At 41.4% G+C, this 144,179-nt stretch overlaps 4 protein-coding genes across 8 annotated transcripts; 3 read left to right on the top strand and 1 right to left on the bottom strand.

Annotated features, from left to right (window-relative positions):
* Positions 1-91,220: 91,220 nt before the first annotated feature.
* On the top strand, positions 91,221-101,428 carry LOC308390688 (bone morphogenetic protein 2-B). Of its 3 annotated transcripts, none has more exons than XM_080872928.1 (6): positions 91,221-91,329; positions 97,031-97,341; positions 97,546-97,685; positions 97,933-98,049; positions 98,255-98,444; positions 99,816-101,428. In XM_080872928.1, exons 2-6 carry the CDS (start codon positions 97,056-97,058, stop codon positions 100,220-100,222), a joined length of 1,140 nt encoding a protein of 379 aa, XP_080729054.1. In that variant the 5' UTR covers positions 91,221-91,329; positions 97,031-97,055; the 3' UTR covers positions 100,223-101,428. The 3 variants fall into 3 exon arrangements, with proteins under 3 accessions (XP_080729054.1, XP_080729055.1, XP_080729056.1); XM_080872929.1 differs by lacking the exon at positions 91,221-91,329 and adding an exon at positions 96,513-96,627; XM_080872930.1 differs by lacking the exon at positions 91,221-91,329 and adding an exon at positions 96,748-96,860.
* Positions 101,429-102,906: 1,478 nt separating this feature from the next.
* On the bottom strand, positions 102,907-113,602 carry LOC308390704 (uncharacterized protein). Of its 3 annotated transcripts, XM_080872953.1 has the most exons (4): positions 111,786-113,602; positions 111,632-111,715; positions 111,279-111,366; positions 102,907-110,304 (listed from the first exon to the last, which is right to left on the bottom strand). In XM_080872953.1, exon 4 carries the CDS (start codon positions 110,173-110,175, stop codon positions 104,011-104,013), a length of 6,165 nt encoding a protein of 2,054 aa, XP_080729079.1. In that variant the 5' UTR covers positions 110,176-110,304; positions 111,279-111,366; positions 111,632-111,715; positions 111,786-113,602; the 3' UTR covers positions 102,907-104,010. The 3 variants fall into 3 exon arrangements, with proteins under 3 accessions (XP_080729079.1, XP_080729078.1, XP_080729077.1); XM_080872952.1 differs by having other exon boundaries at positions 111,632-113,602; XM_080872951.1 differs by lacking the exon at positions 111,279-111,366.
* Positions 113,603-115,331: 1,729 nt separating this feature from the next.
* LOC308391162 (uncharacterized protein) lies at positions 115,332-122,800 on the top strand. Its single transcript, XM_080873630.1, has 6 exons — positions 115,332-115,444; positions 116,175-116,257; positions 118,789-118,839; positions 121,408-121,515; positions 121,648-121,673; positions 122,638-122,800. Exons 1-6 carry the CDS (start codon positions 115,416-115,418, stop codon positions 122,707-122,709), a joined length of 369 nt encoding a protein of 122 aa, XP_080729756.1. The 5' UTR covers positions 115,332-115,415; the 3' UTR covers positions 122,710-122,800.
* A 2,451-nt stretch (positions 122,801-125,251) lies between these two features.
* On the top strand, positions 125,252-143,922 carry vstm4b (V-set and transmembrane domain containing 4b). Its single transcript, XM_080873800.1, has 8 exons — positions 125,252-125,494; positions 127,325-127,732; positions 138,923-138,976; positions 139,216-139,323; positions 139,436-139,469; positions 139,586-139,710; positions 142,617-142,681; positions 143,188-143,922. Exons 1-8 carry the CDS (start codon positions 125,323-125,325, stop codon positions 143,311-143,313), a joined length of 1,092 nt encoding a protein of 363 aa, XP_080729926.1. The 5' UTR covers positions 125,252-125,322; the 3' UTR covers positions 143,314-143,922.
* The last annotated feature ends 257 nt before the right edge of the window (positions 143,923-144,179 follow it).

Below are 144,179 nucleotides of genomic sequence, written 5' to 3'. Positions count from 1 at the left end.
CATAGTTCATGGTGGAGAACAGCTGCTAACATAATGTGGATCCGAAGATCCATAATTGGCCTACCTGGGGTTGAAAGTCTCGATAAATGCACAGAGTTTCGGCGGGTACACCAGCTCTGACACTTATTTTGAGTGATGAAAAAAATAATAAAATATAATTTTACTTTATATTTCAATATCACAATAATCTTCCAATTTAGAACTACAAGTTAAAAAAGAACTAAACACAAATAAAATACACTTCACTAAATATTTCTAATTTACCTTCCCAAACAACGTGGAGCCGCAGTATAAGGACAAAATAGCCGCATGCGGCTCCGGAGCCGCAGGTTGCCGACCCCTGCTTGTGGCGGAGGTGTGGTCCGGGGCGCGGCTGCAGGGGAGGAGTGGTGCAGTGAGCTCGACGGGGCGGTGCTGGTAAGAACGGCTGATGGCGATTTTGGACTGATGGTGGTTTTCCTTCCCTTTATATAGTGAGGCAGAGAGGAGTGGAGGAGCGCTAAGGGAAAAGAGACACACATCAGCTGGGATCGAGAGCTGTCAGTCTGTGCGTCATATTGTCTGCTGTGTTAATATCAATAAATGTGGTCCTTGGCAATACGGATCTGCGTGTGTGTGTGCTTGGGCCTGGTATACTCCACAAGTGGTGCCGAAACCCAGGAGCCTGCCGGTGTGGGGATGTCCGACCCGCAGGCTGCGCCGCCCGCCCAGCCTTTGCAGTATTTGGCGCAGATGCTGGCGGAGATGGCAAAGATGAGCCACGACCAGGCAGCGGCCCAGCGGGCTCACCTGGCTGCGCTGCAGGAGCAGACGGACCGGCAGACTCTGGTTCTGGAGCGACTGGTTGGCGCCGCTGCCCCGCCGAAGCCCCCACCGCTGTCGGTGGCGGTGCCCCGGATGGGGGACGGGGACGACCCCCAGGTTTTTCTGGAGACTTTTCGTGCCACGGCGGAGGCCTGCCAGTGGCCGCAGGCGGAGTGGGCTCCGCGTTTGCTTCCTCTGTTGTCAGGGGAGGCTCGGACGGCGGCCCTGGGTCTGCCGCCGGCTTCGAGGGGCAGCTTCCAGGACGTGAGCCGGGCGGTGGTGGACGGGCTGGGGCTCACCGCTGAAGATCGTCGCCGACGATTCCGGGCCTGTCGGCTGGCCGTGGCGGATCGGCCGTTTGCTTGGGCCCGGAAGCTGCATGACGCGGCCGTACGCTGGCTGCAGCCGGGATCGTCAGAAGGCGAGACGCTGCTGGTGGGCAAAGTGGTGCTGGAGCAGTTCGTGGAGGGGCTGCCTGCAGAGACGGCGAGATGGGTCAGGTGCCACCGTCCCGCGAGTCTGGAGGTGGCGGTGACGTTAGCGGAGGACCACCTTGCCGCTAGAGCGGGGGAGCCCGGGGACAGCGGCCGGAGGCCGAACAGACAAGCCCCGGTGCCGGCACCGAGGCGCTGGATGCCTGTGCCAGGGCAGGCAGAGCGGACGCTGGCGTTGAGCCCCACTAATCCTTTTGCTGCATTTGTGCCTTCCCAGGGACCGGACCTAAGCAGCGCTGCCCCTGAGCCACGGAGAGCAGCACAGACGCCGGGGCAGGAGTGCTGGAAGTGCGGACAGCCGGGACACCTGAGGAGGGACTGTCCTCTGATGGAGGTGGGGCAGGTGTTCCGCGTTGCCGGTGCTCCAGCGCCCTCTCCCGGTCCGGGAGGGACATACAGCATTCCGGTAAGGACTCGAGGGGGTATACGCCATGCTTTGGTGGACACGGGCTGCACGCAGACCCTTGTGCACCACCCATTCTGAGGTGAGGTGTGTGCATGGTGATGTTCACAGGTATCCCATAGTGCCACTGTTATTGAAGTATAAGGGTAAAACGCATAGAATAACGGCTGCGGTTAGCCCGCGCCTGTCGCATCCCCTAATTCTGGGTTCGAATTGGCCGGGGTTTCATCATCTGTTGGGACAGTATGCGGGGGTGCGGTCACGACCGCTAGTAGCATGTAGTGTCTGCGCGGCGCTCAGTGGTGACGCGGGGTCGTCCGACACTGACTCAGGGGAGGGGGAGACGGCGGGTCCTTCACAGGTAGTCCCGCCGGCTCCGGAAGTTCCCCCCACGGGTGATTTCCCACTGGAGCAGTCTCGTGACGATACCCTACGCTCAGCCTTTGACCAAGTGATTGAGATTGGTGGTCACGTGGTGCGCCCCGAAGCCGTGCGGATCTACCCACGCTTCATTTTGTCGAAAGATAGGTTATACCGAGTGAGTCGTGACGCTCGCACGGAGGTGATGCACACCCAGCTGTTGGTGCCGCAGGGCCGCCGGGAAACGATTTTCCAGGCGGCTCATTATAACCCCATGGCAGGGCATATGGGATACGAAAAAACTCTGGAGCGAATAACGGCCCGATTTTATTGGCCGGGCATCCGAGCGGATGTGCGCCGCTGGTGCGCGTCCTGCCCGGACTGCCAACTTGTTAATCTGCCGGCCATACCAAAAGCGCCTTTGCGTCCGCTTCCACTCATAGAGGTCCCGTTCGAGCGCATTGGCATGGACCTCATCGGGCCGTTTCACCGGAGTGCACGCGGCTACCGCTTTGTGTTAGTCCTGGTGGATTATGCAACGCGGTACCCGGAAGCAGTCCCGCTGCGCACCATCTCTGCAAAGAGTGTGGCGCAGGCACTGTTTCAGGTCATCTCCCGAGTCGGAATCCCGAAAGAGATACTGACTGACCAGGGCACGTCGTTTATGTCTCGTACACTGCGGGAACTGTACGAATTACTGGGCATTAAATCTATTCGGACCAGCGTCTAGCACCCTCAGACGGACGGGCTGGTGGAGCGGCTGAATAAGACCTTAAAGTCCATGATTCGTAAGTTCATTAACGAGGATGAACGCAATTGGGATCACTGGCTAGACCCTCTGTTATTCGCAGTGCGGGAGGTGCCCCAGGCCTCTACGGGATTTTCTCCCTTTGAACTGCTGTTCGGCAGGAGGCCACGTGGGGTGCTCGACCTGATCAAAGAAAGCTGGGAGGACGGTCCGAGCCCCGCCAAGAACGAGATTCAGTACGTGTTAGACCTGAGAGCAAAACTCCACACTTTGGGGAGGTTGTCACGGGAGAATTTGCTCCAGGCTCAGCAGCATCAGCAACGCCTGTATGACAGAGGGGCTAGACTTAGGCAATTTTCACCGGGAGACAAAGTGCTTGTATTACTCCCTTCTTCCAGATCGAAGTTGCTCGCCAAGTGGCAAGGACCCTTTGTGGTCACACGGCAAGTCGGGGACGTTGACTATGAGGTCGCTCGGTCGGACAGGGGAGGGGCCACGCAGATTTATCACCTCAATCTCCTTAAAGTGTGGAGAGAGGTTGAAACCGCTTCTCTGGCAAGCCTGGTTAAGGAGAGAGATGAGTTGGGGCCGGAGGTGCCAAATTCCATCATCCCCGCCTCCCTCCCTTGTGATGACCATCTCACACAGGCCCAGAGAGCGGACGTTGTCGCGTTACAACAGCGTTTTGCGGACGTGTTCTCCCCCCTGCCCGGCCGGACGTCTCTCATTGAGCATCATTTTGTAACGCAGCCTGGCGTGACAGTGCGTTCACGGCCCTACAGGCTCCCTGAGCATAAACGGCAGATCGTTCAGAGAGAGTTGGCGGAAATGCTGAAAATGGGAGTAATAGAAGAGTCGCACAGCGCCTGGTGTAGCCCCATCGTTCTCGTAGTGAAGAAGGATGAGTCGATCCGGTTCTGTGTCGACTATCGCAGGGTGAACGAAGTATCACGCTTTGATGCCTCTCCCATGCCCCGGGTCGACGAGCTCCTGGACCGGCTGGGCACGGCCCGCTTTTTCACGACGATGGATTTGACCAAGGGCTATTGGCAGATTCCCTTGTCTGCCGAGTCCAGGGAGAAAACGGCCTTCTCCACTCCGTACGGGTTGTACCAATTCGTTACGCTTGTTCGGGGCCCCTGCCACCTTCCAGCGCCTCATGGACCGGGTGCTGCGCCCGCACGCTGCGTATGCTGCTGCCTACTTGGATGACGTGATCATCCACAGCGACACCTGGGCGGAGCACGTGCAGCGGGTGGCCGCGGTCCTGGGGTCCCTGAGGCAGGCGGGGCTCACGGCCAACCCGAAGAAGTGTGAGGTTGGACGGAGGGAGGTGCAGTATCTGGGGTACCACTTGGGGGGCGGGCAGGTGCATCCACAGGTGGAAAAGACGGCAGCGATCGCATCCTGCCCGCGCCCCAAGACTAAAAAGGAGGTGAGACGGTTTCTGGGGCTGGCGGGTTACTATCGCCGGTTCGTGCCAGGGTTTGCGCAGCTGACCAGCCCCTTAACCGATCTTACCCGGAAGGGTGCTCCAGATCTGGTCCAGTGGACGGGGCCGTGCCAGATGGCGTTTGTGCAGGTGGAATAATAATTTAGATACTAATAATGATAATAAAAATAATATAAGCACATAATAGGTTATACAAAATTATTCAAATTTAAATTAAAATTCTAATGGATGTCCTTAGCTTGAAGTTGAATTTTAAAATTTAACTATTTTCTGTTGCCTACATTGTAGAGGGTGACTTTACTTCCGCACATAAACAGTACAACTAGTACAGTAAAGGGTTACAGTGGGATTCAGCAGATCAGGGAACCCTAACGCCTGTGTAGTGACTCAGCACAGGGAAAAGAATCATAACTAACATGCTGTGATCAGCTGATCTGCTGCAGATTTACACAAATAAATTCAACAACATGTAAACTGTTTCACAAGCTATCCTGGCTGATGTGCATCTCCTACACTGACACTATACTGTTCACACAGTTTTTACACCACACAGGATAAATTTGGAATTCAGTGAATTAATCTGAGCATCATCAGCTTAAACATAAATTCATCTCTGCTACACTTGATGTAACCCAACACTGACCATAAGCACCACAGACACTGTGTATCAGTCCAACACACTGCTCCACTGTGAATTCACCACATTAATGCTAGTGAACCTGTTTATCCTGCACAAAGCTACCCAGTGTTTTCATGCAACATTTATTTCACATAACTTGAATATGAAGGTTTTTAACTGATAATGCAAAACTCACATGTTTTTGATTCAGGTGGTAATTTTGGAAGAAATATACTATAAACAAATGTATGTTGTTTTAAAATCTGGCTTGCCACCATTATAGCACATTTAAAATCTCACTCCTGTACTGTATCACTGTGATGAAATAAAATACCACCAGCAGTGCATGCTTTGGTACAACAGTGTGGTTAAAGGTAAGCATTATTATGGGTTTCTACCACAAGCCAGACAGAAGCCTCGACTCTTTCAGCCTTAAAATAATATGCCGAGTACTGAACCTTGGCTTCCAAAAATAAAAATACAAAAAAAAAAAAAAAAAAGAAGCGGTCTGGCTTTTACCCAGCAAGCCCCTGGGGCTGAGCTGTGAGACACAAGTGCTGTAAATGCTCAGCACCTGACCTTTTGTGTGTTTTGGACCTCAACACGCCCTCCAATTGTTATGGCAGCAAGATGGAGTGAGCCACATGAGAGCCCACCAGGGCTGTCGCCTGTAACCCCAGAGAGGTGGACAGGGCAGATTCTTCTTCAGTATATAATGGATTTTAAAAAACAAAAAATACTGGTCAAAGATTGACATTTATTTAGACAAAATTTCTTCTCAGCTGCGGAGAGAAAAAACACAGAAAAGCTAAAAGATGTCTGAGAAGCAAATGTTACAAATCCAGTTGTTCAGAACTAGCCAGCACAACTGTGCCAACGTGTAGTAAAGGTCGGTATAGTAATAATGGGTCAAAAAAGCGATGCAATTTTTGATAATGATTCCTAAAAATCAAATGTTATGTAAAGAGGATGAATGTTGCCTCAGCCGCAGTTTATAAATCTGTCTTTGTTTAAATTTATGTCCTAATCTGATTAGGTTAAACTAACAATATCAGAATATCAAACACAATATCAGGTTCGAGAAACAGAACAAATGTGCATCCTCATTATAAGAGGTTAAAGACGCATTCTTATCTAGCCAGTGCTAGCCAACATCTTTGTCATATTTTAATTATAAAAGAATAAACCAAGTTAGATGTGACTTATTAAAATGCAATTTGCAGCTCTCAGAAGGACTGTACTGTTTTACTAAAATGTGTTTTACTTTATTTGGCTGCTATTTTGGCTATATTATTTGCTCTATGTTAGCTTGAAATAGTTGTATGCAAATTCTTTGTGAAATAATAAATATAAATAAATAACAAGTATTCATCCATCCACTTCAGGGTCGCTGGAGCCTATCCCAGCTGTTTTAGGGCAAGAGGCAGAGCACACCCTGGACAGGTTGCCAGTCTGTCACAGGGCTAACACACAGACAACCATTTGGGCTGTCATTCACACCTATGGACAATTCAGTGTTGCCAATTAACCTATCCCCACTAACTGCATGTCTTTGCTCTGTGGGAGAAAGCTGGAGTACCCAGGGAGAACCCACGCACACAGGGAGAACATGCAAACTCCACACAGAAAGACCCCACCCTGGTGGCAGAGTTGAACTCAGGACCTTTGTGCTGTGAGGCAACAGTGCTAACCACCGTGCCAACGTACTAGCAACAAAGCATCCAATACAAAGACGTAAATATCACACTTATATTTGGATGAGAGGACGGTGCTAAGGAGTTAGTACTAGCTGGCTAGCTTTGTAATCTGCTGTGTGGTATGAAAGGTTTTTTTTTATTGCTAAATAGCAAATGCATAAATAAATACAGGGAGTGCAGAATTATTAGGCAAATGAGTATTTTGTCCACATCATCCTCTTCATGCATGTTGTCTTACTCCAAGCTGTATAGGCTCGAAAGCCTACTACCAATTAAGCATATTAGGTGATGTGCATCTCTGTAATGAGAAGGGGTGTGGTCTAATGACATCAACACCCTATATCAGGTGTGCATAATTATTAGGCAACGTCCTTTCCTTTGGCAAAATGGGTCAAAAGAAGGACTTGACGGGCTCAGAAAAGTCAAAAATAGTGAGATATCTTGCAGAGGGATGCAGCAGTCTCAAAATTGCAAAGCTTCTGAAGCGTGATCATCGAACAATCAAGCGTTTCATTCAAAATAGTCAATAGGATCGCAAGAAGCGTGTGGAAAAACCAAGGCGCAAAATAACTGCCCATGAACTGAGAAAAGTCAAGCGTGCAGCTGCCAAGATGCCACTTGTCACCAGTTTGGCCATATTTCAGAGCTGCAACATCACTGGAGTGCCCAAAAGCACAAGGTGTGCAATACTCAGAGACATGGCCAAGGTAAGAAAGGCTGAAAGACGACCACCACTGAACAAGACACACAAGCTGAAACGTCAAGACTGGGCCAAGAAATATCTCAAGACTGGTTTTTCTAAGGTTTTATGGACTGATGAAATGAGAGTGAGTCTTGATGGGCCAGATGGATGGGCCTGTGGCTGGATTGGTAAAGGGCAGAGAGCTCCAGTCCGACTCAGACGCCAGCAAGGTGGAGGTGGAGTACTGGTTTGGGCTGGTATCATCAAAGATGAGCTTGTGGGGCCTTTTCGGGTTGAGGATGGAGTCAAGCTCAACTCCCAGTCCTACTGCCAGTTTCTGGAAGACACCTTCTTCAAGCAGTGGTACAGGAAGAAGTCTGCATCCTTCAAGAAAAACATGATTTTCATGCAGGACAATGCTCCATCACACGCGTCCAAGTACTCCACAGCGTGGCTGGCAAGAAAGGGTATAAAAGAAGAAAAACTAATGACATGGCCTCCTTGTTCACCTGATCTGAACCCCATTGAGAACCTGTGGTCCATCATCAAATGTGAGATTTACAAGGAGGGAAAACAGTACACCTCTCTGAACAGTGTCTGGGAGGCTGTGGTTGCTGCTGCACGCAATGTTGATGGTGAACAGATCAAAACACTGACAGAAACCATGGATGGCAGGCTTTTGAGTGTCCTTGCAAAGAAAGGTGGCTATATTGGTCGCTGATTTGTTTTTGTTTTGTTTTTGAATGTCAGAAATGTATATTTGTGAATGTGGAGATGTTATATCGCCTCTGTCAGTGCGCCCCAGGGTGGCTGTGGCTACAATGTAGCTTACCATCACCAGTGTGTGAATGGGTGGATGACTGGATATGTAAAGCGCTTTGGGGTCCTTAGGGACTAATAAAGCGCTATATAAATACATGCCATTTACCATTTACCATATATTGGTTTCACTGGTAAAAATAAATAATTGAAATGGGTATATATTTGTTTTGTTGAGTTGCCTAATAATTATGCACAGTAATAGTCACCTGCACACACAGATATCCCCCTAAAATAGCTAAAACTAAAAACAAACTAAAAACTACTTCCAAAAACATTCAGCTTTGATATTAATGAGTTTTTTGGGTTCATTGAGAACATGGTTGTTGTTCAATAATAAAATTATTCCTCAAAAATACAACTTGCCTAATAATTCTGCACTCCCTGTAGACAGACCTGAAACAATGTGTACTTAATCAAATTAGCATCCAAACATTGGATAAGATGAAATGATTCACGTCGATTTTAGCTTGAGTAAAGCGATATCGATTCATTAAATCCTGAATCGAGTTTTAAATATATATTTTTCTAGAAAGAACAGAATCTCAGGTTAAAGCTCACAAAACTATTTCAACAACCACCAAACAGCTAAAACAGTAAATGAGAGCAGAGCAGGTAAATGAATTCCGTACAAAGACGTAAACACAAAGCGTGGACTCGACACTTCATAATCAGTGAGATGTCGGCTTTCTCCCCCAACGGTACGTACGCAGACAAGCCGTCGGTGCTGATAGCCCAAATCTCACAGATTCTGATGCTGCAGGTTTTGTCACTCTCCGACCAAAGTTCACTGAAGAAGATCAAAACTGTACTTCACGTTTGATAAACCTCGTCATGAATTCCCTCTTACCTTTGCTGTTTTGCTTCCACCACAATAAAATCAAACTTCCTGCACAGCTCTTTCTCTCTCAGTGTACTTTGAGACCAATTTACCATGAAAAATCTGTTTTCTGCTTAATTCGCTAGCTTATTACGCACCAGTCTACCGTTGTTTACAGTGCTGTAAAAAATGACCTCCTCCAAGAAAATCTCATTTTTGCTGTTCAAAACCAAAGAAATGTAAACGTTTACAAATGATGCAAAACGCTCAGCTGTGTCTCTAATAAAACCTCTGTAACTTTGCTCTGCTTCACCTCAGCAGCATCAGGTAATGTTCATATGTTGATTCGTGGTTTTCTCATATGCTATAAATAGCCAGGCCAAGAAAATCTCCTTCATGTTTTTCTGTGTTTTACCCTCAGTTACTTTGACACAAAGGCATCTGCTGTGATGAAGTCTCACAAGTGTCAGCTTTGTTTTTATACATAGATATAAAATGTGGATATGTAGTGGTAAATGATCAGATATATAATATTTCTGACTGAGTCCTAATTGAATCGAATCAGAATACCCAGCCCTGCTTCACTCTATGACAAGTAGTATTTCGAATTTTAAATGTCAATATTTAAAATTTATATAGATTAAAAATAACTCAAATGTAAAAAACCTGACTAAGAAAGTCAGCTACAGATTTTAAAAATTTTTGTACAGGGTTGTAAACATTTAATCGTGGGAGTCTATGGGGAGGCAGTCTGGGCCCTTCCTTGCTGGATTCATTTTTCAGCTGTGTAGGCTGCTGCATGAGGGGTGTTGTATTTTTTTCAAAGTCAAGTGAAAGGTCCAATCAAAGAAAATATTGATAAGGCCAGGGCGGGTATTACTTATTAAAACATTAAACCATGAGATTTAACAATTTTGAGATGCCAGGAGGGACTGTAAAACAGCGAATATCAGCTCATGCTTCTGGTTTGAGTCTGGGTGTGATGATATGAGCGTGTTTGTGTGTTCCTTGGAAACAGATGAAAAGTCAACTAAGATGTAATAAGCTAACTGCGAGGGAGTCTTAAAGTCTTTGGTAGCAAGTCGGGGTCTTGTTTCAAAGTGCAGAATCTGCCGTAAGCCCCCACAGACGCAGACTAAACACAGCACTGGCCCTATTGTTGTTCTGCACTGTTACAGCCCTCCCTGGAGATTTAGCAGGAGCCATAACCCTCTGCTGCCGCGACAGGCAGCCAATAGCCACGCTGCTTGCTAATGACCCAGCCACAGAGGTCACACCACAGCCTGATCACAAGAATTTTTACAGCACTGGATTGGAAAATGATGGGATTTGGGCTTGTTTTTTTGACAGTTTTCAGGTAAGCCAGTGAAACACTGAGGAGTTCCACTTGCTCTCACAGCATAAATACAAAGTGGAGGCAGGAATATGGCACAGTTTCCCGTTATGGCAGACTGACATTTAGTGATAATCAGTTCAGCATGTTACCATTTCTAACCATTGTGTTTTAGGAGCTGGACAAAGTGTTACACGTCATTTTTTTTCTTTTTTCCATGTAATACACGACTAGTCACTCCATCTCCGTTCTTTTTTTTCTCATCCGTTTCCATCATGTGTCGTTATGTGGTTTGAAGACCGTGTACACACAAAGTAGCCATTACGGGAAGGAAAAGCAGCAAGTTTACTGGAAGAGGAGGCCCATTACTGAAAGCGTAGCGTTGGATCACAGGATAGGTTGAAGGTCAAACAAACCCTACGCGTTTGTTCCGTCCATTATGGTGGACATATGGGATGGTTATACATGCATTTGTATATATTTGACATGTCATCTCCACCTGGGTCTGGGTTTCATCGCCATCTTGCAGTGGCTGAGTCACAAATGCACCATGTTAGCATAGTGATTACCTATCATTATGCAGCGCTCCGGTTTCAGTAAGACTACTCGGTCAAGCATCCGATCTGGGTGTTTACTACTTGTTAACGCTGACTTCTATTTTCCATGTCTGGGGTGAACACAAACCCCTTCTGTCAACAGTTCAACTGCTTTCACTTGAATGAAGAAAGATAGTAAATGTGGCATAACTTAGACTTCTGAAGGAATGGTCACAATTTTAGAGGTTAAAATGACTTTAAAGTATTTTAAAAGTATTTTTATGCCAGAAAAGGTCAAATGGCTGTATTAAAGCTAAAATGGGTCACAGCAGTAAACCCCATGAAAATTTTCACTCACCATTGCAGTTTATTCTTAGGTTTATAGTGCATTTACTGGAGGTTTGTAGTTAATTGTAGTTAATTTCCTTGGTCGGACACCCGCATGTTCAGTGTTCTAGTGCTCTGTTACTCGCGCTTATCAACTTTGTTTATAGCCACAGCAGGCGTCTGTTGTGAGAGAAAAACACCAATAAACCCACTGTAACCTCCCTTAATTACAGCCTACCAAACAGCAGATCAAATTAGTGACTCGCTGGCAAACAGGCTATAAAACTTACCACCAAAGAGCTTGATATCTTTCTCAAGAGGTGACAGAGCCCAACGAATCAGAGCTAAAATGAAGAAAGTGTGACTAATGAACTTCTGTGGTCCACAAACACAGCCATACATCATACGTACAATATTTACAATACTTGTTACCTTGAAAGTGAGATTTGGATAGATTACATGGAACCAAAAGTCAAACATATTAGGATTTAAGCTTTACTATAAAATTTTCGACATTAGAGTAACACATAATATCTCTTTTATTTATTTAATAACATTTTTTGCTTTTTTGGTCAAATTGGGGTTCAAATTTTGGGTTTACTGATTTTGGCAGAGGTCTTCATGTGGTGATTGTATTGATATCCACAATTAATGTCTACAATTACTGATCTCTTTAAACTACAGATATGCTAAAATGGATAAAGGATAATGCAATTCTATGGCTTAAATCAACAAAGATTAGATATTCAATAGACCTCATGCTGTTAATAAATATGTGGATGTAGATGAAGCAGGTAAACTCGTAAATGGAACATTTTCAAATTTCAGGCTCCGCCCACCGTCTACAGCAGCAGCAATAGCAGGGTAACAGCTGCTTTCTGAGCAACTATGGAACTAGCTAGTTACTTGAATGAACGTAATCAGCACTTTGAGTAGAAGGATGTAGAAAAGGCCTATAAGACTAAACAAGGCTCAGAATCCCGACAGTATTTGTGGTTGTGTACTCAAATCTTGTGCTCAGCAGCTGACTCCTGTATTTCATTACCATCCATTATCATTTTAATAAATATTTACAGCCACAGCATGTACCTAATGCATCAAAGCATTCTTTACTCCCTATTCCTGCATCTAGTTATTCCAAAACTCTGTAGACAGCGATATAAAGTCAGACTGAGGATGTGCTTGACCCCATGCAGTTTGCTTATAGGCCACACAGACAAATAGAAGATGCTACAGTGACCTTGTTGAACCTGATAAACATCTGGAGAGAAAAGGTTCTCATGCTTAATTACTGTTTGTTGACTTGTCTTCAACTTTCACACAAGTCAGCCTTGAATTTTAATCAAAGGCATACAGGTGGAGACATGGAGAAGGATTTATATCTAGCCTGAAGTAGAGAAGTAGTAGAGATGGAGAGGAGGCAGGCAGAGACAAAAGAAATCCCGAGATGAAGGTTTGATGGCTATCAAATTCCAGGAGCAGGAAAGCGGAAATCAAAGGGGAAGTTAAATGGATGATCTGAAGAAACACTGTCACAGCCCTTTAGGGTTTAAGGGCTTTGGAACTAAGAGGGTGACGGTGGAAAGAAGTGAAGAACAGGCTGCAGGTGATCAGTGACCCACTTGTGGAACAGAAAGGGTAGAAGTGGCTGCATAGCTGATGAAGTAGCCACTGGATACAGCTGAGAGTTTGAATCACATCTGAGAGTTTTTGTCTGCTAAACATTAAATAAAGAGTATTGGAAGCCAGGAGTACAACAAGAAGAGGAAATATTCTAGAAAATTCTGATTGCTCTATGGAGGGCCAGTACCTTCCCCTGGCACACATACTTTTGCAAAAAGCTATGTCGCTAAATGCTGTATGCTAGTTCAGCACAGCTCCCCCAGAGGCCTCAGGGCATCAAAAATCCGCTTTGATATCCATCAGAGATATTCGGTCTTGCTGCTGTCACCTGAGAAGGCATTACAAAACCAATCAATTTACTGGAAGAGTTCAAAGTCCCCCAAATTTATTATTTTAATAATGATTTTAATGTCTGTGTAATGAATAATGTAACCTGTATCAGGCAGCTTTGAAAAATAAAACAGTACATAATAATGGTAAATGAAAACACATCGATGATGGACATTATTGTATTCAGGCACCACATTTTTACAATGAGATTAATAAAAGTAGGTGAACTTTATCACCATGCAGAGTTTAATTTATTAACTTCCTCATGTAACACAAGCTACCTCAGTTGAGAGATTAAAAGAATAAATCTCTTGTGTAATGGCTAAAGGGGATTCTCCCAAAACACTAGTAGGAAGGCATTAATAAGACAAAGAAGCTAGGATAAAAAAAGGAGGACATGAACAGAGAAAAAGGGGAAAAAAGTGCTGCTCTGTTTTATTTTCTCACTAAAGTCCTAGCCTATTAAGTATTATTATTTTTGGATGTTGCGTGACCTTATACCAGCAGTACCTCCGGCTTGGTCGTGTGTTCCAGCAACACTGAAATCCACAAAGAAAAGCCAGCAGATCCAAAATAGAACCCAGGACTTAGTGACTGTGAGGTGGCAGAGCTAGCCAGTAAGTCTTCCTGGCGGCAGATTCGATTCATAAAAAAAACATCAGGCAAATCATTTTGGGGACAAGATTATGGCCCTCAGACCTGTCTGCGTGTTTCTTGCTAACACTCAGACACAACCATGCGTAAATACATGAGACACTACACAGATATATAACATCTGCTTCTCATTTTGGTTATGAGTTGCGTGGGACGCTAGGGAGAAAGGGGGGCAGAGATCCTGAGAGAGTTTCCGAAATGCTGGATACGCTTTCAGATGAACACATCTGAGAGTCTAAAATAGGAACGACATCTAAGATCACATCAGGATCCAGATCAGTATTACTGCTAAACAGGTTAAGACATACAGGAGATTTGTCTTGGTATTTTGGTGCTTAATGATGCTCCATAACGTATGCAAAAATTATATAATACTGCAAGTACTGCAAACAAACAGAATATGTCAATATGTGTATAACATATATAGATATCTGTTTTACAGAGTGTAAAAATGTCCACAGTATTCAGTCTTAACATATGTGCAGAGGGTCAGAAAAATGTGCCATTATCTAACCCATAGAGATAGGTGTTATGATTGCATTCTTGCCATGCATCCATTTATCTGACGTATATTTATGTCTGAGTTGCAGAGGCAGCAGTCTAAGCAGAGATGCCCCTCTTCCCCTGTCCCTCCAGCTCTTCCGAGGCAAAACCAGCTAGGAGATACAATCTTTCCAGTGTGTCCTGAGAGGGCATCCTCCCCCCATGTAGGGTGTGCTATGGAGCACATAGGTTTTATCCTAGTCAGATGCCTGAACCGACTTAAGTGACTCATTTTAATGAAACTGTAATAAAGACAGATGGAAACTGTTCTTGTGCAGGGAAGGTATGTTTGATGTGGACCACAACCTTCTGCAGGAGGAGTCTCAAAATGTTTGTGTCCATGCTGTTTAGTTTGATCAAGCTCAAGTCTCATCAGCTTCACTATGTTCTTTGTTGTGCTAAGAGAAACACAATACTCTCACCACCATTTCCTTCCTTATAGGGCCTGATCAGGGGTATCTGTATATTATTAGTGTATTATTAGGTTTTCAAGCAGTGAAAAAAACGTGAAATATTCCAGTGATACATACACAAAACCACACAGATGTATAGAAGTTGTATAATCCACTGCATGAACACTTATACCAATCTGGTGCCGGACAACATACTGCACAGTGAGCTAAACCCAGCTCATCAACTGAAATGTACTAAAATTTGAGGTTGCTGAAGAAGAGACAGTTTTATACTTATTAAAAGCTCACAAGGGTGAGGGCTAGAACAGTAAGGTCCCCATGCTGTGTTACATTAGCACAAAGAAATGTCCATGGCTGAGAACCAGAATCTCATGCAGCAGATCAAAGACATATTGAGCTTTGAGCTGCTAAAATCAGATGTCCAGCAGCGCCATCAGCTCAGAAGTGTCAGAAACCACTGGGACCACAATACCTCATCCGCAGTCCAGAAAGGAAGTATTTTTTAGTTAAAGATCTGCTGCCTAAAAATCCATTATTCCCCTGCGATGACAAAACCAAAAGGCTCGCAACAACACAGGAACTGGGTTTGTTTAAACAATATGGACAGATTTTTAACCATTACCCTATACCATCGGGGTATATCTTCAGCGACAAAGAAAGAGGTCTGCAACAGATGGCAGGTCCCCACAGAGCCACGATGTCAACGTCAAAGAGTCTGTCTGGGATTACGTAAAGCAGCAGAAGGCGTGTGGAAAACACTGACATGCTTGGAACAACCTGCACAAATATACCTACAGGAATTGCTACGCTTAGAAGGGAAAAGGCTGTCGCTCTAAACTTTGCTTACTTTACAGTAAATCTTCGACTAGTGCCTAAAACAATAATGCACATTGTACATTCACCATCGTATGATAATGTGTCACTACCAGAATTTTAAAGTAATCATGTAACAAAGGGAAATTGTTAAAGGAGCAACACGGATTTGTGGGCTACTAGTTCCAAAGGAGATCACTCATATGCTGTACAGTAATAAGGTCATATCTATATCTTATATATGACACCAATATAGCATTATAATCAGATTTGCCATGATTTAGTAAAATCATATAATTTTAGAGTGAAAAAAAAGAGTGAAAGGTTCTCAATGAATGCTAATAAATGTAAGGGAAATTAAGCTAATGACACCTTCTGAATGAGCAATTGATACAAGACCTCAGTGGATATTCTCCTTTGTTACTGTGATTGCTGGCTTCTTGCCTTGTGCTAACGCCTCTTGTTTAGGCTCTGAGCGACTCTTGCATGTGCAGAAACAAATATTTTCCCTTTGGTTTTCCCATTTTTATTGCTATTGCTGCAATCTTGCCATCTCCTCCTTGACTTTAACCAGAGCTCCCAGCAAAATGCGCAGAACTAAACAGAAGAGAGTTAAAAACCCCAGCAAGTTTGTTGCTAATGTATGAGATTTATTTACATGAGTCTGCAGTCAAGGATCCAATTGTGTTTGCCGGGCTGCTCTCGTGCTCGCTCATGCTAGCGTTAAGGTCGTCCTGGCTCAGATCTTTCAGTACATGGACCACCGCTTTGTTATATTTAGTGTGCAGAGCTGGCTGCAGACCAGTCCCCATTTACACCCTAATGTTTGGTTACAGACACCATCAGTGCCTGTTTGTGTACATGAGTGCACTCTTTCAATATTCCTGCATATCACAAGGTTGCCAAGCAAGAAGTGTTGAAACGCCGTCACATTCCCACTCCCCAATCACCCCATTAAGTCTGCGTGCACTGTATCTACATGGCATTTTCTACATGTTAGTTGCTGTGCCGTCAGCTATACATATTAACAGTCAGCACTGTGCGTGCATGTGCACGGGTTCATAACGTGTGTGTGTGGTGCATTTTTATGGTTTATGTGGAGTGGCTCAGTTACGCAGTCAGCTGGATTTGCTATTAGACAGCATGTAAAATCTGACCCTGCTGTCTCCAACCTGTTTTCACGTCTAACAGCCTGAGAGCTCCACTTCCAATTGCGTGTCTGCGAGTATGATCTTCATCCTCACCTCCTCATTAAACAGAGGAGGTGAGGATGTGTAAGAATTTGAAGACATGATGAGGAACATGTCTCAATTTGACACAGAGTAAAAAAGAAAGAGCCTAGGCTGCGTTGGCCACCATCAGCTTCTCAGATATGCTGTATTAACTTTAACCGTGTTTTGAGAATCTCAAATATTATTGGAGCAGTTGCACAGACAGTATTTGCTGAGGGACTATCATCTAGTTATGAAATATTGCAATGGCTTAAACAGGACAAATCAGCCTGGTTCCTAGAGACTGGGATATACAAATATCAGAATGTGTGCGTTTGGGGTCAGGTGCCGGCAAACCTCGGCACATACCTGGCTTTGATCCTCACCTCTGGAGGAGACGCAGCGGTGCAGGCATGGAATCTGGCTGCATATATCATCCTTTATTTACTGCTTTATCAGACCTTTCCCAGTCGTAAAGCACAGAGCAGAAAGTTCATAAAGTCATCAAATGAGTTTATATTTGGAGGAATCCAAGAATCAGATGCTGGCAAATACAAATGACACAAGATTCACTTGCACGCTTTGTTCTAGTTGGTTTTCCCCAGCGACGAATACATTAAAAGAAAAATTTATTGCTCTGTTACCTAAATGTATGACTCATACATTCTCAGTTACTTCTGCTGCGCTACTGTTCTCCCTGTAAAAAAAAAAATCCTATTTATAGAGATGTATAGTTTGTGTTTGTGTTATATTTTATAGTAATATGAACAGGGTTAGAGTTATAGAAAAAAACTCCTTAATGTTTCTGATGTTATCCTTCTTTTGGTGCAAAAATTGTGCTCAAACACAAAAAACGCAGAGTGTTAAGCAGGAGGCCTGAGGAGCTTACTCCATGTTGGTATTTTTCACTTTTTGGAATTAATAAGACAGAAAAAACCCTCAAGACTGTAAGATAGCAGATAATGATGTGCGATATCATTGACTTCAATTCCGATACGATATCAAGTAAAATTCGGGGTGGTATCGACGATACTGATCCGATACCGATACTTTGAACAAAATGTAATCTGTATTTCAAATTATAGCTTCATAATGATTACAGGACATCAGACTACTTGTTCTTATTGCTTAAAAATGCAGAATTATCATATAGAAATAAAAAAAACTGAAGTTGTGCACTATTTCAACACACTACCACCTGCAGCACTGCGACACATTTATACAGCCGTATTTCGCACATGACTATGAAAGGCGGAAGAGGAAGCAGTTCCTTCCAAGCTAGACAATCCAAATGATATAGCTTCTTTCCACTCTGTTCCTGTTAATGATAAACTACAAATTTACCCCAGATTACTAAAATATTTTAATATGAGAATCGATTCTAGAACATAAATTACTGGTATCGAAGGAATCGATATTTCACCACTAATAACAGATTAACAACAACACATCCTGTTTGTGTGTGCGTGTGTGTGTGTGTGTGTGTGTGTGTGTGTGTGGGGGGGGGGGGGGGGGGGGGGGGGTTGTTTGTTTTTACATTTTTGGCTCTTTTGAAAATAAATGCATTTGCAATAATATATATTTTTTAACCCTAAAAGTTAGGATAAATCAGATTTCACTTTTCCTTTAATTTTCCTCTTTTCAGTTTCTTTTGTGTGAAATCAAAGGGAAAATTCTATGAGTGGCTTTAATATCCCTTCCCAAATGTTTTCTCTTGCCTTGCAGGTAAAATTATTTTAGAAATACATAATAATCGACTTTTATGACCATTCTGATAACCAGAATTCTCCCATTTAACTGTTTCACATGCCACACACACACACACACACTTGAGTAAATCTAGGGAAGGATTTGAGCGCGACCACAGAAAAACATGAGAAACGTTGATGTGACATATCGAAGCTAACTGATGTTGTCACCGGCCTCTCCTGCCTGGACAAAGTGCTGCGTGTGACTGTGATTGTATGTGTGTGTGTGTATAAGCAGTAAGGCCCATTAGTGTGCCGTAATGGGAGGGGATATTGGTGGTATATAGGTGTAATTACCTCGAGCTAACATGGAGCTCAGGCCGCGTGGCGCCTCCAACACAAATATGAACTGCAGAACATAGATACCACTTTGTCCTCTTTTACCGCTTGACCTGGGGGAGAAAGTTCAACAGTGACTGCAGCTCTGAGAGTGTGTGTGTGTGTGTGTGTGTGTGTGTGTGTGTGTGTGTGTGTGTGTGTGTGTGTGTGTGTGTGTGTGTGTGTGTGTGTGTTGGTAGGAGAGGAGAGCCTTGGGAAATAAAGATCCCAAAGAGAACGCCAGAGGAGAAGGGGCAGAGAAAAGTGTAGGTGTGTTGGACAATGTCTGCGCTGACTGTTATCTCCTGGCTCTGCTCCTGTTCTTCTCCTCGTCTGTGATAATCTGCAGAGCATTTTCAGAATGGGCTGTTCCCATCACCAATCTGCCCATCGATCCACATCTCTGGCACGCTGCGTACAACGCCCCCACCCTCTGTTCTTTTTCCTTCCTTTCCTCTATCCATCAATCTATCTCCACCTCCTCCCTGACACAGCGGTTGTACATCTCACTATTGTATTTTCTTTATGAGAACATCTGTTTAGCTTACTAGTTCAACCCTTGGTCTTGAAAAGTTTCCAATAAAGTCTGAAGTCGGCCTCCGTGTGGAGCACTACCATTGTGCTGACTGCCTGACATTTCGGGGAGGCCACAGAGTGCCCACTGCCAAACTTTGCAATAAAGCGATTGAAACTGTACCAACTAGTAAGGCTTTTCAGGTGATGTAACATAGACTGAGGAAGACTTATTGGGGTTCTCAGTTCTGTGTAGAATTTGCTTATAGTAGCATTTAACAAAACATTATAAATAGATGACTGGAATCTCATGAAAATGGGCCGAAATTCTCAAATTTGTAGATGAGAACAAAGCCCAGACTGGCCTCATTTCCATCTCTTGTGTTTCTTGGCCCAAGTAGATTTTTGTGTGGTCTCTCTCAAAATTGGTTTCTTTGTAACAGTTTACATGAAGACCTTATTCACCTAGTCTTCACCGAGCAGCTGATGTGTGAGTTTCAACTTCAATTATTAATTTTAATGATTTGATTTGAAAAGAGAGACCGTGTACAATATTAACAAAAATGTTGCCATTTGATGCGTTACACCACAGCATCTGCAGTCTCTTGGCAAGTTATTATTCATTTTGTCTGGTAAGTCTTTTCTGGTTTAAGTCTGTTCCTTTTTTTGTTTAGTCACTAGCCAAAATGTTGCATCCCATTTATTTTCACACCTCCTAAGACACGAACTCTTTCATGGCAGGCATTTTTAATTTCCCTTTGCTATTTGGCTTTATAGTGTTTGAGAGAACACTATAAAGTCACAATTGAGTAATGATGTGCAAAACTCTAAAATTGGTGCCTGAACACAGCAGCATTTTTCCTGGTTACAAAAACAAAATGAGAAACAACAATTGTGCCCCTTTGAGCAATATGGCTCATTTGAAAGCGCAAAATTTAGGTTTGTGGTCTAGACAACCCAAAATGTGATGTCCCCATATGTGGACACCAGGTCCTAAGAGGTTAAAGACAGATGTGCCTTGCTAATCCTGCTAGCTAGAGCTACTATTACCTGACAACTCTTCAGGTCTACTCTTTTTTCTAAGGAAATGAAGGGAAAAAGGAAACACTTCCATTTACCGGGAAGAAACTGCCGACAGAGTCAGGCTCAGGGAGGGGCAGCCATCTGCCTCGACTAGTTGGGGGTGAGGGGAGGGAGACAGGACAAAAGACACACTGTGGAAGAGAGCCAGAGATGAATAATAACTAAAGATGAAATATAGAGTGGAGTATAAACAAACAGTGAATGAAAAAAAGTGAGTGAAGAAGAAACACTCAGTGCATCATAGGAAGTCCCCAACAGCCTACACCTACTGCAGCGTAACTAAGACAGGATTCAGGGTGACCTGATCAGCCCAAACGAAATGGTTTATCAAAAAAGGCAGTTTTAAGCCTAATCTTAAAAGTAAAGAGGGTGTCTGTCCCTTGAATCCAAACTGGGAGGTGGGGCCTCCAATTTCTACTTTTAAATATCCTGGAAACCAGAAGTAAGCCCACAGTCTGAGAGCAAAATGCTCCATTGGGATAATATGGTATTATGGCTTCTTTAGGACAACATGTGAGGAGAAGGATTTTAACCCTGTAAGAACCAACCCATCATAAAATAGCAACTGAGATGTTTATTGACCCTTATAACAAAACTTTTTTTTTTGCTATATCATGTTGTGTATGACATATTTTTTTTATATATTTTTTGTATCACATTTAATACACTGGGTGTTTTTGGCAACTTTTTGTTGACAGCAAAGTTAATTTTAGACAAAAAAAGAGTTTGGTCCATAATATTTTGAAATTATGGCAAGTAATGATGATATTGATGAGATAGATGTATCAAAAACTCACGTATCAAATATCATACAAAGGGCATTATAGGGTTAATTTTGCTTCAGGTAGCCAGTGAAGAGCAGTCAGTATACAATAAATATGCTTGATATAAAGAAACTGTTCAATTTAACAGTTAGTAGGGTTGTATTTGTGCATGTAGTGCTTGTAGTCAGGTGGATTCTCACCAACCGATTGGGAAATACAGATTTTTCTCCTTATGGTTGCCAGGTGGTTGCAAACCTTTCTCTAAACCTTTCCTTACTCACTTACATTATCACCATGACTGTCACAAGTCTAAAGCACGAAGAATTTACCGTCTCAGTATGAGTTACCATCTTGTTAACCTGTTTTCCATTGTTTAAGGCTGCAATAGGATAGCGTGTCTTTTCCATAACCTTCTTCTGGAGGGCACCACAACTGTAATGATTCCAGTTTGGCTTGTAAAACGATCAAATGGTCCCATTAACAAAATAAGGGAGTACACCTTGTTTTGCATGCTTCATCTTTCAACATATTTAAACCTACTGTTTCTATGATACAGCATCTATAATTTCTTTGGACTTGCTATTCAGTATGCACTAAACATGGCACATTTCCCATTTAGTATCAGCTATGCTCATAAGAAACATGCCTGGCTCATGGTGTTGCTGTGGTGGACCTCAGAGCATGACAGTTACCAGTTACCTCGGTTTGGCCGTGTAGGAGTGTTAGACTGCAACGAAGCCAACTTGTTCTTGGAACAGAAAAGTTTTAAGTTCGCTCCTAGGGAAGTTGGTGAGCAATGTTTTTTCCTCAATCAACTGGAGGCGATTTAGCATTTGTGTGCAAAGAGGACATTTCTGTTCGCATTGATGCATTTAGATGGGCTGGCCTGTTACCAGGTGTGAAACTGTTTAACTGTACAGCAGGACGATGCTAAGAACCAACATGTGGGCTGATTCTTTGTACTCCTGAAAATACAGGTTAAGAACAACAACAGCAGGGGAATGGAGGAGGAGGAGGAGGAGGAAGAAGACAGGATGGGGCTAGAGTGTGGTGATGTCATGCTGGTGGGTTAGGACATTTTATCACACATGGTTTCTATATCAGTGATCCGCTGTTTGGCTGAATGAAAGAGGAGGACTGGGCGAGCTTTAAGATCCAGCAACACGTGCCGATACATGCTGACCACTGGCTTTGATTTGAACTGTGGCTGGCACTATGTTTTCAGATTTTCTTCAACATTTCTGTATTTATTATCACACTTGGACTTTCATAGCTTTCCCTGTATCAAGCATCACTTTGTAGAGGCAATAAAATTCTGGATTCCTCCACTCTATGACATGATGACAGAGCTCTAAATGTGCAACAGCAGCAAATGCATTCATGTTCTTGCAGAAGTGTTGGATCTGTATTACAGCTGTATTGTGCAATGGTACATAGTGACTCTGTTTTACAGGAATAGTTAACCAATCTGGAACATTTGCATTAATTGCTTTCATTCTTACATAACTAGAACTGCTGTTCTCTTATATAGTAAGTTCTGCTCTGCAGCTGGGATAGACTAGATTAGTTTAGCATAAAGACTGCAAGCAGGTGTAAACCACTCCCCTGTGAAAGTTCAAAAACATCACTACAATTAGGAAGACATTTCAGAAATGACAAGTGAACACTGTTTCACAGTTTCCTGATGTTTACATATCGTTGTGCTGTCTGAGTTTTAAGTGCCTAAACATGTAAAACTTGAGGTGAACGTATGTAAAGATTCCCTCTGCAAGTCAAAAGCCTATCCATTCATCCATCTCCTGGTTTGTCACTACATCATTTTAATTGTTTTCCCTAACAAAGTGATTTTGTTGTTGAGGTTTTTTGGTCACATGACTGCAACTCAATGCATTTAAGTTTGTAGATGAGGTCAAGACAACCTGTTGAAGTTCAAACTGAGCATCAGCATGAGGAGGAAAGGTAATATATGCAACTCTGAATGTGGCATGGTTGTTGGTGCCAGATGAAGCAAGCTTTATTCGTCACATACACGATCATACAGAGTGCAACATGCAGTGAAATGTTTAGTGTCCAAGCTGCGGCCGTAGCCGCGCCATTCCAGGGCTTGGGTTTTAGCATGGGGGGGTCTATTCAAGACCCTTACTGGATAATGGGTGGGAATCGAACTTGCGACTCCCACGCCAAAGGTGTGTAGGTGTGTCCAAAGGTGTGTAGTCCTACCACAACACTATCCAGCTGCTACTAGATGGGCTTGCCTGAGTATTTCAGAAACTGCTGCGCTACTGGACTTTTCCCACAGCCATCTCTAGGATTTACAGCGAAAGGCCCAGAAAAGAGAAAACTTTGAGTTGGCTGTTGTTCTCTGGGCAAAAATGCCTTGATGATGGCAGCAGTCAGAAAACAATGGCTAGGCTGCTCTAATAGAAAGTTATCTCAGATAACCACGTGTTTCGGCTAAATTATGCAGAAGAGCATAAATGTGCATCTCTGAATGCACATCAAACCTGAAAGCAGATGGGCTACAGCAGCAGAAGATCACCTCACACTTCCTGTCAGCTGAAAACAGGAAACTGAAACTACAATTCACACAAGCTCTAAAAATTGGACAATAGATGATTGGAAAAATGTTGAATCTTTTAAATGAGTCCAAGCTTCTGCTTTAAAACTTGCAGAGTAGGATTAGAAAGCACGGATCCATACTGTCTATTATCAGTAGTTTAGGCCAGCGGTCCCCAAACCCTGGTCCATGAGTCATTTGGACTGCAAAAGTTGAGGCTTGGGTGTGGAAATTCAAGGTTTTCAGAGCTTTTATCGGTTTTTAGCGTTATTTTTTAATCGATTTTATCGTTAACTCTGTTTCCCTGGGTCATATCCCATGTGTTATGAATAAATCTTCTTTTTTTTGGTACCGGTACTGGTTTTATTTTGTTATATTTGTCCGTGACACCTTAAAGGCCAGTCCGTGAAAATATTGTTGGACATAAACCGGTCCGTGGCGCAAAAAAGGTTGGGGACTGCTGAGTTAGGCCATTGGTGTTGGTGTAATGTTGTAGGGTAGAGAATGCTGGAATGTTTCCAGCATATTATTGAATCTTTACCAATAAGAATAGTAAAGGAGTTCTGAAGGCAAAAGACGGTCACACCCAATATTAGCTATGTGTACTTAAAAAAGTAGCGAGCTTCAAGTTAGGAATGGCGCAATCAGAGGAATAAGTGCTCAAAAAGACAGAAGCTAGCCAAAGCATCAGGGCAGCATAAAGGACAGCGGTTTTAGAGCTATTTTTTCCCTTTCTTTGTGAAATGCTATGCTAACTGCCTTCCGTTTTATAATTAACAAATATGACATTGTTATCATTCACCTTTTATTGCTCTTAAGACAAAGGAAAAATCCAATTCCCAAAATACTAAGGGGTTCTGACAATGACGTGTCATTTGTTTTAGCATATTTGTTGTACAAATATGTACACATAACTTCTTCTACTCTTGTATTAACTATTGTGATACTATACGCCTGGTGACTCTGGCACATCCACCTGCGCAGCTCTGAGACCAGCGAGCAGGGGGCCAACCAGGGTGCAGATACAAACCAGAGAGACGGAGGGACGGGCAAGGCTGTTTTCAATCACCCTCCTGTGCGATCTCTATTACTCCTCTGCCTGTTTTTGTCATCCCAAGATGTCATTACTCAGTTTCAACACGCTACGGACTCTGTGCACAAATTTGTGCACCTGTAACTCATATTGGTGCACGCATGGGTCCAAGAGTGGAGGATATCTCATGGCCTCTGCAATTCAAAAAAAAGTGATTAGTGATATCCAAAAACAGTGTGGTGCAGAAGAGATATATAGCTCGAGTGAGATGGTTGGATTGACTGCAGGAATGAATGTTACTAATATTTCTAAGAAGACAACTGATTTTCATTTCAGTAACATTTGAAAAATCCTGCTGTAATCTGTTTTCTTTTTAAAACTCAGTTCACATTTTATGAAAGCTGATGATGCTGCTTCACTTTCTTAATCCTCTAATTTAATTACCACTGCACATTTGCCACGCTAAAGTCAGACAAGGACAAAGGTTGTTCCGGGTGAGGTTTATTTCAAGGCCACATCTCGAACCCCACAAACACACAGGTGCTCATATGAATAACCTATTCTCTGACTCGTGCTTCATAAAAAGGAGTTGGGAGTTTCCTAGCATGTGGAAGGAAAGGTTAGACAAACCAGCTGACCTTCTGTTTCCTCAGCTACCAGTGTTTACATAACCAACATACTCCTGTGTTCATGTATGTGCAATCACAGGGGCCACCGCCTTTATCTGCAGCAGAACAAATCAATCATGTGCATTCATGTGTGCGTGTCTGCGTGCCTCTGTGTTTTCTTGAATATGCATCTGTAGCAATCATTTCCCCCCGGCTTTTGAATTATGGATTAACATATTAGTAAGGCGAACGATTATGAAGTTGGGCTGAGCGTGCTTTGTGCAATTTTAAGGTTCGGCGTGTCAGCGCAGATTTGAATTAAAGCGTTTAAAAGAAATGAAAGCAAATTAGCAAGCAGGGCTCATTAGCTTTCTCTTCTAATCAGCTATGGAAGCAGACGAGCCAAATAATAATCCCCGTCTTTCATCCTCCTCGTGTCTTTCATTTATCAAACCCGATTGTGTGTTGCTCAACGTCACCCTTCGTGGCTTTGGCAGTCAAATTTTGGGCTATTGGCCGTTCCTGGTTTCTAGTTTCTGCTAAATTAGAAACAATAAAACAGACAGTTCAGCAGTGTGGCTGTTTATTTTGTGCAGTTGCACTGCGAAACGGATGCTGAGGTGGAGTCAGTAAGTGGTGCCAGTGAAGACAACTGGAGAGACTTTGGACTAATTTCGAGGATAATTCCAGCTTATACATGTGATTTTTTTTTTTGCAGCTCTGTAGGTTCCACTACATTAGTTCTGATCATCCCCATTGTACAGGTTCTGGCAGCATCACCAGCCAACAAATTTCCAAATAAACATGATTTTAACATGAATCATTTTAAAGTTTTGTCTCTAGGTTTCACTGGAAATAAACAAAGGAAGGAAGCACGTGAAACCTGAATTATAGCGTGCTCAGTTTGACCAGTCATCTCTGTGCAGTTACATGTGGGGCAGTAGATCACCTTCTGCTCAGTCAGCATTTGTGTGCAAAGAAGAAATGATAGAGAGATTGTGGCGAATGAGGGTCTGCAAGGAAAAAACGACATTTCTCATGATGAGTATTCTGTTGAAAGCAAAGCTCCAGTTTTCTTAGCGGTTCCTAAGACAGATTTATTTTTGGTTTTGGACTTGCAATGTGGGGTAACACATTCGCTTTACATACAAAGACTGGAAGGAGAAACGATCTTAATTTCATTTATACAGCGCCAAATCACAAAAACAAGATAAAGTCTCAAGCTAAAGATGCTTTTTAAGGTGAAGACCCTAAAATAATACAGACCGCTGTGTGCAAGCACTTTGAGTCTTACTGCCTCGTTTCAGACGCATTTCCTTTTTTGGGGGGGTTGAACGGGGTAAATGTTATGTGTCAAGCAAGGCTCTTAACTTTGAATAAACCAACTTGGATTTTTTTAACTTAGCCCATATTTTACTTGATGTTAGCCATATTAGACCGACCTCATGGCACATTTGCTTGCACCACAACTAAGTCATCAGTGCCATAAGTAGCCAAATTGTGTCTGCTGTCTGGGTTTTCCTGGAACATTTGCATGTTTTGAGTTAAGAAGGGGAATAAATTTAATATTCAAGGGTCAAAAACCAGAAACAGAAAAGCAAACTAACGGTTTCCAAAATACAATTTCATCTTGATTCATAAATAACAGTCACAGAGAAGTTAGATGATCATACATAGTATATTTATGAACCATCCTTCATAACCAAATTCCACCAAAATACACAGTAGCACAGTCTCGATATTTATGTGGTTAGTAAAAATAAATTGTAAAATTCAAGCAAACATTTCTAGCTAAACGTCTAGTTCTGTAGGATTCTGACAGATGAATAGCTACTTTGTAACATGGGACTGACGCTGCTAACCCTATCAATATTACACCCGGTCTATTACTACCACGCGTTGCTTGCTAATCATTGACGGTTCAGTGGCGTGTTTTCTTTTTCCAAACGTTTCTGTGTTCCTTTTTGTTGTCATAGAGAGCAGGAGAGTGAAATGGTTCCCACATGTTTGAATATTACTCTGTTCATTAACTCTGTGTGTGTGTGTGTGTGTGTGTGTGTGTGTGTGTGTGTGTGTGTGTGTGTGTGTGTGTCAGAGTGAGCTCTGATTAATTGGTCCTATCCACTAAGCCCTGGAAACAGCGGGGTTTGGACCAGGCCACTAATTGTCATAATCCACATTTATTTATTTCTACTGCTTGACCAGACCGCACCAGCTATAAGTGCGCATGTGTGTGTATGTGTGTGGGCGTGTGTCATCTATGCTTTCGACAGACCATGACTTGGCATCAGCGTCTCTTCCTTCTCTGCTCCTCTGTCTAGACTCTAGCAAAGAAAGCAAGAGGTAAGCCGAGCTGCCGAATGAAAGAAAGGTGGAGAGAAAAAGAAGAAACTCCAGAGAAGAGAATATATGCCTTCTGCTCAGCCTTGTTATGGTCGGACCTGTTGCCAGATGGATCCCAGTGGATGCTCCATTCTCTCCAGATTGTTTAAACTGGTGTGCTACTCGCTGAGGTGCTTTAAAGCCTTTCAGCATATTACGGTTTGCTGATTTTGCATTGGAGCCTGCTGTATTCCCCAACAGTCTTATAGTCTGCTAAAGAGGGTCTGTTAAAAACACCAAACCTCTAGCTGCTTCTGTCTGTTAACAGGATGTCTATTCAAATGCATGCAACTCCACAGCAATCAGGGTCTCGTCCTGTGTGCAAAAAAATCTTTTGCATGCTCAAATTAACAATTCATTAAAACTCAACACAAAAAAGCAGGAAAAGAGGAATAAAGACAAATAGATCTGATTAGTCACAGACTGCAAGAAAATTTGTAAAGCAACCAAAATAAATATGCAATATTGAAGGTTAAAGTTACTTTCAAATGTATTTATAAAGAACCATTTCATTACAACAGTCATTTCAAGATAACTATTCTATTGTTTAATTAAATTCACTTCACTTCAATTAAATTTATTTATATACTGCCAAATCACAACAGCAGTTGCCTCTAGACGCTTTATATTTTAAGGTAAAGACCCTGAAATAATACGGAGAAAACCCCAACATTCATCTGACCCCCTATGAGCAAGTGCTTTGGTGACAGTGGGAAGATGAAACTCCCTTTTAACAGGAAGAAACTTCCAGCAGAACCAGGCTCAGGGAGGGGCGACCATCTGCTGAGAGGTTGAGCATGAGGGGTAGAAAACAGAACAAAGACACGATATTGTAAGAGAAATAGCATAAAGTATTATAGAAAGAAACCAAAAGGACCAGACAAGCAAGGACTTAGCAATGGTGGGGAGGAGGGTCTCTTCCTTTTTACAGGAAGAGACCTCCAGCAGGTCCAGGGAGAGGCAGCCATGTGTTACAACCAGGTGAGTCATCTAAAGACATCAAGAGACGAGATGAACACGGTAAATACAGATTCAGTAGTGAGTGTCTTCTTTTAGTTGATTAATTCCACTCAGCTGTTTGCCAAATGGTTGTATTCTGATTATATTCTTATATAAAAGCAATGTTCCTGAGCACATGCATGTTTTTGAGTAAAACTGCTGGTAATCGGTTAATGTTCTGTGTATATAGAGAGCAACATATTAGAATTTTTTGACTTATCGCAGTTAATTAACACATTATCACCAATAAATGTAATTGCTAGCTTGACCACTGCTTATCAGGTTCCTGTGATAGATGGGCGACTCTGTAACCTGCCAACCTGGGCTAGTCTCCAGCCCCCCTGCGACCCTGAATTGGGTAAGCAGGAGAAAATGTTTGCCTGGATGATCATCAGGATAGTGATCGGGACTTGCCTCTTCCACAGCATGTTTTTTATCCTCTGTTCCTTCTCTCAACCCAACCGGTCGCAGCAGATAGCCGCCCCTCCCTGAGCCTGGTTCTGCTGGAGGTTTCTTCCTGTTTAAAGGGTTTTTCCTTCCTACTGTCGCCAAAGTGTTTGCTCATAAGGAGTCAGATGAATGTTGGGGTTTTCTCTGTATGTGTTATTGTAGGGTCTACCTTACAATATAAAGCACCTTGAGGCGACTGTTGTTGTGATTTGATGCTATATAAATAAAACTGAATTGAACTGAATTGAAGTTGTCATTTCAGTTGCTGCTACTACTACAGCTGTGGCAGTGTAGCTAGAAAAGTAGAGCAGATCATCTCCTTATCAGAAAGTTGGTGGTTCAATGTAGTAGTGTGAATGTTAGAAGAACATTGTGTAATTGAATGGGACATGCTGTTTAAAAGTTAAGCTGTGTATAAGAGACAGTCCATCTACCATAACAACTTAGGACACTGCTTTGTTTCAGAAATGGCTAACGAACTTTCTTAATCAAGACAAAGCAAACTTTAAAAGAAAGCCCAAAGTTCATTCCAATGACCTGAACATCTCGTGAATTCATGAGGCAGACCAACGGTCTCACATGAAGAAGTGTTTCAGCTAAACTTTCAAACTGCAATCAAATATGGAATGAATTATAGTGATGCAACAGAGATTAGTGGGGCACACACACTAAGTGGTGACAGACTATCATCTTTGTATTCTTTATTAGCCACAGGATTCCTCTATTTCTTCTGTTGGCCGGCTTGCATGTGAGCCAGGCGGGAGGGGTTTACAGCGTCTCCAGCAGCCCCGCAAACAGATCACCGAGCCAGAGTATGGCCATGATAAATGCCGCCTCTCCTCCTCTGACCCTGATAAATGGGACCTCCTCTGAGAGAGGAGGAGGAACGTTCATGCTGCTCGCTGCTTCTCTGTAGAATCCTGGGCTGATCCTGCTGTCTAATTTCACCTCCGTACCAATACAGAGGAGGTACAAATATCTGTCCCCTTGATGAATACAAGCCACATTTGTATTTGCTTATATTGATGCTGTGCCACAGCTATGATGTGAGGGAAACAAATACGTCTTGATTAAAGCCGACATTCAAAAAATGTATCAAAGTCTCAGATAAGTATTTGTTCTGTGTGAATACGCAAACCACAAATACAAGAGATAGGTGGATCTAGGTTAGAGAGATATGTCAGCTAGGCCCGCCATGTATGAAAAACAGTAAATGTGCAGTGATGGCTACGTGTCTGAAAGCATCTCCTCTGCATCTGTCCTGAATTACTAGATGCAGGAAGTTTTTATCTTGTGCAACATTTGAGCAGAAGTGCACTCTAAATAAGATGTACACTGCAGTGTCCAGAGCTTTGAACTCCATTGCCAGTGTTTGAAAAAAAGAGATTTGTCTATGACAGCAGTTGACTAAGAACAATTAATGCTAAACTGCACACAAATAAACTCGGTAACAGGAATGGTTGTTCGTTGGCAACAGAGCTGTAAAAGAATTTTCAGAATCAGGCTGCAAGTTTGTGCACTTATCCCATTATTTCTGTGCAGGAAAAAAATACCTTCTTCATTTAGATTGTAATGACCATCTGCCATTTAAAGTTGTTTGTGATCCCACTGCATTTAATTCATGGACGTTGAAGTCTGACACAAGGCTGACTGTACAGCCACACATTAGCTCTTTGGGCACAAGTGAATGCACTCAGGTCTTCTTCTTTCAACCACTCCCTTTAGGGGATCATTTGCCTCAAACTCACCATCTCCCTCACCCTCCTCTGTCACACCAAACCTCTGCAGCTCCACCAACCTTTTCTGTTGTCTTCATTTTTCTATATCTACTATCCCTCCTCTGCACAAGTCCAAACATTACACCAGGTCTCATCTTTCCTTCTGTCAAAAATCACCCCTGACATGTCTTCACCCACTCCTCTCTGATTCTTCACTTCTCTTGTGCACTTTTCATTGCTTTGGATGATTGACCATAATAATCTATCTTGACTACTTCTGCTCCTTGCATCTTCAGCCTTCTGCTTGCCTTCATCTTATTCAGATTCATATATTCTGTCTTGTTTCTTCTGACGAAATTCTGCCATCTTTGATAATATAACCCTGAAGGAACCTATAGCATGATAAATATGGTCAAGTAATCTAAGAAATTTGCTTCTCTGCTTTAAAAAATAATATAAGAATAGCAATGATTAAAAGACCAGGTTGTAAAATTACCAAAAACTGATTACTTACTTCCTAGCTTATGGCAAAAGCTTAAATTCCTCTGTTTGGCCACTTGAGGTCACCTAATTACCCCAGAATCCCATGTGCATAACTTAAAAGCATGTTTTATGGTATGAAAATGGTATAGATCATGTTAAATTGTTTCCTGTGGATGATTTTATTTTTTTTTAAAGCGTGCAGCACGGTTACTAGCTGCAAGCAAAACCACATATCTCCAATACTAGCGTACATTGGCTGGTAGACAGTTTTCAAATTGATTTTAACATTTCTTTTTTTTTCATTTTTAAGCCATTGCATGTGTTAGACGGGCTGCTTTGACCGATATAGGCAGCTCTACCTGCTGAGCCCTAGGCTTTCACAGCATTTGTTCAAGATAATGAGCACGGCTCTGATTGTGTTAATGGTGGAGTGCTTTAATGCAGTAAATGACAAATAATAGTGTTCCTGTGTAAGTAATTTTCCTATGAGTCTGTGCCCCAGTGTTATTGAGTTATATTTGATTTCTTTATTGTACTCGCATAGGTTGCTAGCTTTTTCACTTGCATGCTACGTGTTTGCCCACATGCAGGACGATCGCTTAGTTTGTCTCTATAAAACCAACATGGCTGCGAATCCAGTCAAAGTGGCAGTTTCCATCTTTTATATACAGTTAGTGTTGTGACCAAAGGTCTTTCCATCCATCCATCCATCTTCATCCACTTTATCCGGGGCCGGGTCGCGGGGGCAGCAGCCTAAGCAAAGAGGCCCAGACCTCCCTCTCCCCAGCCACCTCCTCCAGCTTATCCGGGGGAATACCAAGGCGTTCCCAGGCCAGCCGAGAGATATAATCTCTCCAGCGTGTCCTGGGTCTGCCCCGGGGCCTCCTCCCGGTGGGACATGCCTGGAACACCTCACCCAGGAGGCGCCCAGGGGGCATCCTTGTCAGATGCCCGAACCACCTCAGCTGGCTCCTTTCGATGTGGAGCAGCAGCTGCTCTACTCTGAGCCCCTCCCGGATGGCCGAACTTCTCACCCTATCTCTAAGGGAGAGGCCAGCCACCCTTCGGAGGAAGCTCATTTCTGCCGCTTGTATCCGCGATCTCGTTCTTTCGGTCACTACCCACAGCTCGTGGCCATAGGTGAGGGTAGGGACGTAGATCGACCGGTAAATTGAGAGCTTCGCTTTTACACTCAGCTCCCTCTTCACCACGACGGACCGGTGCAGCGTCCGCATTACTGCAGCTGCAGCCCCAATCCGTCTGTCGATCTCCGGCTCCCTTCTCCCATCACTCGAGAACAAGACCCCGAGATACTTGAACTCCTCCACTTGGGGCAGGAACTCATCCCCGACCCGGAGTGGGCACTCCACCCTTTTCCGGCTGAGAACCATGGCCTCAGATTTGGAGGTGCTGATCCTCATTCCCGCTGCTTCACACTCAGCTGCGAACCGTTCCAGTGCGAGGTCTTTCCATGTTTCAATAAAATCTGAATGATGAGATTGATATGAGATATCCTTATAACTAACAGATACTACAGGGTAATATATGTCCCTCTGTCCCACATCATAAACAGTGTGACATATTTTGATATTTTTAGCAGGACATGCAATTTTTTTTTTCTGTATGTATATGAAGGTGAGGCTTTTTTATACTCAGAAGAAGGGGTTAGCCTGTCTAATCACATATGGTCACAAGCTGTGCCAAAATCTGCAAAGTGTAAATTTTGGTGAATATGCCAGAAATTACCATAAAGAAAATGCAAATGTAATGTGAAATGACACCGTATCTGTGCCCTATACCTTCTAAATGACAGTCCAGTATCACACACAGTTTTTTGTGCTTTATTTTTATGTTATATATGTAAATTCAAGGCTAGCTCTCCACATTGCTAGCATGGCCCACTTTGTCTAACACACACAGAGTGACTGGTCCACATTTAGCTGGTTGGGATCTGGTCACCAGCAGCACAGAAAACACGACCGGCCTGCTGGAGTTAACAAACAGTGGCAGCGAATACAATAGTCAGCATCACTTCCTCTAGGTAATTGGGTTCCACTCTGGTCAGCCTCTCTGACCTCTGACTTTGACCCCATGCCTGCCTCCCGTCCCTCTGACACATCGTAAACATTGACAACAGCCTTTAACCGCCAACTAATTGCGGCCCTATTGCAGTACAGATGGTTGATGGCGAGCATTTAATTAAAACTTTCCCATGAACACCCGACCAGAGAAGGCACCTGTTAACGATGACATGATGTAACTCTGTTACCACGGCTACCACTCCAGTTAGTAAACAGAAGTGTTTTCCTAGTCTGTTTTTTATTGGGGGCCACCAACAAGACTTTGTGGCTGCTGCTGTATTTTTCTTCAGCAGTTGTTTTTGATGGCTAACAGGAGCACAGAGCACGATCCATCTCTCTTTCTGGCTCGTTTTAGTCGCTAACGCTGCTTTCAATCACACTGACATAGAAACGTATCTTGGGAACTTGCGCAAGAGGAAGGAAAACGTCAATGCTATCATCTTTGTAAAGGAACCCCTGCTGACCTCAGTAAAGTCTGGCTTGAAGTCTGGAAGTGTCCCCATCTCATGTGGGTGTCCGTGGGTGTCATTTGATACCATTGCTAAGTGAACTTTCCTTTACAGCCTTGGAGGTTACACACAAAAAAAAAAACACACTGAAACTCTGAAACTACAAAAAGTAACTAAATGGCCAGCCGCTGTTCCAGTGCAGGCCCCTGAAGGTTCACTAGCAGTTCACTGCTCACTATACACACATCAAGTGTTAAATAAGGCATTATAATCCCACCGTGGGCCTTGAGTGAGCCTGTAAACTCCCCCTACAAACCTACTGATGACCCCTCCCCCCCAAAGCCCAGCCCCTTGAGGTGAGGCCAATAAAACGCACCTCTATTTTGAACAATAATCAGCCGTTTTAATCAGGCATATTAGCCCTCCAATAACTTTAAACGTCATCTAATCCCCTAAAAAGAGACTGTGAGTGAAAGCCGGCCCTCATGCCTAATTTTACCCCAGTGGTTTAAGTCGGGCGCCTGGTCTAATTCAAACTTTACGTGGGCCCCAACACGTCTGAGAACAATGTGAGGTGTCTTTGGGGAGCAACTGCAGTGACAAATGACCCCAAATAGGCTTGCACCTCTGTGACTGTCGCTGGACTAAAAATGGCTAATCTCTCAAAGTTTTAATGTGTTTTAGTGTTTGTGTGTGGTTCTGGACTTATCGGTCACGCACAACTCGTGAACCTGCAATTGAGTGCAAATCCCTGAGGGGCTTTCAAACCTCTCTCTCTCTCTTTTTTTTCTTTTTGCTTGACCTTTTGTGGAACTTGGTTTAAATTGTGGATACAAATTAATGGTTTTTGTATGCGAGATTACGAGTACATGGGCGTACAGCGGTAGCACAGAGATGCGTTGCTGTACGCACATTTATTTTAAAAATTCACTGATACGAATAAGTCTGACTTCCGTGTTTCACCAGAAATATGAAAGTCAAGAGGAAAAAGCTGTATTCAGGATAGATACTGCAAGAACCAGGACTACATCTCCCTACATCTGTTACAGTCTAAATGCCAGATTGCATAAACATGAGTGAGGGGTTTACAACCGATCGCACATGTGCATCTGAATACACACACATTTTCATCTTCCTAAGTTTTATTTTGTTTCCCTCCACCTGCACAGCTTTTTCTCCTTCCCTCTAAATTTCTTCCAGTTCTGTTTCATGCAAATAACATCATCTGACCTCACGCGTTCTTCCTGTCCTCACCCTCTCCAGAGCTCGATGTATTGACTGCGTGTGATGTAACCGGCACTATCGCCCGTTACCGGGGCACTGTTGAAGCCCTGGGAGTCTCAGAGGAGGAAACGCAATCTCAGTGGGCACAAATCACATTCATATGCACCCACACATATACACATGCATAAATTTGCAAGTGTAAACACACTTTAACTAGTGGGTAAACAACTTATAGTTTTGGGCAGTTACTAATAAACAAGGAAAGACATCATTTCACAAGCTGTCAGGCTTGAAAATGTATTTTCCAGGCTGGGCCTTCTCAGTTTAATTTTAGAAACGTCTCATTTGCATGAACAGTAAATCAGCTGTGTTCACAATAAACAGATCTGAATACATATTGCAAGGTTAAAAGGTTAGCATCTACTGTGTTTCAGTTACCTTCAACCACATAAAAAATGAAGTTATGAATACAGAAATATTAGGACAGTGCTTTTGAGACCGCAACTTTACTAGCAGTACTCCTCACGACCCTCAGCTTTAGCAGTACAGGGCAGCTCTTTTCAGCAAAATAAACTAACTATGAACTTTATAGCACGTGTAAGTTTTTAAATCCACAAGTCTTCTTGAAAAGGGTGGTAGATAGGCAGAGCTACAGAGAGGCAGTGACTGTGGTTCAGCATGGAGGATCTCTGATTTTAGTTTAATATAACTAGAAAGACATGTTGCAGTGTTACACTTATGAGTTATTGATTTGGGAAGCTCAAAATCGTAATCTGGAACTGGAAAATCTACCGAAGCCTGCAACAACTCACACATGCATCTGGAAATTTACAAATATGCTTCTACTCACCATTAATGATTTTGGTGTGTTTTAGAGCCTTACTTCTTACTTTGTCTCTGCAGAAGAGATGAAGGGTGAAGCATCAACAACAGCTAAGAATGTGACCAATTGGCTTGTCTGCATGCTACACACAAAGAACTTTAGGTCTCAGTCACACCCATTCGTTGACTAACTGGTGAGTTGTTGCAAGCAATCGCAAGGGCGCTGCACCAAAATCCTCTTTGCAGTTGCTTTGGTTGCTGGAAGTTCATTGAATTTGTTTGAGGCACTGTATACCTTTCATGCTAGAGACTATCAGCAAACTCCAGCAAACTGTGGTTGCCTCTAGGCCTGCAAGAATGGAACTTTAGTGATCAATTTCCCTGCAGTTGCCAGCAACCTGCAACAACAACTTACAACTAGTTGGGGGGAAAACATTTAATGTTAATCTACTTGTTCCTTACCAGGTTGCAGTGTTAAAACTGTGTAGATTATGCTGTGTTTCATGGTCAGATTGTGTAACATTAAATAAAAATTATTGATTCATGTGTTACAGCTGAGAGAGGAACAGCCACCCACTAAACTAACTTGACAACCAATTCATACGTCATTCTCATATGTTGTTACCACTCAAATGCTGACTCTGCAGTTTTCTGTTTATTGTTTAAATGTGATCCCTGACCCGATGCTGGTAGAAATAATTCTATAGCAAACACATGTCAACTGAAAAACTGCACAGACACAGTGCAAATACACTATCTTGATCCACCATTATCTCTTTTTCCAACATGGCTTCCATCTTCGCCTTGTCATTGAGCCCTCCTGCTGTGTCCTTTCTGATGTATTTCATTACTTTTACATTCAGACACGAAGAGCGCATACATCCTCACTAAATAACTATGCTTCCTCCCCCGATCCACTTTCCATCTCCGCCTCCCTTCTATTCCCAAGGAAATAATTAAAAAGCCCTGCTGCTCTGTGATATTCCCCTGCTGACCCAGTGTGTGGAGGCCAAGCAAGGAAGCTTTTGTTTTATGTGCTTGTAAGGACTTGGCATTAAGAGGAAGCAGTGGGCTTGCCAGGGATATATATCTGTCTTTCTTAAACCACCTCTACACCACACACACACAGACACGCACACAGACAAACAGACACACACACAGACACACACACACACACTGTAGTAACCATCGTAAAAGCCACAGTCTATGCATTAATTGTGAATCTTTCTGGGATTTTTGCAAACAGAAGAAACTTACGTGTACTTTAGCATAAACAGCAATCATCTCCTGAAGCAGCGTCCTAATTGCACCTCCCTGAAATCTACAGAAATAACATTTTTGTACTATGTCACTTTGTTGTTTTAAGGATTATTTATAGTACTACTTTCTCTGTCTGACTTGCAACCGAACTCCACAACCTGATCTTGACAATGAACGGTTGACAATGATTTTGCAAACATATGTTTTGAACAAACTCACAAAAACATCAAATATACACTCACAGATAGGTGCCTCTCTACATCACAATACAAGAACCTCACACAAAATTGGCAAGCTTTAACTGGATTATTCTCAGATTGTTGACTCATATTTAACCATTTCTTTGCAAAACTGTTACTATTAAACTGTACTGGGGGGCCACAAGGCAGTGTTGAGCAGCAGAGTACACGCATTGGTTTGACAGAAGAGAATGGTTGGGATAGGGTGAGATGGGCTGTGGTGACCTAATCAGGGCAAAGTATCAGGTAAAAAAAAAAATCACTTACCAAAACTGGAGCGTCAGCTTCTTTGATAGATTACAACACAGAAATCCAGAATATTAGTCACCTTTCCACACCTGATTATATGTAGCATTGGCAGTCTCATGGGGTGGCGAGAGGACAATCAGCCCCATCGTGGCTCTGCTGGTCATTGTTTCATGGGACTGTTTTTGCTTTACACGCCAATAAACTTGTTTTTGCTTCTCAGATACTCAGCTTCTGTAAAGACACGAACCCCTGTTCAGACAGTGTGTGTGCGGCAGAACGAAGACAGGGCCACACACATGCACATCAGTCCTGTCGTGGCTTCTCATTTACCCCGTTTAAGCACATTCTTTGTGCGGCCAGGCCATCTCTCTCACGGCGCTCTGATCTGCAGATCTGCTGATGAGCTCATACGCCGCCAGACCAAAGCACAAACATGTTACTATAAAAAGATAACTCTTCTCTAGAGACCTCTGAGCCAGACCTACAAAGTATATGTGGACTGTTTATACAGTCACATATGATATTTTTTCTTTCAGTTTATTTTTTTGATAAATCCTATTTTTTAAATGGAAGTTAAGCGGCAACTTTTGTGATCTTCTGTTTTGCAACTCAAAACCATCTGCTATCAAGAAATGAACTCTACAATCCTGGCATACTGTTTGCTGCTTGGGTCTGCTATTGCACTCTATACAAATCTGTAGAAATATACCTGACCAGCATGTGTCAGTGGTTCAGACTAGCATCTCAAGTGAGGTGCTAAAAACACAATAATTATACCTAAACAGGAGACCACAGTAGATATCCTGTGTAAAAATGTACTCAACTATATACTCCTCTATATAACAAAGTATTCTAGAATCAAATGTGAAGCCATCTCTTCTACATCTAAAGCTCAAACTGGGTCATGCAACAGCACAATGATCCCTAGCACAACACAAAATCTTTAACAGAATAGCTGATAAAGGAGCTAAAAATACTAAAATGAACAAACTCTACAGATACAAGTAACAGTTCTACATGGGTTTGACACAATGTAATCATTTGATCTATGGCAAAATGCAACATTATTTCCTGGTGCAGCTTTTTTAAAATCAGTTTTATTCATTCTACATGACATCAAAACACCGTGGAGATAATTGGGTAATGCTTTCTTTGACTGCTACAGAGTTGATCTGGAAATTTCTCCAATCATGTTCTGAAACTAAAGAATTTTTCCAAGAAAGCTTGACAACTTTTGCAAATACATTTAGTATTTGTTTCCATTTAGTATTTTTCTCTGAAACTTTCAAAGTTCTCAAGGCTAAAACTTTTTAATTTCACTTATTGTCACTACATTTGTTTTCTCCCTCTCCACGAGGTTCAGACTACGAACCATAACACAGGGTCTGTGTTCGTGCTCAGTAATCGGGTCTCTGCGGTGCTTTATAAAAGTGTTGGATCACAGCCAACAGAGTTCTGCTGGGACTCGCTCTACTCCAAGGGTCCCGTCATGGTTCCTCTACCACATTGGGTCTTTATTAACCAGGGCATTAGGCAGGAACACACACGCACACACCTCCCTTAAGGACGAGCAGATACCCTAGCATTACTGTTTGTCTTTCCGCTAACGACAAACATGTATGAACCCAAACTCAGATTCAGCTTTAGGGAAATGCAAATCCTGCGTGAATTTAATGCGAGCCATGTAGCCCTTGTGCTTCAGGGGTGCAAGTGCTTCTGTTTTTTTCCACTTTGAACTCTAATTTACATCACCGTATCAGACTCACGGGGGATTTACAGATTCAGCGTGTATGAATCCCTGTAGATGTTGAATTATAGAGTCAGAGGGCACATAAACAAAAAAAAACAATCCCTACATTTGTTTTGCTTCATTTTCCACTGCATCTTTTGCTCCACTTTTATGTCCAAACCAACTTCCCACAATGTGCTGAAATCAAGTTCATAACCTGCCATTTCACACTCTGCCCTCCCACTTAACTGTCAACCTTTCAAGCAAGCTTGCTACTTTTGATTATGTAGCAACCAGCATCTTCAAAGATGCAGGATACAAGAAAACTCATGTCAGAGTTGTAAAACATGCTTGGCCTGAGAGAAAATAGAGCTCAGTAAGTTAAAGACCTGATTTTTCTTTGCTTTTTTTTTCCCCCTACGGAGACAATTTTAGGTGACTGGCAGCACTTCTGAGACTTGGAAGAAGGGTTGGGCCTAGAACACCCATGGGTGACTCATTAGTAAAGAAAATTAGTAGTGAAATTTAAGGTTGAAAAGCCTATTTGCGTTTACTCAAAGGTAGCATCAAAGATTGCACATTTCCTCAAAAAGTAACCGATCTCAAAATAAACGCTAAAGCCTAGCCTACTCATTCCATAGTTAGACTACATTCACACATAGGCACCTCAAGCACCGCTCTTTCTTATCATTCACCATGAAAGGGATGACATTCCTGAACTTGACTGCGGATCACATGCTTAGAAAACAGCTGAGAAAAGTTTAAGCTCCGTTTAGTTAGCATTGCTGCAGCTAGCGCGATGTTAGGAAGGCGGTTGCTTGTGCAGCCTGTTGTTTGACAACAAAATAATTGGAGAACTTTTTTTAAAATTTTACACTGTACATAAACCCGTTGTTGTACATTATATGAACAAAGTAAGAGGCAATTAGCTTGACTCAGCAACTGCTAACTGCTAATGCAAGCTCTGTTAGTGAGGGTAACATGTTGAATTCGGAAAATACAGCCATCTTGATCAAGCAGCATCATGATTTTTAGTTTCACTTTTTTATGGAGACACTGTGATTAATGAAATCAGAGTTATTTTTCAGATCTCCATATTACAGTTACTAAGCTATACTTCTTTGTCCATTTTGGGTGCTTAAAACTGACAAAAAGCAGATTTCAGCCTTTTAAAATGCCGCTGTTTTATTATTAGTTTCACTCAAAACTGAGCTATGTTATGAAGTCATTTTATGCCTACTTTAATCATTAATCACTTTGTCACTATCAAGGCCATGGAAAATCATGAAAGGAAATACCAGTAAAACAATTATTTTTCTTGGTGAAACGTCTGTGACTGTCTACAGCACAAAAGTCCTACCCAAAGAAAATTCTTCTCTACTTCTGTGCTTTTTCAAACGTTTAATTGTTTCTCTGCAATGGCCTGAGCTCACAGTTCTGTCTGCCAATCAGAAATAATGACATACCTGTGCCAAGGCTACAGTCAGCCCCAACACCAATCAGAAGTGACCAAGTGGCCGGGTGACACAAGAGTCAGCCCCAGTAAAATATGTTCAAATATTTTGAGACTATTATGAAGAAACTGTGAGTAGAACATAAAACATGTAACAAATACATCAGTTTTAATTGAGTCATTTAGATTTTGAGATTTTGGGGGGCAATGATATGTTCCCGGTACGTCAGTATTCACTCATTACATCATTCATATCGCCAACATGGATGACGATACTGTTGGATGAGTTTAAATGAGTCACTTTAACAAGAGAAAATGATCAATGACTGATGAGGTCTGTGCTCGAGAAAACATTTAACCCTGGGAAATAGAATATAAAAAACCGGTACACTGTTGAGTATTTCACGTATGCTCTTTGTCAGTTTTCACTACTTTGTCATTGATTAAGCATTTTATGTCATTTAATAAATCTTCCTTTAAATATTATGGAATCAGCATTGCAATTGTAACCTTTTTTTGTGGTGAAAAATGAGTTTCAAGTAAAGCTGTGTGTCACTTTTTTTTTAAGTTAAACTCACATTGAATTACTGACATGATGAGGTGTAAAACATAAAACAGACATCATGTTTTTTTGCTGCCTTGTTGGCTTCTTCTGTGCGGGAAAAAAAGGCCAAAGTACAAAAGTAGGAACATTTATGAAAGACGTAAACCTTTCTGACATGCTGTCCTCAAAAAATATCTCTGCCACAGCTCGATTCTGGGGGAAACTAACTGAACTCAACCAATAGCGCAACAAGCTGTAGATATAATATTGGCGAATTAAAACTACCAACAGAAGATAATTCAGTAGAGAGGGTGCAATGGTTGGACTGTTGAGTCGTGTCTCAAAAATAAAAGTCAAGTATTCTATTTTTCTTTCTTTTTTTGCTGGTCTCCACCAAGTCCTGAAGAAACTAAACAGTATTTTGGCTGCTAAACGTTCGATTATCTTTGCCAACTAATTGCTTACATTGCCTGTAACCTAGAATTTATAAAGGTTACAGGTGAAGGACCCACATGCAGGACCCTCAGGGTGTTTTCACACCTGAGGTAATAAGTGCATTTAAATCAAACTCTGGTTCTTTTTCCCACTTAGTGGGGTTTGTTTGTGCAAGTGTGGACACAGCAATCGCAATCCCCTGTGGACTAAAACAACTGCATCGAGACCCTTTGGAGGAGGTAGTCTAAGTGCTGTTAGAAATGAACTCCAGAACAATTGGTTTTTGGCGTGAATGAGATCCAACCTCAATTCAAACCAACTGCCGGGGTACATTGCAAGTCTGAGCTAAAAAACTTCCCATAGCCACATTTGCTTTGCATTCTGGGATACAGCAAAGTACTATACACATGCAAAAGTCTGCACAGGCTAGCAACTGGCCATGAAATGAGCTTAAATTCTCAACACTACAAATTCTTCCTGAAATTACTTCTTTTTCACTTCCGCCCCAGACACATCTGGTCAATAAGTGAACTGAACATTCTCACATGGTTTGACAAATTTTGTTAGCTTGGAGTTTACTTCAATTTCAAATTGATTACACCAAATTCTGACCCCACCATCCAAAATTTGCAGCCCATATTGAGACTCATTAGTCCAGAAAATGCTTTTTCAATCTCTTACTGTCATATTTTGCTCCATCCATGTGAACTGTAGCCTCAGTTTCTTGCTTTTAGCTTACAGGAGTGTCACATGTTGTGGTCTTCTGCTGTTGTAGCTCATCTGCAAGGTTTGACATGTTGTGCAATCAGAGATGCTCTTCTGAATGCCTCGGTTGTATCAAGTGATTGAGTTGAGTTTATTAAGTTTATAGTTAAGACGCATTTGCCTGCATCTGGAACACTATATTATGCTAAAGTAAGTTAAATATACACTCTGAAACCTTTGACGCACACCTACTTGTATTAACAAACCCAATGATTTGTTGCTCGAGAACAGTGAGAACTAAATGTCCACATTCAGAGATCTTTGAATTTGGCTTTTTCTCTGTAATTTGTTCATTGCTTTCATGGGCATGTAGCTTATTGAGAAAAAAAGAATTAAAATGAAGATGACCCTTTGAAGGCAGACTAGTAAATATAACCATGTTATATGTTACCACAGTGTTTCCCATCCTTTCGGTGCCACGGCACATATTTCACATTAGGAAAATCACACGGCACACCACCAAACAGAAATGCCACAAAAAGCATATTGAGATTTTTCCCCGCACACCAGGCATAGTGAAATTGGCTTGGTTTGCCCCCTTTTGTACCTTTTTTTGCTTTTTCCTGACCACTACTCATCCTACGGCCTTCATCTGGGTGGGAATTTTCTCCAAGACCCAGGTCAGACTGACTACTTTTCAAATATTTATCTATTGCTATTACGCCCTGCATCATCTCACTCACAGCATGACTATTATGTATTTCTTCTTCTTCTTCTGTTTTACCTGCAGTTGGCAACCCATTTAATTAGAGCAGGTAGTCGTACTGTCCTCTAGTGGAAGAGAATGTAATTGTTCTGCTCGTTACTCACGCCGGTCGCTTAAAGTACTAATCAGGTGAAACCAGATAATCTTCCACGGCACACCTATGTGCCACGGCACAGTGGTTGGGAACCACATATAAACATTTTGCTTTTTCAGTCATGGCCTTTGTGTGCAATAAGAGGACAGTATTGAAGCTGAATATTTGGACTGATTTCTTGAAACTGGCTTGACTTGGGATGTCTTGCCTCTTTCCTGCTCAGGATGTGTGCCACATTTAGTGAAATATTTTCATCTCCTGTGGTTAGACCGTTCAGTTTTGCTGGCCTAAAATAGAAGATGAGATATATTTTAGATTTATAGTCCCATTTACTCCCTTTAATTCATCACCTCCCAGAGCAAACTCGAAACCCAGGAACATCTGTCTCTGTCTTGAAAGACTACTCATATTCTCTGTTGTCCTGTTTTTGTTGTGTGTGTGTGTGCAGTGTTCACCTACGTACGTGTGCCTGCATGAATGTGTGCGTACACCACAATGAGCCATCCGCTGGCCAGTGCCGAAGCCAGAGGGATGTTGACTCTGTTATTTTATTGATACTGCAGCTAGAAGACAAAATAATGTCATCTTCCAGGCCTATTTGTTCAGAACAGACTGTCTGAATCTCTTGCGGTACCTTTCAAATGTTAATAGTGGCCGAGGCCAAGTGTCTGACTTCAAGGTTTAAAAACCAAGATGCCGTTGCATCATCAACCTCAACATTCTGTCTAGCCTCTGTCCTCATGTGATCCTTTGCTTCGGTCCTGCTCTCAGTGAAAAACTCCCCCTCGGATCCTTTTACACTATTAGACAGGGGTATTTTTCATACAGAGTTTTGATTTACTTTCATCTCGTCCCCTACAATCCCTCACAGACCCCAGAAATGAAGTATGAACTTTAATGTGAAGCTGACAAAAGCAAAGGATATGGTGAGAGTAAGAAAAAGAGCACAATGTGATGCTAGTTAGCTTCAGGGGTGGAAAAGTAAGTTCATTTAAATTTTGGTGTGGCTAATGCTTTACAGTACTCCTGCTGTTGCACATTAGCAAACCACTGGCTTCAGATGTAGGGGATGAATTCCCCCACAGAAAGGAAAGGACACAGTCACTCTGTAAGACTGTATTCAAGAGGTCTTGCTTTTAATTAAGTGTTAACATTAGCATGCTTACATGGCACTGCTTAGTGTGTCCTTCATCTTAGTTCCATGTTAGTAACATTTATCAGTTAAAAAGAAGTCAGAATGTTCTTAGGTGAGCCTATCTGTTCATACCTTTACTCAATTTAAAGGAAATCCCTATAAGAGCTGCCGAATGATGTGAAATTCCATATACTTAGGGCACCACTTCAGGCACTCACATATTCTGTCTAATGCTACTTTCACATTAGGAAAAACATTAGTTGGAGAGTGCAGCATGACAAAAAGTACTGTGCCTGTGTAGTAAATGTACGTTCTTGTTGCCACTGAGATATCTACCTCGAAAGCAGGGACCAGAGCTGCAAAAACCTGTGGTCAGTTGCCATCTTCAAAGTAACTTTGCTGTGTGAAGACGGCATTCAAACCACAATAAGACAGTCAGCCTGCTATCAGTCCAGTCCGAATATTATAGATTTGAAACAGAATTCCAGAAATTCCTCAACAAATATTGATGTACTGTAGTTTCTGCAAAAGGAGACAGGTGCTCAGCAACCAGACTATAACCACAATACAACCAGTTAGCAACCAGCTGAGTTGAGTCCCCTGTAGCAAAGATGTGACTAACAGAAGAGTTGTGCTTACTGGCAACGACTGTGTCTGCATTTAGAAAGAAGTTATTTGCAAACTTCCATTAATCTGTCTGAGAGTGGTTGCAGACTGAGTCTGACGGAGAATTTTTGGAGCTGGTTGGTGAAGCTACTTTATTCACCAAATGCAAAAAATTCAATACAGCCACCAACTTATCCTACTACTATCCTACTTTTTACTTTAGAGAGGTGGTGTCCAAACCCAGGCCTCGAGGGCCGGTGTCCTGCAGGTTTGAAATGTGTCCTTGATCCAACACAGCTGATTCAAATGGCTAAATGACCTCCTCAACATGTCGTGAAGTTCCCCAGAGGCCTGGTAATGAACTAATCATTTGATTCAGGTGTGTTGATCCAGGGTGAGATCTCCCTCGAGGCCTGGAAGTTGGCCAAGCTTGCTCTAGTGGAACTGAACTGTAGGCATTTTACAAGTTTTCATGGTTAGGTCCTGTTTCTGCTGGAAGTTTCTTCCTGATGAAAGGGAGTTTTCCTTCCCAATATGACAAGGAGCTTGCTAATATAGGGTAGGGTATTGTAATGTAGGGTCTTACCATAATAACAACTTGAACTAATAACTGAACTGAAATTGAAATGTTGTCATTAGCAGTTCTTAAGTAGCATAAGACCCCCAGAAATACATTTTAGGCCGTTTAACTTGTATTTACTTTGTTGTAGTGATGCACATGACCAAACCGACACTATCAGTAAACCCTGGCAGGGTCTTTGAATCACTGATTTTCATCCAGAGAGACCCAGATACTGAACTGGATGTTTCATCTATCTAGTGGTGTTAGAGCCTTGCACTTGTAGACAGAAACTGTTCCCTTTGGATGAAAATACAGCGAGGAACCAAACTTCAGCAGAACAGTAACGTTAAAATATATTGTCTGCATGCATTTTAAGTGTCATCCCAGCTAATTTGCCAATATTTTACTGGGAAAGCATCAACCGCTCACCTCGCCCACTCCCTTTCTCAAGCTCTGAACGTCTTGGCATGCCTGCAGTGTCTCTCCCAACAGGGGCTGCAAAAACAGCATTAGCATACGTAGGAGGGGATTTTTTACCATTACTCAGAATCAGATATCGCACACTTAACCGTGACATAATTTTATTTATAATGGCTAGAGACTGAGGGCTGTGTAAATGTCATGTTCTGATTTCTGCATGTTTGCCCACAAAGGATAAAGGCAGAAGGCGTGGAGGTGGAATATGCAGCAATGCTTGGGCGAGGACTGACCGGCGACTGGTCATAATATACATGTAATTATACAGTTGGTAGTTTTAGCCAAGCAATCTGATCGTGCGACTGTGCCGTCCAGCCATAATGAAGATCACAAACTGACTTCCAACCCATCCATTAGTCAAAAAAAGCTTCTTTTTTTTAACATAACTTTTCTGACTTTTACTAAATATGGAGAGATGATCAGGAAAATGACATGTTTCCACTCTGACCTTGACTTGCTTACTCTATATTCACCTCTTTTCATTGGTCCAGGCTCATGTAGGCACACTGAAACCTGGGCAGCACATGTGTTTGATAAAATCATTTAAATTACGGATCAGTCAGTGGTCTGTGCTGCTTACGTAAAGCTGTAACAAGGCCCATTTAGACAAACAGAATGAGCTAAATTCACTAAAGCCATTTTCTATTTACGCATAATTAGGCTAATTTCTTCATAAACGGTCAAGCAGGAGAGGTTAAAAAAAGTAGGGATTGCATTTTGGGTCCCTTTTGTAAGTTTAGATCTAATTGCAGATTTACAAGTGGTTGATATACCAAAATGGTACACATATAGGCACGATGCCACATTTATTCTAAACAACTGGACGAGTCACACAGTTATTACACTTTTCCATTTTTTTAAAGCAGTTGGGACAAAATAGTTTAGGGCAAGATTAACACATACAGTGTATTCAGTTCTGGCGTGTGATATGTACACATGCATAAATATATTTTGACTTGGTAAAAAAGATGGAATATTAGAGAGGGAAAAAGGTCAAGGGGGTACAGCTACATCTGGACCTAATCCAAAGTAGTTTGTCAACGGAGGACTGGCAACAAAGCCAAACATGATACACATAAGGAATACATATAAAAAGCATTTCTCTAAATGATCTGTGCTGTAATTGGTTTCTTGTATATTATATAACATATATATACAGTGGGGCAAAAAAGTATTTAGTCAGCCACCGATTGTGCAAGTTCCCCCACCTAAAATGATGACAGAGGTCAGTAATTTGCACCAGAGGTACACTTCAACTGTGAGAGACAGAATGTGAAAAAAAAAATCCATGAATCCACATGGTAGGATTTGTAAAGAATTTATTCGTAAATCAGGGTGGAAAATAAGTATTTGGTCAATAACAAAAATACAACTCAATACTTTGTAACATAACCTTTGTTGGCAATAACAGAGGTCAAACGTTTACTATAGGTCTTTACCAGGTTTGCACACACAGTAGCTGGTATTTTGGCCCATTCCTCCATGCAGATCTTCTCGAGAGCAGTGATGTTTTGGGGCTGTCGCCGAGCAACATGGACTTTCAACTCCCGCCACAGATTTTCTATGGGGTCGAGGTCTGGAGACTGGCTAGGCCACTACAGGACTTTCAAATGCTTCTTACGGAGCCACTCCTTTGTTGCCCGGGCGGTGTGTTTTGGATCATTGTCATGTTGGAAGACCCAGCCTCGTTTCATCTTCAAAGTTCTCACTGATGGAAGGAGGTTTTGGCTCAAAATCTCACGATACATGGCCCCATTCATTCTGTCCTTAACACGGATCAGTCGTCCTGTCCCCTTGGCAGAAAAACAGCCCCATAGCATGATGTTTCCACCCCCATGCTTCACAGTAGGTATGGTGTTCTTGGGATGCAACTCAGTATTCTTCTTCCTCCAAACACGACGAGTTGAGTTTATACCAAAAAGTTCTACTTTGGTTTCATCTGACCACATGACATTCTCCCAATCCTCTGCTGTATCATCCATGTGCTCTCTGGCAAACTTCAGACGGGCCTGGACATGCACTGGCTTCAGCAGCGGAACACGTCTGGCACTGCGGGATTTGATTCCCTGCCGTTGTAGTGTGTTACTGATGGTGACCTTTGTTACTTTGGTCCCAGCTCTCTGCAGGTCATTCACCAGGTCCCCCCGTGTGGTTCTGGGATCTTTGCTCACCGTTCTCATGATCATTTTGACCCCACGGGATGAGATCTTGCGTGGAGCCCCAGATCGAGGGAGATTATCAGTGGTCTTGTATGTCTTCCATTTTCTGATGATTGCTCCCACAGTTGATTTTTTCACACCAAGCTGCTTGCCTATTGTAGATTCACTCTTCCCAGTCTGGTGCAGGTCTACAATACTTTTCCTGGTGTCCTTCGAAAGCTCTTTGGTCTTGGCCATGGCGGAGTTTGGAGTCTGACTGTTTGAGGCTGTGGACAGGTGTCTTTTATACAGATGATGAGTTCAAACAGGTGCCATTCATACAGGTAACGAGTGGGGGACAGAAAAGCTTCTTACAGAAGACGTTACAGGTCTGTGAGAGCCAGAGATTTTCCTTGTTTGAGGTGACCAAATACTTATTTTCCACCCTAATTTACGAATAAATTCTTTACAAATCCTACCATGTGAATTCATGGATTTTTTTTTTACATTCTGTCTCTTACAGTTGAAGTGTACCTCTGGTGCAAATTACTGACCTCTGTCATCATTTTAAGTGGGGGAACTTGCACAATCGGTGGCTGACTAAATACTTTTTTGCCCCACTGTATATATATAGATGCACATGTGCTAAATACTTTGTATACAGTATACAAGTATACACAAAAAGACAATGATGGAGTGTTTTACATTAAGATGTAACACATGCACAATGATTTTTCAGATATTTTCAGATATATAACATAAAATAACATAAGAAAAATGTTATTAGTCCCAATTGAGGACTTTTTTGTGAATTTTTCTTCAAATTTCTCCACAGCATTATTGTCGTCAGGTTATGTTGTATTTATTCCTTCTGTTCACTCTGCTGCTGTAACAATAATACTGTGGAAAAAAATAGAAGATGTACACTGTACAAGGCAGAAGAAATATTTTTAAAAATACAATTTATGCATCTAATTTTCTTAATTTGTCAGTTGTCTTTTTTCTAAGCCTAGCCAAGTAGTTTTATTGCCTTACCTTACTAAATAATAGTAGCTCCTCATCATAACCACCTCAACTGTTAGATTTTAGGAGTTGTGAGTTTCTTATCCACACCACAAATGCTCCACAAAACCAGTGTTTACCCCCCTCCAACCTACCTGATAACCCATAGCAAAATTTCATTGTATTTTATGTTTAAACTGACTAGTGTTAACGTACATTGTTGTTTATTTCAGTGTCTGTTAGCAGGCACAAATCTGATACTAACTTCCTTGAAGTCAGAAAACTTTGCCAGGACACAAAATTGCTTTGCAAAACCATCAATCGAGAACCAGCATGGACAAAAGGGTAATTGTATATGTGTGTGTGTGTGTGGGGGGGGGGGGGGGGGGGGATTGTTCATGACCTCTAAAGAAGACGTCACCAGTAACTCGCCCCACGTGTCGTTGACATGAATAAGGAGCCCCAGGTCCTCTGTCTCAGGCTCAAGCTGCAGGTTGATGCAGGTCACAGGTGGCTGCATGTTGGTGCAAGCAGCTCCAGATGGATGTCAAAGGACACCTCTCAATTTCACAAGTCATCTCTAAGGTAAGTCGACACAGAGCGAGAGGAAGGGCAGCAATGTCAGAGAGGGTAACAAGAAACTCTTTCCTTTCTCACTCCGGTTGCTATTTTTGCATTGCACACTCCACGCAGCATGAAATGTCATAATTTTGGCTTTCGTGGCGTTGAACGCCAAAGTGTTTTTAAAACCCTCTCCTTTTTTTCAAGCCCAGTTCCAGTCTGGACTTCATTAAAATGTTGAAATTCAATGGTACAAGCAGGGAAGGTGCGAGTACCAAAAGTGAACCTAACATCTTTTTCCCATCACTGTCGGCTCACGTTAGTTAAAAACTGATGTTCTAATGCTAGAACACATATAAACAGTCATCTAAATTTAGCTTATTTTTTTGTATGTCTGTCTCTGTTTAATTTTTTTCAATGGAATTCAACCTGGGAAAGTCCCTCTCTTTAGACTTTGACAGCTATGTTTTTTTATTTTTTTTATTTTGTTGTTCAGGATAATCTGTGAATTTTAGAGTGGAGCCAGGTGTGTAATTACAAGGTAAATTAGCAATAGGCAGTCATTTCTGCCTTTATACAGCTACTCTTCAAGCAGAGAGCTTACAGAAAAAGTAAGCAAGTTACACTACAAGAAGTATTGGCAGTACCTATTCGCCATATATTATTTTACATTACATTTCCTTTATGTCTTCATCTGAGATCTAATCCAGTCAGCAGAGAGTAACTACAAACACAGGCCTCTTCGTAGCCAATGTCATGTGAGTGTATAAAACATTATTCAGTAATAAAGGCCGTGTTTGGTCCTCGGACAAAACGGCCAAGTTCTCTTTTGCGCTGAGATTTGTGCTGTGATGCTCATAATCTTGAAACCATTTGGTCTGCAGAGAGTCCATTGCCCAGAACACAGTCGGTCCGTGTGGTTCCGATAGCTCAAACCAATTTTTAAAGGCTCCATGTTGCTGAATCACTTCCAGCTGCTGCAGTCAGCATCTTGCCAGGTTAGTCATCCATTGATGTATTACCAGCTGGCTGTTACCCAAGCAGCTTCTGCTGCACAGAGTTTAGGTTAGTTTAGATTAAGTGGTAACTACTACCACAGTTTGTGGCTGAAGCCAAAGTACAAGCAGTGCAATGAAGCAATGGCTGCTAAATGCTGGCTTAGAAAAATTCCTGCCTGTAATTTACGCTTCTTTCCAAAAGTGTCACTTTACTTTGCATCAGTGAGTCATTACTGTCTTAATATCTTTATTCAAATTCTTTCTTAAATGGGCTGTTGGTTGTTTCTGAAAATTTGTGCTCGGTTATCAAAGACTGACAGTGGGCTCACTTGACGCTCTGAACTGATTTTTTGGAGTTCCTAAGTAAAGAATAAAAATTGAAGTTTGTGGCTAAGCATTTACACGATCAAGGCCGCAAACTCACAGTTTGGTATGTATAATATTACTGAATTACGATACCCGTAATGTTAGCTCATGTGTGGGTTTCCAGTAAGCTAATATAAAAGGTCATTGTGAAATTACACCCCACTTAATCATGGGGTTTGGAAAGTAGGTATTTCAAAAGTGTGTGTGCACATGTGTGCAGTTTTTTGGCTGCTTGGGCTCAAAGGGACAAATGCAATACATACAAATGAACACATTTAAAAGCTATTATGGTGGCTGTTTCAAATAAGCAGATGCCTAGTTAAACATTCAGCACAAACTAACATCAATATGGATTTACTTGCCACTGGTAAAATGCAAGTTCAATATTTTTTCTGTTTCTAAGCTTTGTTTTGGTCTCCACCAACTCCACCAAGTATCTATCTCCTTAGGCTCCAGTCACACAGAATAGAGACCAATCCACAACCACCAGTCACTAAGGAAAACGACTGCAGTTGGTTGCTAAAGGTTGCTTGCAGATTGTTGAAGTCACAAACCAGACAGCATGCAGTTATTATGGGTGACTGAAACAATCTGCAATCACAAAGTGGTTTCTCTTTGCAAATGTTTCAAATAGCGAGAGCCAGCAAAGCGCCTGACAGCTGGTTGGAGAAGAGAAATTTTTACTTAGCAATTAGAGCTTGTTAGCTAACCCCGAGACCTTAGCTACTCATTGGCTTTTGCCTATTTTTGTGTGATTTGTGAGTTTTTATTTGTTTGTTGTTGTTTTTAACAGCATTCATCTACTTTCAGAAATAAGACTGATGACAGAAAATTCAAACTATGTAATTAAAGATACTAAGTAGTTACAATGTAACTACAAAGTAGAGCTAAAGCATAATATATGAGAGCAATAACTCATTGCTCATAACCACTTCCACCTGGTGTCAAAGTTAGGCATTTTAATAGTTTGCATTTCAATCATTTTGCGACTTCGCGTGTCTTATTTAAACATTACATATGAATGTTGCTGTAAAAGAGTGTTTTATTTTAGCTTTCTGCTGCATTTTAATATAGTTAGCTTTTGTGCATTGTGCGTTTGTATAATTCCCTTAACGGTTTTTATAAATTAAAGCGGAGTAATCAGTTGAGGTTAAAATAAGTATATACTGATAAAAGAGAAACCAAAAGCACTGGCTCTTATATGCTGCTACTGCAACATCTAAGCAGCTGCCATTAACCTTCCTTCTTGTGTCGTTTGTTGTCTTCAGTTTTGTCTTGACCTGTTTGCCAGAAGGTTGCTATGATGTGTTTCTCTGCTTCAGGCACCTGTGTGGGGTAGGAGCTCCGTCTGTGCGTGTGCCAGCTGCTTGAAAGAACAGCAGCAAGTGATGATAGAGCAGTGAGGACTAATTAAAGAGGTCTTCCAAAGGATGCAGTGCTGATGTCAGTGACACCACAGCTGCAAAGGCCTTCTATCTCTACTCACACACACACACAGACACAAACAGTATTAAACTGAGTCTATGTCACACACCTGGAGGGTCTGGAGTAGTGGGTGTGAGGTGTGGGGGTCGGAGGAAAGCTGCTGAAGTGTCAATCACCTGCTCTGGCTGAGGGAGATTACGTGCTGACTCAGGAAAACAGCTGATCAACAGTAGTCATTAGCTCGGGCCTGGGCTTCCCCGCTACTTAGCTACCTGAATACAATGACAGCAGTACACCTGTGCACAATATTAGGCAACCTTTCTTTAGTGGGCTGCAAGTTTCGTTTGTTTTTTTTTTTTTCATCTGGTGTGGGTAGGACATAATTCTCTTCAGTGTCTGTGAAGCGATTAGCATGGCCTAGCGTAGCAGGTAACTCAACAATAGCTAAATCAATAACCAAACTAGAAAATATCAAAAGCTTAGTGCTCAGCTATCATGGCTGAATCTTGCATACAGTCCATGTGGCAGTGAGCTACAGATTTTTGCACTCATGCTCAGTAAGCTTTAACTTTATATTATGCTCCTACCCTTGTAATTAGCATTAGCACTGATTGTAATCACAGCTATCAAAGCTAGCCTACAGGACCTCACACAGAACAAAAAATTTAAAAAAGCTACACTTTGACTGACATGACTAGCATGTCAGTAACATAATATGTTTGTTGTACTCTCTCATTTCTTCTCAGTGGTATTATTTTCCTTTTAGCTTCCCAATTTGTACCCATCTTCCTCCTTCTCAGCCACAGAAACCCAGACTGTTGGAACAGCGTCCGGTACTGCCGCCAAGTCTCCTCGGACTGACTTCCTCCAAAAGCACGTACATCGTATTTGTGCTGCCAATTTGGGGGTTGACAACATGATTCTAGTGCTCAAATTAGGGCCCTTTATCATTCCTCAGCTGACCTCAACATCCCTGCTGGGACCTAATGATGACATCATTAACAAGCAGCAAGTGTTGCTGGCTGATAATGCCTGAGATCATGTACAGTAACTGGCGAGAGCAGATCGCGATGGTGGTCGAGTGTGTGAGAGCGGAGTAAATAGTCGAACAGAACAGGATGGTGAGTAATAAAGGTGCTACACACATATGTAGATGTTTGCAGGGTTCAACAGCAAATAATTGGGGTTTATCTAAAACTGAGATGTCTGTGAGGTTTCTGCTAACACTCCAGGACAATCGAGTGCATTTTTGGTTTGGACAGTGAATGAAAGAATTTTTCAGAAATTTCCAGAGTAAATGTTCTTTCATTGCAGCTACTTTCTATCAAAGAAAGTTAGAGCAGGAGGAGGCAATAGTGGCCGACAGTAAGTCACACAGTGTTTCTTCTTTAATAGAGCAACACTTTGATTGGGGATAGGTGTCAGTGGCACAAACACTCCCAGTTCTCAACTGTACTGGAAATGGACCGTTTTTAGTCTTATGCAGGACAGTTTCCCTACTAGGTTACATATAGGTTAGGAAGCTCATCTTGTAACCGGAAGGTTGCCGGTTCGATCCCCAGCTCTGTCTGTCAGTGTGTGAATGTGAGAGTGAATAGTGGAAAAGTGCTATATAAATGCCATCCATTATTATTAATAAAAAGCAACAATAAAAATGGTAAAAAATTTACTTTTTCTGAATAGCAGTGTGCCAAAATTGTCCTATTTCAAAGGTCATGAAACAGGAGCACACATTTTACATGCACCGCTAGAAGATGCTTAATTTACAACATAACGGGGCAATCGTGGCTCAAGTGTTGGCAGTTCGTCTTGTAATCAGAAGGTTGCCGGTTCGAGCCCCGGCTCGGACAGTCTCAGTCATTGTGTCCTTGGGCACAACACTTCACCCGTTGCCTACTGGTGGTGGTCAGAGGGCCCGGTGGTGCCAGTGTCCTCGCCTCGCCTCTGTCGGTGCACCCCAGGGCAGCTGTGGCTACAATGTAGCTTGCCATCACCTGTGTGTGAATGACTGAATGTAGTGTAAAGTCCTTAGGGACTAAGTAAAGTGCTATACAAATACAGGCCATTTACCATAACTATAGGCTGTAATAACAGCAACAAGGTGATGTTTTATTGGAGAGGAAAGAGAACCACAGGTTAGAAATCTCTTGAGGTTACCAGGATGACTCCAAAAGAGATTTTCCATTCACTTATTCACACAATAACTGGAAAGTTATTGAGTTGCATTCTGTTTAATGCTTATTAGAATGATTGCAAGTGATAACAGTCCAACAAATATAGTTTAAAGCTTTCAGAAAGTCTGTCCAACCATCTCGACAAGCACATTTTTAGTTTGTGTTTATGTGTGTTTAACCTTACATCTGATGTCCTCTCAGTCTGTCATGCAGTCATGCACTTTACATGCAAAGATGGTAAAGAATCACAGTTCAGAGTAGAGCTGTGGAAATATTTAGGTGTGTTTGCTTTTCTAAGGACTTCAAATTACAAGCAGTCAAATTACAACCAATAAGAACATGCATGTACTCTTTATGTGAAAGCCTTTTGTATACCAATTTTTATGAGGTATGTGAACATATGGCATCTCTGCCTGAGTTTTTTCTTGTGGATCTTTGACTGTATTTCAAAAGTAGCTTCCTAGTCAGATGGAACGTGTGTACGTGTGTGTGTGTGTACGTGTGTGTGCGTGTGTGTGTGGTAAGTAGACATCAAGTAAACAGAAAGTCAAAATGAAACTTCAGTTCAAAAGATGGGCCTCAATCCATCTACCCGCTTTTGGCTGACACTCATGTCATCTGGCTCTGCAGAGCTTGTTAGTTCCTTAAAGTTAAGTGAGGGAAATGATGTGAATGTTTGGAGTTTGGGAAGTTACAGGAACCGCCTGACAGCCGAGCCAAGTTCCCTCTAACCCCAATGGAATCCAGCAAGACACCGAATCGCAATACCTGCTGCACACCTTTAAGGACACGCGCTCCGAGTGTTGTCATGGCTTTTTTGTTTTTTGTTTTTTCCAAGTTATTGCCTCTAATTATCTCCTTTCTGTAATGGATGTGCTAAAGCACGTGCCCCTCGCTTGAGCGATAAGATCACTCCATGGTCCTTTACTACCCCCACCTGGTGAGATGGGGAACTGCAGTTTTCATGTACTGAGAGACACTGGTATGCTTGTCATATATATAATTCAAATAATTAGAAAAACTATTTATTATGCCTAATTACATACTCATAATGTAAAAAATCAATAATAAAGTAAGTGGACCAAAGCATTTTTTTTTCTGTGAAAATACTGACAGACTTCTAACATACCAAGAAAAGAGTGTCATCAGATTACTTTTTACTGCTCTTCGAGTGTATAAACTTCATTTTCTATAAGAAAAAAACTGCTGACATAAAATCCTAGATTTGATAGGAGTAGATTTATGAGCACGTTTGGGATGGAAAAAGCATTATCTCTCCTCTCTACTGTAAAGCCAGCTGCAGAAGCCAGCTGGAGACACTAACAGATTATAAACCGTAGGCCCATAAAACTCATTATACGTATCAGTAACTATCACAGACCTGCTCTCTCCTATTTCCTCCATCTGAGAGAGGACAGACGAAAACTTATTGGCAGCTGGGGGAAATGCTTTATAATAGCTATCACCTACCAATACCAGAGCATATTTTTAGATCCTTTAATGTCTTTTCCTTTTGTTTAACTGTTTTTCTGACAGCCGCTGAATTCTCAAGTTATGCTGCAAGAACCCAGAAGATAAAACGATATGTAAACACAGACTTTTGTGAAAAGGGCCACATAAGCTTCCCGCATTACGTAAAAACGTGGCACAGCCAGTGATTTTCATCAGTGTCACTGTCCATGTTTTTTAAATCAGTGCATACTTTTCATAGTACGATGACACCACGGGAACTCTGACAAATGTAAAAATCAATTTTAAGTGTGATGGATTACTGTGGTTATCAGGATTAACAGCAGGCATACACAATACGCACGACTCATCACTTTGAGTCATCTGTCATTGTTTTTGGATAGATGCACAAGTATGTGCTCAAGTGTGTATAAAGTCTGGATATGTCTGGATTTAATACAAATTCAAGATAGATCTTTTTTTTATTGGTAACGACTGATTAATAAAACTGTGGGGCATGAACTTGTTTTAACTTTTAAAGTGGAGCCTCAAGATAAAGTTTAAGAACTGTTGCTATAGACCAGGGGTGGAGGGAACTCCAGGCCTCGAGGGCCGGTGTCCTGCAGGTTTTAGATGTGTTCTTGATCCATCACAGCTGATTTAAATGGTTAAATGACTTCCTCAACATGTCTTGAAGTGCTCCAGAGGCCTGATAATGAACTAATCATTTGATTCAAGTGTGTTGACCCAGGGTGAGATCTAAAACTTGCAGGACACCGGCCCTTGAGGCCTGGAGTTCCCCACCCCTGCTATAGACTGTATATAAAATATGGAAATTTGAATCCCTTCTGTCTAAGGACTTGCACTTCCGTTTGCAACCAAGGTATCGCCCCTGCAATTGTACTTAAGTCTAACGAAATACAACCTTCAACCTTTTTATATAAAGTGATGCCAAACTGAATTATGAGTCTTTTGCCTTGCTTTGCTTATACCAGTTGTACTGACCGTGGCTGTGTGATATGATTTGTGTATTAAACTGAAGGCCTCAGTTACACAGGCCTAGAGACCTGACAGTGACCATCTGGCAGCCACCAGTTTCAGCGGAAAAATGCGTATTCCCTGACCAGACCAACTGATTGCTGACAGTTGCTGTGATATTGACTGCTAAAGCTTCATTCATGCAGGCCTTGAGACCAGTGAGTGACTTCCTAGTAGCTATTGGTTGCTAGGGGGGGAAATGTATTTCACAACTGATTGGCAGCTGGCTAACAAGCGTTTTTTGGCAGTTCACAGGAAGTGTTGGGAAAAAACTATTTGCCTCCTGACCTCCCAGCCCATTGTTCCTTCAATGGGCTGGTTTCAGTCATTATGCAAATGTAGTGTTTATAAGATCGGGGAAACCTGCAGTCAGCTGAGACTGAAGAAGTCACTTGGATGAGTGACGAAACGTTTCTCCCACTGAAAACGCTACGTCCAGATGAACAGAATCAACTTTTGGGGATTACCTGAGATTCACCCATATGGAAAAGAAATAGTAAAAACTTATATGTGATTACTCATGAAAGTGGCCACTTTCTCATTACTTTCATACATTGTTTTAGTAAGTATCCAAAACATACAAGTTTCATTATATAATTTTTCAAGGGATCTTATATCTGTTTTCACTCTTATATGCTTTTCATACAAGTTTCACACAAGACAGATACAAACTTTATAAGATTTATATATATCTTTTCCATATGGGCATGTCTGATTTCTGTGTGGTTTTGCATAATTGTCACATTCACATTTCAGATCACCAAACAAATTTTGATCTTAGAAAAGATAATCAGTGTTGGGTAAGTTACTTTAAATTACTTCTATCAAAAGTAACTCAGTTACTACAGGTTACTCTATGTACACTATGTAAAGCACTTTGTGCTACATTTTTTTTGTATGAAAAGTGCTTTATAAATAAAGATTGATTGATTGATTGATTGACTCATTATTTTCAAAGTAACTAGTTACTAGGGAAAGTAACTTTGGTTTTACTCAGAATTCTCTTGTTAATGTGTTGCTTCCGTAACTGGATACCCAGCAAGATTGCCAGTCTTCTAGCTTGCTTACTTGCCACAGGTGCACTGTGCCACCTACCAATAGAAAGGAAAAAATAATGTGCATATTTCCACGAGAGAAATTCCACGCCTGGACCGTCGTTGACCATGATTCTAGCCTATGTCACAGCGTCATGTGCGCTTTTTACATCCAACACGAAAATTGCAGTCGTGGTGCTTTTCGATTGTACTCAGAACTCGGAAATTCTGCCTTCCGAATAGGAAGATGTAGGCAACAGCAGACTGCAGATGAGCTGCATACAGGTCTGGACTGGGACAAAAAATTGGCCCGGGCAATTTGACTAGAGACCGGCTTGTCCGTCTGTAGTGTGAGAACTTTAAGAAATTAATATAGCCACTACAGTGACCATCAAAACGATGAAAAAATATTGCCGTAAACAGTTTCTTTTGCGACACCACGAAACAAACGATAGCGTAAAATGAAACGATAGACGTTTTTATATCGTCATCCGATATATATCGTTATATCGAACAGCCCTACTGGTGGCAACCAAAAAATCAGAAGGAGGTTTTTGGTCCATCACCCTCTCTAAAACAGATTTAACCTGGCAACAGCCAACCAGGTCCAGCAACCACTCACCAACTGGTTGGGGAGCACACGTTTTTCCACTACCAGTCTCTGGTTGCTGTGAATGGGTTGCTTGCTGGTATCTAGCTGGTCCCTTACTGTAACCATATCTATATTTTTAGGCAGTGTATTCCAGGAAAAATGTGTCTTTTACATTTTAGATGTTGTGTTCAGGATCACGTAAATAATGGACAACTCAAAGCACGTTCTAAGGAAACGTTTTTGCTGTATTATATCACATCTTCTTTAGTACTTTGTTTGGAACTGCACTGCACAAAACCTTTGCTTCACATTAGTGCTGTCGTTTCTCATTGGGTGTGTTTTATATTATTGGCCTTTTAAGGCAGGTTCATTTGTAATTATATACACTGTCACAGTATTTACAATTTATGGTTTATTTTGATATATACGGTAAAATTTGTTTGCACTTATAAGTATGCAAGTGAAGCACGTATGAAAGAGCAGATGTCTGTTAGCTCATACAATCATTTCTTCAGTGCTCTGACTGAATATTTCGATTCTTTCTTCTTTTATTATATTTCCTGTAAGTGAATTGTATGTGAATCAGGTGATGTACTTAAGCAGTAAGCTTATTTCTGCTGAGAATTTTTAAAAACGTCATTCACACAGGGGTTGTAACTTCTGTCAGCAACTTCATCTGTCATTAAAATCACACTAAAAATACCATTAGACATTATTAGATTGCAGTTGTAAAGCTTCATAAGGTTTTTAATTATGAATTATTATGTTGCCATTCTCTGAGAACACCAGGCACACTCTTAATCACAGGCCAAGCTGCAACTTTTCCTCTTTGCGTGGATTCTTTCAAATGTTTTCTCTAATAAAAATAAATATGTATCTAATACAAATACTCCTGTATCGTTTCTGTGCTGTTACTGATCTTTTTAAAATCTTTTTAATGACTTTAATGTCTCACATTTGTGGCAACAAGAAAACATAATTCAAAGCATTTGCAATATCAAATGCTTTGAATTACCTGGTACGGAGGTATTTTGTGCAGTTAGACTCACTGTAAATTGCTTTGGATGAGAGCAATCAGAAAGTGGCTGCACTGCCTGCGTTTTCTCTCCCAGCAGCGGGAACAAAGCAGAAACAATGCTCAAATCTCCTGCCAGATGAAACTGCAGAGGAAAGCCGGAGCAGATGTCTGATGGGAGAAATGTCATGAATTCTGCCAAACCTTCGGGGAATTTCACACTCACACAAGAAAAGAGATGCTCGAAATTAGAAACAGGGAAAGAGAATCAAAAAGATTTGTCTCAAACACCAGCATGGGGCTGAGTGGGATGCTTTGTTGCGTGAGAGGTGCTGTTATCACTTGGATAGGTCCTGCAGCCACTGTGGAGACACATAATGGAGCTACCGGTTAAGTTAATGATGTCACGTCTATTACACATTAGCTACATTTGACGCAATAGGTTTACTTTAGCAAATTAAATGGCTGGGTGAATGTTTTACCAGTAAGAGCGCACATTATCAAAGATAAACTTAGTGAGCTTTCTCTTGAGTTATAGTAAAAGTTTGATTCTGAGATATCATTAATAAATGACCCAACTCTCCTGATGTTTGCCTCCTGCTGAGTGTGAGGTGCAGCTTCTTTCACCAACACCTTTCACACATGTCTGACACCAACACAGATGTCAAAAAATTATGGAATTTCTCGCCCATATCAACACCCTGTTTGTTTAAACCTGGAATTAACTGGAATGCCTTTCCAGTAAGGGGCCAAGGAAACACGTCAACATGACATAAGCATATCATCGCCTTTAAATGTAACATGACAAACTCAAGACTGATATTTCTGAAGAAATATTACTTATGAGCTATACTCTATATTCCCAAGCTTGCCACTAACATTTGTTTTTGGTGAGCTCAAGCCAAGGTTAGCCACTAATTCAGGCTGCCATTTGATACACTGCTATTTGGGAAATACTTATTAGGTTGCAGACACTTTATTGTGTGTAGACTGAAAGATGTAGCCATGACGTCTCCCACTGCTGTGAAGAAGAGCATTTTAAACCCTGTGACATCTTGTCATCCTGTTTTGGGGCTTTTTCGTTTTAACTTTAACTTCTTTTTTAAGTTTGATGTGATCAAAGGTACATCAGCTAATGTGGGCTACCTTGTTGGGTTAGCAAAGGGTATCTGTAATTAAATAGGATGCTAACTTTAGCAAAACACAGGCGTAATACAGAAATGGACTTACTTGAGAAACTCAAGCAGAGAACTGCTGATAGTTTTTTTCAACCAGATGAAATGACACTAACAGAAACAGGATGAGGATGGTGCAAAAATCTTGAGTCACCCCTAATTTGTTTATATTTTGCTGTGAAAATGGGGGAAAAGGTGCAGTGGTTCATTAAATCATTTGCAAAGAAGCAAAGATGTATTCTGTTCTGGACTTTTTCAGGGGGAGAAGACTGAAGAAGTCACTTGGATGAGTGTGTTTCTCCCACTGAAACACTACGTCCAGTTCAATAGTATACATGTTTTGGAACCTTCAGGAATAGTTCTCCAGGCTTCTTGAAAGACATTCAAAGTTCTTTAAAGTTTGAGTGCCTTTTTGTTTCTAATCTCTTTCAAGATGATCCAAAGATGATCTTCAATAATGTTGAGGCACTGGCACTGGGCTCTGGGGAGGCCAATCCATGGCTGATAATTTTCCATTTTGGGTTTTTCTATCCAGACATACCTTTACTGCATTGTCAGTGTGCTTGGGATCATTGGCATGTCAGTTAGAAGCTTTTTAGATAGTATTTCACTGTGGATCAAAATCTGATGGTAAAGCATGATGAGTTTTAACCAGTTTTGCAACACTACTTGCTGAAATGAACCCGTTGGTCTGTTGCCACTAGTAAATTGTGTAAATTGGTAGACGTCAGCCTTTTTTCCCTGTTTCCCTTCCATATGAAAGGCTTCTTGACAAGCCACCCTTCTGCTGAGGCTTTGGTGAACAGTAGACAGACTGACTTAAGGTATACATGCATCTCCAGGGTCCTTTGTCAGGTCTTACAAAATAGGTTTTTGGCGACAATCTTTCTGGAAAGCAATTGTATTACTGTTGGCAGTTTTTAGAAATTCAGCTAAAGAAACTGGAACGACTGATATTTTTTGTGACAAACTGCTGGCAACAAAGTGCCTAAAGATGTAACTGTTTTTTCTTTTCTTTTCTTTTGTTGCAAAGTTGTCTATTTTGCAATCCACAATGCTTGCCCATCCCTTGAGTTATATTATATTTGTGAATGATTCATAGGTCAGTATTAAGTGACTTGATAAACAGAAAAAGCATCCCTCTAAAAATGTTCATGTACAACAACTAGACTGAAAATAAGTGGGAAAAAGGCAGCCAATGTCCAAAGAAAAACTTGGAAAGACCTCCAGAATGCCTGAATGACTTTTGATCAGTCTCTTTGAAAGCTAACAGTATAGAAATTAGGGGTCGCTCCAGACTTTTGCACATTACTGTAGCGCAAAGCACTTAAAGCCCCTACAATGTAGCTTTCACAAAAAGACAGTCTGGCTATATAGAAGAAATCTCATTTTTATACTAGTCTGTAAACAATTTTATTTCTGCTGTAAACTTCGGCATTTTATGCCATCCGATTTGACTCTCCTTTGGAGCTAGCCTCATGTGGTCAGTTGCCATTTTTGGCACTTTTACGTTAGCTACATCGGCTTTTTGGCCCCAGTTTCTGCCAGTTGCTAGCGCTAACATTAGCTGCATTTGGTTATTTCAGAGCTTTTAGCAAGGGAGTGTGAATTATTACCTAATCATTTAACTTAGCATTGTAAATGAAAGCCTGTAGGCATTTTCTCCTAGGTTCCATATAGCCTAAAGTTAACAGTCTATGATTTGGTCATTATTGATTTTGGCATAAAATTAACTACAATGAGATACAGTCAACTAAAACCTAGACAAGACGTGTGTTATTTCTTACAAAATTTAGTATTTATGATAATTGCAGTACTGGTGGTGAACCTGCATCTGAATATCTTTATTTGTTAGCTGATATTTAAGAGAAGATGATGTTTTCTTTAGTGAGCGTGTCAGTCTAGCAATGTGAAATACTGGTAACAGTATGTCTTTACTATGGTCACGTTGGTCATGCCTAGGCTTACAGTGAAAATGAAAATAGCACATATTCTCTTGAACTTTTCTTTAGATGCGTGATTTTAAAAAATGAGTTCAAGAAACATCTACAGGGTGTTTAGATTGCTCGTGGCACTTTTTGCTCTTTAACAAAAACCAAGAATAAGCACTGAGGAAGCCATATGTGCTTCCAGTCAAGCTTGGAAGTTAAAGCCAAAAAAGTAACAGGATATCATTTGGGTAAATCCTGGCAGTTTGAACCTTTGGACAAAAATCAGTTGCTAGTTGTTATAAAACATGCACACACTGTTCTTATCTTTCCCCAAATTATATGAAGAAAGATAAAATTCTGTTGATTATACTTGACAGATATATTTTTTATTTTTTTATTTTTGGTATTCTCTTTTTTCTTTGTTTGTGATTTCGGCTGCTGCTGGAAATAAGGCTCATGAGAGCAGCTAGTGGGATGTAAAACCTTCATTATTACAGTAATTTCATCCATTTTTGACATAAAAATATTTCAGCATTAAGGCTAGCTCCAATATAAAGATGCAATGTAGTGATTCCAATTAACTGATTATGTATCTCACATGTCCTGTTTCATATTAAGCACTGACACCAGAATTAACTCTGGATGCAAAATTATTTTGACACAAAGTCTCAAAAACACACTGATTTGCCAGGGCTGTGCTACAGTAGAATATCTGCAAGAATGCTCACAACTAGTGATACAAACTGTCTCCAGGCTTTTCGAGGAACAAATAACAACTGGAACAATTGCACAGTACTGGTTCATCACAGGATGAACCAGTACTCTGAGGAACCAACAAAAGCAGAGCTCAATACCATAAATAAAAAGTTGAAGTCATAAACCTTCATGAAATAGAGGGTAAAATAACAAGACTGCTGTCCTGCTATGGGATGGCCACACTGCAGGGCCCCGGTCTCCTCTGTTTGTGTTGGACCAGCTACAGAAACACACTGATGACCTTAGTGAACTCTACAGTTAAAGATGCGTGTCTGACCCCCAAACTACAATATAATACCTAACCAGTATATCATTGTAACAAAAGGCAGGAAAGCTAAATAAGTTAAGAGCGCTGTTGTGTTGATCAGGTATAGATCAATAAGTGTCTTATTGAATATTTTTGTGTTCACTTTGTCTTGGCTACAACATACCCGAGACATTTTCACTTTTCTCCCTGACATCTTATCCCCTGGCCACAAGATCAAGGCGCCTTGATCTGTCCATCCATAAAGCAATTAATTATCTATTTCTTGCAATGCTATCACCTTTATAAGGGTTTCTGTATACAATGTGTCCTCAAGGTTATTATCAGGTTTTACCAACAATTAATAACCTAGCTTAAGCATTTTTTAAGCTTCATCTAGTTCAGGGATGGGCAACTCCAGGCCTCGAGGGCCGGTGTCCTGCAGGTTTTAGATGTGTCCTTGATCCAAAACAGCTGATTTAAATGCCCGAATTACCTCCTCAACATGTCTTGAAGTTCGCCTGGTAATGAACTAATCATTTGATTCAGGTGTGTTGACCCAGGGTGACATCTAAAACCTGCAGGACACCGTACCGTTTTGTTAGATACATCTTGCATACATACAACTTGCCTCTATAATGTACAGTGCTATGCAAAAGGTCTCCAGCCGCCCCATATTTTGTCATGAAAATAGGAAATAGGTTCAGCGATTTGTAGACAACTTACAAAAAGGATCTTGATCATTGACAATGAGGCAAGAATTGTACTGATCGACAGCACTTTTCCTTGGTTGAGGGTTTTAAAAGTCATGAATTCACAGAAACGTCATACAGACAGCAGTCTTTATCTGTGATGTGCAGTTACACACTGGTTGGAATTTGATTTAAAAAAAATGTAGCTAATAAGTTTTATTACACCAACATTCAACATGTTGTGTTACTTTAAGGAATACTAAGGTGAAACAACTGGAAATGTGTGAGACTAATGTTACCCAGCATCCATTAGTTTGGAGATTTGAGATTATATTTAACTGAGCGATTTGTTAAACTCACTGAATTATGCACTTAAGTTGCAGTTATCAAAAAAGTTAAATGTCGAAAATTACCAACAGCTACAGTTACAGTACCTAAGTTGGGATATTTGGCAGAATCTTACCTCAGCTTTCCTCACCAAATGTTCGACTCTGTGTCTACTGTAGATGTCTTGAATGGATGAATGGATGGATCCAATAATTTGCCCAAAACTTGATAAACCAAAAACAGCTTCACTTTTTTTTAACTCATGTTTTCCCAGAATGCTTTACCTTATGTTGTGGTTATCGTGATGCCAATATATCGAAATCACATTTGAACTGTGTTGAAATTGTGTTATTGTTGTTGCCAAAAGAGAAAAAAAAAGGGGGGGGAGCTTCTTTACAGGAAATTGATTGTGTCATCAGTCATCTGTGAGGTCTATTAAATCACAAAAACAATGATATAACTCACAAATCAGACCTCCGTCTCTGCCTGCCGCCGTCTCTCCCTTTAGTCTAGTTTGAGATTCACTCTTGGCATCAGCTGTAGACAGTGCTGCTTTGGGAAGAAGTTCAACTGATATTCATCATTCAGACAGCACTCTCACCTTCTATCCAACTGTTTCCTCACCAGCACTCTTCATGTCTCTCTCCATATATGTCTCACTTTGTCCCTTCCATCATCAAAGTATGCTAAATACATTTGCTCTTATCTTCCCGTGAAAGGAAATTAAATAAAAGGAAATTATCTCATCTTGAATCCATTTTTCGGTCCAAGCATGAAACGAGCCTCTGCTGTGCTTAAAGTTCAGTGCTCTTGGGACACAGTGAGAAGGAGCTGACAAGGGGAAGCTTTGGTTAATGAAATCAGACTGTCTTTACTGTCTTTTGGGGAACTTTTCAGCTTCAGTTTGGCCTGCCTTTTTGTATGCCTTTGTTGTTTTCTGCTTTTGTGTGTTTGTGTCTATGAATGTGGAACTAAGCTGCATTTCCCGACATCTGTGGGTTTTTTCATTAAGATTTTTTTAGATAATCATGACTGAAATTTGAAAGATTGGAGCTGAATCATAGGTTTTGGATTACACAGAAATACCATGATACAAAAAAACCTGCATAATCTGTGTTTTCTGTTATTTCCTGAGGAAAACTAACATCTAAAACTGACAAAAGTCTGTGCTGTAAATATCTGGTGTTGTTGACAGCAGATATTTCCATATCTGGTGTTGTGTGCAACATTGAAGTAATAATCCCAAGGGGCAACCCCCGCAGCTGAAAAATGAAGCCCCTTCAACTTCCATCTTACAATTGCCAAGAGTATTAAAAATCATATTTACAGTCTAGTACAGCAAACAAACAAAAACCTTTATTCATTGCTTTGCCCTTGGAGAAACAACTCTAAGTGGGGTTATTTCTTTCTATTTATTACTCCCCCACCTGGATATTGGAGTTAGTGGCATGGTCTTGTCCACTGACAGATGTCCTGACCCAGGCAGCTGGAGCCAATCGTTGTGTCCCAGACCTCATCCACTACTTCCAGTCATTAAACTGGACCTCTGCATTGTCAGTGTGCTACTGATGCTGTTTTTAATAGATTATCTAACATGTATTAATGGTTTCTGTGTACTATAGAACATCCAAGAAATTTCTCCTTCAGTTTTCTGAGTAAAACTCTTGTATTTTTATTGTTGCATTACTTAGCTCTAATTAGCCAATATGTGTGTTGCACCTCTATATGGTGAGCTTACTGTTAGCTATTAGCCCAAGTCTCCACCTTGACTCCAGACAGTCAACATGGCAGCAGCCGAAATGCTGACACTGAAGCCACACGTGGTGGCTACCATCCATCTTTTGTACTGTTTAGTCAAACAACTTTGCATCAGTATAAAGTTTTGGTTTGTTAATGCTGTGTTTTTGTTTTCTTGTAGGCAGCTGTGTGTCATTTTAAAGTTAATTCCCAAGCGTAACCCCCTCACAGAAAAGTCTAGGATATCTGTCGACAGTTTTAGAAGCAAGACTTGTTTTGTTAATGCTTCCAGACATTTGTCTTGCCTGAAAAATCATGTAAAGGTAGGGGGTTGGTACTGGATAACAGGAATGATCATCAGTAAAATAAGACAGAATACATGTGTGAAGGAGAGGAAGGCACACAAAGCGGTCAAGTTGCAAGGAGCAGAGGTAGTGGATGAGGTGGATGAGTGGAAAAACCATCCAAAGCGATGGACAGTGCACAAGAGAGGTGAAGAAGTGAGCAGGCAGGGCAGAGTGGGTGGAGCCAAGTGACAGAGGGAAGCAGCAGGAGCGAAAGAGAAGGTTTAGGAGACGGCAGTGAGACCTGCTGTGATGAGTGGTTTGGAGAAAGTGGCACTGACAGAAAGAGACACATAGAAATCAGCAGTAAAATCTTAGTAAAAATAAACATAAAAAAAATTGCTGACTTTTCTTATGAATGATGCTTAAAAAGGCTAAATAAAAGAAAATCTGCAGGAAAACAAGCAAAAAAGAAAAAAGTATACTGGATGGTAATCACTACAAGGGAAAAAAAACACTGAAAATAATAAATGCCACAATGTTTCCTGGTCAACAATCAGGACCAGAACCTCAAAAGATGCAAAGTCCTGATAAGCCAAAAAAAAAAAAAAAAAACAGGGGATGGGAAAGAGTTTTTAAAAACATTCAGAAAGACTCACTGCAGAGTTGTGCAACAAAGTTATTTGAAGAGGGAGCAAAAATCAGCCACTATCATAAAAACAAAAGGAGGAAAGTGTGGAAGATAAACATGGTTGCGCTTTCTTCATGGCTTATGTCGATGGAGCTGACTGATAATTTCACTGCTGACAAAAACAGCGAGCTGAAGATGAGGGAGAAAAGCAGTGATCGGTGCACTCAGACTAATTCAAGATCTTAAACATATGACTAAAGCAACCAAAAATGTTTCAGGGTGAAGTTATGGGACCATTGTGAAGATCAGTCGCTATGTTTTCGACAAGATTAAAGGCAGAGGGACCAACATACATGTGAAGGTGTCTGGAGCAAACACCAAGGATGAATCAAACATCGCTGTTTGATTTTACATCCTTTTACTGTTTGTGAGTTTGACTCACCGATTCTGCCTGGTTTCCTTTTTTTTTCTCCATTCTCAGCATTCTCGTTATTTATGAGATATTTTTGCACATAGCACACAGCCAAGCCTGCTGCGTGCAAAGCTTCAAAAACCTGCCCAGGATCTAACAACAACTAGACCAAGGAACAAAATAACGGCACATGTGAAGGAATCAAACAGGCCAAAGCAGAGCTAAAAGAATGATGTATTGGGCTTAATTAATTTAGAGGTCGAGAAGGCAATGTTAATATTGATACATGGATGCATGAAAGTGTGCAAACAAGTGCGCCAGGTCCTGTTTCTAGTATTGATGTCAACTTTTTTCCATTGTCTCCAGAAAACCTGCAGTTCCTCAGGCTTGGAGCTCGCTCCAAAACACTTTATAAACCTTATAAACATGCTATAGCCATTTTTCCCCTGCACAATCCCTATAAAGAAGACTGATTCTTATATCACTCACTGTTTTAAATTGTATTTAGGTTTAAAGTTATGCATGATTAACAGGATTTGTGGCTTTAACTGCTAGATATCTCATCAGTCACTCACTCAGCTGGAAGTCTTGATTATATTTGCGGTTTCCTGTGCTGTTAACTGTACTAGCTGATGTACAAGTCCATGCTCAGGTATTTTGATGAGTTCGTGTTAAAATACAATGCTCAAATAAACACATCAGATCTCAATAGCGGAAAAATCCTGCTGGATATCTAACATCGCCGTATAGGAAAATTATCAACTTGCAGAGGGGAGAATACAAAAGCTGCATCCAAATTCATGGGCTGCATCCTCCTGAGGACCCGGCCCACGTAGACCGCGAAGGCCGGGTCCTCAGGAGGTCGGGTAGGCCGGAAGTAAACGGCTGTGAAGTTGGACGGTCTAGCCTTCAGATTAGCATCACCGCTGTCTTGGTGGAGTTTAATGAACTCGGCCGTCTGCTCCTTGTTATCTAAAATATAACAGGACACTGGCATAAATTCTCAACCATCTCACACTTCTTTTTAATCAGTTTTCTGTTTGATGTTTATTCAGCTGTGTGAAAACCAAGGAGGAACCCACCCGGGGGATTAATAAAGTTTTATTTTATCTAAACTAAACTAATAACTTTAATCTCAGCCAAACCAATTTATTCACAAACAAATAAAACACTGGAAAAAGACAAACAAGTCTAGTCTGTAGAGGTCTATATATCTACCCATGGATATGCCTTCCAAATCCATTACAGACGCATCACTAAACTGCTGAACGGTGTTACAGGCAGCATAAGGTTCTCCACAGCTTCTCCAGACCTCTTCATGTCTGTCACATGTACTCAGGATTAAAATCTGTCAAAGACCAGAGGACACCAGTTGTAGACCTGCCAACTGTGGTATTCTATGGCACGTGCCAAATGGACTCGTTGATGCCAGGTAGTGAGTGCATCGGCCACTAGAGGACCCTCATAAAGTCTGTTTCTGATTGTTTGGTCAGAGCCTTTCACACCAGAGGCCTGCTGGAGATCATTTTTTAGCTCTAGCAGTGCTTATTCTGTTCTTTCTTACACAAAGGAGCAGATATCTGTCCTGCTGAGGACCTTCTACAATCCAGTTCAGCTCTCCCAGAGTACCTGCTTGTCTCCTGGAATCTCCTCTATGCTCAAGGTTCAAGGTTCAAGGTTCTTGGTTCTTTATTATTTGTCACATGCATAGTTATACAAGTATAACACACAGTGAAATGTAGCCTGGCACGCTCCTTGACATGTGCAAAAATTGGGGGGGGGGGTGTAGAGGAAGAACATTATACATATACATATATATATATATATATATATATATATATATATACACACACATATAGTATATACACTGGGTGAATGTGCAGTAGTAGCAGCAAGCAGGTGAATTCTGTACATTAATATGAATAGATATCTGACTATTTTACAGGATAGACAATATAAACATATTTAAAATTAAAGGAATTGAAATGTACATTGTGCCTTAGTTTAGTGTCTGGAAGAGTCCTGTCTCAGTCAATTATAGATGATGTGAGCGGGCGGGTGTGTGTGTTTAGGGCACGGATGGCTTGGGGATAGAAGCTCCTCTTGAGTCTCTCTGTCCTTGCCCGGAAGATGCGGAACCTTCTACCAGATTGCAGAAGTTGGAACAGTTTGTTGCCAGGATGGGACGGGTCCTTCAGTATCTGCGCTGCTCTAGTCCGGCATCTCCTGGTGTAGGTGTCCTGAAGCGGGGGGAGAGCAATCCTGCAGCAGCGTTCTGCTGTACGGATCACTCTCTGGAGAGCTTTTTGGTCCTTCACACAGCTGTTCCCGAACCACGATGTCATGTTCTGTGTGAGGATGCTCTCCACAGCGCCTGTATAGAAAATCCTGAGGATCTTTGGAGAGACCCTGAACTTCCTCAGTTGTCGTAGGTGATACAGGCGCTGCCTAGCCTTTTTGGTCTGGACCTGAATGTGGGCAGCCCATGTCAGGTCTGAGGAGATGTGGACACCAAGATACTTGAAGGACTGCACCCTCTCCACTGGAGCTCCATTGATGATAATGGGCTTGTAGTCTCTGTGCTGACCCCTTCTGAAGTCCACCACCAGCTCCTTGGTCTTGCCGACGTTCAGCTGGAGGTGGTTGTCCTGGCACCACGATGCCAGATTCTTCACTTCATTCATGTAGGCCGCCTCATCGTTGTTGGAGATGGCACCCAACACCACTGTGTCGTCAGCAAACTTCACAATGGTGTTGGAGCCATGGGTGGCCACACAGTCTGAAGTGTAGAGGGAGTAGAGCAGTGGCGAGAGGACACATCCCTGAGGTGCTCCTGTGTTGATGGTGATGCTGTTGGAGAAGCACCTGCCCACCCTCACCACCTGAGTTCTGCCAGTGAGGAAGTCCAACACCCATGCACACAGACGGCTGTTAAGTCCCAGATCCCTCAGCTTGGTGAACAGTCGGCAGGGCACTATCGTGTTAAACGCTGAACTGTAATCAACAAACAGCATTCGCACATAGTTACCCTGTTTCTTGTCCACGTGGCTGAGAGTGGTGTGTAGGACGTGGGCGATGGCATCCTCTGTGGATCTGTTGGATCTGTAGGCGAACTGCAGCGGATCTGTGGTGTCTGGGATGGCGGAGGAGATGATGTTCTTCAGCAGCCTCTCAAACACCTTCATTACTACCGAGGTCAGTGCAACTGGCCGGTAATCGTTCAGGGATGAGGGTTTGCTGTTCTTGGGCACAGGGATGATGGTGGATCTTTTGAAGCATGTGGGGACCACAGACTTCGCCAGGGACTCGTTGAAGATGTAAGTGAACACACCTGCTAGCTGGTCAGCACAGCAGCGCAGCAGATGGCCGGTGATGCCGTCTGGCCCCTCCGCTTTCCTTGTGTTCACTCTCCTCAGTGCCGCTCGGACGTCATGCTCCGCGATGCTGGTCACCGGTCTCTCGCTGATGACGTCACTGTCCTCGGTAGTCAGGCGGTAGATAGCATTAGCCGCCTGGCTAACCTCGAAACGGGCGTAGAACCGATTCAGCTCGTTGGTGAATGCAGAGTCGGCGTTGATCGGCGCAGTGTCCCTGGCTTTGTAGTCCGTAATGGTGCGTAGTCCGTGCCACATACTCCGTGTGTCGCCCTGGTGGAAGCGGGACTCCACACGTTCCCGGTACCTGCGTTTGGCATCTCTCACCGCGCGCCGCACGCCGTATGAGGCCGCTTTGTAGGCGCTCATATCGCCAGTGGCGAGACCCGCGTTGTAGGAGGCGGTCCTGGCGTTTACTGCAGTGCGGATCGATCTGTCTCTGCTCCTGAGACTCTGTAGGGAAACTTGGAAAATCTCCTGGCATAGACAAGTACTGATGTGCCCTCCTGGAGGAGTTGGACTACCTGTGCAGCCTCTGTAGGGTCCAGGTATTGCCTCATGCTCAAAAACAAAACTAGCGAAAAAACAGTCAGAAAAGATGAGGGTGGAAAAATGCCAGTGGCCTCCACCTGGAAAACCATTCCCGTTTTGGGGTTGTGTCATTATTGTCCATCTTCTATATACAGCTTACAAGCGGAAACCTTTCTGACTGAAAGCGAATAAGTTCTTGTTTTTTTTAGCTTTAGGCTGCATTTCAGCCACCTCATAGATCTTATTGTAGGCTTGACCACATTTTCTAAATGTTTTAATAAGTCCCAACGATCGTCACTCATCGGAGTTTTGACGGAGGCAAAGGAAAATCTGGGCTCCTCAGCAGTTGTGAATGGTGATAAACATTCCTACAATCTAATTATCCATTAAAGGAGAAATCAAATGGTAGTAGCTGCTCCCAGCCAGGCCTCACGCCTCGCTCCCCGCACATGCATGTCTACGTGTGTGTCTATGTGTGTGTTTCTATAAAAACAGGGGCTGGCAGGGGCAACAGATTTTTTTGGTCATTAATTAAACATAATTACAGTCAAACCAAACTGTTATCAGCTTCTTCTCAAACAAGCAGTTTGGTTGAAACTTGAGCTCCTTTTCTGCATTTGGCTTGATCGCACCCACTCGCACTTTATATAAACACTTTATAAATCCTTCCAACTGAAAGTGTCGACACACACACACACGCACACAGTATCTTCTAGGTCCAAGCAATTGAGGCACTTATTTATAAATGAGGCCTGTCTCAGATTGTTCATGGAGGCTTTGCAACAAAACCACAATCTGCCTAAAGCGAGAAGCCAAAGAGGTAAAGAGCTTTGGCGAGTGGCTTTTCTTTCTTCTTTCTGGGTTTTTTTTTTCAAGCTTTGTTTCCAATGAGAAAAACTTCCATGAAAGTAATATTGTCTCGCAAGTTCTCCTTTCATTTTATCATTTAAACAGACTGAAATTTTCTACAGTATATGCTGAAGATCTGTGTCGGTACTCTTAAGTTTTATTTGTTTCTTTGGTGTGTTTTTACAATACCAAAAATAAAGCATCAAACGCACATATTTATTTTAAATGAAATGGAACTAATAGAAGGGCATTTCTGATCCGGCTGACCTCGTAAAGGAGGATTACATTTTTAGTTTGAAGACAGTTTCAGAGACAAGAGCCATGCTTGAACTTTGTGAGGGAGGGATGGAGATGAGAGACTGCAGAGCTTTTGGCGCGTACACGTTGCACCGGTCGACCAGAGTCCCATTAGGAACTCAGCACTACAATGGAGAAAGAAGAGGAGGGTGATGATGAAAAATGGATGTATGTGCTGGATGAATTCCATATGCCGCTCTCCTCTCAGACAAGAGCAACAGGCTCAGGATCAGGTTCCCCATCCCAAATCCCAATCCTAGACCATCAGTGTGAAAGCAGGAAAACTGACCACAATTAGAATCTAGGGTTTCTTTATCCTCTGCCATCAGGCTTTTATGTATTCTATTCATACAATATTAATGATTTTGCTCAAGTACAGCATGACACTACATTTTGAGACCTCTAGACTGGTGATCCAGATGTCTGGAGGGCTAGGTTTTTCAAATAAAAGGTTTAGTAGCTCACTTCACTGTTATTCATTACGTTGTATTGCAGTGTATGACAGTATCATAATCTAGATCGCTTCAGCAATGTATTTGGGTTTATATTGCTGATATAAATGCAGAAAAATACATACAATTTATTATTACAGATTAGTTTTCAGGAATTGTGAACTACTCTGTTACCTCGTGGTTGCTCGGATGTCATGTCATGGATGTCGAAAAGAACTAAACACAAGGACCTAGAGATCAAAAACAGAAAACACTGGAGCCCAGAAAACAACTCAAAACAACCAAACAAACAAAAAAGGTTTAAAAAAGGTGCAGGCAGCCAGGAAAACACTTCCAAAAAAAGTTCAGGGGGCTGACAGCACAACAGCCCAAAACAAGTCAGTTCTGGAGGCAACAGGGCAGGTCCGGAGGCCAGCCATGCGGGAGGCAGTGGCGGCGGCAGCTGAGCAAGTCGGGAGGCTGGCCGTGCGGGAGGCAGCGGTGGTGGCGATGCAGTTCAGGAGGCCATCCACGACGGCAATGAAGTCCAGTCAGCAGCCTGGAAGGTGGCTGGCGATGTTGAGGTGCTGGATGTGGACTGGACGGCAGCTTGGCAGCCACAGGACCAGGTGAGGCAAGCCAGGCGGGGCAGGACCAGGCAGTGGTGCTGCAGGTGACAGCGTGGGAGCCGCAGATGGTAGTGTCACGGGGTGTAAAGGACAAGTTACCTAGGGTTTTTTTTATTGTGCATGTTTTGCTGTGTTTTACTTCTTTAATATTTTAATATTGTACAGTGTTTTATTTTTATGGGTTTTATTGCATGTTTTTATGGTATTGGCGTGCTACAGAAAGCGGCGGGCAGAGTTAAGAACTCTGCCCATCTGGGGTAAGTCTCGCGACTTATCCCATTATAACAAACCATAGCCACTTAAAGAATAGTGACTGTCGCTGCCCCTCTCTTCCAGGACTCCGGAGCGGAAACACTGATAGGACGGCAAGGACGCTGCTGGGTTGTCCCTTCTGCTCCGACTGGCTGGATTTTTAACTTTTAGTGACTTTTACACCGTGGCGGACACCACTGGACTTTTAATGTTTATGTTTTATTGATTTTTATGGTGTGTTTTCCCTGGCCAGAGTTGTTTTAATTCCCTTTACGTTTTTAACTGTTTAAATTGAATAAATTATATTTTAGTGAGCCAGTTTTTAATTCAGTCTATTCCTTGGCTGCTCCACAGCTCCATCCGTTTTTTGGGAAGGTTTCCCTCCTTGATTAACACCTGTGTTAAATCACATTCCAATCGTTACAGTAGCGCTGCAGGCTGGACGGACCCTCCAGCGGAGGCAGGTGGCTGGACGGGCCCCTCGGACCCTCCAGCGGAGGCAGGTGGCTGGACGGGCCCCTCAGACCCTTCAGCAGAGACAGACATAGGGCCAGCAGGTGCAGAGACCCCTGGCTGAACAGGCGACTGAGTAAACGACTGAGGTGAGAACTGACCAGGTGATGGAGCTGATAGGTGAGCTAAAGTCTGAGCTATGGAGAGAAGTTTAAGATGTATTGACTGGTGTAAAGATGGTAGCAAAGGTGGGATGGATGGTGCATTAGCAGTTAGCTGAGCTAGTTCCCCTGAGCCTCTAGAACTTGAAGAAAACTGCTGGACGGGCTCACCTGAGCCTCCAGGGAGGTCAGAAACAGGTGCAGGTACCTGCCGGACAGGCTCAGCAAACACAGACTCGTCTAAAATGTTTTTTAGCTTCCTACCACCACGTCTAACAGTCTTAACAGTCTCAACAGTCTTTGATTTAACAGTTTTCACAGTCTCAGAATTTACATGGCCAGGTTTAGAAAAAACAGACTTGGCAAAAGTGGGTTTTAGCTTGTTCCCACCATGATGAACAGTCTTAGAACTAAAAATCTCAGAGGAATGTATATTGTCATTAACTAGCTCGTGAGGAGCTAAACCAAAACTGGCCTCCCAATCCAAATCATCATCGAGAAAAGAGATCCCGAAGGTGTCTGAGGTGAGATCGTAGTCCTTTCTGTTTATACTCACCACCACAGGTTGCTCAGAAGTGTCCATATGACAGCGGCGTGGGCGACGTTTCCCTCGGGAGGAGTAACGTTGTGGCTCCAGCGAGGAATGCGTGTCCGAAGTTAAACGAAGACCTCCCACTTGTAGTGTAGGTAGCACAAGTGCAGGCGAAGCAGCAGGCGAAGCAGCATGGCGTCTCCGGGGACCCCCCAGAGCTAAACGAGTCCCATGAAAAATGCGCCTGTAGTCAGGGGTGAGCCATGGCCTGCACCGGAGCTCCTCCTCTAGCTGGGAGAGAGCTACCTACCGGCGCTCGTGCAGTTCAACATCTGCTGGGTCCATAGTGTGGTTGCAATCTTCTGTCATGTGAGGGCTGTATGTATGTATGTATGTATGTATGTATGTATAAGTTTCAGTGAGTGTGGGTTTGGGCTGTAGCCATCAGACCGCTGAAAGACACAAATGGAGTAGCTTTTTTTTCCCCCCTCCCATGTTTTTCCTTGACTAGAGTCTCAGACGTCGCTGCGCTGCGGTAAAGAAAATGGAAAGAACAAATTGAAGCAGATAGGCATAGGTCCAGTTTTTCCTCGCACCATTTGTGATCAGCATTTTTCAAACCAGTGACCAGTTTATGCAAATAAAGAACACAAAAAGGGAGCAGGAGATGTGTGGCTCAGATAGCAGGCCTCAGTAATAATGGGCTGGTAGCATGATGTATGAGCCAATTTAAATAACATAAACCTCCTCGCTTCATCTGGAAACTTGAGACAAACACACACACACACACAGACACACACAGATACATATACATTGTCTATAACAGCCAAGTATACACATAAAACAGCACATATTGCATTAAAAAACAAACATTACCCTTTGTATTACTCAATGTGCTTGGTTCCCTGGAGCCACGGGAGCCCGAGCTACAACAACTGGGCTACTTCAGTCTATTTGGCCAGTCTAGCTTAATCTACATCAGTCGAGCTTCTGGAGCCACAAGATTTTGGCACTCAGTGAAAAACAGCATGAGAGAGAAGTGCAGACATTTACCTCCTGCTAACTGTCCAATCAGCACGTTCATTCTTCTATTTCTCTGAATTATGTGTCTTCAACTGCTATACTGCTACTACTGCTCCCTTACAGAGTGTAATTACTCAGTTTACATTCAAAGCTGCACTTATTCTTTTCTGGGACATTTCTGCTCCGATGTGTCTCAGAAAGAAGAAACTAAAAACATATTGTCCCAAACTGCTGCCTGCTTATGAATTTCTCAGACGAGGGGGTCAAAGTAGATTCAGGAATTTTGTTTGTGGCCGACACACCAATGTAAATCTGTTATTAACTCATCAAAGCACATCTTTGTTCTGTTTTAGTTTACTAGCTAGTTAGTGAGCTCTGCTGTGTTTAGTTGTTAACTGTGCCCACAGTTTAACGTGTGGGTTTCTTAGAGCATTTTTATTGGAAATAAAACAATGAATCAATCCAGACTAAAACCTTTGCAGAGCAGCAGGGCCGTGCAAAGGCATCATATAATCTCTAGTGTAATTTCATGGTGATCAACCACAATCACATTGCGGTCATTTGAGCCACTATTTGCGTATTATTTGTTTGGGTATTAGCAAATTTGGATAAAGAAATGGGCAAGCATAAGAATTTGGGTTTGACAAGGGTCAAACTCTGATGGTAAGATGATCAGGTCAGAATATCTCTAAAAGTTTCATGGAGTGTTCCTGGTCTGCAGTGGTTAGTATTTATGAAAAGTGGTCCAAAGAAGGAAAAGAGATGAAGCAGTGATGGGGTCATTGAAGACCAATCATGGGCATCGGAACAGAACTGGGAACACCTGGCACCAGGATGCACTGTGGGAAGAAAGCGAGCTGACGGAAGTAGTTTGATGCTTTGGGGAATCTTCTGTTGGGCAACGTTGGGTCCTGCCTTCCATGTGGGTATTATCTTGAGATGTACCACCTACCTAAGCATTGTTGCAGACCACACAACCCTTTGACAGAAATGGTATTACAGCACCTATTGGCTGTGGTTTCTTTCAGCAGCATACTGCTCACTGCCATGAAGCAATAATGGTTCAGGAATGGTTTGAGGAGCAGAACAACAAGTTTGAGGTGTTGACTTGACCTCCAAATTCCCCAGATATCAGTCCAATCAAGTATCTGTGGGATGTGCTGGACAAACAAGTCAGATCCATAGAGGCCACACCTTACAACTTACATGACTTGAAGTATGAGTTGCTGACAAGTTGGAGCCGATACCACAGCACACCTTCGACGGTCTAATGAAATCCATGTCTCAACAAATCAGGGGTGTTTTTGGTAGCAAAGTGGGAACCAACACAATGTTAGGCAAGGGGTTGTGATATTGTGCCTGATTGGTGTATCTTACCTTGTTACTAGGACACAATTATGAGCTCATGTCTTCATTAAGCCCAATCACAGTTAAAATATACTTTTCTGATGGAAAACCTTTACACCAGTCCAAAATGAAGGAGTTGTGGTTCACATGCAATTTAACTGTCACCTCACATTTGGCACGTTTTAAAATAGTGCCATTTATAATTTAATTTGTACCTCCTGTCAAGTAAATGCGCTCTTTAAGGTCTTAGACTCTGTTAGTGTTTGATTCAATGAGAGTCTCTAAATTTGTTGTTTTTTTGTTTTTGTTTTTAATATCAGTAATGTGGTTAGACTCTGACCATTTTAACACTGTGGTTGTTTCCTTTGTGTTTGTTTTTCTGATAAATGCTGTGACAAACTGCATCGATTTTTTTTTCTTTTTTCACTTTTATGGAGATGGGAAACAAACATGGTAGTTAATGTAAAAAGTGCCTGTTTGGTCCAACCTGTGCTATTTGACCATGAGGGAAACTTGGAGTGCAGAAAAACAGTAAGCGATTAGCAACGAACATTGTAGACTAAATAAAAAACAAAGATCTGTCCTTTTAACACACAAAGGCAGACACACTTATGCAATCAAATATAAATGTCTTTTTACCAGCAAACATTCTCTTTTATTCACACACACACACACACATAAAAACCATGCAGGTGGCCGACCATGATAACAAACAGCATAATTAGGAGCAGGTGAATGTTATAAAGCACTTTCTACTGCAAATTCGAGATGAACACGGAGTAAAAAGGGAAACGAGTATGTTTCAGCGATTAGGAATAATATCTAAACCGCCACGATTTAACAGATGAAGTAGCGTCTGGCTGGCTTAATGACAGAAAGGTGAGGTCGCCATGGCGAATGAGAGGGAAATGGGGTGTAGGAGAAAAAAACAAGAAAATATAACTGGTCCTCAGCCTCATGCAATAGTCAACCACCGCCTCTGCAGCTTGATCTAAGATTAAATGTTTTCTGTGTTTCTCTAAATTAAATCTGTAATGTGAATGAGATGAAAGATTGAATTCAGATATTGGATTAGCAACCTCGTGAACAGAAAGCTAAAGGCTGTGCAGTAACATCACAGATTTTTGGAGGTTGACATTTTAGTAATTTTAAGGACATGTTGTAATGTTCCATGAGTAGATCCACACTACTGTCTTGCTTGGATAAGAAATCGAGTTAGGTAAATCATTTGTTGGCCAAAGGCACGATCTTTGTAGTTTTGCTTCTGCTCACCACCTCAGTGGATTTTAAATCAAACAAACTATGAATGAAGCACAGATGTTCTCCTTTAATTTAAGGGGTTTTACCAAATAATAATTGCATTATAGCCATTTTTATAGATGGTACCCTCATTTTCAGACACTCAAAATTAAACTGGACAAATTAACACAAGGATTCTTTTTACTTGGGTGAAAATCTGTTGCAGTCAACATGAAGAAGAATATCTGATTTCTTTGCTTTGAGAAAAGCTTAGGTTGCATTTGCAGTATGTTTTGGCTCATTAACCATTTGCACTGTAAAGCTCTGTTTTGCTGCTTTTGGCTGATTGGGAGTATAATCTGAGTATGGCCCTGTACACTTTAGAATCCATCCTGCTGCTCCTGTCAGCAGTCACATCATCAGTCAACACAGTTGTTTTTCTTAATCATGGGAAAAAATTCTGTCCTCATCCACCTTAGTTGTCTTCTGTGAACTTTCAGGTCTTTTATTTTTGCTGAGTTGAACAGGAAGTTTGTGTTTGGTTGATTATTTCTTTGTTGTAACAATGCTTCTTGGCAATAAACCTTATATGGCTGTAAAGCCTGTTTATTTCCCTTATTGACTCCTGTTCGGTGTTGTTTATTGGATTGGATGATTAAAGTCTGAAGAAACAAGACATACTGGTAGTTTAACAAGTAATTCAATTAACAAACAGGTGGTGTGTATGGCACACCCACAACAGCCCAACACCTCCTCCTTACACAGGCAGAATCTGGACTCACTGCTGAATGTATGTTACCAAATGGGCCAGTGAAGGTCAGTCGAGGCCTACCGTTCCAGTCTGCTCCACCTTGTCTGTTTAGAGAGCTCTCGGCCAAATCACTCGGCAATTCTCGTCTCCAAATCTGTAGACTGCTTACAGTTCCTAAGCGCTGACAAGGTGACAAACTGTTTGCTTGTGCTGTGGTTTTATTGACACTGCCACTTCACAGTCTTTCTTTGATATAACCTGTTATATAGAACTTGGCTTCAATTTGGAGATGCTACGAACGGTTCAAATGAAGATGCAACTTCTTTTCTGGAACATCAGCTTGAAGTTGCCCTATGACACAACCAAACTTTTCAGAGAGCCAGAGTAGCTGTTGATTCTACTTTATCTTTCACTTAAGCTAGTTGTACCATCCTCTGGCATCAGCTCTAAATTTAGTGCTTTCATCTCACCAGTAGAGATGGCACAATACCACTTTTTTATGTCTGATACCGATAGCGATATCATAAATTTGGATATCTGCTGATACTGATATGAATCCGATATTGTCGAACCACAGAACTGTTTAGCCTGCAACACTGTTTTTATTTTCAACGTAACAGTCTATCCATCGTACAGTCAGACTGAGCAATGACAACACACAGATGTCCGAGCGGTTGTTAAGCTTAATGTAGAAATGCTTTACAAATATTCAGACATGAAGTTACACACTTGCTGTACTTCTCTGGGACAGCTTGCTTGGACATGAAATGCCGGTTTGGTAGCACGTAGCGAGGCTCCAGATGCTTTCAGTGTGAAGTAACTCCAGATGGCTGACAGGTCTTGCATGCAACGGCCACACTATCACGTGATCCATACCTCTCTGACGTGCTAAACTCATGAGCTGGATTATTCCATGTCACAAGTTTTGTGAGGTGCTTTTGTGATATTTAATGGATCAGATTACATTTTTTATTTCTCCCTGATATCCGATTCAGTAATTTAGGTCAGGATCGGACCGATACCGATACTTTACAGTTTATTGGATTTACAGAAAGTGTGCAATGATTGTTTTAAAAAAAATCAGGCAGGTGCATAAATTTGGGCACCACAAAAAAAGAAATGAAATCAATATTTAGTAGATCCACCTTTTGCAGAAATTACAGCCTCTAAACGCTTCCTGTAGGTTCCAATGGGAGTCTGGATTCTGGTTGAAGGTATTTTGAACCATTCCTCTTTATAAAACATCTCTAGTTCATTCAGGTTTGATGGCTTCTGAGCATGGACAGCTCTCTTTAACTCACACCACAGATTTTCAATAATATTCAGGTCTGGGGACTGAGATGGTCATTACAGAACGTTGTACTTGTTCCTCTGCATGAATGCCTTGGTGGATTTTGAGCAGTGTTTCGGGTCCTTGTCTTGTTGAAAGATCCAGCCCCGGCGCAGCTTCAACTTTGTCACTGATTCCTCCAGAATCTGCTGATACTGAGTGGAATCCATGTGTCCCTCAACTTTGACAAGATTCCCAGTCCCTGCACTGGCCACACAGCCCCACAGCATGATGGAACCACCACCATATATAACTGTAGGTAGCAGGTGTTTTTCTTGGAATGCTGTATTCTTTTTCCTCCATGCATAACGCCCCTTGTTATGCCCAAATAACTCAATTTTAGTTTCATCAGTCCACAGCACCTTATTCCAGAATGAAGCTGGCTTGTCCAAATGTGCTTTAGCAAACCTCAAGTGGCTCTGTTTGTGCTGTGGGCGGAGAAAAGGCTTCCTCTGCATCACTATCAATTACAGCATCTCCTTGTGTAAAGTGCGCCGAATGGTTGAATGATGCACAGTGACTCCATCTGCTGCAAGATGATGTTGTAGGTCTTTGGTGTTGGTCTGTGGGTTGACTCTGACTGTTCTCACCATTTGTCACTTCTGTCCATCCCAGATTTTTCTTGGTCTGCCACTTCGAGCCTTAACTTGAACTGAGCCTGTGTCTTCCATTGTCTCAATATGTTCCTAACTGTGGAAACAGCTTAAATCTCTGAGACAGCTTTCTGTATCCTTCCCCTAAACCATGCTGGTGAACAATCTTTGTCTTCAGGTCATTTCAGAGTTGTTTTGAGACCCCCATGTTGCTAAAAGAGGAGGGAAAGTTACAGTTGACCCCCTTAAATACTCTTTCTCATTATTGGATTCACCTGTGTATGTAGATCAGGGGTCACTGAGGTTACCAAGCCAATTTGAGTTCCAATAATTAGTTCTAAAGTTTTGGGAATCAATAAAATGACAACAGTGCCCAAATTTATGCACCTGTCTGATTTTGTTTAAACAATTATTGCACACTTTCTGTAAATCCAATGAACTTCATTTCACTTCTCAAATATCACTTTTTATTGTAACAAACAACGATTTATACAGGAAAATAATGACTATTAATGAGGTTGCCCAAACTTTTGCATCCCACTGTATATCGGATTGGTCCATCCCTACTCACCAGCAATAAAAACTAAAGTTAAACTGCAACACCCCAACATCTCAAATACCACATCATCATATACTATTTTAGGTCCTTTTCCACTGGCCGGCTTGCAGTCCAGACCTGTCATAGCTAATATAGATAGATAAAATAGATAACTCTTTATTGTCATTGTACAGTCATACCTAATACAATAGTAAATGAAATTGGAACCTGTCCCGCATCTGCACTACACACTATAGGTAGGGCTGGTATGGCAGTGAAGTTAAACCCTACATGCCATTGCTTTTAGGTGGCATGCAGAACAGGTTCAATCTGTAAGGAAGCTGACGTGTTAGCATATCATGTGACACGCTAGTGAAAAACTAAAGTGAAAGTATTTTAGAAGAAGCTTAATATGGAGCACAGACAGATACACGGGTGGTAAGACAATATTTACTTCACTGTTTCAGTGTTAACTTCAACTTTATATAGGTTTTGTTGAATCTGTTATTGGCAGCAGTAAAATTATGGTGATTTATACTTCTGAAAATAACAAAGCTTTTCACTTAATCTTTATATTGTTTAAATCTAGTTTGAATAACATGGATACTTGTAAACTATAATGAAAACAAGAATAGTTTTAAGAGACACATAAGACTAATCTACTTTATTTTAGAACATCTTGATTTTTGGATTAGTATTTATTAGTACCGTTTTGGTATTATTATTAGTAGTAGTAGTAGTAGTATTAGGCACTTATGGATTTTTTGTTTTGTTTTTCAGACTACCAACAGCAAGGACTGACACAGCCTTTCTTGTTTGTGTGCTTCTTTTTGTAGTTTTTCCATATTTGTTGGAATTGGTCCAAAGGTGCTGAAAGGTTAAAGAGGAACAATGACCAATAGACTACCTGCTTGTGTGTCTATTCCATTAAGCAAACTGTGTGAAGCTGCCAGGGCATTTATTAAAAACTGTAATCAATTTGAAGAAAGAGCACAAGCCATTGGCCATGAACTTCAAGAGCTATCTGATGAATATAAAAAGATGGAAACTGAAACTACATGTAAAAATAGGATTGGGGACGCCCTTAAAGGATTGGGATATGTAGCTGCTTTAGTTACAGCGTTTGGAGTAGGATTTTCAGTTTCACGTGTAGGAGATGAAAAAGCGCTCGCTGCAGGAGGTTTAGTCTTACTTTCATTATCTGCTGCTGCTGCTGCAGTCGAAACTGGAGACTCAACTGTTTTGAATGCAAATGTAAAGAAGGCACTCACACAGCAGGACACGATGAAAAGTTTGAAAGCTTTGGTTGAAGAATTTATGACCATTATTGGAGCACAGAGGACCATCCTGGATGATATCATCACATTCTCAGATGAACTGAATGAAAACTCCTCCATTGTAAGCACAAAAGCTGGAGCACAAGCAAAAAGAACTCTTTCAGACATTAAAAAGATTCAGGGACTTCAAAACAAAATGAATGAACTGACAGAGGATGTAAAGGCCGCACATCTTATAGCTGAGTCAGCCCGGCAGTGTGAGAAAACTCTCACTGAGCTTTTAAAAATGAGGAATGAACTCAAAGAGTTTGAGCAAAATTAGTATGAAGTACTTTAATAATAATAATAATGGATTGGATTTATATAGCGCTTTTCAAGGCACCCAAAGCGCTTTACAATACCACTATTCAATACCACTATACTTTGATACCTTTTTTCACTGGGGAACTTTAATGTGCAGTACATGCAGTTGATGATGTGCAAGACTAAGACAATATGCAAAGATCAGTCTCATGATATAATGGGTCAATCTATAAAGCAGCTGCTTAAAGTACAAGAACAGTTGCAACTTAATTTCGTACCTAAAATTATTATTAACTGTTATTTTTAAACTGTTTGTTTCAATTTTTGTTAAAAATGCAAGGTTGTACTGTTAATTTCAATCATCTGTACGACCAAAGAAAAACCTGAAAGAAAAAGAAATAATGAAGTATGTAGGACATAAACACCCATATTGTGCTGATGACGCCATCTTTTTAATCTTATGGTTTTCAAACTGCAGGTCTGAAGTCTAGTTCATGAAAAGCTCTTTACTCTTTCCTAGTCTTTCCTATCCCTCAAAGGAAATCTAAATTAGCACTGGAAATTAACACTGGTCTGACAGCCTATTGGCCTTTAAATCACTTGCTGAAAGGCAGAACTTATTAGCATTGAGGCAATCAGACGAATGAGATATTTAGCATTCTTAGCTGACTTCACCACCAGCTTACATATATGCTCAAAATGGTAAATAATGGTTCTTAGTGGTGTAGATAGTGATGCGTATTTCTGCTCAGTCAATAATGCATTCACTGACGTATTATGTTGTATCATGACGTATCTTGCTGTAATCAGTAGTTGCTTTTTTTGGTGTCTCTTTACTGCAATAAAACTTGAAGCACAAATAAACTTTATCTGAAAAAACAATAACTGTGAGTATATCCTAAAAGCTCCTTTGGGTCAGGGACCTGTTTCACCAAGGTAATTTTTAACCTGACGTCTAATTCACTCACAAACTGCAGATATCTACTTCTTTAATGTTTTCCTTTCTGTCTCTTTAGAAATGTAACGAATTAAAAATTTCAATATTTCATGTTGCAAATTCAAGGAGACAGGCTCTAAGGTATGTCCGTATCACAGTGGTTCAGAGGGTAGTGCTATCAACTCACACTGAGGTTATTGTAAGCACAATATCAGTTATAGTAACAACTGTTCACCTGTTTAGTAATATATAGAAAACCAACACATTTATGAACTACACTGACTCTACATAAGGCCACTCTTGCAGCCATACTGATTACTCATGGTTAGGCTGATCAGGGATCAGATGAAAGCTGTGCCAGCTCTGGTGATGATCATTATCATGTGTGAAATATTGCTTCCTTTTTTTGTCTTTTCTGCATTTGTGTAAGATGAAGTATAAAGACAGATACTTTTTGGGAGAGGTAAGGTTCTATTAAAAGGCCTGCAATTCATACCATCACAAATCACATATAAATGACAACATTAGTTATGGAGAGAATGAACACCCTGAAAAGGACAGCTAGCTGTTCTTGTTTGTGGTCACGGGCAATATGGATACACTTTTCAAAATAAAAAAGAAGAGAAAGAAAAAACATCAGATTGTAGCAGAGTTCGACATCCTTGTCATGTGTTTCCACTTGTGCTGTGACTGTATTCCTCTTCATTAGTCAGTCAAACAGAGGTGCAGCAGCACTGGGAAGCAAATGCCTTCCATGTGTCTCTAATTGCCTCAGTAGAGGTATTTAACACAAGGTGAAGCCATTAACACATGGACACACTTGTCAGATGTGGAGCCAGGCGGCTCTGGGTGAAAGAGAAGACAAGAGCACATAAAAGCTAATGCAAAATCCACAATGTCCATCTAAGGAACCTGAGTGATTGCTGGCCAGAATGCTGTGCATCAATTCAGGGCAATTCAGGAAAAGCAAATATAAGAGTGAAGCACTACATTTGTTTGTTTATCCACTGCAACCTAAGACTTTGATGAGTCTGAAAAAGTAAAATCTGAAACCAAAGAATTTTTTTCAATAAGGTTCTTTAAAACAAAAAGTGTTCTTATAAAATAATATCTAAACTTTAAAAAATTGTGTATGAAACCATGCGCCCATACTTTCACCTCATGTAAACAAAGCGCATGGTTTACCATGTTTTAGGTAATAGCTCCACCTGGTGTTTAACTGGAAACACTGCATCATCCAGGAAAACAACTGATTATATACACTGAACAAAAATATAAACGCAACACTTTTGTTTTTGCTCCCATTCCCCATGGGATGGACGTAGAGACCTAAAATTCATTCCAGATACACAATATAACCATCCCTCCCAAACAGTGGTCACAAATCAGTCCAAATGTGTGGTAGTGGGCACATCTGCTATATTGAGATAATCCATCCCACCTCACAGGTGTGCCACATCAGGATGCTGATCTGACATCATGAGTAGTGCACAGGTGTACCTCAGACTGCCCACAACAAAAGGCCACCCTGGAATGTGCAGTTTTGTCTCACAGCAAAATGCCACAGATGCCACAAGCAATGAGGGAGCGTGCAATTGGCATGCTGACAGCAGGAATGTCAATCAGATCTGTCGCCCGTGCATTGAATGTTCATTTCTCAACCATAAGCCGTCTCCACGGGCGTTTCAGAGAATATGGCAGCACATCCAACCGGCCTCACAACCGCAGACCTCGTGTAACCACACCAGCCCAGGACCTCCACATCCAGCAGGTTCACCTCCAAGATCGTCTGAGACCAGCCACCCAGACAGCTGCTGGAACAATTGGTTTGCACAACCAAACAATTTCTGCACAAACTGTCAGAAACCGTCTCTGGGACGCTCAACTGCATGCCCGTCGTCCTCATCGGGGTCTTGACCTGACTCCAGCTCGTCGCCGTAACAGACTTGTGTGGGCAAATGCTCACATTCGATGGCGTCTGGCACGTTGGAGAGGTGTGCGCTTCACGGATGAATCAAGGTTCACATTGTTCAGGGCAGATGGCAGCTGAGAATGTCCCAGTTCTTGCATGGCCAGCATACTCACCGGACATGTCACCCATTGAGCATGTTCGGGATGTGCTTGACCGGCGTATACGACAGCGTGTACCAGTTCCCACGAATATCCAACAACCTCGCACAGCCATTGAAGTGGAGTGGACCAACATTCCACAGGCCACAATTGACAATCTGATAGACTCCATGCGACGATGTGTTGCACTGCATGAGGCAAATGGTGGTCACACCAGATACTGACCGGTTCTGGGTCCCCAGACCCCCAATAGCGCAAAAAACTGCACATTCCAGGGTGGCCTTTTGTTGTGGGCAGTCTGAGGTACACCTGTGCACTACTCATGATGTCAGATCAGCATCCTGATGTGGCACACCTGTGAGGTGGGATGGATTATCTTAATATAGCAGATGTGCCCACTACCACACATTTGGACTGATTTGTGACCACTGTTTGGGAGGGATGGTTATATTGTGTATCTGGAATGAATTTTAGGTCTCTACGTCCATCCCATGGGGAATGGGAGCAAAAACAAAAGTGTTGCGTTTATATTTTTGTTCAGTGTGTAAGAAACAGAATAGAGGCTGTAAACTCAAGATTAAAGTGTGAATTATCAGAGTAAAGTAAACATGATCAGTCTTGAACACATAGTAGCACGAGGGTAAAAATTAAAAGTGTAAAGATCGTTCAGTTTAATTCATTTTCATGGTACTGATACTGTGCTGGTTAAAGGGGACACAGAGCTGCTGTACCTTTGTTTAGTCACTCACTTTAATATGATACTGATGAAATTGTTTACAGAAGGAGGGTTTGGCTTTTAGAGATACAGGACAACAGAAGATTTCATAGCTGAGGAAGTTTGTCGCTGTAGCAATGTAGGGAAATCACATCACAAACTGTAGGACTGCCCCAGGGAATGTTGGTATGTTGAAACGTATGGATAACACAGCGGGAGATTATTATAACTCCTGTAAATTGATGGCTTTGTCATCATTTTTGCTGCCAGCAGGGGGCAGTGTGGCACAGACCCTCCCTAAACAGACAGTAGCTTCACTCTGCAATGAACTGAAGTCGACTGCCGTCTGTCTCTTGATTGTACAGGTTTGTGACAAAAGTTATAACATAGAAGTTGATATATCCACTGGTCGGCATGTTTATTAAAGTTAAAAATGTTTTTTTGTGTGAAGAAATTGTATAAATGTGTGGTTTGGTGGGAAAGGTGGATTTGCTTTTGACTAAAGGCTGTGATGGTTCCATATTTGATACTGGCTCCTGAACAGGCTCAAAATATCCAACGTGAGAACAGGACACTGATCAGCATCTGTTGGAGAGTCTGATTAAACACTGCACTTAGTCAGTGCTTGACAGCCTCGGATGTTCTCTGTCACCACTTCTTTCACACCTGTCTCTCAAAGAGCTTCTCCAGAGACACCTGCAGTGATACACAGCACCTCCTCATCCTTCACTAGAGGCTTTCGTCACACAGGGTGGCTACAGCTTTGTACCAAAATGTCACCACACAGGAACCAACAAAGTCGGCAAGATCCACCCTGAAATTTTGAAACAGCTTGGATCCAGACACCTTCAGCATTGTGAACTGGTATGGCTGTTTCCTTGACAGGGACCATGCTTAAATTTTGAACTACTTGATCAAAGCCTTTGTGACTACATACAAGACTGCAACCAAGGTCTCCCCATAACAGAGATGAGGCTGATTTTATAGCAGCTAGTAAATGCTCTGTCACATCTGAGTTCCACAGGAATACTGCATGTTGATCTCAAAGACATGGACTGCCGTTACTGCCTCCATAAATTCAAAGTTACTGACATTAGTCTGGCATGTCCCATCTCTTCAGTGATTCCTGGTGTCTGTATGGAAATTGTCTGAAGCATGGCACCAGAGGTTATGCTCCACATTTCATTTAATGAACCCATTGATACGTGGTCTCTGGGCCCTGGTAGCTGTGGAGCTGGCTCTATCAGCTCTACCCTGGAAATATGGATTATTGTCTCTTCAAGTTCATCTTGACTGACTGTGGTACTAATACTGAATACTGTTTCTTTACAAGAAAACTAAAGGAAGAGCACTCGAGATTTAAATCATAAGAGCAATTTGAATATGAGATGAGGATTCCAACCACATAAAACCAAATGCTTAAAGCTTAAGGATCTTGATGAACTCGAACAGTTAATGAAGGTGAGAACAGGAAGCCACAGTGATCAGCATTTGTTGGTGAGTCTAATTTAAAGGATGCTGAGCTTGAATGCAAACCAGTGCATCACACCCAGCCAGTTCTCCAGCTTCCCTTCTTCCCCAGCCTCTCTAAGAGTTCCCTAGAGACACCTGCACTGAAAAGAAGAGCACATAGGACCAAAACCTTGTGGTTTTTCATCAGGTTTCCTGCTGGTAAACAAAAAGACCACACAACATCGACTGCAGTGTCCATCATCTGGCTGTATACCTGAATACTGCACTGATTACACTGTCTTACTGTTTTACTATTAGTATTTTAATTAAAAATGAATTACCAGATTACTCCAACAAATATCACTATGGGGTTTGTTTTGTTGTGCTGTTGTGTTTTGTTTTGTTTTTTCACTTTCCCCTCACCCGCTCTAACGGTCACGGCAGATGGCTGGCCCTCCCTGATTTCAGCCTGTCCTGCCTGACATCTTTTGCAAATTATGATATGAACGCACTGTTGTGCCAATCATTAGTTTATCCAAGACAACCTCTAGATTGTCTACAAGCTGAGGCCACACATTTCTGATAACAAATATGTGCCCACCCAAGAAAGAGAGACACCAAGATGAAGGATAAGAGCCCCAGAGAACCAGAAGCAAGCGACGCGTACTCCTTCATAGGCTGGCTATCCTGGCATGAGCCGAGAACAAGGTGCCAGGCATCTGGGCCACCCAACAGTTAGGTTTAAGTCATGTTAAATAAAACAATGAGCATCAACCAATTGTTGTTTTTGATTCTTCAAAAAAACATGCAAGGGCCTTGACAACTAGCCTGTAGAAACTGAACGGTCACTTATAGAATTAGATGATTTTGGGTACACAAAGAATTCTGTAGTGTTGTAATATTGTAGGTTGCTTAACTTAAAGTTTAAATTGCCTTGAGGTAACAGCTGTTAGGATTTTTTACATGCAAACTGTAATACTTCCACACAATGCTTTGCTAGTTCTTTTAAACTGCGTGTGATTATGAGGTATTTTATAGCAGAAAACACTTATGATAAGATACTATGTGATAATATTATATGAAGATTATATAAAAATATTCAAAGAGATACGTCAGATGTGATACAGTTACATCACATAGATGTCAAAAAACTGCCAAAAAAAGACTGCTTATCTTTTAGATCTCTTCTCACCAGTACATTGCTAACATAGGTGGTTAATATAAAGTGGACTACAAGGCCCTGTCCACGTACAGGGGTGCTTTTTAAGCTTTAACTGTTTCTACTCTTCGTGCACACGTATACGACATTTTAGGTCGCTGAAAACAAAGGTTTTGGAAAAGTTCCTTATAGTGTATACATTTTAACAAACTCCATATCTGTGTTTGCATGTGGACAAGGAAAATACAAAAACAGTTGTCTTGCAATGTCAAGGATTTGGAGTCAGACTGTGTGTTATTGTGGCTTTTAATTTTTTCTTTGAATTGTTCTTTTTCCAGGTTTGAACAATTGTATAACATGTTTCTTTAATGACTTTAAAAACAAGAATTGGGTGAAGAAGTTCACATTTATTTTGGATTTTCTCTAAGCCACAGAATGCTAAGTGTATGGATGTTTGACAGTTTCGCTGAACAGAATTGGCAGAATTAATTTAAACTCTTGGGGTTTGCGGTATGGACCCTGCTTTTAAGCAGTCCCATAATTTTAAAAAACAATTGAGACCCAGGATGTGGAGGAAACAACTAACAAACAAAACAATAAAAAATTCAGAAGACTCCAAAATAATTAGTTCAAACAACTGCACATAAGTATATGTTTTTCTGATGTGTCACTACTTTTCCAAAGTTGGTAAGAAGAACAGGAGAGGTTTTTATTTTGTTTTCTCCCTCTGCCAAGTGTCTGATCCACACTCCCGTCCAGTGGGTGGCGATAATGAATCTTTAAACTTCTTTGCTAAGTGCAAGCAGACCCAAAAGATGAAGGAGAAGGCTTGGAAACCTTCCAATCATTTTTGACAGTTACCAATCAGCCAACAGCTGGTTAACTTAGTTTAGCACTGCAAGACTGGAGAAGGGGGCGCAGCTGATTTTGTCCAAAGGTAACTAAATTCACCTGTAAACATAGAAAAGGCTCACAAAACAGTATGTCTCACTGCTTTAGTGCTACCATAACAAAGATTTTTAAGGCTGTTATACATTCCAAGAAATTCCTTGAGCAGGACTAATGATTTTATTTAGGCTTGTCCTCGTCATGAAGGTGCCAGGCAGCAGAAACTTCAAAAGAAATCACTGCTGCAGGCCAAGAAACGGATAGAAACACAACTTCTGTTGAACTACAGAGGCTTTTCTTTGTACCAGAGCAAATGGTGTGAAGGTTACATGATGTTTGGTCACAAAGCCCAGCCCAGCCGCTTTCCTGGAGGCCTGTTTCAGACTGAGCCTGGTTACCTGTTTTCGCCTGACTTTACACTAAACTAGCTGGAGTTTCAAATTCAAATGTCAGATATTAGAATTACCTCTAGTCTGCAAATCTAAGACAGGAACGTGAAGTCCAGATGTCAAAATAAGGTCTTTAGCATCTATCAGTAACAAACACTGGGTGGAATCGCAAAACAGATCATTTATATCAGTGCTGAACGTTTTTCATGATCAACAAGGTTTGCATTTACAGGTTTGCATGTACTTCACTGAAAAGATGGCTTTGTAAGTTGATTATTTCAGAAAACATTTCTTTATGTGAAAGAAAGGGTGGCTGTGGCTCAGGTGGTCGAGCAGATCAGCTACTGATCGGAAGGTTGGTGGTTCAATCCTTGGCTTCCCCAGTCTGTATGCCAAATATCCTTGGGCAAGATACTAACCCCAAGTTGCCCTCCAATGCGTTCATTGGAGTATGAATGTGTGTGAATGTAGTTTAGGTTGCACTTGAGCTTAGAAGTGCTTGTGTGAATGTTGTTTGGACTCCGGGAGAGAAGAAAAGCGCTATATAAGAATCAGTCCATTTACCATCTTTCCTGAACTGCTTATGAGAACATCGGCCTTGCTTTAAATCAGTGTAAACGTCCAAGGGTATCCTAGTCTCACAAGCTTTTACATATACAGTGCACATGTCTAGAACAACAGAATTTTTAGAGAGGGGACTTTTTCTTGGGCATTAAGCACTCAGTACACTGCTCCATACCCTGACAAGACAGAAAAGTGGTTTCCATAGTTCCTATTTTAGTGTAAATTTTAAAGCAATTTATCTTTTTTTCTTCTTCCTCCTCCTTAGGTTTATTAATAGCATTTGAATAGTTCAATTAACTGTTGTTTCCAAATTATTTTGGGATTCTGTGTAAAATGCAGATTAAAACAGAATTCAATCGTTTGCAAATAATTTACATGATATGTTTAACTGAAAATATTACAAAGAAAACAGAAGCAGGAGTTACAGCAGTTAGTTTACCAATCAGAAGCTTGAATGAGTCGATCGATGGTCCCTCAAAGTCTGTATATCAACAACATACAGACAAGACAACTGATCGAAAAGCCAAACCAGTGATTATTCTGAGTAAGTAAGAAGAAAGACATAAAGTAAAGGCATAATGAGGCTTGTAGTAGAAAGTGCCTTCAGTGTGCAATTAATAGAAAACCAGTACCAGTTCATTTTCCATGTTTAGATCATGTAGTTGTGTGTTGTTGTTGTTGTTGTTGTTGTTTTTTTAGTTGTTGTTTTTTAAGTGATGTTAAGCCAACATTGTACTATTATAAGAGAGGATTTTGCCCACTAGGGGAAAGAAAAAAATTACCCTGACTTTTTTATTTTCCAAAGACTTGAAGGGGAAAAAGTCAAAGTTCTTTCTCTACTCTCAGAATTCTGACTTTTTTTTAATGCATTTTGTCTTTTTTCTCCTCATCATCTTGTTTATTTGGGGTTTTTTTTTAAATTCTCAGAATATAGATTTTTTTGTTTGTTTGTTTGTTTTATCACGCTGATCACTCCATCTTCTCCTGTGTTGGAGACACACAGCAAATATGAGCCTCATTTTTTGAGGGTGATTTTTGATTGGTCAGACCACCCGCCGGTTGAGTTTGATCCCAGAGAAGGTGATAGTTTTGCTGAGTCTTATTTGTATGTCTGTATTGTTTTAAATTGCATCTGTGACTGTGGAGAAAAACTTACTTTAACACGCTGCTCGGTAGATAAGCCGTATGCCCCAGCGCGCAAAAAGCGAGCGCTTAATGCTCTAACAGCGCCGCTTTTTCTGCTGCCTTTATGGATTCTGGAATAATGAACTCCAACTGTAAAAGTGTTGAGGACCTTTCGGACATTCTTCATTCCTCCTGCACTGATATCTTGGACTCTATTGCTCCGCTCAGGACTGCGCGCTAAGCATTTATCAGAGCCATGGTTGAACGAACATACGCGCTCCCTCAGACGGACAGATTGCACGTTTCCCTACAGATTTTAAGGACTCGTCTTTCTGCTCACCAAGAAGCTGTAAAAACTGCAAAGACACAGTTTGTCTCAAACTTAGTGTCAGTAAACAGTCACAGGCCTCAGGTACTTTTTAATGTCCTTAATCGCTTTCTTGGTTCACGTGATAATGCCGGAGCCATTCCTCCACCAAGTATTTGCAATGATTTTTTAGCTTTTTTTAATGACAAGATTCTATCGATTAGGGCTCTTGTCTCGTCGTCCGCTGCTTCAGATCCGAGTCTTTCTCCTATGTGCTCTTAGAGCAGTTTGATCCCGTCTCCCTTAATGACTTGACTGCGGTAGTTAGTAACCTAAGATCATCACACTGCCCCTCCGATTGTCTCCCTCCAAGCTTGCTTAAAAGCACTTTTAATACTGTTGGGCCTTTTATCCTGAGATTAATTAATACGTCCCTTGCTACAGGCTGCGTCCCATCATGCTTTAAACAAGGTATAGTTCAGCCTCTTCTTAAAAAAAAAAAAAAACCTCGACCCAACTGTTCTGTCCAATTACAGGCCAATCTCAAAGCTTCCTTTTCTGTCTAAAGTTTTGGAGAAAGTGGTCTACTTACAGTTGCAGGCCCACCTTGACTTTAATATGATCTCTGAAAATTTTTAAGTTTTAAATCACTTCATAGCACTGAGACGGCACTTTTAAAGATTTTTAACGATATTCTTTTAACTCTGGACTCTGGCAGCCCTGCTGCCCTTTTATTGTTGGACTTGTCAGCAGCTTTTGACACGGTTGACCATGACATCCTGTTATCACGGCTAGAATTTCATGCTGGCCTAAAAGGATCTGCCCTACAGTGGTTTTGGTCCTACTTGTCAGAAAGGTCTTTTCATGTCAATACGGGCCCCCACAACTCCAAAATAGCCCTTCTTAAATACAGTGTACCTCAAGGCTCTATTTTGGGTCCTGCCCTGTTCGCACTCTATCTGTTGCCATTGGGCTCCATCTTCTCGCGGTACAGCATTTCATTTCAATGTTTTGCTGATGATTTGCAAGTTTATCTACCTTTAAAAGCAGGGTCAGACCATCCCCAGCTCTTATTACGCTGCCTTGACGATGACAAACAGTGGTTGGCATAAAAATCCTCGGTGTCTACTTTGATGGTTCTTTTAAATTGAATAAGCAGGTGAGTGCAGAAGTTCAGTCCTGCTTCTTTCAGTTAAGACAGCTAGCCAAGGTAAAGCCATACCTCCCGGCTAACGTCTTTGAACGTGTTATTCACCTTTTCCTTACTTGCAGATTGAACTACTGCAATTCATTGTATTATGGTCTAGATCAGGCCACCATCCATCGTCTTCAGATGGTTCAAAATGCAGCTGCTCGCCTGCTAACTGGTACCAAACGGAGAGAGCATATAACCCCAGTTTTAGCTTCTTTACACTGGCTTCCTGTCTCTTATGGGATCCAATTTAAACTTTTACTTTTTGTTTTTAAGTCACTTAACGCCCGAGCTCCTCCTTACCTATCTGAGCTCCTCTCTGCTTATGCTCCAGGAAAAACCATGACGTGTAGCCCAAAATTAATGCAGTCCATCCCACGGACTTATCTCAAATCTCGTGGTGATAGATCCTTCTCTGTGGCAGGTCCCAGACTTTGGAATAGTCTCCCCCTAAATATTAGATCTGCACAAACACTTGAGCAATTTAAATCATTACTAAAGACACATTTTTATGCCCTGGCTTTTGACACACTATGGCCCAAGCATTTTGGTCTTATTGGAAATAGTTTTAGTTATTGTTTTAATTCTTTCATTGTCCTATTATTGTTTTATATTGTTATTACTGGATTACATTGTTGCTTCTTAATGCCATTTTTATATTTTTAAGCACTTTGTGCAGCATCGGCTGTTTGAAATGTGCTATATAAATAAACTTGACCTTGACCTTTCTTTGAAATTTTAAGATTACAGCCATTGCTCCTATTACACCACCCTACCTTACATTCTGAAAGATTGAGCTTCTCTGGGAGGCTCTTTTAATACTATCCTGCTCCCTTCAGGGCTCGCCACAGAAGATCATCTGCCTCCATCTCACCCTAGCATTCTTTTCTGTCACACCAGCCCTCTCCATATCCTCCTTCACTACATCCACAAATATTCTCTCAGATCTTCCTCTTTTCCTCCTGCCTGGCAGCTCAATATTCAGCATCCCTTGTCCAATATGTGACTAACCCTCCTCTACACATGTCCAAACCATCTCAACCTTGCCGCTCTAACCCTCTGATGTATATATATTTCCTCTTTCACCTCAATTTTTTTTGTCAGTGCTGCCATCTCCAAGGTAGTAATGAAACTAACTAGTTATGCAATCTACAGCTTTTCAGTTATGTTTATTGCATTCAGGTTTTTACACACCTGTCTAGCCCTTTGGAAACAAGGTTGTATATCCAAACATGAATTTTGCCTTTTTATAGAAAGCAGTTTAAAAAGAAGTCAAAGCAGTTGAGTTAAATCCAAGTCTTGTTTTAGTAAATCCAATCATTTGATCCTCTTTGTTGCCTGGCTTTTTGCTTTTTTTGCTTTTGTCTGTTTTCAGGCTTATCTGACTGGGTGGCTACTCAGTGATACGTTTTCTTTCATTGTCTTAAATGTGAGTAATGAGGGGGATCATCATTCCCGTGTAATGGTCGTAGATTTGATTAACAACGGGAGAGGAGATTGAGCCATCGATCAGCGTGACGAACCCGAGAGTTTGATCCCTTTTGTTGTACTTGATTGATCAGAGGTCAGCGGGGATTCGCCCTAATTGAGGAATAAACACGTCACGCTGTTAACTCTGAGTCACTGTCCAAACACTGGCAGAGTTTTTTGTGAAAACGTCCGCGTTAACAGGCAGCTTTTGAAAACGCGCTTCATTTGCGTCACGGCTCGGTTGTTCGTTTGCTCTCCAGCGACTGGCCTCATACTGATAACGCATGACGTGGGACAAAGGTGACAAGACATCATGATCGGATAATTTTATTTGGTCCAGCGAATAAAACGGTGGCACCGAAGGGCGAGGGGTGTAATACTAAATACGTGAAAGTTATTCTCTTCAATACATTTGAACGTATTTTAACACATGCGGTCAATCTGTCGTAAAACGTGCATAACAGCATGTCTGAATTAACTTTTCAAATGAACAGGAGCGTCTTGTAAACTACAGTAAGCCGGACAAATTAGTGGTGTGTTTATTTTTCTTTACAGCTGGATCTCTGCTCGTTTCCACCCATACTTTTGTGTATTTGTTTTTTTTTTTGTGTGTGTGTGTTTTGTCATCAGTCATGGTCCAATCACCTCTTACTGTTTGCTAAATACAAGGGCACCCCCTCATTTATTACCTACCCTCACACAGGTGTAGAGCTCAGTCCAGTCTGGAGATGACGGCACGAGCTCCGCGCCTCTGCCTCCTCGCTCTCCTGCTGCTAAGATGCGTCACCCCGCTGGCGATCCCGCAGGACGGTTTGGACGCGACGAAAATGGCCAGGCAGAAGCTGGATCGTCTCTTCTATCTTAAGGATATCCCCAGACCAGCGGTGGCTCCTCAGAAGAAGGCTCCTCAGTTCATGCTGGATCTTTTTAACGTGGTTTCTGTCACGGATGGGACCCCGAAAAGCCAGACGGACATTCTGGAAGGAAACACGGTGCGGAGTTTCAGCGATAAAGGTGAGAAGCAACAGTAGCGGCTGTTCCGCGAGAATATCTTCCAATGAGTTTGCATCTAGGGCGCACAAAAATAAGAAGTAGTATGCGTATAAGTGCGTAAAGACGCAATCGCGCAAGCTATGTGTCTGTTTAAAAGCCTGCGCTTTTCCAGTGTATGGTTTCATCATTTCTCTAAATATTTTTATATTGTTTTGTCGTCTGCAGGACAACCTGGAGAGAGTTTTCACTTCTTCAACTTGTCATCTTTCGGCAGAGATGAGAGAATGATCAAAGCGCAGTTCCGCTGGTTCCGAAAGAAAAGGAAGTTTTATCCCGGAAGCTTTCACACGCCTCATTTCTACAAAGTAAATGCTTCTTGTTTGCTTGCTTTTAAAGACAAATCATTTTCACTTTTTTCTTATATTGTACAGGAAACATTGTGGCAATATTTTGGCGCACTAACTACTAAGTGTACTCGCCCGGTTTCTTTGTCTGCAGCATTTGATAATCGTGGGCCTTTAACAGGGATTCTGACGTTTTTGAAAACAAATAGTGATAGTTTCTGTTTGTTTGTTGGTGGTGGGGTTTTTTCCTCTCTTTTTTTGTCTCCAGGTGGCTCTGTATGAGGTGCTGGAGAACCTTGTGAAGCCATGGCGAGGAAACCTCATCACCTCCAGATTGGTTCCACTATACACACAAGGATGGGAAGTCTTCAATGTCACTCAAATAGTAAAAAAAAATCCATAACTTCATTTTCTTTGTTTAAAATGAATGTTTGAGGCTTGTTGTGAGAAAATAATTCCTTTTAAGTTAAATCATTGGTCATTATTTCAAAAGTCAGATGATCAATTCCAAATAAAAACGTCTCATAATGATGACGATCATGGTTTGTGTTAGATTGGAGGGATGATGTCATGCTTGTTTTAAATGTCAGGTATCCAAGTGGATCCAGAACAGTCAGGAGGACAACGGCATCCTGGTGATGACTACACTTCCTTCCGGTAACTGGCTGGAGTCGGTGTTGCATTCATCTAAACAGAATGTAGAGCTGACAGACACAAGCGCCTACCTGGTCATATTCTCACACGACAAACAGACAGGAGCATCAAACCAGTCATACTTTGGTAAGGTGGTGAGAGAGATGTGGGCATATTGCACAGTGTGACCTTTCCTCTGTTATAACAGTGATTGATTTAGGCAGGCAAGATGATTTTGCCATTTTTAACTTAATAAGAAATTCTAAGCAAATTGCAAGTGGAATATTTGGACTCCTGCAACTCATCTGGGCTTTGGTTTCATGCTTGGTGGGGTTTTTTGTTTGTTTTTGTCTTTTAGACTTGGGCTAATCAAGTCTCAGGGCAGATGATCACCATGAAAGAAAAAAAGTGAGGCATCTACACATCTCATGCTAGTCTGCTTAGCACCAGTTGACCGATCAATACAGTTTGTTCACTTAACCCGTCTCTTGACTGTGTGCTGTTCATGTGGATCCATTTTAATGCAGTTACAGTACGTTATACATAATACGGCTTAGTTTTTATCAGTGAGTAAAGTTCTAGCATTATGTCATTTAAATGCCAAAGTGAGATTCGAGTGAGTTTGAGGACGAGTAAATGGTGATCGTTAGACGACCGGGTCTAATCCTCAGCAGTTTTGTTTTCTGCAGTGGTCAGTATCTATTAAAAGTGGTCCAAAGAAGGAACCAGCGACAGGGTCGTGAGAGATGAAGGCTCACTGATGCACATGGGGAGTGAAGGTTAGCCGGTGTGGTTGATCCAACACATGAGCCACTGTAGCTCAAATTGCTGAAAAATTTAATGCTGGTTTTGTCAGAATACACATGCCATGCTGACCCCTGTCCACCGTCAAAAGCACCAACAATGGGCATGCAAGCATCAGAACTGGAGTATGGTGAATGGAAGAAGGTGGCCCGGTCTGATGAATTACGTTTTTTTTACATCACTTGGATGGCAGGGTGCGTGTGACTCTTACCCAGGGAACCCTATGCTCTATGGGAAGAAGGCAACCCAGCATAGGCAATGTGATGTTTTGTTCTGCTAGGAAGCCTTAGTTTCTGCCATCTGTGTGGATGTTACCTTGACATGTCCCACCTACTTAAGAATTGCTGGAGACCATGTACACTCTTTCATGGAAACAATATTCCCTGATTGCTCTGGTTTCTTTCAGCTGCGTCAAAGCAATAACGGATCAGGAATGGTTTGAGGAGCACAACAACAAGTTTGACCTCAAAATTCCCCAGATATGAATCCAATCGTGTGTCTGAGGTGTGCTGGACAAACTAGTCTAAACCATGGAGGCCACACCTCCATGCTTACAGGACTTAAAAGGATCTGTTGCTAACATGTTGGTGCTGATACCACAGCACACCTTCAGGGGTCTAGTGGCTGTTTTGGTAGCAGACTAACTGACTCAATATTAGGCAGGTGATCGAAATGTAAAAATGGTCATAATTTTCTATCCTAACCTCATCACAGGACAAGCCCAACCTGAACCGGCTGCCCCCGAGCACCGCAGCAGAAGGCCTCGTGCATCTTCCAGTGTCATGCCCCTCGACAGCTCCCAGCACTGCCAGCGCATTTCTCTGTTTGTTGACTTCGAGGAGATCGGCTGGTCGGGCTGGATCATCTCTCCCCGTGGATACAATGCCTATCACTGTACGGGCTCCTGTCCGTTCCCGCTGGGGGTAGGCATCAGGGCGACCAACCACGCCACAGTGCGTTCTATCATGCATGCACTCAAGGTTACTAGCGATGAGGTGGAAGCGCCCTGCTGCGTGCCGGACACGCTCCAGTCTATGAGTCTGTTGTATTTTGACGATGAGGAGAATGTGGTTTTAAAGCAGTATGACGACATGATGGCGTTAAGCTGTGGTTGTCATTAGCTGCCTGTGAGTCTCCTGGATTCTTTAACACTGGTCAACACATGGGCATGAAACAGTGAGGGTTAAGTTCCTGTGTTTTTGATGGTATTCACTGAGGTACTGAAAGAGCTATTTCATAGCTACTTGTTGCTAATCCTTTGACGATGCAAGTCCAATGGCCTGTTGTTGTTCTCCATTTTTTTAAAATATTGTTTATATAGTTTATATTGTGGCCCAAAGGCCCACTTCAGGTTCTTCTTCTGGAGTGTAATTTGAATGTTTCTGTGACACTGATATGTCCATGTGGTCCGTCCTACAAAATCATTACTTTTTATTTGGAATTAACTTTTACTGTTTCTCAGCAGACTGTGGTAGCTGCCACTAAAATGCTCAAAAATTACAATTAAAGGTGATGTTTTCAAGTATTCATTGTTTTGGTTCAGGAGCACATCAAATTAAAACTATTTTTACATTTAAGCAAAGAACTACTCCAACATTTTAAAGTAACTTATTTTGTAATTGGCTATTTAAAAAAACACATTTGGATAAACTGATTGAAAATGATTTCCAGGGACTATTATTTATTAAGTACCAAATATCAATGTTTTACAAGGGGATTTGGACTGAGTAATGTCAAAAGTTTTTTATATATATATCTTTCAAAAACACAAATACAAAAATTAAAAAAGTGATGTACAAAAAAAAAGCTCTGGCTGTTGATTTCAAGGCCAAAAAAAAAAGGACTTTGCAAGTTGTTACAACCTGATTCTGTAATGTAAGAAACAATGTTACATGTTTGTTTTATTAAAAGCAGGGGGGCTATGCTGAATGAACTGGGGGAAATTAAAAGACCCTGCATTGTGTTTTCAAGTTCTTATGGTATTATATTATATTAGAGCACACAGGAAATAAAAGAAGCACACCAGTGCCCAGAAACATTCTTGCTATTGTTCGGTGTCTTAGCATAAATTGGTCAGCAGGTAGGTAGGACAGAGGTGAAGATGGAAGCTGCTAATGTGCTTAAAAAGAATACAAACTAATATTTGATGCTGTATTTAATAAAACAGTTTTAAAGACAACTGCAGTGTTTTTAAATAAAAATTCTTTAAATTTGCTTTTTTTAAATTCCAGTGTTTTAGAAACAGTCTACTTAAACTGTCAACAGAGAAAAACACTTGATTGCACTGTATGTCCAAAACATTTGTGTATTGTGTTAAAGGGAGTCTACAGAAGCTTGTTTCTGCCACTGGAATAAAAAATGCCATGCGTAAGAATAGAATAGAATGCCTTTATTGTCACTATACAGTTGTACAATGAGATACAGAGCATCTCCTACTCAGTGTAAACATGCTGGGGGGTACAGTTCTGCAGCGCTATGTACATATGGACAGTATTAACATAGGGAAAAACATATATATATATATATATATATATGTAAATAAAATGTACAATATACAAGACGTATGTAATAAATAGTGTTATTTATATACAGTTGAGTTATTGCACATAGAATAGGTATTGCACAGTGGTGGTCCATAGAGGAAGTGGGAAGTGGGGGGGCTGTGTTATCTGTGCATGTGTGAGTTCAGGGTGGTTATCGCTTTGGGGAAAAAACTGTTTTTGAGTCTGTGGGTTTTTGTGTTGATGCGCCTGTAGTGCTTCCCTGAGGGAAGCAGGCTGAACATGTTGAAGCCAGGGTGGGAGCTGTCCTTGATAATGTTTGCTGCTCTGCTGAGGCAGCGGGAGGAATAAATGTCCATCAGGGAGGGGAGAGGGCAGCCGATGCTCTTCTGTGCTGTCTTGACCACACTCTGAAGCCTCACTCTATCTGCTTTGGTGCAGCTGCCGTACCATACCGTGATGCAGTAGGTTAGCAGGCTCTCAATGGACGAGCGGTAGAAGGTCAGCAGCAGGTTGGAGTTCAGCTTGTACTGTAACCTGTAAATGTTGAGCTAGGTATCTCAAGATTTTGAGTATATAAGTTGAAATTTTGAGAAAATAACTCAAAATTCCAAGTTTGCTCTGCAAATCAGAAAACTCTGTAAACGATGTCATCTGCTTCTGGGTGACAAGGAAATGACTTCAAATCCTTCAAAGATCTTCCCAATTGGCAGAGGCAACTTGAAATTTCAACTTACTAAAACAAAAATTTGAATTATTTTCTCAGAATTTCAAATTATTTATGTGAAATTTCTACTTATTAACTCAAAGTTTTTTCCTTTTATTTATCCCCCCCCCCCCCCCCCCCACTGGCAGAGATGAGCTTCCATAAGTAACAGAAGCTGAACTATGGCTGGGGCTTTACTTCCATGCAATACCACTTTGTGCCAAAAGATGGTGCAACAAGTCAATGTAACCTTCATTTAAGCAGGCGAAAGTACTCACTGTTATTTACAAAGGCAGCCTGCGAAAAAGGCTCAGCCCCGCAAGGAAGATTGAGAGAGATTGGGCTAAAAAGAAACTAAAGTTAAACAGCAGCAGGATGATAATTAGAAAAGGTAGAAGAATGGCTGTTCAGTGGTGCTGCTGTGACTCAGGTCGAAGAGCAGTTCGTCCCCCAAACAGGAAGTCAAAAGATATGTTTGTATGAATCTGTGTGTTACTGATGAATAAAGCTTATATTAAAAGAACACTTAGTATTATGTTGCTGGTTCAGCCTGTACTCTAACCATTCACTAATCCAATTTAAAGCAAATACCCATAACAGTAGTTATTTTCTTTTATTGGAATGCATCACAGACACAAGACAGCCCTGCTTGATTCTACAAACTTGCAAAACAAATTCTCCCTCATATCCTCTCCATACAAAACATGAATTCCAATAATACCAGTTGAAGCTTTCAGACAGTATAAATGCAAACATAATCAAAATGTGCAATTTGGACTTTAGCATGCAAAGGTTTCCAAAATGTTGTGGTATGGAGATAGTTAAAATCAATAAGATTTGGTTCAAGTATATCGAATGACAAATGACTGTATATGTCTGGTGAAAAAGGAACTCTCAAGACAACAAACCTTGCAGGTAGTAAAAGAAATGCTACAATATCTACACAGTTGTGGAGACCCAATACAACTGTAATATATAACAAACTGTCAGCATTTACAATAAATAAACATTTTACAGTGAAGCCCACCCTCTCTGTTTATACTTAAATACATTATGTACATGGAACATCCATGTCCATTTTACTCAAAAATCTTACGCAAACCCTTTCAACCACATTTAAATTAGCACATTCTACATCATTCATCCAATAAGTCGTCATCTTTTGTCAGGTTATGCTCATCTAAAAGCCATTCTCTTTTCACAAAGCCATTAATGGCTTCAGTAGCTTTACAAATCCAACACAACTTCAGTGCCTCCTGAAAATGGAAGGCAAGAAAAACAAAACCACAATCACAGATCTAAACTGCAAAAACAGTCAACACTGAAGGGAAAAAACGCCCTGAAATATGCATTGGCAATGAACTTTACATTCCTGGGAACATTTGTGGTGCATTTTTCCTCATTCTGTCTGTAACAGGCCAAATGTAGCAGTACAACAAAAAGTATTTACAAGAGCAATTATTTCTTTCTGGGATTGCTGTTTTGTACCAGCGTTCAACAACCAAACAGAGAAAGATCCATCACTACAGTGTTGTTGCTTTTTAATAGTCCTTCTGTCAAATGCCGGTATAGTATAAGAAGGCAAAGTTGGTTGGGAAAGAGTTTTAATGTGACAAAAGCATTTTTAAAAAAACTCCTGGAATGCAACAAACACCACAATTCAGTGATATAAAACAGCATTCCTTTTAAACCCTCTGGCCCATCAGCTAGGACAGTCGAGTTCCTCAGTGCCTATGAACTCCCCTAACATGTGTTCGTTCTGACCATAGAGAGGTTCCAAATATGGATGTGCATCTTTACAGTACATTTGCATTGATCTCTCTATATTCCTCTGCTCAAAGTCCTCTGGTTCCAAATGAGGTGCCTGAATTGTAGCTTTCGGAGCCATGGGCGACAGAGGCACTGGGACAAAGCCATGGTAAACAACCAAAGGAGGGCTCAAGACCTCCATAGGGGATGCCTTAGGGACAGCACCTTCTGGTGGCTGGACTGGCAGCTGCACATAGCTTCCTGTTTCAGGATCAAAGAAGGTTTTCGTCTTGACTTGTACAGGCACGTCTACAAAAAAATACTGTCCTGAGTCTGGATCCTGGAGCAGCTTACGTTGGGTCATGGGGAAGGACTGCGTAACGATAGCATGCTCCATGCTAGACTGTCGAGACAGCTGGCTGGTGTGGCTTGATTGGCGGGATAGGGGTGAAGGGCGAGGTACTTCTGTGGCATATGCATCAATACTGTGGCTCCGTCTCAGAGGGTTGTCTCTGTTAGACTTGTTTCTGGCTCGGCCTCTCTGCTGAAGCTCATCCATGATGGATTTCTCAATGCGTTGGGTTCTGGGATCAAGCTTCTCATTGACCGGCATGTCGGCGCTGAGTCTGCGCTCGGCTCTATCTCCTAAATGCCGGTCAGTGCTTTGTGTTCGATGCAAAGCCCTGTCTGGCACTTGTTTCTCACTGATGTGAGCTTTGTAGACGGGCACGTTACTGATGATCCTGTCGCTACTGCAATGTCTTTGCTCTGTCTTATCTCCAGTGTGTCTGCGGCTGCTGCGGCCTTGTCTTTCCGATGCCATACTGGGTAGGGCTTCTCTCCTCTGGTTGTTACTTTCCAATGATTTGTGATCCTGTCTCAGAGTCTCATGCTTGACTTCTGATTTGTTGCAGCTGGGACTTTCTTTCTTGTTTAGCAGTTGCTCACACTGGCTGTTGCTGTTTTTACTATGGTGGCTTCTGCTGTGATCGTCCTCAATTTTTCCTCTGTGTTCTTTCTCGCTCCTCCTGCCATTTCTGTTACCAGTGCTGCTTTTGTGCTCAGACTTATCAGCCTTGTGTCTTTCTGCTCTGTGTTTGCTACTGTTGCTGCTGTTTTGAGAAGACCTGTGAGGTGACTTTTGGGCCTCTTCTTTCTTTATCCTTCTATTTGCAAGCTTGATTGCTTTTAGAACTGCCTTTTCCGATTTAGGTAGGACGGGCGGTGGCTTCAGCAGACCTGTTTGGCTTTCATTATCACCGCCACTTTGGCTGAACCCCATTGTCGTATCATATTCTGTCAGCCCAGCGTTTAACACCGTCTCCTCAGATGTGTCAGCTGTGCTGGTGGTTAGACTTTCCACTCCTTCTGATGATGGGCTTAACCCGGAAAATCTGTCTTCCTCCTGTGGCACAGTGAGGAACCCTCCAGCTTGTGACTTCTGTGGGTTTTCATCTTGAAGATCTGAAGGATAAACCAGCTGGGGTGCTGACTGAATCGATGTCATCTCTGTAGGCGTAAGAATGTCTGCTAGAATTACAGCCCTCCCACTGGTGGTAGCACTGGATTCATTAGCCAGTGTGAGCTCTGGACATTCCTTTGCATGATGTAGCTCATCCTCTCCCCTCTCTGAACCACTCAGACTCCCTCTGGGTGACCAGGGTTGTATGGTCTTCCTTAATTTGTTACTAAAAGTGTTGTCTTTGACTTTAAACAGGGAAGGGATCCCCAAGGTCGGTGAGAAAGTATTAACAGGTGACAGAGTTGCTGAATTACTTTCATTGTTACTTAATCTTTCATCTGTATCTGCATCTTCTCTCTCTTTGCTAGCCTTCCATACTTCCAGCTCTTGTTGAGGAGACTTTACGGGTTGCTTTATAGCATCTGGCTCGCTTTCGTGATCACTTAAAGAATAATATTCCACTTCTGCCCTGTCCGAATCGCCTCTTGTGTTCCGCGAAACATTTCGCACTGCCTCGTTAACCACCTTCACCTCTTCAGTTACATTTTCAAAGTTGTGGAGTGTGCTCTCCACAGAGAAGTACGAGGATTTTGAGGACAAGCTGGCCTGATCGGGCGGGCTCTGAGTTACACTAACACCATTCACCAGCAGCAAGGGCGATATTATGTCTCTTGGGATTTCGCTATGAGCTTCTGAATCCACATTTTTATCCTCAATCGGTTCATGTATTTTCGTAGGTTCTTCATCCATTACTACATTCTTAGTCACCGTCCCATCTGCTGTGATTAAATGATCTGGTTTTAATGGGGCCTTTCGCTTTATCCTGCATGCCTCTTGTGCCTTAGCAGCATTGTTTTCAGCTGATGCACTCCTTGGGCTCATATTTATGTGCAAGTTGTTGCAAGTTGCACTGAACTGTGATGATATCAGACTTTTCTCCAAATTCCACCTCTCGTTACTGGAGCTGATTTCACTCTGACTGGGCACAGCATAATCAGTATTTACCTCTTGTACAGCTAAATCTTTCCCCGTTGCGTTAAGGTGTACCTCAAGATTTTCATATCTCCCATCTTTGTTGCAGACATTTTCATCCACAGAGTCTTTCTCGCTAGCGACGCTTCCACGTCTCCTATTACCACCTTTTTTGATCCTAGGAGGAACAGGAGGAGTGTCGACTTTGCTGCCTACAGTTTCATTCATCAGGGAATCTCCGCTATCCTCAGACACCTGTCTAGCAACTTGTTTTGAATTAGCCTCTGGATTATCGTGACTAGAACGATCGGTAAGTTTGTCATTCAAATGTCTGCCTGTAGATTTTTGGAGTGTGTTCACCTCACTGCTAATCTTGTTCAAGCCAGGTAGTGCTACCCTACCGCCTGATCTGTGTGATTCTCCAAGTCTAGGTTCAGTCTGTGCCAAAATCTGTTTCAGGTGATTGTGGTCTCTCAGATCACTCAACATTTCTTTTAGTTCCTTTTCTTTAAGCGCAGAAGTGCTGTCATTTTCTTTCTCTCTCCTCACTGTGATAGCATCTTTTGTAGAGTTTTTACTTTGCTGTGCCCTTGCTGTATAACTTTCACTGCAAACTTTCTCATCTAACTGTGGATTTGCATCTGCTTCTGTTAATTTATTCTTCTTCCTCTCCCTTTCTGAGATGATCTCTTCGAGTGCCATTTTGGCTTTGTCATAGTTGTCATTTATGAGCGCTTTGTTTACGATTACATTGCTATCTAACTTTGCGAAGTCCTCCTGTTTGTTCTGCTCCTTTTCTCTCTTTGCAAACATTTCTCTCTTGGCTGACGTGTTGCCTCTTATCGACAGCATGCCTCTCTTTATATTTCGAAGCTCCCTTGAGATCAGATCATTTTTAGCCTTCGTCTCCTCGTCTATGTTAACCACCTCCAGTTTGCTCCTCGCGTTTTCGAGAATGCGATTACCAAGCCTAGCTCTCTCCAGCTCTTTCAAAGCATTCAAATCATTAATTATGTGCTCGCTGTCTTTAATTTCTCTCGCCTCCTCATCCAACTCCCCTCTTGCATTCACGTTCGGATTGCCCTCTTCATTCTCCTCGACTTGTTCATCATCGGTCACTGCAAATCTCTGATATTTTATATAGTTATTCTGTCTGGCTGAGAATATATATTTTAGCTTGCCTTGTTTCTGGATGGAATCATTTTCTTTTGGTGGCAAATCTAGTTTTGGTTCCTCCAATTCATCATTACGCATTTGCTGTTTATCAAGAGGAAGTTTAATATCAGATTTAGCAATATTTCTCACTGGAACAGGTGGTGGCTCTTTCTTGACATTACTACTGTTGCTAACCTGCTTTCCATTATTCAGTTCATTCCTGTTTTGGGATAAAAAATTGCTTTCTGCCACCAAACTCTCCTTCTTGCTGCCTAACACCTCCTTTGAAACATTCTCATCAATTTCTTTCTGCCGCAGTTCTTCTCTGTCTGCTGCGTGCTTGTTGATGCTATCTGACTGAGCTTTATTTTTGGCTGCATTAATTGCTTCTCTCGCTGCTCTGATCACATCCACTGTGCTTATTATTTGGCCACTGGCCTCTTTTTCCTTAGACATCTGCTGTGCCCCAAAGACTTTATCCTTCCTGTCTTTCACTGGACACTTTGTTTTCTCTGGCACATTTGGGGGCCTTTTCCCTACTGATGGCAGACCCTCATTCTCAAGCGTGTGGGGTGAAATTAGGGGTAAGCAATCTTTGATGATATTTGAAGTGTTTGGTGAAAGCCCCGTGTTCGCTGGCAGTGCCTTATGGGAAAGCTCTTTGTTTAGCATAAGCGGCGAAACTTTCTGCATCTCGGTTGGTGCATCTGTATGTGCAGGTGTGCTCTGAGGGACTTGAAGATATTTTATATCACCGTCAACAGGGCTGGCTTTCTTGTACAGATTCAAAGAAGGGTAGTTTTGCTTTTTAGCCATTGAGCTCTTGTTCTTCTTTGGGTATATAAAGGGGGGCGTGGAGTTTTCTTCCCCAAGAGCCTCCCTTTTGCTCTGAAGTAGATTTGACAACAAATAATCGTCTGACAGAGGCCTGTCAGACCTATCCTCTGTAAGATCAACAGTTGGGGATCCGTGGGATTCCAAAATAGGACTGCAGACTGTCAGTCCATCTTTCGTCATGGCAGGTGTGCTTAAACCAGATCCACTGCCTTCAGAACCAGCTCGTGGATTTTTCTGATTGTCGTCTGTGCCGCCTTCGGGCAGCTCCACAGTTTTGAATTTAGGGGGACTGTAGCGGCTCTTCACCCTTTTCCTATTGTCTTTGAGGTTGAAGAGGATGCTGGAGGCCAGTGATTTGTAGCTGTCCCGCTTAACTTGAGGTTCAGGGGTCCCCTTGGCCTCAGAGTGTGGTCTGAGCGGAAGGTCAAATGCAGAAGGCGAGAGGACCGTTTGGAGGATTTCTGATGTTTCTGTCGGCTGCCTGGAGGGAATGAGCGGAGTCATCAGCTGGCAGATGTTGAACGGAGTAGAAGCTACAGAGCTGACCTCCTCAACTGCTTTGACTTCCACAGATATGACTTCCTTTTTGACCAACAAAAGACTTTCATCCACTGTTTTCAAATGGTTTTCTGGAGGAGTCATCCCAGGCTGATTGACCAGAACAGCACTTGTTGCTCTGGACCTGTTGCGCTTCCAGGGGGCAGCAGTTCCATTCCCTCCATCGGATGAGCACCTCTTCTCAGCTGGAGCCACTGAGGGCTTTGGTAGGACCTTTGGTGGTTGTGGGGGAGGCATGGGTTTAGGAGCAGTGGGAGAACAAGGCTGAGCTTCTTCTTTCTGAGATGACAGAGGCTTCTCCGCATGCAAAGTTTCTTTTCTACATGCCTTGGTTAGTTCCTTGTACAGCGGCAACTCGTACATTTTAGGGATATTATCTAGGGGGAGAACGGAGCTCACTGTGTCCCCCTGGACAAAGGGGAACTGGTTAAAATCAGTCCATGTCTGAAAAGGACTAAACTCACTGTGGAGAAAAAAGTTTTTAATGTTAAGTTTTCTTAATTTGACAGTGGCCTTCCCATTTTTAATCCTTTTGGATTTTCCTGTAGGAAGGCCGATGTCTTTGCCAGTTTTGTTGGATGAGCCATCAGCAGACTGATGCTTAAGAGGGTTTTTGTAATGATGATCTGTGAGACTGGTGTGATAATCTGAGGAGAATTCTGACAGCTCTCTCTGAATGCTGCGAAGTGCCGTTTTATCCCACGATTCTCCATTAGCATCAGTCGTGCTTCCATTTTTGATTAACATCCCCTTGCAGCTTTCCTCTGTGGCGCTTAAAGCTTTGAGGAAAGATGACATGTGGGATATAGTTTTCTGCTGATGGTGTTTCCATGGCTGGGTGTGATTTTTCTCACTTTTGCTTTGCCCCTGTTTTTTAGATTCCTTAATAGGATTCTTTTTAAGTGGCTCCTCCGCCAGAGGTTTGTGGCAGCTGAAAGGCGAGTATCCACACAAGAAGTCATCATTGTAAACTGCATCATCTCCAACGCAGAGACTTCGGAAGGCTCGATCGGTGAGAGTGCTAACCTCCCGATCGGTCTCGTCCATGAACAAGTCCGTGAAGCCATTGGGGAAGCGGTGGTGGAGCATGCTCCCTGCCCGATGGCTCATGTGTCGCTTTTCCACGCAGCTCATGATGTCAGCGACTGTCTTTGCGTCTTTGCATCACCAGCTGTGCCTCCTGTACAGCTGCTTCTCCTCTGCAGGTTCCAGTTTCTTCCAGCTCAGGATGACATCTGGAAAGCGGTGGGTTACGTAAATTTCCTAAAAAACAAGCCAGTGAAATCAGTGTTAGTTTTCACATAAGCTTTTCTAAAACCGTTTAACTGTCACACAGTTTAAGCAGTTAACTGTTAGCATTTGTGCAAGTCAAGAATCCAAAAATGGTTGTTTGACTGACATGATTACTTTAAATGGTTTTGAACTCGCTGCACTGATGACCTTTATGTACACAACATGTGCTGGCTACAGCCATGCTGTCACTATGCAGGCAGTAGACAAACACTTCATACCATGCAGTTATTTTAAGCATCGCATGATGCCTTAAGCTGTGAGCACCAAGCATGGGATGAAAATAAATGCTTCCCTTTTTTAGGAAAAATATGAAGATTTCTGTTATTTGTGTCCACATATTTGAAATAATGATATTCTTCACATGCAACATTCACTTTAAAAGAAGAAGATCTTTCATTTAAATGTCAAACACTTGTTCAGCTGTTATCTAGATATATTTTTTGCTAAGCTTTAGATGCATGACAATATTGACATGAATCTATAGAAAAGAAGGCAGGAAATGTGAGTAAATCGTCAGTCAGTGTCACAGATCAGCAGCAGCTGCTCTACTGTAGCTTCCTTGAGCTATGTGGGGGAGGTTTTAGAATAGCTCATTAACCTATTTATACGGCCTGACCTGGGAGCATAGCCACAGACATATAACTCAAGTCTTCAACTATTCACACAACCATTGCTCTCCATATAAGAGGTTTGATTGAGACAAATATAACCGTACACACTTCATGAATTATAGATATGTTTAGCGCATTGAAATGGAATAAATGGAAAGCAGGTCTCTCATCAAAGAAGTGTTTACATTCACAGTCAAGAAGGATTTTCAGGAAAGGTGGATACATTTAAAACAGAGAAAAATAAGATAAATGAATATTATGATATTTACTTTTATTTTATTATCTGAACCTAACAGATTAAATATCCAAAACTGTATCTTAGACTAGACTTACAGAAGACTTTGGCTTTCCAGGACTCTTCACTTGCCAACCATCTTAAAGCAGAGATCAGTTAGCGCCACGGTACTTTCCCAGCATCTGCCTGTGTATTTATACCCAAGGAATGAGTTATCCAAGTCACCTATACTGTATAAAGGCAAAAACCACTGGAGTGTAATTTTAGTTGTCCTAATTGTTCTCAATGTTAGTATATCTGATGTGAAAGTAAAATAAATAAACACGGTTATTTTAGAGTAAGAAAACTAATGTATGTCCGATTTTTGAGATTAATGTTTAGCACAAAACTTTGAAAAGTTTAAAGGTTTTAAGGTACATGTCTTCATATAAAAACCACACTGCTCCCTCACCTTGGTGATGGGTCTTTCATGCTGAGTTTAAGAGTCCGAAGTTTGCATAAAACCAAGTCCTAAATGTAGAATCCAAGGATCCGCCTGTCGAGAACACGTTTATAGTTAAATGTTGTCAATCGCTGGTGTGGATGAAGAAATAAAGAAAGCTCACCAAAGTGAGTCAAGCCCTGAGATCCATGTTCGAATGCGCTGGTGTGGCCAGGCTTCTGATTGTGAACTCAAATGATACCAAAATAGACGCACAAGTCGGTGTGGCCAAACTGAGCAGCAACAGAGGGCCCAGCTAGCTTGCTCACATTGGAATATCCAGTGGGTGTCGAGTGGCAGGGCAAGACAGAGGGGCAGGATGAAATGGACACTGTCATTGGTTATTTTTATAACAAGGCAGTGAGGGCTGATAGACATGGGCCCACTCTTTACCTTTGCCAACCCTGAAAACATGACAAGGCCTTCCTGTCAATAGAGATTAGCCATTGTTTGGGTTTATCCTTGGACAATAAAGACGAATGATGTACACTTTTATGGTTATACCACTCGCTAGCATTTAGCAGCTGACTAATTCTGCTACTGTCTCCCGGGGAAACAAGCTTTCTGATATTGCATCACAAAGTCCCTGAAGTGGAGATTGGCAGCTGGAGGCAGACGTCTGCTGACTGATACGGCGGAGCTGGGCTCATTCTTGTTGTTGAAGCTCTGTTTACAAGACTCTGTGTGACTGAGTAATCTAGTTTTAGGACCAGCAGCTGTTGTTGCTGTGAGATTACGATGAGACAGAGCTGGAATTTTGTTGACTTGTTACCCTTTGTGAGGCAGAGAAAGTCGATAGGTGAGGTCATATGTAGTGGTTAACCTTGTGTAGTCTCAAAATGGAGGAAGTTGAGTGTTTGAGAAACGTTGGGCAGCTCAAATTTATTTTATACGGGAAAATATAGTCACCAAAAATAGGTCAACTGTAGCCTTTGCAACAGCCATAGCTTCACCTATTTTAAGTGGAATAACTCAGTTAACTGGAATTTTGACTTTTTTCAGCAGCTGGTAAACATCAAGTAATTTTAGTAAGCTAATTTAGACATGGCTATTTCACTTTTTATCTGCTGTCATCTTGGCTAGCTCAAGCATTCAGAGACCTGCAATAGTAAGGAACTGTAAGGAATATGCACTCGCCAGCCTTTCTTTTAGGTATGCATTTATGATAAATGGACAAACAGCTCACACAATGTCTTAAAGCATTAGGCTAAACAATCTACAGTAAATATGAGCACTTCCACAAATACATACACTCCATACACATTTGTTTAACCTGGCATAGATGCACACGTGGGAATTAACACGGGAATGTTGGACAGCTTGCAACTGATGGAATTTTCCATGAAAGTTTGTTCAAACTTGTCAGAAATCTGATATCAGAGACTGAAAACCAGTTATGCAAAATCCATGTAAGCTAACTATCCGTTTTCTTCCATTTATCCACTGGAGCCAATCACAGCTGTCATAGGACGAGAGGAGGAGAACACCCTCAAGAGGTCACGAGTCTGACAACCATTCACATCTATGGGCTATTTAGAATCACCAGTTAAACTAACACCATTAAGTGAACTCATACTAATAAGGGAGAACGTGCAAACTCCAGACCACACCCAGATAGTGGATCTGAGCCCAGGACCTTCTTGCTGTAAGGCAACAGTGCTAACCACCACATCTATGCGTTTCCCTTGCATAGAAGTTATTTCTGGTTAATTGTAGTACTTCAAGGGTCTGCCTGTTTTATAGAAGAATATTACTGTAAATTATTAAAAAAAGACACTTTTTCATTGTGGTGCTGTTCAAAGTATACAATGTTTATGCATACACATTGATGAGAATCCTATCTCTGGTTATTTAAATATGTCGAACTGGGATATATATGAACATCAGAGGCATTGACTGATGTGCATAAAGAGAATGGAAAAAAACCAACAACCAATAAACAAGATCAGTGCCTCACAGTCCAGATCCAGGCTTTGTTTTTACCATTATGACTGACACCCACATCTGACACCAGCCTGGATCATGCTTCTTCATGCCTGCTGAGAATTGGGACAGGCAGGGAAAGGGGGTAACCGGCCTCAAGTTCTGGCAGGCTAATAAACCCAGGTATGGGAATTCTAGGACAGCTGAGACAGATCATGTACAGTGGAGGTGCAGTGAAGGTAAAAATAGGTAAAAAGCATCAAGAAAGACCTGATACATGACTTGTTGTTTTACCAGCTACATTCGTATCTTGATTATAAACTCAAACTGAGTAACTGCTATGTCTGACATCCCTTAAAATAGGGAATATATTGTGTAACAATTAAGATAAGATAAGATAAGATAAGATAAGATAACCTTTATTAGTCCCACATGTGGGAAATTTGTTTTGTCACAGTAATAAGATAATTATTTCTAAGATAATTATTATAAATAATTAATAATAAGATAATTATTTATAAGACTACTGATTTCTCAAGAAAATTTGCATAGTGAAAATAAAAGAGTCAAGTAGGTCACTGCAGAAAGGAAATTCTGCAAACTACAGAGCTGCTCTGTTATTATAATAGACATTAAAGGTGTTTTGTTAAACATTTCTTTTTCATCTGCAGCTGAGGCTAGAAATGTGCTTTGATCTGTTGGAAGAAATGACTCAGACTATCATTATTACCCAGAGGGGGACTTACACCACTACTGTAGTAATGTAAACCCCCAATGCTGATAAGGCAAGTAACTTTCAAGCAAAAGGATTTTAAAAATGCACTTGAATCATCATCATAGAAGACGTGAAGCTGTTAGACATGGCTAAACCATGGCTCTACCAAAATATTCATGACAACTTCATGACTTCATGGTACGCTGCAAGTCAATGCTGGTCTGGTGCCAGTTTGGTCTGAGCGGACACCTTGACCTGTAATTTCTTGGTGACAGAAATAAATCCAATGGAACATCATGCTTACCGTGCCAACATCTCTCGACGCAAACAACCAACAATACCTGCCAACGCGTATCAAACGGATCAGTGCCACACAGTTAATGATGTTCATTAATAAACAGACGGGTGTGAATATCAAATTGACTGCACAAACAACAAACACAGACTGTTGACCACATCTGAGGAATTTATGAAACTTTTGTAGCAAACTTGCATTATAAAGCAACAGAAATACAGCACACTGCAACTAATAACACCCAGAAGTTGTATTTGTCAATTTAACATGCACAGGGAAATGTGACATACAAAAGAAGGAAGATAGATGTAATCTTTTAGTCAGCAAAGCTTTGAAGCCCACAAGCTCAGGAAATGCTTTGTTGTTGTATGAAAGGCTGAAAGGCAATTCAAGAAGTCAGTGAATGTGTTGCAGACAGCAAGAACGATGAGAGTGTTTAAGACACGTGGATGTTTGCTGGCAGCAATCAGGATTATCTTTTTAACTGGTGAGTACAATGCATGCTTGTATGCACTTGTACATGTATACTCTCTGAACAGGTTCAGCGGCTTATTAATGCAAGTATTTAATCAGACAGCGTAGTTTGATTAAGATAACGTGCTGAAGTGAAGAGTATTTCGATCAGAGATCAAAGGAGAATGGACAGACTGCTTCTAGGAAGGCAACAGTAAGTCTTTGAATGCAAACCTTGAAGCAGATAAGCTACAGCACACCACACCAAGTGTCACTGCTGTCAGCTAAGACAGGAAACTGAGGCTACAGCTCGCATTGGGCTCGCCAAAACTGGACAACAGAAGATTGGAGAAACATTTCCCGGTCTGATGAGTCTTTCTGCTGCCACATCACAATGGTAGGAACAGAATTTGATGTAGATAAAGAGTTATGAAACAACATGAATCAGGGATTCAGCAGCATGAATAGTGTAGGTATAGGTAGTGATATGTAATGGTGTGGGGGATATTTTCTTGGCACACTTTGGGCTCTTTAGTATCAGCGGGCCAAGAATTGTTTACAGTGGCTTGCAAAAGTATTCGGCCCCCTTGAACTTTTCCACATTTTGTCACATTACAGCCACAAACATGAATCAATTTTATTGGAATTCCACGTGAAAGACCAACACAAAGTGGTGTACATGTGAGAAGTGGAACGAAAATCATACATGATTCCAAACATTTTTTGCAAATAAATAACTAAAAAGTGGGGTGTGCGTAATTATTCAGCCCCCTTTGGTCTGAGTGCAGTCAGTTACATAGACATGAGTGCCATGCCTGATGAGTGCCAGTGACTAAATAGAGTGCACCTGTGTGTAATCTAATGTCAGTACAAGCACAGCTGCTCTGTGATGGCCTCAGAGGTTGTCTAAGAGAATATTGAGAACAACAACACCATGAAGTCCAAAGAACACACCAGACAGGTCAGGGATAAAGCTATTGAGAAATTTAAAGCAGGCTTAGGCTACAAAAAGATTTCCCAAGCCTTGAACATCCCACGGAGCACTGTTCAAGCCATCATTCAGAAATGGAAGGAGTATGGCACAACTGTAAACATACCATGACAAGGCCGTCCACCTAAACTCACAGGCCGAACAAGGAGAGCGCTGATCAGAAATACAGCCAAGAGGCCCATGGTGACTCTGGACGAGCTGCAGAGATCTACAGCTCAGGTGGGGGAATCTGTCCACAGGACAACTATTAGTCGTGCACTGCTAAGATGGGTTGTGAATTCTTGATTTTGCACTTTGTCCTTTACCATCTTAGTATTTGTTGGAGGCAAAATTGACCTTATTTGGATAGAAAGTTGGAGTGCTGAGGTATCAGCTAAAGTTTACAAGCTTGTTTAACTGGGTGCATCCATAGATGAGACAGAGTGCTGTTCACTTAGATGGCTGTTGTGAAAGGGTTTCTCGTCACCATGGAAATGATTCTGCGATCTTCTACCACTGTTGTCTTCCATGGACGTCCAGCTCTTTTTGTGTTGCTGAGTTTACCAGTGCTTTCTTTCTTGCTCAGGATGTACCAAATTACAGATTTTGCCACTCCTAATATTGTAGCAATTTCCCCAGATGGGTTTTTTCTGTTTTCACGACTTGAGGGTGGCTTATTTCACCTGCATGGAGAGCTCCTTTGACTGCATGTTGTCTGTTCTAAATGCAAGCAACATACTTCAAATTAACTCAAAAACCTTTTACCTACTTAATTGATAATGACATAACGAAGGAATTGCCCACTTCTGCCCATGAAATAGCCTTTGAGTCTCAGTTTGAAATATTACAGTCTGAATATCTCTTACACATTCTGCTGTTTGCTCCATCTACTCCTTTATGATATATTCACGCAATGTTTTTTTTATATTAATTTGTAATGTACATGGTATTAATATTTTCAGCCATTTGACCTGAGTCAAACCCTTAGTGAACAGTCAGACTGTGCCTCCTGTAACTACTGGATATGGCACATTATATAAGAGGTCATACAGTCTGTTCACTTGAAATTTTATCTTACTCAGTCCTGCAGCACTCAGGATGTGTTAAGCAGCAATTGCCATAGACCGATAAATAACACATAGATCTTTTCCTGACGAGTCACAGGTTTGACCCCAGCAACAGCCAGTCGTACAATCATCCAACTACTGCTTGTGTCCTTCAGCAAGGCATTTAACCCACACTTGCTGGTTTCTGCTGAAAATCTATTTCCTTTGCTTCTCATTTATCATCTGGCTTATGGTAACAGCAGACCGAGTCTAAGAGCTGCCCCTTGAATGTGACTCATGGTTCCAATCTGTAAGAGAGCCAATTGCTGAGCATGTGTGCTCTGTTTCAGCAGCACTCTGCTGCAGTTATATACTTAACCTCACACAGCACCATTCCACTTATTTTGGCCTCTGAAGGAGCAGCTGGAGACTGAGTGCCTGGCTCAGGGGTGTCATAAATTTCAGTGTTTTCTTCCTGTGCTCTGCCCATGTCTGGTCTTGCATGTCTGGTCTTGCAGCTTTAATGCACCAAACAGGGATGATGTATGTCACTCCTTCTGTTGGCCTGAAACTTTGTGAAGGAATTGGGTAACTGAAACTTATGGGCACACAACCAGCTACCGAAAAAAATATAGATAAGCCTAAGTGTTGTCATTTTGGCTGCTGCCATGTAGTTTCTTTGGAGCCCAAGCTTGTATACTTATGCCTGCTACTTAGTGCAAAGCAACAGACTTATCTTTGACTGGTTACAGTGCTAGCATGTAATAATCACCTATGCTTTGACATTTCGTGAACTTTTATGAACCCTAAAAACAAAAATACAAAAAGAATTACTCAGTAATTTGTTTTTTTTTTCTATTGTTTTTGTGGAAATAAGAGCTTTGGTTCAGCCTAAGCTGGAAAAAAAAAGGTTTTTCAATCAAAGTGGTAAATGTGGTTTTAATATAGGTAACAGATCAAATCTAGCAAACTGAGGCCTAGGCCATGCCAGGACAAAGGGCATTCATAACTGGGAAATTCCGAACTGTTACTAATGTGAAACATATTTGGTGATAGACAAACATCAGTCAGCTATGCAAAAACTGTCTGATGCACATACGGGCCTTTATCATGTTCATGTTGTAGTCCTACTACATTTAAAGGACTATTATAAATCTGGTATTTAAAGTTTATCCTTTTGTTCTAAAGTAAAATGCTAAATGGCCTGCATTTGTATAGTGCTTTACTTAGTCCCTAAGGACCCCAAAGTGCTTCACACTACATTCAGTCATTCACCCATTCACACACTGGTGATGGCAAGCTACATTGTAGCCCCTCACATTAGTATCAATGACTGCATTTCTGTTAAAAGTACATCTGTTATATAACACTCAGCTTATGTTATCTGAAGCAGGAGGGAAGGAGTCAGGTTAACCTCTCTAACCACTGCAGGCTTGCTAGACAATAGCTCATATCTTCAACGGTTAAAACCCAAGTCAAAGTTCTAGACTGGCCTTCAATGCATTTCCTATTCTCCAGCGTTATTTTTAAAGCACTGCATTTACATGAACACACTTCATAATTTATGAATGTTGTGCAATTGCTTGTTTTGTAAACTGCACACAACGTTGAGACGCCTTATCTGATAGAAGCGACCTCACTGTGGCGTTACTGCCTTCCTGTTTGTCTTGAGCGGCCTGTTTTTGTGACCTGAAAATAATCTCACTGGAAAAAAATGTTTTTCAGAGTTTTTGCTGACAAGTGTGAGAGGAGACGGCGCAGATTCAGAAACATTAGGTGGGTAACAATAACAACATAACAATTTTAAGGTGGATTATGGTTGAAGCTCAAGTTAAAGACCGCAAAACACCTGCAGATTTCTCTGACTGATGTTAAATTATGTGTCATTCTTTTTATATTTCACAGTCAATCATTTAAGAGTCAGTCTGTCCAGTAATTATTTACCCAGTCTACCCATTCAGATTGTTTTGATTTTACAGTACCAGTCAAATATCTGGACACATCTGCACTTTGTGGCTTTTCTTTATTTCTACTATTTGGGGATTGCAGAAAATTATTATTTTTTAAATATCTCAATCATAAAATAGCCGTATATAGCAAACACAAGAGTGCAAACAAAAAAAGATTCCAGCATCCACCGTTTGATATTTTCATGCCCTCCTAATTCAGCTCAATTCACGCAAGTGACAAAGTTACAGAGCATGGAGAGCACTGAAGCTTACTGATGCTTCACTGCTGCTTTGCAGCGGTGAAGCAAAACAAAAAGAAAAAACACAACTGAGGCCAGCTCATCTTTGACACGAAAGGATGTTTCACAAAGCCCCTTCTTGACTTTTAGTCCATTTCTTATTTTTTACTGCCGGTGTGAATACAGTATTCTCTCGCAAGAGAATTCACATGGATTTCACCTAAAATGCTTTCCCAAATGTCAATTGAAGGACACTTTCTTCACTCTTAAACTCTGGTCTAACCCAACCTATCCCATATGGGTTTAGATCAGCTCGTTATGGAGACCAGGTTATATGCTCTGCTGCTTTCATTGAGCCTAAATGTGTGTTTTTGCTGATTCTTCTGTCATCGTTGCTGTTGTGAGCATGAGCAGGATGTGATGACATGATACTTATGTCTGTTCATCAAGTGTGTAATCAGACTCATCTGCCTAAGATCAATCTTCAGTATTTATCTCTTTGCATCAGTTGCAGTGATATGTCATCTGAAGCTGATATTTAAGATGGAAACATTGATGTGCATTCTAGTCTGATGCAATATTAACTGGAGAGAAACTGAACTTCTTCTCTGGCTGCACTTACATAAACTTTCGAAGTTCTGAAAGTTTTGTTTGATTACTCTAGTTCATATATTACATGGGTGCATACACCAATCAGGCATAACATTATGACCACTGATGCCTAATATTGTGTTGGTCCTCCTTTTTCTGCCAAAACAGCCCCGACCCATTGAGGCATAGATTCCACTAGACCCCAGAAGGTGTGCCGTGGTATCTCCACTAATATGCAACAGATCCTTCAAGTCCTGTAAGTTGCAATGTGGGGCCTCCATGGATCAGACTTTTTTGTCTACCCAGAGAAGCTCAAGATGATATCTGGGGAGACCAAGTCAACACCTCAAACCATTCCTGAACCATTTTTGTTTTGTGGCAGGGAGCATTATCCTGCTGTAAGAGGCCACAGCCAACAGGGAATACCATTTCCATGAAAATGTGTACATGGTCTGTAACCATGTTTAGGTAGGTTTTATGTGCCAAAGTAACATCCACACAGATGGCAGGACCCAAAGTTTCCGAGCAGAACATTGCCCAAATCTTCCCATGGTGCACATCGGTGCCAGGTGTTCCCCAGGCAGGGAATGTAGACAAATCTGCACCGGCATCCGGCCACCCACATAATGTAAAAGAAAACATTATTCATGAGACCAGGCCACAGTCTTCCATTGCCCCATGGTCCAGTTTTGATGCTCACATGCCCATTGTTAGCGCTTTTTAGACTAGTCTGTGACTATGCAGCCCCAAAAACAATAAACTGCAATGCTTGCAGCTCCCTAATAGTTGATTGTGAACTATTACTGATGTATGTTGAACTTCTCATGCACATTCACCTGAATCTTTGTCAGATTTCAAATGTTAAACAATTGAATCTTCCCATCATTTTGGTTCTGAATCAGTGATCATCTGTACCAGTAACTGGCAGTAAAGTTGAAGTTGCCTGTGAGGGATTTCTCACTCTGACCAGCAGTAGCCCATTTCCCTGAATGCTTCCTAGAAATGTTCAGGATTCAAATTGCAAATGCCGATGATGCAATTTAATTTGCAGGAGGAGCGTGACCCTCATATCTTTACTCCTACAAGAAGTAAACAAGTTGTGAAATCAAACATCTACTCTCTTCCTTCTCCTTTTTCACATGCGCACACACACACTCTTCAGAATATCAGGAGGGGCAAACATGAGCTGGCATTCCCCAAACTGTGTTTTGTTCCTTCGCAGGTGTTTAGTCATGAGTGTAACTGCTTTCTGGAGTGACCCAGGTCTCGTGGGTTTGTTTATTTCCAAGCACAGTTCAAAGGAATCATTCCCCGTTCAGAGTAATTCAGCATTAGCTTTCAATTTGAGCTCTAATTTTGTAGACAGCTGAATGAGAGCTGTCTATAAAATGAGAGCCATTTAGTGACTATCAGTAAAAAGCAGTACTAGCGGTCTTCATGTGAGGGATTTTGGTTTTACTTCTCTAAATTATAGCTAAACTTTCTAACTGGGATTCCTTTACTCCATCGTTCATCACTACCTTGTTTGTTAATGGCTGCTTGGCTTCCTCTGGTTGTTCTTTCAGATATTAAGTATGTTTTGATCGGAGGTGGGATCGGCCTGTTGTTAGTTGCTGTATTCATTATAACAAAGATCTGCATCATTAGGAAGCAAGTGAGTCAAAACAATGAAGGTGAGATGGACTGTGAGGTTATATTACAGCCACTTACTACTTGCAAAAATAATCTTTCAATGCAAAAGTATGCCACATTAAATGCATCACGCATCTTTAAAATGTGCAACTTTCCCCCCTGCTTCCTTACAGATGTCAACATGAGAAGATTTTCAGAGGTAGGGTGGTTAACCTCATAAATTAGTTGTGTACAATAAGACTAAACACAACGCATGTCTGTGTAGGTTCTCAGTCATCCAGGTCATGGTCATCTAAGGAGCTTGGAAAGAAAAGCGTCTGTACTTGAAGACGTTTCACCTTTCATTCGAGCTATTTAAACCTTACAACGCTTCTTCATGGCACCCCAGTGCACTTCAGACCCAGCCACAACCTCAGGCAAAATCTGGTACATCCCAGGGACAAAGCGACTTATCACGATTTATCACATACACAGTACAACATATAGTGTAATGCTTGTGTCCGAGCTGCAGCCATAGCCGTGCCATTCCAGGGTTTGGTTTTTTTAGCATGGGGGGGTCAAGCCAGGACCCTTACTGTATACCGGGCGGAAATCGAACTTGTAATTCCCACTCCAAAGGAATGTAGTCTTACCAGCACACTATCTAGCTGCTAGAACTAAACAACGTAATGTATGCTATGCTGTGCGGTGCAGCAAGGAGTGCTCAGACGTCTACATTGGAGAAACCCAACAGCCACTTCATAAATGCATGGCACAACATAGAAGAGCCACCTTGACAGTACAAGACTCAGCTGTCTCAGCTGCATTTAAAGGTCAAAGGTCAATTTTTCAAAGAACAGCAAAATGCCTGCAGGGGATGGCTGTAGATCTGCCACTCATGTGACTCCCACTCCCACTAGGGCTTAAATAGCTGGGACTCTGCACCATTTGGTCTCAGAACTAAAGAAGCTTCTCGGATGAGAGGTGAAACGTCTTCAAGGAAACAAGTCCACTCACTTTCTTTCAAGCTCCTCAGATAAACACAGTGTAGCTCATCTGTCTTCTGTTGTGTTTTATAAATGTCAGTGAGGAAGACATGATTGAGTCTAAATAGTTTTTAAAAAGAGAAATGTTTGCATCAACTGGTGCACATGGCCTTAAATTTTATCTGCTCTCAACCACAGCCTCAGTTGCATTCTTTGAGCCATCTCAGCCAATCAGAACGTTCTGATGCAGCGGTGTCCAGGGCCGTGTGATGACAGAGGTCCGGCACAGTGACGATGCTGTCAACCCTGCTAAAAGCGAAACATCAACCTGGCGGCCTTTTTTTGTTTTTCAGTGTTGGAATTGTTGCAGAATTTCAACACTGAGTTTTACCTCTTTTACTTGTTCTGTAACATTTGTTATAATGATGTTCATAAAAAAAATATCTAAAGAAGACTGGCTTTGTGCTTTTGTTGTGTTTTATTTGTCTGTGGAACGTTGGTGTGCTTTAAAGGTCTTATAAATAGGTTCAGATCATTTATAGGCTCCACTGACACACAAGCTGCACAAAAATTATGTAACACCACGCACCCGGAAAGACGCAGCTGGCAGTTTTTCCACAAGGGGGCGATGTTTGCCAACAACCACAGTGAAGCCTTTCAGTACTGCACTCGAGTGGCTGGGTAATAACAAATAATAAAAAGTAATGAAATTATAATGATGAAATGCTGTTTCTGAGCTTTCACTTGAGTTCTGGCATTCTAGTTGCTTAAATTTAATCACACCACATCACCCAGGTTTGCCCAGTTCAGGGTTGCAAAGGAGGGAAGAGACTATCCCAGCTGACACTGGGATAGGTGTGCTACAGCGTGGACAGGACTCTAGCCTGTCGCAGGGTTAACTTAGACAATTACATCTGCCAATTTGTAGGTACCAGTTACCCTAACATCCATGTCTCTGGACTATAATCACAGTGAACTCTCACAGGCACAGGAATATAAATAAAATAACATATGATACATTTGTTTTTGAATATCTGACCTGTATCATTATTATAACATGTCAATATTAAAATTGTAAACACTTTAGATTATGTATAAGGTGAAACGTCTTCTATTGTTGCACTCACTGTAAGCAGAGTTAGTGTTCAGTTTGTAGATCCATTACTTTGGCATTTTTCCATGTCCATACTATAAGATCCATATCACCCAAATCAGAAGTCTGAGTCTTTTGCCAAGTTTGTGGGATTGCCTTTTCCAGCTCAGAGACACATGAAGAACTCATTAAAAACCCCGTCTAATATCCTGGAAACCTTACACACAGACACGGAGTAATAACATGCAGATGTTGTCAATCCTGAAGTCACAATGTTTACTACAGTCACTGAACTACTTTTGCACTTTCACCCAGATGAAAACTAGGAACATCTGGAACATTATAAGAATATTGAGCTCTCATTTCACCTATTTATTCAATACTCTGCAGAAACATATCATTTATAGACCTGCACCGTATGCTTATACTCTGTCTGTTTGCTAACAGGCAATGAACTGAATCAAAGGGCTGGTGAGTGAAAGGGTTTGTTTGCAGAAATGGACCCACTTTTATCCGTTTATCCATTTTAGGGTCTTTGAGCCATTTGTTTGTTTTGTTTCTAAACTGCCCTGGCCAGTGTGACTGAGCTCTTTCAGTTCTTATAAAGAAACTGTTGGGGGAAAAAAGTTGAAAGTGTTGGAAGTTACACCTTTTCCATTAAGATTAGAAGGAGATGTGCTGCTGGTTGTGGCATGGTTCTAATAATGTATGCATCTTGTTTACTTGATACTCTGTATCACTCTCTATGGAGCAGAGATTCACACATTTGAAGCTCTTACTCATCATTCTCAGCATACTCAACAAAGCCAGCTGATGGGTTGGGTTGGATGGTCTGCTTTGTTCTCCCTTTGGCTCAACCACTGCAATATTTTTATTCACACTTTAGACATTTGTGAGAATATAAATCTTTAGATTATTTATATGTGTGTACTTGTTTATTTTACTGCATATTCTGTGACTGGCCAACATTTTGACTCCAGGAGCTTCTAGAGCTTTCGCAAAGTGGGGACGTCTTTGTCAGAGGAACATCCAGGCTGGTCAAACTGTCGCCAGACCAGGAGCATTTAAAGAGGCCTCAGTCCTTTATCTACAAATCAGAAATGTCCCAGATCATCCTAGCGCTGCTTTCTGAGGTTTGATAAAAGCCGGCAAAGTGTTCCAACAGTCCAAACAAGCAGAAAGACTGATGTACAAAAATTCATAGGCGATCTTGTTACCAGCACAAAATTACAGAATTTCGAGATATGAACACACACAGACCTGCAAAGACACAATATTAAACACGAGTGTCTGGGGATCTTTGTGAAAGCAGGACGAACTACTGCCCCAGTGAAGCGCTTTAGGAAAAATTGAATTAATGCAAAGATTCCCGCACACAGAGTCTGCAACCAACCCTCCCCCTCCTTCTTCTGTGTCAGCACATGTGTGTGTGTGTGTGTGTGTGTGTGTGTGTGTGTGTTCTAAAATAAAAGCCCTGATTGAGGTCTGTGGCTACTGTCCTCCACAGCTGGAAGTGTGATTTGCTCAGCGTCAACCTAAACAACACTCCCCTCCCCACCCTCCTTCCTGCACAGGAAATTACATTTCCCAGTCCTCCTACCAGAACCAGAGATGGTGCATGCACATGCACCCACACACACACACGCACACACACACACATATGCTCACCTGCTTGTTTCTATATGTGCAAATGTGCTCATGTGAGCCTGCCAAATGTGGTCCCACTGAGTGTGACATAAGTGGGAGGGATTAGGGGAGGTTCTGACTAGAAACAGAGAGTCCAGTGTGTCATGTTACACGCCTCAGCTGGAGAGGCGGAGGCGCAGGAGAAGAGGAGGAGGAGGAAACCTGGGGCTTCTTTTCTTCACATGCATTTAACTGAGAGTTTATGGAGGTTGCAGTTGTGGAAAATGAAGATCTCCTCTGTGGTCTTGGCTTTCCTGACCCGAGTTCTGTTTGCAGGTAGGAAAAAGTTTACTTTGCTTCATGTCAAAGTGGATGTGGTGGAGACAAAATGCTTTCCACTGTTTTTCAGAGAAACTTAGACGAAAACATCTCAAAATCGGGAAAGATTTTAGAGTGATGGATAAATAGGTGGTGAAAAATATTCCCGTTTATCTCAGAAGGTTTGTGGACTCAAACTCAGCACTGCATGTCTTTGTCCAGTTTCTGCAGCTTTGTGTGATTAGAGAGTGTGTTATCAATAGAATACACAGTTTATCAACGCAGCATATCTTTGCACAGATTGGAGGGAATTCCAGAGTGAAAATTGGTGGTTTTCCTTGTGTGTGTGTTTGAAAGTAAAACAGACTTTACAGTTTCACCTTCACATTCTTTTCAGGCGATTTAAGTAACTCATCACAGCAGCAGCACTTTACAGTCTCTAAGCTATATTTTCCTTGTTTTGTTCTGTCACTCAAGACCAAATAAAAGACAAAACTGGGGGGAAAAGCCCTGATTGTAATTATGCACTGCGCTCAAAGCATGCGACTTGTTTGACAGTAAAACGCTTGCGTGTCGTGGAAAATGGGGATTGTGAAATGTGCCCAAAGTTGACAAAAGCAGAAGTGTCATATATAATGCCATACAACACGCGCAGCAGTAAAGTTTGTTCCTCAACCATCATCCCACGTATGTCATCACAGCTGCCAAAAACAACACTGCTGTCAGCTTGAGAGGGAAGAAAGCTGCTGAGCAACAACAAACTCACAAACTCACCGTGGAGTGTGTAGATATTTAGCTCTGATTTGTGATGCTCATGGCTGTTCTTTCTCAGTGCATTTACTATCAAAAGCTAAATTCAAGCCAACTATGCACTGATGTATTCTTCTACTGATGAATAACACTAGGCTGCCCACACTTACATTTGATACAATATGGACACTTTTTACACTTTTTGTGAACGGTACAGCTTTGACCCCCCAAAACTAAAACTTTTTTCAGAGCACTTTTATGATCTTTTGATGCGATGCAGTGACTTTGAGCGTCTCATTTTAAAAGTTGTTCACAATAGATTCACGTTATTAGTCAGTTCTGGGTCCAAATTAATAACATTCACAGCCACCGTTGAACCACCGTTCATCTGCTTCAGATCATTGCTAAGCTTGACACTTCTTCTTTTCTCCTCCAGTTTCCCTAAATTTTTTTGAGAACACTCTTCCATGCCAATATATGGCAGGTTTTTAAATATCACACTCGTGTTGCTCTTTGGGAATCACCTTATTGGTGCAAAAAATATTTACGTTTTTGCCTGTCAAACTGTGTTTTCTTGCATTTTTCAAAGGTTTAGCTAAAGAAATGGGAACAAATTATGTTGCTATGGGTACCAAGGTGCCTAAACTTACTTAGGTGTTACACATAAAAACAACAGTGGCTCAGGTGCCTCCTTTATGCTCGAATGATTCATGGGTCAGTGCTGAGTGGCTTAACAGAGAAAAAAACAGCAAAAAAAAGTTTTAAAATGTTGTAAATTGCACGTAATTCCATGAAGTGATGTTTTATATTACAGCACATTAAAGAAATACTGCTACTAAAAGATTACAGATGCATTGGTGCAAGTTGAAATGTTTACTTTAAAGATGGCTTTTTGAACGTGTTCATAAGTAAGCAAGTATTAGAACAACTAATCTCTGCAAAGACTTGAATTCTGCACCATGTTCGTTAACTTAATCTTAATCACTTAAATTCTGAATTATTTTACAGAAGCCAAAATTGTTTTTGTTAAACAACCTGCAGCCAATGGCATCCAACAGTCCAAATAATATATGCTGTAATTCTTACTCGTTTCTACAGATCTGTGTTTGGCCATCAACGCCACCATCACCCCTTCTCCCTTCACGGTGGCCCAGGAGGGAGAAAATATCACACTTACTTGTGTTGTTTCCCAGCGACGTCGCAACACAGCGTTACCTGTGGTTAAATGGACCTTTCTACCAGCGGGCACGGATCAACCAGAAGACGAACTCCTCATCGCCCGTGTCAATATGAGGAAGGAGCGTTTCTATGGCAACTACACAAAAAGTTTCCCATGGCCAAAGATGAAGCTGACAGTGGTGAAACAGGGGAAGATCTTTGAGCTGGTTATCTTGAACGTGTCCGAGGGGGACCGGGGGCTCTACATGTGCCGGGTGCAGGAGTTTAAAAAGCATCAGGCTCGCTGGAAAGCTTCATCCAACTACACTGCTGCTACTGAGCTCAGAGGTGAGGGCTTGGTTTGCTATCTTTGAACTTCCCTGTAGTTATAGTTACTGTTTGAGATTTGATAATTTATAAGTGATTTACAAACCACCATATTAGAATCAGATCCATTGACTGAGTCAATACATATGGACCTTTGTAAATGTGAGAGTGGTGCTTATAGATTTAATCAAAGGGATGCTCCAATCCAAACTATGGTTCCCAATGGTAACACCCAGTTTTAGGTCATATGGATAACAATAACTTTCAACAGTGGATATTTTGCAGCTAAAAAGTTTAACTGGGAACAGGTCAGTAATATTACTGAGTATGAAAAGTGCATCTTAGTTTCTCAGAAGTAAAGATGGGAACAGGTTCATCAGTGTATAGCTGACAAATGTATCTGCAAATTCCAAAGACTTTAAATATCTCATGAGCTACAGTACATACTATGATCAAAAGACCCAGAAGCTGGAGAACATCCATCTCTGTGCACAAGTGACAAGGCTGAAAATCAATATTAGAAGCTTGTGGTCTTCGAGACCTCAGGCATCAATGCATTAAAAACAGACATGATTCTGTCAAGCAAATCACTCCACAGACGTGCAGAAATCACTGTTTCTGAACATGAAGAGTGTTCTGTGGTCAGATTAATCAAAGTTTAAAATTCCAAAGAGGAGAGCCTGCATCTCTGATAAGGATGTACGTGCCTATAGAACTGGCTTCTTGGATATCTGGAAAGGCAGCATGAGTGCTGAAATATCCAGCTTTTACAGCAACGTATGCTCCCATCTAGATCACATCCTTTTAAGAGAGGGTCTTGCATATTTCAGTGAGACAATACTGAACTGCACACTGCAGCTATTGTAACAGCATGTCTTCACTGTAGAACTATCCGGACACTGAGTCTGGGTTTGTGTTCTAGACCTTTCACCAACTTAAAACATGTGCCGCATGATTACACTAAAAATATGAGAAAGAAGACCCGGGACTGTTACCTGAAATAATCATAATAAATACATAGGACAGACAGATGCAATTTTGGAAGCAAAAAGTGGGTAGTCCTATACTGAATATAGTAACTTATCATTAGACACTGCTAACAGCTAGTATTTAGTTGCGATTCATAAACTTCAAATGATTCAGAAAATGGTCCAAGCAACTCATTAGCAGGCAGAGACACAGGCGTCTGAGTCGTTCCTCAGTTAGTGGTTTGTTAAGAAACTGTGTAACTCTGGGCTGGAACTTCACATTGGGTGGCCTGTTAAAACTGCCACACTGAAGATCCAAATCAACTTCAGATGAAATGGTTACACTTGAAAACACTAGGTGATGTTCACAAAAGCATATTGCTGCATTTACAGTCTACATCCTTGAAAAGTTGTAGACTTCAACACGTGTGCATGTTAAACCAGTTTCGCATATGCTTTCACAAAGACTCCTCTGCAACCATTTGTGAATCCAGAGTTTGAAATTGAATGCCCACTTTGTACATCCATCCATTTTAGTGGGCACACACAGTGCCCCTTATGTTTAAGGAATAAAGGATTAGCAAAATTACAGTATGTCGAATGTATTTGATGGAAAAATAAATGATCTTTAAATTTTGGAGGATGTGGAAATTGTCCTAAAACATTTGGGAATGTATGTGGCTTGCAGCATCACGGCACAGTTTCTCTTAGAAAGTCTTCAAATCTGATAGTGGAGGGTGGAGGCTTGACAGCTATCTCTACAACCACAACACAAGCAATGAGAAATGCAGGTTTGTTAATAGTTCATCTAAAAAAAATGTTTAAGCTGTTGTAGGTTTGTCTACAAAGATAATCCACTGGCAGCAGCAAAACACTGTCACTACCTTGGACTGCATCTGGCAGAAAATTGAAGGGGTCACAAAAGCCTCCAACTAAGGGCTTAAAGTAAATTGGTGACATTCATAAACTTACAGACTTTAAGAGACTCAAGTTAATGTCAACTGTGATAGCTATTTGACCTAAAGGGGTCATTATGTGTCAACAGTAGCAGTAGTGTGTGACCATAGCTGGATGATGTAATGCATCAGGCTGAAGAGGCTGCTGAAGTGGGTTTAGTGAGCAAAAACATAATCCTGCTTTAGATTTGGGAGGGGGAATGTCATTGGTTAGTGAAGAAGCCTGCCGATTAAAGGATCCGATCCTCCGTCTCAACAAGTTGCGGCTGTGACTGACTAAATGATCGTGGAGACAGAGCAGCAAGAAAGTAGTGAGGTTTCCACTGCTACCACATGAGACGTTCACATAATGGAATGGATGACACATTCAGTGGTACCAGATACTGCTCAGAAATCCACTCGCTTTCATAAAAACCAGAAGCATCTTTAAAAGGAGTTTTTCTTCCCTGCTTTTAATTTGTGCCAGATTTGCAGAAACCGTTCAGCAGTTTCTGTTGATCTCTTATTTGTTCTTGTCTCACCTGCGACATCTATAAGCTAAATATAGCAATATACTGTAAATAATAAGTGTAGCATACATAAAAGTCTAATAATAAGATCTTAGTAGAAGGGGTTAGATATGACCTCAATCGCAAGCACAGGTAGAGAAAATCAGCCTTCAGATTTGTGATCAGTTATCGTGGTTTTGGTTGTTGAAAAGGAAGCTAATAATTGAGCTAATGCTACCGTTTCATCTAGAAGATAAAAATGTTATCGCTGATGTTTCTAAATGACTCGTGTTTCATCAGTTTCAGTGAGTTAGTTCTAGAAATATGGTAGATCAGACTGTTATGTCTACAAAGGATGTAAAAATATACTGTATGTACCTAAAACCTTTTTTAAACTTTTACCTGTCTGGTAGTGCTAGCAAGCAGAATCATGATCTGAATGCACTGTTGTGCCAAACACATTTTCTTGGCAAGAAGAAAAAAGACGTGACAAAGAGAAGAAGGGAAGAAGGACATAAAGAAAAATAAACTTGTTTTTGTAATATGACCTGTAATCTTTACCATCTGAAATAACACTTGGATGTTATAGTATTGCAAACAGTACCTAGTTAGCCGAGTTTGCTAATATTTGTATCCTATGTAAGCGAGGGTAAACACACTTTTGCTTGAAAAACCTGCTAAAACCACAGACCACATTTTGGACATTGCTTCGTCATGTGGAGAAATTCAGTGCTTGAGTGACCTCTCGTGCTTTGTTATGGTCGCTAAGCTATGATTCACAGTTCAAGAGAGTTTGGGAAAAGATTACTGGCTGCACTAGCAAGTCGACACTCGTCCACTCTTCATGGTCTGATAAAAGTGGACAATACACATTCAGAGTGCAAGAGTATTCGTTAATAGTGTCACTAATGCTAATGGCTACAGAAAGCACTTGAAATTATCATTCCGAAAATAATAGTTTATTGAAATAATTAGTTGAGTCAGAGTGTTTTATCCTCGCAACAATCCGAATACAGTTCCATTTTAAATTTATAACCATACGGTGTCTTCCTCCTTACATTTTGATCACCGCATTTTCCATGAATGCATTCCTACAGGCTGTGACTTTTGTGGCCAAGTCTGGGGCGAAGCAGACACGGAGTCCCTATTGAGAGCTGTTGACACTGGCCTTGAGATTGAGTTTCCCTCCCTAAAGTAGAACAGACAGGAAGCCCAGAGAGACTCAGCAGAAATGGAACAAGAGATAGCTGTGCTCAGGAAGGTAGAGCTTGAATATTCATTTACAATGACAGTCGAGTGGGCAGCAGGCTCGTGTTGGGCTCTTAACCTTTTGTGGTTGAGGATGTGGGGAGCTATTTTCATCCAAGGAAGCTCCATTCCATCATGGTTTGAGTGATGATAATAATAAAGAAGCTTACTGTGTCATTTTTCAATACTGCAATTAGGACATGGCAAGTACACCTCATGATTCAACAGCTTGTAGAAGCACCTTTAGCAGCAGTAACTGTGATAAGTGACCATTTTCTATGAGACTCGATTTAAATGAAGTTTTTTTTTTATTAGTGCCAAAACACAGCAGTCACCTAAAGGCCTTTTATACTGGAATGTAAAGTTAGTATAAATTTATTATTTCGACCACTCTTCCTCTAGAAATGACTTCAGTTCAGTAAAATGTGTTATTTTTTCTTTCTTAAGCAGTGTGAACACTGGAACTCTTTGCACTTCGCTTTTGAAGCTGACGGCTGGTCGCTCCGGTTGCTAAAGTAACCGTCTAATGTATTTATGACCCGGTTTTCTTCAGTGTCATTGGTAGTCACTTCACATACTCATCTGGCAGTAGAGAAAAGTTTATCTTGAATTCTGCCCCCTTTCAATCATCAATGGTTATTACATCCATAGTCATCTGAAGACATGAATTGTCATTTACCTTCTATGATCTCTCACCACCACCTAGCTGTGCATCACTTCCTGTGAGGATTTGATCCTGTGCTTGAGATCATTGCCCTGTTCAATGACCCAGTTTTGGCTTTGGAAACACAGCCTCACAATTAACTCTAGAGTGCTTTGGCATACATAAAACTTCATAATCGACTCAGAGACTGCAGGGTGCCGAAGTCCTGTGGCTGAAAAAGAAAAAACCCAAATCATTACCCGTCCATCATTGTGCTTGATAGTTTGTATGAGGTGGCTGTTCTGATATGCTGTGTTTGGCTTGCACAAAACGTGGTGCTGTCCCTTATGGACAGACATCTCCACTTTGGTCTCATCTATCCACAGTTAATTGTTCCATAAGTTTTGCGGTTTGTTCAGGTGTAGCTTTGTAAAGCTAAGCTGTGCTGTCCTGTTCTTTTTAGAGAGAACAGGGTTTCTCCTGGCATCCTTTTCAAAACAAGCCATACTTGTTCAGCTTTTTTCTAAGCACGCTGTCATAAACTGTCATGTTTAACATACTAACTGAGGCCCATAGAGACTGAGATGTAGACCATGAGTTTTTGCAATTTTTATGAGCATTGGGCAGTTTTCTCGACATGCATTTGCCTCCACTTTGTTACATTAGGGTGGACTCTCGCCTTACTTGTTACATATGACCAGAGACTCTTGGCATTTAAGACACTGGAAACCCAGTAGCATAAACTTTTCAGCATACAGGGCAGTTCGATAGAATTCTTTTTTAACAGACACAATAGACTGTACTCAGATTCGATCTGTTTATCTCACTGCTGTCAATAAATCAGAACCAATAAAATGGAAACGTTTCCTGCTCAAAGGTGAAGATTGCTCTATAACAGTAATGTAATAAGGCAAACAACAATGTTCTGAAAAAATGTTTTGCTAAACATTAATCTTAATAGTTCTGTTGCTTATAGCTAACCTAAAAGTGACTGAAAGTCAGAAACCAGAGGCACATGCAACACAAACGCTTGCCTTCTTGGCTCTTCATGCCTCTGCTGTCCATTCAACTTCCTTATGTAGACTTTTGTCTTTGTTATACTTCATCTATTCTGGAGCGCTATTCTTCGCATCTAGCCAGTGACATCTAACAAGCTTTGATATGTCTGTGAATGGAGCCCTTTCAAGCAAAAAAAGTTGTTTTATTTACACATTCGTCACAATTTGCTAATCAGACTTGTAGATTCCTGGTGCTGCTACTTACTCATGTACTTATTAAAGTCTTTCTTCCTCCATTTTTCCTCTCTGGCACACTTCAGAATCGTTGGCAAACTCAGAAAATATTCCATTAGTTTGATGGCTGCCTGCAGTGCTTCATAATGCTGCTGGTGTGGTGGACTTGACATAAAAAACAAAAACTCTCCTTTTTAGGAAGAATAATCCCACTGCTTTTATCGTGTATTACATTTCAGTAAAGTCTCACCATTACTTCTATTTCATCAAATTTCATGGAATTCTTATGCTGGGATAGCATCAGGTGACCAGGTGTTTCCACAATCTCACACAAACAAAATCCCGATTACTCTGCTTAATACTGCTAAAAAGAACACACCCAGAGAGGCTGCAGGGTTTTGTAGAAAAACTTAGGGCAGTGTAGAACGTGGGCACGGTCTCGTCTTGGCATTAACTAAGTGTACTCTTAGGTATTTTTGTAAAACATATGGGCCATATGAGCTAACTAGAGGTACATGGCACACGGATGTGGTATGGGTTTAGTCGGAACGAAGGAAAAATAAAATGAAAATTAGAACCATAAACATCTTTTTATAGCTCTTTCTATGAGGGGACATATGACTAAGAAGCCAACAAAGTATGTCTATGTTTGTGTCCATAAAGGGGACACGGGGACACAGTGAACAAGTGTACAGACTGACTCTTAGAAGAAAAGATTCATAGAGACAACAGGAAGTTAAAGGGTTTATTATTCAAAGCATTTTTCAAACCTTTGTTTAGACACACAATGTGGCTGTGTACTTACATTCATCTCTGGTCATTTATAATACAGTAAATTATCCTCTGTGATGGATTTAGTCACAGAGGATCATTATTCAGTCTGGTCTACGTCTGTGTATTGATGTTTACAGTGTTGGGTTTGTTGGTGCACAAAAAGAGCCACAACTCTGAAAGACAGTTGGCAGCCGAAGACAACGCCGAGCCTCTGAGAGACGAAAAAAGGAGAGTGATGAATGTTTCCACTGTAGCGTGATGGAGCCTTTCAAAAGTTGCACTAGGATGAAGACATTCTCAATATGAGGATAAAAGGCAGTTTTATGGCATACAGCACTCTAGATTTATCCAGTTTCTGATTATTCCAGCATGTGCATCTGCACTGACAGAGCTACACCGAACCTGAGGCAAAAACAAAAACCCACATAAATGTCAGAGATGTTATCAAGACTGAGCCTGTGAATAATTTACAATGAAGGCAGGGCTTGCATTTATATTAAATCAGCTGCCATTTATTTTGGCTGCTTTAAATATCTGACTGAGAAAATTAGCAGCTCACTGTGAGACGCTGTTTTGGCTCATAAGCGTTTTTGCTGTTGTTGGATCTCAAAGACTTTTGGTTTTATTTATCATTATTTACTAATGCTACTTTATGCTCGTCATGAGCAAAGGTGATAGTAGGGAAAATTACATTTTAGTGTTAGTGTTACCATATAAAATATGGCATATTACATAGGAGGCAAACTGTACAGTGTACATTACTGGCAGTAACTGTGGAACTGATTGCTAACCTCCAGTCACACAGGCCTAAAAACTAGTCAGAAACACCCTGGTGACCACTGGTCACGACCAATTGGTGAGTATTTGTGGGAGGTTGTTTGTTGTCACCAGGTGAAACTGGTGTGGAAGAGATATACAATTAAGCACTGAAGGTCTCATTGTAATTATTTTGGTCATTAGCAGCTCAAACAGGTCATTTGATGATTGCTTTAGGAGTTAATCTCCATTCAGTTCAATTCAATTTCATTTATACAGCGCCAAATCACAACAACAGCCTTAAAACATCTATAATAATTGTAAAAAATAAAGTGGCTACTTCACGGATTTCACCTGTCGCGGGTTATTTTTGGAACGTAACTCCCACGATAAACGAGGGACTGCTGTATATTAATATCGGTGTTCATGCATTAAAAGTAGCCCGCGAGGTATCAGAATGAATATATCTATGGTCAACAGTGGAAACTGTCAAAGGAAGTTGGACAGAAGAGTGAGTCTGATATTATTATTTTCATCACAGGTTTAGATTCTGACAGTTATAATCCAATAGTTATCCAATCTTCTTCTTTTTTTAAAGTTCAACGGCTGTGTTTCCAAACAGCAGAATGTAGGTCACATACGGTCAGTCTAGGATTAGTGGGTTCACAGATGGTGACTAAATACAAAGGTACAAACAGTCTGAGGACCACTGCTTCAGTCCAAACTCTTCAATGACTACACAGGGCATGAAAAGCACAGTTCAGCTTACTGCAGACTGGGAAGGATCTAGCGTGGCTGGTTTGTGCATTTAAACATTTGTGCCATCTGCAGTTTTACATTCTGTAAAGGTATCATGTTAGAGAAATTCAGATCTTAAACCATGTGGCATTTGCAGAAACTCTTTTCTCTGACTTCAGACTTTCTTGTAAACTTCTTACTCTGTCATACTTGACATCTTCTAATTGTGAAATTTGTGATTGTGTGCATTTTTTGTCTCACACAGCTGCTTCTTCCAATATTTATGAATTTTCTGAAGCCAAAATCTGAAGAAATAAAATTTTAAAAATTCTGAAAACATTGTATATAGATATTTTAGCTTCTGGATTATCTGAGGTATGCTTATTTCCATACTTGCTTATTTGTCAGTTACCCAGTGTGCCTGTGGGAAAGCCTATGGAGAGCCTGCCTGTCCTCAGCTGCTGGTGGTTTAGAGTATTTCAAGATGCACTGGTGGGTGTCACTTCACAAGCTTCCTGCCACCAGCCCAGCAAAAGTACAGCAGTGTTAAGACTCCTGTGGTGAGATGGGGAGGAGAAATGAGTGAGTGTGTGGGGTGAAATTTCATGTGGAGCATTGGAAACATGTTTTCTCTGTCATCTTGGACACATACAGCACGTCTTGGATTCAAATTACACATGCATTCATTCTCCATTCATGGTTATTTTTAATTTTTGGTGGTGTAACATTTTCTGACAGTAAAAACAAATATGGACGTAACTTCCGGGTTTGAAAATGAAAGCCAAGATGGAACTGCCTTAAAGATGTGTCCTTTCAAATAGCCACTAGGGGGCGATACCTGTGACTTCATAAGGACTTCCTGTCCTATAGAAATCTATTACAAAAAATGTCCCTCAAAGATGAGTTTATCAAGCACTTTTCTTGTTAATTTATGGGCTCAGTTACTTAATAAGGAATAAAACATTAAGTTAATTTTGAAAAAATTAGTCATCCTTATTTTCAGAAAAGAATGTCCAGGATATAGTTATCATCTATTGACTTGTGATCGACAAGCCAATTAATATTTGGTTTCAGACTCAGATCTTCACCTTACTTTTCACATCTTGCTTCAAATCACCAACCCAGTAACAGGAAACGTCATAAAGGATTTCACGAACGAATGGACGCAGTAGCTACATCAACTTACACAGATTAAGAGTAAACCCCATACTGTACAAGAATAGGGGAGACCGGGGATAGTTGTAACGTGGGTCAGTTGTAACACTTTCAATTTCTCCAATCAGGGCTAAGTTTCAAATGATGTGACTCATCCTGTGCATGCCCAATTCAGTTCTGCTATCACATGTGAAAAATCAGCACATTTTGTCAAACACAGACAATTTAACACAAAAAAAGTAATTTGTATGCCAAAAAGTAAGTTTTTCTACTTTATTTCAATTTCTAATAGCATTATCTGCATATGTTATTTGTATGTCTATGGGGATATCTTCTGTGTAAGTCTTTAGTGCTAATGTTTTAGCCGTTGGCTGTAATGTTAGCTAGTTCATGGCTACAGGAGTCTGGGTCAGTTGTAACAGCAACAGTCTGGGTTAGTTGTAACAATAATGCAGATGTTACAACTTACCACACTATTACTTTAACTTATATTAAACAAGGCAACGACATCAGCAGAGAGAGGTTCACTGGTCGCTTTTGTATATGCGGTTAATGCCGTTGGCAACACAATTCCTCCACTGTTTGTGTTCCCACACATACATTATGCAGACCTCTGTGTCAGAGATGGACCAGTAGGAAGTACTGGTAGTGGAAATAAATCAGGATGGGTGCAAGAAACAGATTTCCTCATCTTTCTGAAGCACTTTGCAAACCACACCAAGGTAAGCCATGATAAAAAGTAATGGAATTGCGATGGTGGTGAACAACTACATTTTTTCAGCTTCATTGTTATGTTCAAAATTGGTGCAAGAGTTGTAGGTTATAATGCCCACTGAGCCAATGAGGCCAAACTCAAGGAAGACCAACCAAAATTAATGAAATATTCAGTTGCAGAAAATTCCATAATTTGTCTTTTTGGGGGGGTTGGAATATGTTCAAAAGTTAGATTTCTGCATTCTGTCACACACACACACACACGTAGCTACATTAATGGATGTAAGTGCATTCATGTGTTGAATAAACAAAGATTACATGTTAATATTTTGTTAGTACCCTTATTTCATTGTGTTACATTTTACCCCAGGATATGTTACAACTAACCCAGACTATGGGGTTAATTGTAACATTTCACTCTTTGTGTTTGAGACCACACCATGCAATGGGTAATTGTGCTGCAGAGAAAATAGCTGCACTATTTAATAGCAGAGACATGTAAATACTTTGCATTACGTTTTGAATCCACTACCTTAAAAGAGCTTCAATTTACAGACAGAAATGTCAAAAATGTTACAACTATCCCCGGTCTCCCCTACTATATATGTTTTGTACGTGTGTATGTTTACACATACATTCACATACATAAAATCAAACATACTTGGCACTATTTAATTTAATGAGCTAAGTTGGGAAGGCCCAGAGACCAAGTTTCTAGCTCATGGAGCTAATGTTAATTAGCCTACTAGCTAATCAATCAACTTAGTCAAGTCAACAGACATTAAATTCACTTGTTCAGCTGCTTTATGTAAGCTACTCACAGCAACAACAATTTCTAAAAGCTTCCAGTTGATTGGATGGAGTGTTGCAAAGAACTCACAAAAAGATACTTTTTTAACATTTATATTCACCAATCTGGAACTAAAAGCTAAATACTTCGCTAATGATATAATACTGGTTACTGATAAATGCTAATTTCGGAATATATCAATGCATTTCATTTTATTTCATGATCCATCATCAAGTTCAGGAAATACTCACTAGAAATATGTTCAATGTTAAATGGACTTGTTCTTATACAGTAATTTCCTACTCTACCTGAGCACTCAAAGCTTTTTATACAATGACGTATGCTGGCCACACAAAGCCCGGTGCTACTTGGGTCAATTGTGATGTTTTGTCTGGAGACGAGAAACTTAACAACCCATGTAAGAGAAGAAACAAGCCTGAGGCGACGTGTTTAGCCAAAGTGTGCAGAGGTTGCCCTTTTCTTAACGTTGGATTATGTCTGAGTGTGAGGTGAAAGTTTGCAAAGATGCATAACTGTTGCACTAATGTCTGACTCAATAAGATGTTTAGTCTTTGAACTGTGGACGGTGAATCAGAGACAAAATCAGGCAGGGAGGAGGCCAAAATAGACTCCCTGTCCTCCTGCAATTAGCTTTATTTAAACTCGAGCCGGTGTGTAATCAGGCAGCAGGGAACCCACAGTGATGACTACGGACTTCATGTGTTTCTTTTCTCTCATTTTCACTGTAGTGCATGTCCTACCGGCCACCAAGGCCAAAGAAAGTCTGTGGAGCTTGTTTGAAGGTAAGTGCAGATATTTTTAGTCTGTGAATGTGTGTGTTTGCATTTGTGTGGTGAACTGGCACTGTATAGTCCTTGGTAGATAAAAATAGCCCAACCCAAAGGATGTACTCCAGTACCTTGAAATAGTTTGGCCAAACATGTTCTCATTTTTTCTTCCATTTACATTTTTGTGCACAGTTAAAGTTACAGTACAGGCTCCTGCAGTGTTGGACTGGTGCATGCCTGTTTGTGTTTTTCAGATGTGTACCTGTGTGCAGTGCTGATCTGCTCAGTGGGTCTGCTGTGCATGTGCATGTTCACCGTGACAGTGACCTGCCAGTACATACATAGGAAGAAGAGGCTAAAAGGTCAGCAGCATTAAAGTCTAGTCTTCTTGTAACTCTTTCTGACGTTGCCGTTTTCTTCTTTTTGTCTATGATTTCATCTTTTTCAAATAACAGTCCGATATTGTCTTTGCAGACAATTACCACTTGGTCAAAAGCCCGCAAAACAGGTAAAGGTTTAAGAGCAAGCCATCTCTAAAAAAAATCTACAAAATTGTAATAATAATTAAAAAAAACAACTATTACTCACATAAACTGAACCTTTGCTAATGTGATTCCACTACAGCTCAGGAGAAACAGTCACCAGTGTGATCAGTGTGTCTCCTGCTCTACCAAAGAAGGAGAGGAGATACAGGAAGAAAAGGAGCCGAGACTACCAAGAGGAGATACCACCAGAGATACCGGCAAAAGGTAATCACAAGTTTGCTGATTTAATGTTTTCTAAAACATGCTGGAAAACTTGAGTGAATACTTAAAATTAGTCTTACAGATATTTATATTATATTTATATTATAATTTCTGCAATAGCAGAACATATAGTTGTGAAAATCTAAGTAGACCCTTAGTGCTCCCATAGGAATTAAGAAGATAGGTAGCAGGCACGTTCTGCTCATTAAATACATTTGATTAACTGATCAGCAATTGTGACCACGTCTAGAAATGCAGAAATTCTGGCATTTTAGTAACACATCACAATATTCCCAGGAACAAGTATCCTAGCAAATTCCCAAAAATGCAAGATCTATATGTTAGTCTCTACAAGCCTCTGTGAGCATGTTAAATGTTAAAATTCTGACAGTTTGGAAGGGCTGCCAGCTGAAAGCGCCTTCTCTCTAAAATGAACATGGGAGCACAGGTTAGGTTTGCAAAGCTGCATGTGAGCAAACTATAAGACTTCTGGAACAATGTCCTTTGTACAGACTAAACCATATGGAAATGTTGGCCAAAAGAAAACCAAAAAAACCAGCTGTGAAGCAAGGTGGTGGAAGAGTCATGACTTGTTTTGTAACTACAGGGTCTGGGCAGTGTTACGAAATCAGTTTCACCCCGGTTCTTTTATTCCTCAAGGCATCCAGAGACGGCACCGGACCTCAGTAGTCATTTTCACAAAAACCTTTATTCATCTTCATTTAAGCATGCATCTTCTAGAAGGGGAGACGTGCAAGGCCAGTGTCCCTCTGCAAATCTTCCACTCCTTTGTTTGTTACAGTCAGCTTTATAGAAGCGACCCCATCCTAAAACCCCCATGGTGTACTGCAAACTCTGTGTCTCTGTGTGTATGCACGAGCACGTGAGTGCCTGTGTGTGCGCGTACCCGTGTGTCTATGTGAGTGCACGTGAGTGAGTGTGCATGTGGGTGTGGGTGCGTCATAACAATCAAAGCACTGTGTGTGTGTCTCTGCGTACGTGACTTCCTGTCGGTCATAAAAGTAATCTCCTCACCCGAGCTACACCAAATTCCTCTACACAACATAGAAAACAGAGTTAACATATTACAAACACTGAGACCACCACTCTGCATCCACTGGGCCATTGGCCTCTTGTTGTCTTACATTTACAGATAAGGTGGAGAGTCTCCTACAAACCTACTTCTAAGTTTATAACAGTTATGAGTTTTATTAAAGGTACAAGCATCAGCAACACCCAACTGTAGCTTCCTGTCTCCTTCTATGGCAGGCAGACCCCCAGTGTCCATAAATTCCTTTCTCTCTAAACAATTACACACACTCTCAGGCCTACAGCTAAGCCAAACTAAAACACACCTTATTCCTCTGATCTAAACAAATTTAACACATCATATTATAATAATTATTTACAGCAGCTTTCACTTGTTGAGTTGACTATGAACTCTATATACCAGTATTCTAGAGCCAAATGGAGGTCATCTGCCTGACAGCTAAAGCTTGTCAAAATTGAGTTATACAACAGAACGGCTGAAAACGAAAAGAATTGTAATTGTACAGTTAAAGACCGGGCTTCCACACAGTAAATGCTGTGGCAGGACCTTAAGAGAGCTGTGCATAAACAAAAGACTGCAAACCTTAATGAACTGTCACCACGTTCTAAAGAAGAGTGGATCAACATTCCTCCACATCAAAGCGAGAGACTGATGAAGTCATATAGAAAATATTACTTCAAGTTGTCGCAGCTAAAGGTGGTTCCACGAGCTGCTAAATCATGGGGTGCGCATAATGTTTTCAGAGGACTGTACAGAGTTGTGTGAAGATTGTTTCTTTGTACATGACTGTAAGAAAAATCCCAACTTAAAAGTTTGCTCTGACTTCATGTTGTTCTCATAGATTTCTAAATATGAAAATACACTGGCATTCCACATATACACTTAGTTATGGAGCGGTTTCCTTAAATTAGCTGGGAACATGTTCCCACTCTTAAACCAATGCTGAGTCACACCAAATTCACTTCTTAATTAGCAAGTGGAATTCTATGGATAATTTTTCCAATGATAGGTAAAAAAAAAAGTTATTCTGGATTTTCACTCCGCCTAGGTCTTAAAAAAGATTTTAGAATGACCAGAATTCCTAGTTTAGAAACATTTTAGGACAATTATCAGCAAATTACAGAAATTATAGTAACTTTGAAAACTGAAATGCGTTCCTTTTGTGTCTTTTGTGTCTTTTGTGCCTTAATAATTTTGCGTAATTTTATGTTAGCTACTCCACCACATGCTTTCAGTGGGTTTTGCTGCTTTTTTATTACCAAGCAATGTTGCCACACTGTTATAAGATAGATGAACGTAGTTTAGGGTTGTCTTGCTGTGATATAAAATGTCTGCCATGAAAATGTCTCAGCGATGGTATAGTATCTCTCTCCAAAATCTGTACTCATTCAGTGGGGGGGGGGGGCCATCTGCCGCAACTGGTTGGGGAGAGAGAAATTAATGAATTAATGGGGCCATTAACCATACACTAATACACAAATGCACTCCCCATACAGATAGTGGCTCTGAACTGTGCTGACAAGTTAACTGATTCTTATCTTTTTTTAGGTCAGAAGATGATGAAGTTTTTTAGAAGTGTTCCTGCATCCATGTAATGTGTTACAGAATGACCTTGTTTTTAATGCAGTTCTCCCCGAAGGCCTAAACATATTGTCCGTTTGAAACAAATTTCTTGTTCCTAGGTTGTCTTTGTACTATTTTGAATTGGGGTTGAGTTATTTGCAAATCCCTGCATTCTGTATCCCAACTTTTTTGTAGGGAAGCATGGCAATGCAACTGGGACCTTCAAATATTCCCAGTTACAACAGTATCTACCTTCTATTGGCTCAGTTAACAACTTGTCTTGTCCCTTGTGCAGTTCCCATTGGAGACAAAACACACAAACCGAAACTTTTAAAACCTCAACCAAGAAAAGTAGTGTTGGTGAGTACCATTCATGCCTGATTATCAGTTAGCAATGTCCTTTTTTGCATCTTTAAGGTGAGGTACAAGGACTGAACTGAACTGAAAAAAGAGTGGAAAACCAGACAATGCAGACAAAAACTTTTAAATATAACTTTGAAATTAAATGAACAGTTAAGCAGAATGTCTAAGGGCAAAGGTGCCAGAAAAACTGTGCCACATAACCAATCTTTTATTGCTGTTGGCATGAAGTGGCTCTGTGGCAGCTTGGTATGGTAATGTCATAAAATACTTGAAGAGGTAATTAAATTTTAGGTTACCTCAACCCAGAACTGCTGCAGGGTGGTGTTTACACACAGCATGCTCCAAGTTACCAAAACCAGTGATTTACCAAACCCTACAGCATCTTTAGCAATGTAATATATTCATGCAGTTCTATAATTTTTTTCTAGCCTTCCTTTTCTAACCGCTAACCAGCTCTCTCCTCTCCTCCATCATTATTTTTCTCTGTCCTCTTTGATCTCTAGCCGAGGATAGTGGAGGAGAACCTGACCTACGCAGAGCTGGATCTGGTGAAGCCAATTCCAGAGACCAAGGCATCACGTAGTGGCACAGTGTACGCCCAGATACTGTTCGAAGAACAGCAGCTATGAGAGAGACACATACACCACTAGTACCTGTGCCTTGTGTAAAAAAAAGTACTTTCTATTTATAGTCTGTATTGTTTTTTATATTTAAATGATTTGTGAAGGAAAAAATGTCTCAAAATTATGGCAAAATATGATTTTATATGAACTTTTGTATAACTTCTTTTTGTGAGACCACGGTGCAAACTGATTATTTTTTATTACTGGACTTCTTATTTCTTGTTTTCTTTTGTACCCACAATTGAAACCTGTGTAGCCGAGCCTGGGAACGCAATCGAAGACTTCTGTGCTGATTTAGACCTGATTCGTCTGTCATGACAATCGGAAGGGAAAATGGAGGCTTGGATATGTGAGACAAAACTTTACATGTTAGTGAGTGAATAAGGTGCTGTGAAGCTGACATGACGAGTGACAGTCAGGTTTGCTCTGCTGCTGTTTGTGACTTTAAAAAGATAACTTTTGAAGTGTCGTTTCAAGCCAAACAAGGTTGATACGCTCATGTCAAGCAAACGTTGCGTCTTAACTGCAGAATTCATTGGAAACAAATAGTTAAACAAAACACTTTATGCCAGCTTTTGTGATTCATGTATTTCACCCAGTATTTAATAACTGGTTTTGGTCTTCTCCTTCGGCAGAGTAATGAGCACAGGAGCACTTCCTGTTCCTCCCGTGTTGTTGTATTTCAGGCTGGTCCTGTTAGCTCTCTGCTTTTCAGTGTGACTTAGCTCCTGAGCTGCAAAGACAAACTTTCAAAAATACAGTTTCTGAAATATGAGATCCAAACCAGGTTTCAAATTCAAATGCAGTCCAAAGAAATCTGAAACCTCTGGTGCGTACACAATGGCAACGTTTTTCATGATTTTCCAGAGAAA

This window comes from Rhamphochromis sp. 'chilingali' (assembly GCF_963969265.1).
Source record: "Rhamphochromis sp. 'chilingali' genome assembly, chromosome: 22".
Lineage (NCBI taxonomy): Eukaryota > Metazoa > Chordata > Actinopteri > Cichliformes > Cichlidae > Rhamphochromis > Rhamphochromis sp. 'chilingali'.
Note: the sequence above shows the minus strand (reverse complement) of the source record. Positions and strands in the feature narration are given on the sequence as shown.

Coding starts and splice junctions, on each gene's coding strand:
- LOC308390704 (XM_080872952.1), bottom strand. CDS start 110,175: ATGAGCTGCGTGGAAAAGCGACACATGAGCCATCGGGCAGGGAGCATG.
- LOC308390688 (XM_080872928.1), top strand. CDS start 97,056: ATGACGGCACGAGCTCCGCGCCTCTGCCTCCTCGCTCTCCTGCTGCTA. Junction 97,686..97,932: donor ACACGCCTCATTTCTACAAA/GTAAATGCTTCT, acceptor TTTTGTCTCCAG/GTGGCTCTGTATGAGGTGCT. Junction 98,050..98,254: donor TCTTCAATGTCACTCAAATA/GTAAAAAAAAAT, acceptor TTTAAATGTCAG/GTATCCAAGTGGATCCAGAA.
- vstm4b (XM_080873800.1), top strand. CDS start 125,323: ATGTTACACGCCTCAGCTGGAGAGGCGGAGGCGCAGGAGAAGAGGAGG. Junction 139,324..139,435: donor TAGGAAGAAGAGGCTAAAAG/GTCAGCAGCATT, acceptor TTGTCTTTGCAG/ACAATTACCACTTGGTCAAA. Junction 139,711..142,616: donor ACCAGAGATACCGGCAAAAG/GTAATCACAAGT, acceptor TCCCTTGTGCAG/TTCCCATTGGAGACAAAACA.
- LOC308391162 (XM_080873630.1), top strand. CDS start 115,416: ATGAGTCTTTCTGCTGCCACATCACAATG. Junction 121,516..121,647: donor AGTGAGTCAAAACAATGAAG/GTGAGATGGACT, acceptor GCTTCCTTACAG/ATGTCAACATGAGAAGATTT. Junction 121,674..122,637: donor ACATGAGAAGATTTTCAGAG/GTAGGGTGGTTA, acceptor TCTCAACCACAG/CCTCAGTTGCATTCTTTGAG.